Source organism: Myotis yumanensis, unplaced genomic scaffold (assembly GCF_028538775.1).
Source record: "Myotis yumanensis isolate MYYU_CA2020_CCGP unplaced genomic scaffold, mMyoYum1.0.hap1 SCAF_2, whole genome shotgun sequence".
NCBI classification, from domain to species: Eukaryota; Metazoa; Chordata; class Mammalia; order Chiroptera; family Vespertilionidae; genus Myotis; species Myotis yumanensis.
The window spans coordinates 1,339,788-1,458,015 of NW_027223753.1; the positions used below are offsets into that span (position 1 = coordinate 1,339,788).

General features: G+C 61.3%; 5 protein-coding genes and 1 pseudogene across 9 annotated transcripts; 1 reads left to right on the forward strand and 5 right to left on the reverse strand.

Moving 5' to 3' along the window:
* Positions 1-7,599: 7,599 nt before the first annotated feature.
* LOC139001594 (tumor necrosis factor receptor superfamily member 14-like) lies at positions 7,600-13,955 on the reverse strand. Its single transcript, XM_070403102.1, is given in 10 exon segments — positions 7,600-8,136; positions 8,139-8,250; positions 8,437-8,495; positions 9,159-9,328; positions 10,142-10,232; positions 10,324-10,479; positions 11,257-11,382; positions 11,784-11,892; positions 12,629-12,801; positions 13,603-13,955. Coding segments are annotated over 9 exon segments (933 nt in total). The 5' UTR covers positions 12,698-12,801; positions 13,603-13,955; the 3' UTR covers positions 7,600-8,095.
* A 5,780-nt stretch (positions 13,956-19,735) lies between these two features.
* Positions 19,736-24,631, reverse strand: LOC139001527 (tumor necrosis factor receptor superfamily member 14-like; annotated as a pseudogene).
* A 1,314-nt stretch (positions 24,632-25,945) lies between these two features.
* Positions 25,946-50,581, reverse strand: LOC139002788 (tumor necrosis factor receptor superfamily member 14-like). 5 transcript variants are annotated; one of them, XM_070403915.1, is made up of 9 exons: positions 31,961-32,147; positions 30,849-31,024; positions 29,984-30,092; positions 29,454-29,579; positions 28,478-28,633; positions 28,298-28,388; positions 27,390-27,550; positions 26,675-26,721; positions 25,946-26,494 (listed from the first exon to the last, which is right to left on the reverse strand). In XM_070403915.1, exons 2-9 carry the CDS (start codon positions 30,915-30,917, stop codon positions 26,450-26,452), a joined length of 804 nt encoding a protein of 267 aa, XP_070260016.1. In that variant the 5' UTR covers positions 30,918-31,024; positions 31,961-32,147; the 3' UTR covers positions 25,946-26,449. The 5 variants fall into 5 exon arrangements, 3 of the variants coding, with proteins under 3 accessions (XP_070260016.1, XP_070260014.1, XP_070260015.1); XM_070403913.1 differs by having other exon boundaries at positions 26,602-26,721; XM_070403914.1 differs by lacking the exons at positions 30,849-31,024; positions 31,961-32,147 and adding an exon at positions 50,377-50,581 and having other exon boundaries at positions 26,602-26,721.
* Positions 50,582-55,558: 4,977 nt separating this feature from the next.
* Positions 55,559-67,402, forward strand: LOC139001528 (tumor necrosis factor receptor superfamily member 14-like). The gene is made up of 7 exons (XM_070403049.1): positions 55,559-55,696; positions 63,103-63,205; positions 64,623-64,730; positions 65,106-65,231; positions 66,005-66,160; positions 66,251-66,341; positions 67,156-67,402. The coding sequence occupies exons 1-7, from the start codon at positions 55,559-55,561 to the stop codon at positions 67,400-67,402; spliced, it is 969 nt and encodes a 322-aa protein (XP_070259150.1).
* A 6,505-nt stretch (positions 67,403-73,907) lies between these two features.
* On the reverse strand, positions 73,908-98,335 carry MMEL1 (membrane metalloendopeptidase like 1). The gene is made up of 24 exons (XM_070403050.1): positions 98,263-98,335; positions 93,310-93,558; positions 91,849-91,923; positions 91,315-91,371; positions 90,399-90,560; positions 90,007-90,087; positions 87,794-87,889; positions 87,254-87,372; positions 86,502-86,567; positions 84,986-85,120; positions 84,814-84,903; positions 81,855-81,991; positions 80,932-81,025; positions 79,766-79,894; positions 79,251-79,349; positions 78,657-78,740; positions 78,163-78,266; positions 77,129-77,187; positions 76,591-76,710; positions 75,498-75,631; positions 75,198-75,263; positions 74,705-74,800; positions 74,204-74,280; positions 73,908-74,007 (listed from the first exon to the last, which is right to left on the reverse strand). The coding sequence occupies exons 1-24, from the start codon at positions 98,333-98,335 to the stop codon at positions 73,908-73,910; spliced, it is 2,502 nt and encodes an 833-aa protein (XP_070259151.1).
* TTC34 (tetratricopeptide repeat domain 34) lies at positions 98,239-117,852 on the reverse strand. Its single transcript, XM_070403929.1, has 9 exons — positions 117,711-117,852; positions 115,667-116,490; positions 109,058-109,925; positions 107,440-107,665; positions 106,243-106,447; positions 105,061-105,227; positions 103,788-104,058; positions 102,751-102,965; positions 98,239-100,075 (listed from the first exon to the last, which is right to left on the reverse strand). The coding sequence occupies exons 2-9, from the start codon at positions 116,445-116,447 to the stop codon at positions 99,548-99,550; spliced, it is 3,261 nt and encodes a 1,086-aa protein (XP_070260030.1). The 5' UTR covers positions 116,448-116,490; positions 117,711-117,852; the 3' UTR covers positions 98,239-99,547.
* Positions 117,853-118,228: the final 376 nt, after the last annotated feature.

Here is a 118,228-nt window from a genome sequence, read left to right on the forward strand (position 1 = left end):
AACACCTAAGAAATTGGGTGAAGGGTACATATAATATGCTGTAGTATTTTATAGTTTTTTTAGATGTATGATATTATTTCAAATTAAAATATAAAAAAATTTAAAAATTAATAAAATATTAATTGAAATGTATCTGCATTACATGAAAAATCTCCTAATTGCTTCTAGCATAATTTATTAAATTGCGCTAAAATTTTTTTTTTAATATATTTTATTGATTTTTTACAGAGAGGAAGGGAGAGAGATAGAAACATTGATGAGAGAGAAACATCGACCAGCTGCCTCCTGCACATCTCCCACTGGGGATGTGCCCGCAACCCAGGTACATGCCCTTGACCGGAATCGAACCTGGGACCTTTCAGTCCGCAGGCCGACGCTCTATCCACTGAGCCAAACCGGTTTCAGCAAATTGCGCTAAAATTTACAAGGGTTCAATTAAAAAATAGCTTAATTCTAAATGATATAATAGAAAATATTTAATAGTGCAGTTATAAGCACTTATCTGAAAATACAAATTTAAAGAAGTGAATTTAAAGAAGGGATTAGCCAAAGAAAGCATATGCACAACCCATGGACACAGACAACAGTATGGTGATGGCCAGAGAGAAGTGGGGGGCAAAAGCTGAGTAGAGGGGTCAAAAGGAGGGAAATAGAGACATCCTATATAATAATAATAAAAGGCTAATATGCACATTGACTGAATGGCAGAATGACCGGTTGCTATGATGCGCACTGGCCACCAGGGGGCAGACGCTCAATGCAGGAGCTGCCCCCTGGTGGTCAGTGCACTTCCATATGGGGAGTGCCACTCAGCCAGAAGCTGGCTCATGGCTGGCCAGCGCAGTGGTGGTGCCAGGAGCCTCTCCCACCTCCGTGGCAGCACTAAGAATGTCCAACTAACCATTTAGACCCGATCCCTTGGGGGCCTAAGCCTTTAGTCGGACATCCCCAAGGGCTCCCTGGCTGCTAGAAGGATGTCTGACTGCAAGGTTAGGCCTGATCCCCTAGGGAGTGGGCCTAAGTCGACAGGTGGACATCCCCCAAGGGGTCCTGGACTGTGAATGGGCACAGGCTGGGCTGAGGGACCCTCCCCCCCCACCCCCCACCGAGTGCACAAATTTTTGTGCACCGGGCCTCTAGTCTATACTAATAAAAGGGTAATATGCTAATTAGACTGGAGACCTTCCAGACAAAGCCATGGTGGCAAGCCAAGGCAGAGGCAGCTAGGGGCGAGCAGGCCAGCAGTAAAAGGCAGATGGGGGTGAGCAGGCTGGCAGGGGGGGCAGTTGGGGACGAGCAGCATGGCTGGGGGGGGGTAGTTGGGGGCAATCAGGCCTGCAAGGGGGGACAATTGGGGATGAGCAGCATGGCTGGGGGGCGGGGGGTAGTTGGGGGCAATCAGGCCTGCAAGGGGGAGCAGTTGGGGATGAGCAGCCTAGCAGGGGGGGCAGTTGGGGGCGATCAGGCCAGCAGGGGGTGCAATTGGGGGTGATCAGGCCACCAGGCAGAGTGGTTAGGGGCAATCAGGCAGGCAGTCAGGTGAGCAGTTAGCCAGTGGTCCCGGATTGTGAGAGGGATGTCCGATTGACGGTTTAGGCCTGATGGGATGGACCTACCCTGGCAATCAGAGATCCCCCGAGGGGTCCCAGATTGGAGAGGGCACAGGCCAGGCTGAGAGACACCCCTCCACCCCCTGGGCACCATTTTGTGCACCGAGCCACTAGTATATATAGAAAAGCCTAAGTGACCGGCCAATCAGCTGACCGGCCAACTGGCTGGTAACTCTGATGCACACTGACCATCCCACACACTGACCATCACGGAGCAGACGCTCAATGCAGGAGCTGCGGAGGGACAGCAACTTTGCAGAGCGCCCTCTCACATTCTGGGAGCCCTCGGGGGATGTCGGACTGCCGGTTTGGACCCAATTTCTGCAGGCCAGGCCGAGGGACCCCACCAGTGCACGAATCTGTGCACCAGGCCTCTAGTGAAACTACATTTAAAAAATATAGTTAGTGCCGAACCGGTTTGGCTCAGTGGATGGAGCCTTGCCCTGCGGACTGAAGGGTCCCAGGTTCGATTCTGGTCAAGGGCATGTACCTTGGTTGCGGGCACATCCCCAGTGGGGGGCGTGCAGGAGGCAGCTGATCGATCTCTCTCATTGATGTTTCTAACTCTCTATCCCTCTCCCTTCTTCTCTGTAGAAAATCAATAAAATATATAAAAAAAAATATATATATAGTTCGGGAGCCTGGCCCCTCTTCATACTTTTTGCTTGTTGGAAACAGCGCATCCCTTTCTGCCTCTCACTTCACACGTGTCTGTGCTGGGCTGTCAGCTTGGGCCTGGGCTTCAGGCACATCCAGGTGGCCCAGCGCCTGCCGCTGGAGGCAGCGTGGACAGACGGACGGGTGGACGGACGTGCTTCTCAAAACCGCTCTTATCGGGGTTGGTGTCTGGGAACTGTGGGCCCGCCCCAGGTGTTTCCTGTGGTTCTGGGGAGGCCTCCTGTGTGGGGAGGGCAGCAACCGCCAGGAGCCAGCCGTCCTGGATCTCACGGTGGAGAAAGGCCAGCCAAACCCACACTCAGCGACCCCCCAAGTTAAGTGGCCTGCGCTCCTCCGAAGTCAAAGGCAGGAAACGAGAAGAAAGGCGGGCGCCACTCCATGTTGAAGGCACTCAGGGACTTGGGGGCTGCCCCCCCCATTCTCTCTAAGAAGCAATGGGGGGGGCTCAGGGGCTCAGGGGGCTCGGGGGGTGGCTTGGGTGAGGGTTAAAAGAAAGAAAACAGCCCTAACCGGTTTGGCTCAGTGGACAGAGTGTCCGCCTTCGGACTGAAGGGTCCCGAATTGGATTCCAGCCAAGGGCACGTACCTTGGTTGCGGGCTCATCCCCAGTAGGGGGTGTGCAGGAGGCAGCTGATCGATGTTTCTAACTCTCTATTCCTCTCCCTTCCTCTCTGTAAAAAAATCAATAAAATATATTTAAAGCAAGAAAGAGAGAGAGAGAGAAAGAAGGAAGGAAAGAAAGAAAGAAAGAAAGAAAGAAAGAAAGAAAGAAAGAAAGAAAGAAAGAAGAAAGAGAAGAAAGAAAGAAAGAAAGAAAGAAAGAAAGAAAGAAAGAAAGAAAGAAAGAAGGAAGAAAGAAAGAAAGAAAGAAAGAAAGAAAGAAAGAAAGAAAGAAAGAAAGAAAGAAAGAAAGAGAGAGAAAAGAAAGAGAGAAAGGAAGAAAAGACAAGTCCCGGAGGAGAAAGCTCTGGGAAGGAGTGTCCACGTCGAGATGGACACACGCGGCCCAGTGGGACCCGGTGGTGGGGAACCAGGCGGGCCTGACCGAGGGGCTGGGGGGCAGGGGGCTGCCCTCCAGGAAAACAGGTCAGATGGGAGATCCCCTGAGTCAGGCACCAGGAAGTCCCGCCTGGGAACTCCGTGCTGGGAGACACCCACCTGGGTGCCGGGGCCCCGGAGGCTTGACGGGAAGAGAGGCTGCTGGAGGGAAACACCCAGTGTCATTGATGGAGCCACACAGCCCGGACCTGGGTCACGGGAGCCAGGCACCCACCAGGTGTCAGGACCTGGCAGCACGGAGACCAGACCGGGGCCTCGCGGAGACCAGCTGGGAGCTGCGGGCACAGGCGGAGTCCAGGTGCCGGAGGGCAGAGCTGGGGCGCAGGCAGGGGGTGACAAGCAGCCTTCCAGCACAGAGGGCACTGCAGGCCGCGCTTCGGGAATCTGTCCCTAAAACCAGGTCACGGCCGGCCAGCGGGGCTCGGCGGCTGAGCGTTGGCCGATGATCCAGGAGGTCACGGTTCCCCATGCGAGGAGGATGGGGCCACCTGGGCCGCCATGACCTGCCTGGTGCCCGAGAGGAGACCTGCTACCCCCACCCAGCAGCCGGGCCTTCCCCCTGAGGACGGGGCCCTGGCTCCCCAAGGACCAGGCCTTGGCCCCGGGCGCCCCTCAGCCCCCACCCACCGTGGGTGACCACCAACAGCCCTGTTTTCGGCAGATGGTTCTCAGACAGGGTCCCCTGGCGGACCACCCTGGCCTGGAGGGAAGAGACCTAGAGGGGAGCCCTCAGGAGGCTCCAGTCACCCCAAGTCCCATAGAACGGGGGACGTCACAGACCTTGGCAGCCACCTCAGGCCTGGCTTCCCCAGGGCAGCGCGGGTCGCTCTGGCGGTGGCACCTGCAAAGCACAGCTGGCTCATCCGGGTCCTGCTCTGCCGGAAGCCGGTCCATCCTTGCTGCTTGACACAGTCGCTGCAGAGAAGAAACGTCTGCACAGCATATGTTTCAAGGGACCTGGCATATATAGCATATTGTTCTTAATATGTTTGCTCCCCTTAGCACCATGTGTTTTAACAAAGATTACCTCTCAGAGAAAGGTTGTTTCCCCAGGTGGGGATTTTTCCCTGAAGTTAGGGAGGAGATAAAACCCCTTAACTAAGTGCCAGGCGGGTAGTTAATCACTTTAACTAAGAACAATCACGCTTAAGCTACATAATCTTTACTCCCTGGAATAAGAAACGCCCTAACCTTTGGAATAGAAATTGACAGGATTAAAATCAACTGGTATAAATACAGATGTAACAAGACAACGACACACAGAACCTAGACACAGAACTTAGCGAGAGAACCTGGCTGAAGAACCTAGACACAGAACCTAGAGACAGAACCTATCAAGAGAACATGGCAAAAGATCCTGGACAGAACCTGTCTACAGAACTTGGCTAGGGAACCTAGACAGAACATGGCAGGAGGACCTGGATTGAACCTGGCTGAAGAACCTGGCTAAAGAACCTGGCGACCGAACCTGGCTGGAGAACCTGGATAGAACCTAGCTGGAGAACCAAGACAGAACCTGGCTGGAGAACCCAACTATGCTGATCAACTGAAGGCTGCCTCCATGTCATTCCTTCTTCGCTGACTCCGTCCACACCTTTGGGGACCCCTGGACCTGCTGGGGTTAGACCCCAACATCTTGCGCCCAAACAGGGACCCTTAGGTAAGCCCCCCATTCCCCTAGGTAAGCCCCACTCTCGGGACGGATAGGACTCCACCATAGAAAGAGGGTGGATAGTCTTCACTGACTCCGTCCACACCTATGGGTACCCCTGGAACAGGATTCCCCTAGGTAAGCCCCCCCCTTTAAGAACCCCCACACTCAGGACGGATAGGACTCCACCAGGGTGCTACAGACCCCCCCTATAGAGGATAAGTAGGGTAAGAAGGTGGATAGTATAGAACTTAGATTGAGAAGATGTGCCGTACTGAGTCTAAAGAAAAAAGACTCTGTATTGATCTTTTAACACATATGCTTGCTAGCAGAGGAGTTAAGGTTACTCCCAGTCAGACGGAATGTTTTATACAAGAAGTGTGTCCATGCTTTTCTGAGGAAGGAAAGGTAAATGTAAAGGCATGGGAGAAGGTAGGCCCAAGGAGCCTTATCCTTAACCCCACTGCAGCCTTTCCACCCCGGAAAAGTGCAGGATTGGAAAGCTCTCCCTGGGGTGATAGATCAGGACTCCAGTAATATCAGAAAGCACCAATCCTACTCTTAAAATGGATACAAGAGAGCATTTGGGGTTTTTCTTTTTAATGCCTGCCTTGGATTGAGTAAATGCATTACATGCGTCACCACAATGGACCCAGAGGAGCTCCTTGTCCCATCGTTCCAAAGACTTAGAGTTTCCCCGATGACAGAAAAGCGGAAAAAAGAAGAAAAGGAAGGCTATGCAAGGGACTGAGGTGCCAACATGGGGTCAGCTGAAGAAGTTAACTGAGGCCCAACAGATGGTAGAAAAGCAAGAGGTGGAAGCTACTCTCTCAGCCAAGTCCGAGGACTCTGAGTAAAACAGCAAAAGAAACTTTCATTTAGCAGAAACTCACTTATTCCGTCAAATGGAAAGACTTACTTACAGGAGCCTGGAAGGGACCTGATGTACTTTTAACCTGGGGAAGAGGATATGCTTGTATATTTCCAGAGGATGCAGACTCACCTGTGTGGATTCCAGACCATCTAATCCGACCTTATGTCACACCACCCTCCATCTCCGCCTCATCCTCCTCCCCGGTATCATCCATATCGTCCGACCCAGAGGGCACAGCTGACTCCTCCCCGGACACCGACACCACCATCAAGCACAGCCCTGGTGGACCCATGATCCAGCCCTTCAACACACTGAAGCTCCGGGAAGCCCGTCGCCAATGACGCCGCCTGCTAGCCAGACCAACAAAGACAATCAAACCAACAACTTGAGGACAGCTGAAATCCCTTGACTGAAGAGGCCGGCAACCTTCTACAGAAATGGGGCTCCTTGTGCGCTCCATCCACTATGTTTATAGCTATGCTCACTATCACTGCTTGTCAGTCTTCTTCCGAGTCTTAAACAACCCAATCCGAGAGGTGGCCGCTGATTTACATGCGCTATCATTTAAAAAAAAAGGGGGGGGGAATTTGCCGGAAGCCGGTCCATCCTTGCTGCTTGACACAGTCACTGCAGGAAAGAAACATCTGCACAGCATATGTTTCAAGGGACCTGGCATATATAGCATATTGTTCTTAATATGTTTGCTCTCCTTAGTGCCATGTGTTTTAACCAAGGTCACCTCTCCGAGAAAGGTTGTTTCCCCAGGTGGGGATTTTTCCCTGAGGTTAGGGAGGGGATACAACCCTAGGCTGGTAGTTAATCACTTTAACTACAAACAATCATGCTTAAGCTACATAATCTTTACTCCCTGGAATGGAGATAAAAAAAGCCCTAACCTTTGCAATAGAAATTGACAGGATTAAAATCAACTGGTATAAATACAGATGTAACAAGACAATAAACATCAGATCCTAACCAGAACTTCCCTGGAGATCCCGACCAGAACTTTGGCTGGAGATCCTGGCTAGAGGTCCTGACTAGGCTGCTGATCAACTGAACGCTGTGTCTGTGTCATTCCTTCTTCGCCGACTCCGTCCACACCTTTGGGGATCCCTGGACCTGCTGGGGTTGGACCTCAGCACCGCTCCTCAGTGCAGACTCACCCCAGTGCCTGCCCCAGCCTCCGAGGCTGCACAGACCAGTCCCAGAATCAGATCGCACCCAACTCACCAGAGGCTGGGGGTGGGAGGGGGCGCACAGAACGGCCAGGCCAGCAGCCAGCTGGGCTCCAGGAGCAGGGCCGGCCAGGGCACACAGACAGGGGATGGCCAGCTGGGGACCCCACAGAGGCTCTGGGAGTATGGACAGGGCCTGGGTAAGCCTGGGGATCTGGCTCCGCTGGCACCACCAGCCGGGAGGGGCAGCCCGCCTGTGGCACGGGCTCTGGACGTGGCTGGGAGGGCCCCTGACTGGGGTTCCAGGGTCTGAACTCCCTCTGCGGCCGTTGGGGGTAGGTCCTGGGTGAGAAATCTGACCCACAGCCCACAACAGACAGCACCCGGGAGAGGGTAGAAGACTGGCCAAGATGGTGTAGAAGTTTTCTCTCTCGGCCGCAACCAGCCCGGCTAGAGAGCAGACGACGGGGGATGGAGAAAAGGAAAGAGACAGAGACAGGAGGGACAGCTGGGACCGGGTGGGGTGCTGATGGAGAGACTGTGACCCAGAGCTGGTGCAGTGTGTTTATTACATACAGCCTGACAGCAGGAGGTTTCATAGAGTTCAAGACAAAGGAAATTATGTGAATCACGGTTAAAGATCAAGCTGCAATTCTTCATTCTTGTGGCTTCCTTGTAATATTCACTCCTGGTTGGACTTAGATAATGAAACCCACCCACTGAGTCATGTGATGTGCAGACATGACCCCGTCCCAGTCCCAGCCCAGGAGGAGGCTGAGGCGCGTCTGCAGCTCAGCTCAGGGCCCGGGCGGCGGGTGGGGGCAGGAGCGCCCTGGGCCAGGGCCTCACACGTGGGGTCCGGAGGGGGGAGGTCAGGAACCTCAGGAGCCTGGTGGGGAGACTCGGGTATCCCAAGCCCCAGGCGCAGTAGGTGGTCTCCTCCTCAGCCAGGTGCGGGCTGGCCTCCAGGATGGGGTCCCGCGGCTCCCCTGGCCCCGTAGCTGGTCCTTGGGGGCCTGGCCGCTGCCCGCAGCCTCACGGAGATGGCTCAGGTGTGTGCATCCCGCAGCCATGTGTCAGGTGGCGGTCATTCTGAGGGAACACGAATGCTGTCTCCTCCACGGGCTCCGTGGTGACGTCTGGCTGGACCCGGGAGGCCTGCAGGTCCCAACGCCTGTTCCTTTCTGCCGGCTCCCCTGTCCCCTGCGAGGGACACTCGGCGTGAAGACCAGGGGCCGCTCCCGGCTGGCCCGGATGCTCGGGGTCAGCCACCCCCAAGGGCAGGAGCGGGGCCTCCCTCCCCGACTTAGCACAGCGTCCGCGGAGGACTCAGCCCCGCAGGGACATGCCCTCCCACCCCCAACCCTTCCCCCCAGCCAGCAGCCTCACCGCCAGGGTGGGGACAGGCAGCAATTCCTGAGAAAAGGCTTTCAGTTGGGCGAGTCCTCCTGCAAAACAGAGACGCCCCGTCAGGAAGGGGCCGCCCGGCCGGGGACCAGGGGGCCTGCTGCTCACGGGGAACCTCCCAGAGACCGACCCGCTCAGAGGCAGCAAGACCCAAGCACGGGCTCCTGGTCGGCCTGTCCCCGGGGCCGGGAGACGGGGAAGGACCCGGCCCCTGCCACCTCCCCTGCTGCCAGCCTGGCCCCCCCTCAGCCCGTGGACCGTCCACAGGGAGGGCTGAGCCCCCCCAGGGGAGCGGCTGCCAGGAGCCCCGAGGAGGGACCCCCCGCTGCTCAGAGCCAGGCCCTGGGCCGGGCACCTCCCGGGTGAGGACAGGGCACAGCCTCCCCCACAGCCCTGAGCCTCTCTCTGCTCAGGGCCCCGCCTCAGTCTCTGGTCACGCAGAGCGCCCTGGGCAGGGACAGGGGAGGGAGGCATGACGGGGCCCCCGCTGCTCTCGGGCGGCCTGTGCTCCTCCGTCCCCTGAGGGCAGGTGGGAGCTCGGGCCCTAGTGCTGCGTGGGCACCGGGGGCACCAGGCTTCTCAGACAGGAAGTCCCGCCCCGGGCACCCCAGGCCGCCTCTCTATTTGGGGGAGAGAGCCAGAGCGGTGTCTGGGATGAGAGAGCTGGGACCTGAGCCCTGACAGGACCAGGGGCTCCTGCTCACCACGTGATGTTCTGTTCCAGATGGCCCTGAGCACAGGTAACACCAAATAGAAAGCGATGACCAGGATGAGGCTGACGCCGACACTGATGATGACGGGGCCCCAGGAGGAACATGTCACGTCTGTGCTGTTGGTCCCAAGCGTCGCTTCCCAGGCGAGTGGGCCACTGCACCTGGGGGAGGAGGGGCGGTGGGCAGCGGGCAGGGGCACCTCGGTGGCTGGCGCTCACCCCGAGCGTCCCCTGCACAGCCTGGCGCACAGAGGGGGAGGCTGCTGCCTGGGGTGGGCCCGGGGAGGGGGCTCAGGGGGGAACTCAGGTCCGTGTGACTCTCCCTGTCCCACAGCAACGGGGAGACGGAGGGAGGGGAGGAAGGGGCAGGACAACCGGGGGACAGGGACACTGGTCACAAGAGAGGGACAGCGAAGGAGATGCCAGGGCTGAGGGCAGAGCTGCTGTCAGGAATGGACTGTGAAAGCCAGTGCCCCAGACAGAGGGACAGTCCAGGTGGGCAGGGGATAGTAGAGGGGGAGGGGGCAGACTGAGGGACAGAACTGGGGGGGAAGACAAGAGGGAGGGAAGAGAGAGACACAGGACCGTGACCCTCCCTGTGGAGTCACACCATAAACTTAGCAGCCAGGTATCAGCTAGGACGTGGTGGGTGTGGGGTGGGGGCACCGGGGTTCCCGTTCCGGGGGAGTGGACTCCTCACTCGGGAGCCTCGTGTGTGCACCCCTGACTCCGAATGGCAGGACCCTCAGCCCTGACACCTGGGGACACCCCGGAACACAGGGTGGGTCTCTGGCCGCTGCGCCCTGAGCCCCACATCTGGGATGTGCTGACCGGGCCCTGGGCTGAGGTGACAGCGGTGTGGGAGCCACAGGGTCAGCGGTGCAGCCGGGGCGGGCAGGTCACCATCTCCCCGCTGGGGGGCCTTTATCTCCCCAGGGAGCCCTGGCAGCGCCTCCTGGGACCCGGGTCACCTACCTGGTCCAGGGCGTGCAGGCTGCCTGGGTGCCCCCCGCAGAGAAGGTGCCCAGCTGGCAGTCTTCACACAGCATGTCCTGCCACTCGGTGCCTGAGAAACGACAGTGTCGGGCACAGGGCTCCTCGGGGTCCCCCTCAGGCCGGGGTCCGGGGCCTGTGTCCTCAGGGGGAGCCGCGCTCACCTGTCTCCCGCACCCTCTGGCCCGGGCGGCAGACACTGTGGGGCCTGCACTGGACACAGGAGTCCCCGTCCCGTCGCACACAGAAGTGGCCGGGCCCGCAGCCGCACACGGTGTTGGTCCGGGTGGAGCAGTTCCATCTGGTCACCTGGCCCAGGCCTGGGACCCAGAGAAGGAGCTCAGAGCAGCAGCAAGGCCTGCCAGGGCTGGGGGAGCGCCCCGTCCCGGGAGGAAACCACGCTGAGGGCTGGGCAGCGCCCGCAGGCCTGGGGAGGGCACGGGGACAGGGGTGCAGCCCCCTCTCCTCCCCCTGGACCCTGCCGGCCGCAGCCCAGGCTCAGCCGGAACATAGGCCCGGAGCTGCCGGACGCAGAGGCCAGTCCCAAGGGGGGTCCGAGGGACGGGGCGGCAGCAGCAGGGACGGGGGCAGGGTCTTCTCCACAGAAGGCCAGGCCTCTGGGGGCGGCTAAGACCTCCCAGCCTGAACCCCAAAGTATTGTGGCCTCCATCCTGGTCCCGGCCTTCCTCCTGGGGTGCCCCAGCCCAACCGCCTGCCCTGGGCAGGGAGCAGACCCAGGGGCCAGTGCTCAGCCGGAGGAGGACCCTGGGGAGGGTGTGGGGTCCTGGGAGCAGGCACTGCAGGTGGAGGAGGCCTGGCCCCGGGGGCCCACGGGCTGTGCCACAGGCGGGGGTGCCTGCACGGCATTGGGGGGCTGAGCCTGGAAGCGTGGGTGACAGGTGCTGGGGGCTGAGGCGAGGGCCCTCTCTAGGGAGAGGCAGGTGTGGCCATGGGATGAGGCTCCTTGAAGGGTCGTGGGCAGGGAGCCCCCTGGGTGACGGAGGCCCGGCCCCGGGCAGCCTGAGGGCCTGCAGTCAGTGTGGCCGGGATGGGGGGCTGGGGGCTCGGCACAGCCGGGGTTGGGCTCCTGGTCTCACCTGGGTCACAGACGCTGCAGGGCAGACACTCGCTCAGGGCGTTGTGGTGGGGAGTGTAGGTGCCCAGCGTGCAGGGCTCACACACTGTGCTCCTGAGCTCCCCGCAGGCCTCCTGCACCCGGGAGCCTGCAGCCAAGAGGACACACACTCAGGGCGGGACGGCCCCGGAGCCCGGGCAGGTGTGACACCCCCCCAGGGGTCACCCCGCCTGGGCTGTTACCCAGGCCAGTGAGCCTGCTTTGCAGGAAGTGAGAACTTTCTGGAAGTTGGGGGCCTCCTGGGACAGAGGCCTGGCTCGGAGCCCCCCTCTCCTGGCCTGAAATGGGCTGCCCACCCCCAGCCCCACCCTGAGCACTGATCTGAGGGTCTGGGAGGTTAGCTGGGGTTGCCCTCTGTGCTCAGAGGCTTCAGGCCTCCCATGAAGGGGTGCTGGGAGCAGAGGGGCTCCAGGCCAGGGAGGGGGAATGCCTGCCCCCAGCACAGCCCTGCCCCCGGCGCCCCCAGGGGCCCTGCAGAGCTGCACCCACCTGGCCAGCACTTGGGGCAGCACATGGCCCCCGTCCGGAACTCCTCCTCTTTGCAGGAGGGCATCCCCAGTGCGCAGGGCGGGGCTCTCAGAAGGAGGAGGCTCAGGGCCTAAGGGAGATGGGGGGGCGTTGGAGCAGAGCAGCTGCCTGGGCCTCAGTCTCACCCTCCGGGAAATGGGCCGTGCCCTGCAGGGGGGCCCAGGACAGGATTGTCTATGAGGATCCTAAGAGCCTGGGTTTGGGACCACCCTGTGTGTGACCTCTGACCCCCTGGGCTCAGGAGAGTGGGCCCCGCCCCTGGGAAGGCCAGGGCTGCTCTGACCCCACAAACTCAGCCTCGCTGCTCCCTGTGCTGCACACCGAGTCCTGGAGCCACAGGGTCAGGACAGCAACAGCTCTGAGGGGGAGGGTGCTCTCTGGCCTGACAGGTCACTAGCAAAGGGCTGGTGGCGGGGGGGGGGGGGGGGGGGGGTTAGAGCAGAGGATTGGGGGGAGGGGGTGGGGATGGCGAAGGGGTCCGGGAGGGGGAGGGGAGGGGATGGGGAGGCCTGTCAGTCAGCGCTGCTCCTGAGTAATAACCACGGGCTTAGGAGCCGACTTCTCTGGAGCTGATGGAAACGCACAGGAAGCCTCCCTCCCGGGCACAGACACCCAGTTCCTCCCCAGACGGGGCCGGGCGGTGGGGGAGGATTCCGCCCTGAATGGGGGGGGGGACAGGGGTCCACAGAGGAGAGTCCTGGGAGGGGGTGGTCTCCTGCTGGGCCCAGTCCCAGCGGCCAGGGCTGTGGGCAGGGCCGGCTCCCCCACCGGAGCTGGGCTGCTGGGCGACACCGTCCCCGACTCACCAGCCTCAGGACGTCAGCCGCGGGCGTCGGGCTGCAGGGGGGTGGCCCCCAGCCGGGCAGAGGCTGCATGTCCACCCCGGACGCTCATTCCCTGACCGCGGCCTCGGGGCTCCGGCCGGCAGGACAGATGGACGGCGGGACAGACGGGCTCATTCTCAACCTCGCAGCTGTGGCTGCTCCCGAAGAGAAAGTGAAGAGCAAACTGATCTTGGAATGCAGTTTCTTCCAACACAGACTGGGGGACACGCCCCACGCAGAGGAGGGAGTGGGAGAGGGCCTGCCGCACACATGGGGACCAACCAGCCCTCACATGGGAGGGAACAGCTGAGGCTGGGGTCTCTCCGCCAGGGAAGGGTGGGACCAGGAGGAAAAAGGCCAGGAGAGAGGGGCCAGACTCTACACTGGCAGAACAGGTCTGTCTGCTTTCCTGTCTAGAAGCTGCCTCCCTTGCACCCCGTCCCCCCCCTCTCTCTCGTGAGATCACTCACAATTGCCATCCCCTCTTGGCCTCTAACTGCCTCTACCTCGGCCTCGCCATCATGGCTTTGTCCAGAACATCCAGAATATCTCCTGGACGTCCTCCCAGTCCAAGTAGCATATAACACTTTTATTAGTATAGATAGAGGCCTGGTGCATGGGTGGGGGATGGCTGGTTTGCCCTGAAGGGTGTGCAACCACACCCCCATGGGGTGAGGGTCCCTACTGGATGGCCTAGCCAGCCTGGGTGGGGGGATGAGGGCCGTTTTCAGGCTGACCACACACCCTTCAGGGTGGGCTTCCCCGCTGAGGTGCCTGCCAGCCAAGTGAGAGTCTGATGGCTGTGCGCCCCAGGCTCCCCCAGCACCGGCTCCCCCTCCTGACCAGCCGGGGTGCCCACTCGCCCACCCAGGGCCGGGCAGGGCAGGGCTGAGCGTGCGCACTGAGAGGAAGGCTGAGCCCAGAGGTGACAGGTGTGAGGGCGGAGCAGGACTCACCTGGACTGGGGGGGGGGCTGGGTATGGGGGGGCGGGCGGCTGGTTCAGTAAAGACTCTGGTTCTGACTCAGGGCAGGGTCCCCTGTGGGACCACATGTCCGTCCACAGCGGGCGGGGCAGCAGGGCCGGGGCTGGGACGGGGCCGCTGCAGGGCTGAGGGCGCAGGAGCCATGCGGGCTGCACGGAGCTGGGCCCGGGGCTCCTCCCGGAGCGGGAAGGGCTGCAGCGCGGGCACCTGGGGGAGCGCCCGGGTCCAGAAGGGGCTGCGGGCAGGGCCCGGCCACCCGCCCGGAGGCACCGGCACCTGGTCCCTGGGTACCCTGAGGCCCCTCCGCAGGCAGCCCCGCCCCGGCCGCCTCCCGTCCGGACCCCGCAGCCTCCCGCCCGGACCCCCTCCCGCCCGGACCGCCCCCCGCCCGGACCGCCTCCCGCCCGGACCCCCTCCCGCCCGGACCCCCTCCCGCCCGGACCCCCTCCCGCCCGGACCGCCTCCCGCCCGGACCCCCTCCCGCCCGGATCCCCTCCCGCTTCCCGCCCGGACCGCCTCCCGCCCGGACCCCCTCCCGCCCGGACCGCCTCCCGCCCGGACCCCCTCCCGCCCGGACCGCCTCCCGCCCGGATCCCCTCCCGCCCGGACCCCCTCCCGCCCGGACCGCCTCCCGCCCGGATCCCCTCCCGCTTCCCGCCCGGACTGCCTCCCGCCCGGACCCCCTCCCGCCCGGACCGCCTCCCGCCCGGATCCCCTCCCGCTTCCCGCCCGGACTGCCTCCCGCCCGGACCGCCTCCCGCCCGGATCCCCTCCCGCCCGGACCGCCTCCCGCCCGGACCGCCTCCCTCCCGGACCGCCTCCCGCCCCGTGAGCTGCGGGGCGCCAGGCGGTGGCGGGTTCGCCGGTGCCCAGCCCAGCAGTGATCAGGGAACCGGAAGTTGGAAGCAAAAACAATAAACACAGAGAAGGACCGGAAGGGGGGGCAGCGCCCTCCAGGGGCCTCGGCGTTGGCAGCGCCGGACACCGGGCCTCCCCGGGGCAGCGGGACTCCGGGCCCGACAGGCAGGGGCGTGAGAAACGCAAACCTGCGCCCTGGCCGGTGGCTCAGCGGTAAGCGGGTCACCCTGACCCCGGCACCCACCTGGGAGCAGGCGGATCCCACCCCGCCGGGTGCGTGCAGGAGGCGGCCCCTCCAGGCCTCTCTCCCCCTGTTTCTCTCTCCCTCCCCCCACTCCCTCCCACGCCCCCTAAACCCGCGGCATCTGTTATGGACCTTAGACGTCAACACACTGTCTTGTCCACAGCGAGTGAAGCGATCTCATTGGGGGAAACCGTGCAGGTCAATCTACGAAAAACTATAGAATTGCACGAACCCATAAAGCATTGCAGGTACATTGTATTTTGGTCTTTGGAATAGTCTTCTTTTCCAAGTTCCTGGTGCATTGAGAAATACCCTCTCTCAGAAAAAGGAAGCAGATGGAAAGCTGATACAACGAAACTGATACACTTCCTTACGGGTTGTTCCATTCTAAGGAAAACGATGAAATGGACAAAAAAGTCGTGCTGTACCTTATAAACTGTGGGCTTTTCAGTTCATTTCGAGTGTACAACGTCCTCAATCCACACGCAAAAATGAGGTATAAACAGTTTCTGCTATCGGTGGCGAGAGACTGGATAACGGGAGACAATAATGAAGGCTCTCCGGAACCAGAGACCAATCCGTCCGGCCCTTCCCCTGGGGGGGCAAGGAGAGCACCTCGTCAAGATCCACCCACAAGGCTGCCAGGCGACAGGAAGCAGCATGAACCTGCGTGTGTCCCAGCGAGTGGAAGGAAAAATGCCCTACGAGAGCCTGCAGGGTTTGTGCCGCCCGCGGAGCAAGGAGCGAATCTAGATGCTCATGTGAATTTTGTCTGGTCCCTCTTCATGGAGGAAAGTGTTCTACGCAGCACCATACGTTAGAAAAGTACTAGGAACTCTCATTGTTTAATAGTTTTTGTAAAGAAAAATGTTATAATTATTGAAAAACAACACCTACAGTGCATTATGATGTAGTTATGATGATATAAATAACGTGCAGTTTGCCCAAAAAACGTGCGGTCCCTGGCGTATGTCTTAGAGATTTCTATGCGGAAGGAAATGTGTTTTAAGAGAGAAAGACAGGCGCCCCCTGTGACATGAAGGGGGGCCAGGAGGTGAGCTCAGCGCAGGGAACAGACAGCACCGCCAGCGCCATGTGGGGACGGACCAGGGGCGGCGGCCTCCGCTCTGTACGGGGGGCGTGGGGACCGCTGTGGGGGCCTGGCACCGGGGGTCCTGGAGCCACCGTCACCCAGCATTGTGGACGAAAGGGGCCAAATGCTGACCTGACAGGCTCAGGGGAGGCCTGCATGTTGGTCTTGCAAACTCAGACCTAAAGTCACCACAAAGGATGGTCTGAAATTAAACTTTAACTAAAGCAGTGATGGTGGGCAGTTATGTCCTAGGCCCGTATCTTCACTGACAAGATCAACGTTGATCCTTACTGAGCCCATTTGCCTTTTTGCATCTATGATAACACACCCTTGAAATGTCTGGGTCACTAGTAACTCCCCTTTTTCTGGAGCCCCTGGGGCACAACCAGATGTGCTGGGCACCAGGACAGAGACCACAAATCCCTTCACTATCATGTTAATTGATCCTGCACCCACCTAAGCATGTGTCCATCATTTTACTTTTTATCCAATCCCAGGGGTTTCCCTGCTTTGCTTTATCCCTCCTCCTTCATCTATCACCAATGGATTTCACGTAACCCACCTCCGTCCCTCCTTTGATTGCAAATGTATAAATACAGATGTAACCCCACCATTCTCCGGAGCATTATCTCAATTCGTTGAGGTTCTGCTTCCCGGCCTATGTCGACAGTTTGGCTCAAATAAACGCACAACAATTGTTTTCAGGTTTCCATGGTTCTTTTTCGTTAACACCATCACCCACAGCTCCACCAACACAGGAAGCCTCACCCTCCCTGCAAGTCGGGGCTGGAATCACATTCTGAAGCCACAGGCTGCCTGAGGCTTTGACCTTCTTCCAATCTGAGTGATAACAAAAGCGAACAGTCCTGAGAAGGGCCTCTGTATTCCTCAGAGCTGGAAACCTACATATCAGTTCCAGCTGGCGGGTTACCGGGGGCCATTCCCCTAACCTTTCCCTGCTGCCCAAGCCCTACCTTTGACGTGTATATCTGCTGTCCTGAAGGCCAATGTGTTTCCAGTGAATAAAAAGCCCTGGGTCCCCAGGTTCCGGGAGCTTAGTCCCGAGAGCTAAGTCCCCGCCTGGCTCCCCAAATGCCCCCCAGATTTATCTTCCCGCCCGGTGTTATTCCTTTACGCGCAGCCCCTTCCCAGATCCTGAAAAGCCCTCGCGGCAGCTCCGAGCATTTCACCCCAAGGTCTCCTCTCACTGCAGAGGCTTGGGGACCATCTCGGTGGCTGTGCAGGGAAAGCTATACATTCTGTGCTGATCAATTCTGCCGCGATGTGTGCGGTCTGATGAGAGACTGTGATCTGAGAATGAGTCGCACACACTGAGGCGTCACCTAAAAGCATTTTGTTGGGGGAACAGTTTGCGCTGAGAGCAGCTCAGACCCTGTTTCTGGTGAGTCTCACCCACTGGTGACCCCGCCTGAGCCGTGGGGGTGGGAGGCCCGGGGCCATGCAGGTCCCTCTCTGCCCTGGAGGAGGCGCCCTCCCCACTCATGTTCGTCCCGGCGGCCTCCTGGGTCTCACTTGATGCCGGGGGTTCTGGCTGTCGCTCATGTTGGTGCCAAATCGCCCCGAGTTGCCCCCACGACCACCCGCCCTCAGAGGCCTGTGATGCGATCCCCTGTCCTGGGCGCTGGGAAGGCCTCGAAGCACCGACGTCCCAGGGACACTGGGCCCCGCTGACCGCACTCTGGCTCCCAGCTCCGTCCTCCATGGCCACCAGCAGGCTCCTCGGACAAGGGCTGCTGGGCCGGGACGGGCGTGGGGACGGGTCCTGATGTCCACGGGCGGGGCTCGCAGCCCAGCACCCTCTTCCCACTCCCTGTGCCTGAGCCCCAGGGGCCCCACGTGGTTCCCTCCCAACCCCCTTCACGTCCAAGGCCACCTGCCCAGCCCCCTCGACCGGCACAGGGCCTCCTCCCGAGTCAGAGGGTGGGAGGGTGGGCAGCTGAGTCACCATCAGCTCCAGCGCCTGGACCAGTGCCCGACCCCCGTGGGGTCGAGGGACCCTGTTCCTTGTCGGTGGGGTAGGTCTGGAGGGGGTGGGGCGGCCCCTCTCCCTCCTGCCCAGGGTCCCATGAAGCGGAGCCGCCAGGCCTCCCTGCCCAGCAGGTCTGCAGGCGCTTGGGGAGCAGCGGCGCCAGTGCCACAGGTGGGAGCCGGGGTCCTGCTTTGCTCGCCAGGGGAGCGGCCTGTCCAAGAGGCTGGTGGAGGCTGCAGGTTCCGAAGCTGAGGGGTGCCCTGTGTGCTTGTGACCGGGGCCACGAGGACGGAGCTGCTCCCATTCTGGCCGGGAAGGGGTGGATTCCACAGTGAGACCTGTGCTCGCTGCCTGCCTGTGTCGCCTCTGAGCGCAGCCCAGCCCAACGGCCAGAGGCAGCAGCTCCCAACAGTCCCCAGCCCCACCCCACAGGGACCCGCTCACCCACACACAGACCCAGTGGTTAAGTTAGGGTTTTTCAAAATGCTGACACGCCGAGCTCAAAAGGTTCGCCATCACTGCCCTAGAGTTAGGGATTAACAGGACTAGGGAAGGGAATAAATCAATAAAACCCCCTAGTATTGCAGAAGTACAGTGTACCATTTATGAGGAACTCAGACTGAGAATATTGACAATAAATTTAGGACTTGCTAGGCCAGTGATGGCGAACCTTTTGAGCTCGGCGTGTCAGCATTTTGAAAAACTCTAACTTAACTCTGGTGCCGGGTCACATATAAAAATTGTTTGATATTTGCAACCATAGTAAAACAAAGACTTATATTTTCAATATTTATTTTATATATTTAAATGCCATTTAACAAAGAAAAATCAACCAAAAAAATGAGTTCGCGTGTCACCTGACCCGCGGGTCATAGGTTCGCCATCACTGGGCTAGGCCCACATCCCCAGGGGTCTACCCACCAGGGAAAGTACCAAAGCCTAGACCCCAAAGACCCGCAGAAGCAGGGCAGTCCCAGGGAAGACCACCAGCAAGGCTAAAAGGACAACCATCAAACAGCTAAAGAAATACCGCTGCAAACAGTGCAGGCAGCTCCTTATCAAATATCTTAGGGAGCTATGCAAGCAGACTTCAGCCAAGTGCCAGGCATGCAGTTCATCACCACAGCCAACAACAACCGCGCTTAAGCCACAGAACCTTGGCTTAGGCCACAGAACAGGAAACCTCCGTCCGTGTTGTCCTTATAGCTTCACAGAGGAGCAATGGAATAGTAACCCTAGAATAGAAATAACAACCTAGCCCTTATCATGGAACAGAGACTAACCTTTAGGATAGAATGTAGAAACATAGACCGTAGATAAGATTAGAGCCGGCAGAGCTAAATAGAAATAAGACTTTTAGCAAAGGTCAGGTAAGAAACTGCAAACATAACACAAGAAACTGTAAAAGGTCCAAGGAGGAGACAAAACATCCCGTGATGTGACTGGAGACGCCTGCTTATAGGATCAGATGGTGTAAAGTCAGTGGTAACAGGGCAATAAAGACAGAACCTGACCATGCTGATCGTCTGAACGCTGTCTCCGTGTCCTTCATTCCTCGCCCATGCCGTCCACACCTTCGGGAACCCCTGGACCGCGGGGGCTGGACCCCGGGAAGTGACCCAGCGTGCAAAATTGCACGCGACCCAGGACCCCAGACCCCGCCTTGTGGCGGGACTCAGAGTCAAGCCCCCGCCCACCCGATGCACCTCGCTGTGCACGCAGCCTCCTGGTGACTGAACTTTGGTCCTTACGGTGTTAGGGCCACTGGGTTTTTGATACTAAAGATCAATGATGGCGAACCTATGACATGCGGGTCAGAGGTGACCCGAGAACTCATTTTTTGGTTGATTTTTCTTTGTTAAATGGCGTTTACATATATAAAATATGTATCAAAAATATGAATCTTTATTTTACCATCGTTGCAAATATCAAAAAATTTCTATATGTGACACGGCACCAGAGTTAAGTTAGGGTTTTTCAAAATGCTGACACGCCGAGCTCAAAAGGTTCGCCATCACTGGTATACATAATAAAAAATATAAGACATATAAAATTGCCAGTTGGAAATCGCTTCCCAGACTGTGAGTCATGTGATGCACAGACATGACCCCGTCCCAGTCCCAGCCCAGGAGGAGGCTGAAGGCCGTCCTGCAGCTGAGCTCAGGGCCCGGGGTGGCGGGTGGGGGCAGGAGCGCCCTGGGCCAGGGCCCCACACGTGGGGTCAGGAGGGGGGAGGTTGGCACCTCAGGAGCCCGGTGGGGAGACGCGGGTGGTCCCAAAGCCCCCGGCGCAGCAGGGGGTCTCCTCCTCAGCCAGGTCCGGGCTGGCCTCCAGGAGGGGGTCCCGCGGCTCCCCTGACCCCATAGCTGGTCCTTGGAGGCCTGGCCGCTGCCCGAAGCCTCTCGGAGATGGCTCAGGCGCCTGCATCCCGCAGCCATGTGTCAGGTGGCGGTCACTCTGAATGAACACGGATGCTGTCTCCTCCACAGGCTCCGTGGTGACGTCTGACTGGACCCGGGAGGCCTGCAGGACCGGACGCCTGTTCCTTTCTGCCGGCTCTCCTGTCCCCTGCGAGGAACACTCAGTGTGAAGACCAGGGGCTGCTACCACCTCGCCAGGGTGCTCTGGGTCAGCCACCCCCAAGGGCAGGAGCGGGGCCTCCCTCCCCGACTCAGCACAGCGTCCACGGAGGATTCAGCCCCGCAGGGACCTCCCGCCCCCCAGCCAGCAGCCTCACATCCATGGTAGGGACAGGAAGCAATACCCCAGGAAAGGCGAGTTTTCCTGCAAAACAGACGCCCCATCAGGAAGGGACCGCCCGGCCGGAGACCAGGGGGCCTGCTGCTCACGGGGAACCTCCCAGAGACCGACCCGCTCAGAGGCAGCAAGACTCAAGCACGGGCTCCTGGTCGGCCTGTCCCCGGGGCCGGGAGACGGGGAAGGACCCGGGCCCTGCCACCTCCCCTGCTGCCAACCCGGCCCCACCTCAGCCCCGTGGACCGTCCACAGGGAGGGCTGAGCCCCCCCAGGGGAGCGGCTGCCAGGAGCCCGCCCGCTGCTCAGAGCCGGGCCCTGGGCCGGGCACCTCCGGGGTGAGGACAGGGCGCGGCCTCGCCCACAGCCCTGAGCCTCTCTCTGCTCAGGGTCCCCCCCCCTCGGGCTCTGGGCACGCAGAGCGCCCTGGGCAGGGACAGGGGAGGGAGGCATGACGGGGCCTCCCGCTGCTCTCGGCTCCCTGTGCTCCTCAGTCCGCTGAGGGCAGGTGGGAGCTCAGGCCCTGGTGCTGCGTGGGCACCCGGGGCACCAGGCTCCTCAGACAGGAAGTCCCGCCCCCGGGCACCCCAGGCCGCCTCTCTATTTGGGGGACAGAGCCAGAGCGGTGTCTGCGATGACAGTGCTGGGACCTGAGCCCTGACGGGACCAGGGGCTCCTGCTCACCACGTGACCTTCTGTCCCTGATGGACATGAGCACACGTGGCACAGAAATGCTAGCGATGACGAGGATGACGAGGATGATGAGGATGATGATGACGGGGCCCCTGGAGGAGCCCGTCTGTGCTGTTGGTCCCAGGCGTCGCTTCCCTGGAAAGTGGGCCACTGCACCTGGGGGAGGAGGGGGGCCTGTGGGCAGTGGGCAGGGGCACCTCGGTGCCTGGCTGTCACCCCGCCCCCCCAAGACCTAGACCTCTGTTGGAAGCTGATACCAGCAGGTCATGCTCAGCTGGGCTGAATCATCGGGAGGGGGCTGAGGGCATGTCCCCAAACCTAAACAGGATGCATAAAGGATTGCTGGCTGCCAGGCAGCTGAGGGCATTTCAATCTGCATGTTACTGCCTCCTGCTGGCCAAACACCTGGACGGCCGGGGGCAGTTCCCCATCTGACCATGGACTCTGTGAACTAGCCCTGGCCTTTGATGTATGTCTACCTCACCTCAGGGCAAAGTGTGTTAATAAATAGCGAGGGGTCCTGAGACAAGGAGCACTTGGTTCCTCTAGCTAAGTCTCCTCTGGTCCCCAAAATGCCTCCAAAATCATGTTTCCTCTCTGGACTCTTTATTCATTTACACGCAGCCCCTTCTCCAGATTCCTGAACCCTTCGAGCTGCTGCATTAAGACCACCAGCCTTAGAGCGTCCCCTGCGCAGCCTGGCGCACAGAGGGGGAGGCTGCTGCCTGGGGTGGGCCCGGGATGGGGGCTCTGGGGGGCACTCAGGTCTGACTCTCCCTGTCCCACAGCCACGGGGAGACGGAGGGAGGGGAGGAAGGGGCAGGACAACTGGGGACAGGGACACTGGTCACAAGAGAGGGACAGCAAAGGAGATGCCAGGGGTGAGGACAGAGCTGGTGTCAGGAATGGACTGTGAAAGCCAGTGCCCCAGACAGAGGGACAGATGGAGGGAGAGGGAGGGGGGACGATGAATAGGAGGGGAGGGTGGAGACAGAGGGACAGACATCGGGGGAGGATAGGAGTGGGGGGTGGAGACACCGGACCCTGGGCCTCCGTGTGGCAGTCACACCAGAGACTAAAGGCCAGGTCAAACCTGGCACCGGTGTGTGTGTGTGCGTGTGTGTAAAGTGTGCATAGGGGTTCTTGTTTCCAGGGGAGTGGACTCCTCACTCTGGGAGCTTTGTGTGTGCACCCCAGACTCTGAATGGCAGGACCCCTCAGCCCTGACACCTGGGGACACCTTGGAACACAGGGTGGGTGTCTGGCCGCAGCGCCCTGAGCCCCACATCTGGGATGTGCTGACCGGGCCCTGGGCTGAGGTGACAGCGGTGTGGGAGCCACAGGGTCAGCGGGGCGGTTAGGGACCACTGTCTCCCCGCTGGGGCCCTTATCTCCCAGGGAGCCCTGGCAGCGCCTCCTGGGACCCGGGTCACCTACCTGGTCCAGGGCGTGCAGGCTGCCTGGGTGCCCCCCGCAGAGAAGGTGCCCGGCTGGCAGTCTTCACACAGCGTGTCCTGCCACTCGGTGCCTGAGAAACGACAGTGTCGGGCAGAGGGCTCCTCGGGGACCCCCTCAGGCCGGGGTCCGGGGCCTGTGTCCTCAGAGGGAGCCGCGCTCACCTGTCTCCCGCACCCTCTGGCCCGGGCGGCAGACACTGTGGGGCCTGCACTGGACGCAGGAGTCCCCGTCCCGTCGCTCACAGAAGTGGCCGGGCCCGCAGCCACACACGGTGTTGGTCCGGGTGGAGCAGTTCCGTCTGGTCACCTGGCCCAGGCCTGGGACCCAGAGAAGGAGCTCAGAGCAGCAGCAAGGCCTGCCAGGGCTGGGGGAGCGCCCCGTCCCGGGAGGAAACCACGCTGAGGGCTGGGCAGTGCCCGCGGGCCTGGGGAGGGCACGGGGACAGGGGTGCAGCCCCCTCTGCTCCCTCAGACCCTGCCGGCCGCAGCCCAGGCTCAGCCGGAACATAGGCCCGGAGCTGCCGGACACAGAGGCCAGTCCCAAGGGGCTCCTGGTCTCACCTGGGTCACAGACGCGGCAGGGCAGACACTCGGGCAGGCCGTTGAGGTGGGCAGTGTAGGTGCCCGGCGTGCAGGCCACACAGATTGTGCCCGTGTACTCCCCGCAGGCCTCCTGCACCCGGGAGCCTGCAGCCAAGGGGGCACACACTCAGGGCGGGACGGCCCCAGGAGCCCGGGCAGGTGTGACACCCCCCAGGGGTCACCCCACCTGGGCTGTTCCCCAGGCCAGTGAGCCAGCTTGGCAGAAAGTGAGAACTTTCTGGAAGTTGGGGCCTCCTGGGACACAGAGGCCTGGCTCTGAACCCCCTTCCCTGGCCTGAAATGGGGTGTCCACCTCCAGTCCCGCCCTGAGCACTGAGCTGAGGGTCTGGGGGGGGGGAAGCTGGGGGTGCCCTCTGTGCCCAGGGCCTTCAGGCCACCCATGAAGGGGTGCTGGGAGCAGAGGGGCTCCAGGCCAGGGGAGGGGGAATGCCTGCCCCCAGCACAGCCCCGCCCCCGGCGCCCCCAGTGGCCCTGCAGAGCTGCACCCACCTGGCCTGCACTTGGGGCAGCACATGGCCCCCGTCGGGAATTCCACCTCTTTGCACGAGGGCATCCCCAGTGCGCAGGGCGGGGCTGTCAGAAGGAGGAGGCTCAGGGCCTAAGGGAGATGGGGGGGCGTTGGAGCAGAGCAGCTGCCTGGGCCTCAGTCTCACCCTCCGGGAAATGGGCCATGCCCTGCAGGGGGCCCAGGACAGGATTGTCTATGAGGATCCTAAGAGCCTGGGTTTGGGACCACCCTGTGTGTGACCTCTGACCCCCTGGGCTCAGGAGAGTGGGCCCCGCCCCTGGGAAGGCCAGGGCTGCTCTGACCCCACAAACTGTGTCTCGCTGCTCCCTGTGCTGGACCCGGAGTCCTGGAAGATGCCAGGTCAGGGCAGGGAAGGGAGGGCTCTCTGCGTGACAGAGGCACAGGGAGGGGGAGGGGGACGGGAAGCCTGTCAGTCAGCGCTGCTCCTGAGTGGTAACCACGGCCTTAGGAGCTGACGGCTCTGTTGCTAATGGAAACGCACAGGAAGCCTCACTCCCGGACACAGACACCCAGTTCCTCCCCCAGACGGGGCCGGGCGGTGGGGGAGGATTCCGCTCTGAATGGGGGGGGGGGGGGGGGACAGGGGTCCACAGAGCAGAGTCCTGGGAGGGGGTGGTCTCCTGCTGGGCCCAGTCCCAGCGGCCAGGGCTGTGGGCAGGGCCGGCTCCCCCACCGGCGCTGGGCTGCTGGGCGACACCGACCCCGACTCACCAGCCTCAGGACGTCAGCCGCGGGCGCCGGGCTGCAGAGGGGTGGCCCCCAGCCGGGCAGAGGCTGCATGTCCACCCCGGACCCTATTCCCTGACCGCGGCCTCGGGACTCCGGCCGGCAGGACAGATGGACGTCGGGACAGACGGGCTCATTCATTCAGCTGCGAGGCTGGTCCCAACCAGACAGTGAAGCCCGAACGCATCCGTTGCATTTATGCTCCCCTCCCACCCACCCGCCAACTCCAACACATTTACATAGTAGGGCCCGCCCCAACGGACCCAGCCAATCCGCTAACAGGACGGCGGACCCGCCCCGCCCCAACCATTACCTTCTGGGCGGACCCCCGCCAGCCCAACCCCCACACAGGAGGGTTCACACAGGCCTGGAGGGTTAACCTACAAGGAGGGAGGCGCCAGGAGGGAGGGGCGGGCCCAGCTCCGCAGAGCAGTTCGGTCCCCTCTCCGGTCCAGGAGCCGCCTCCCCCCCCCCCCCCCCCAGTTCCCATAGAAGTGGGCGCCCCCCAAAGCACATCTCACTCCCTGTCGCTCTGCCCCCCAGAGAGCTGACCCGCAGCCTCTCCCCACGCGGGCAGAGCCCTCTGAGCCTCGTGACCTGTGTCCCCTCTGCCTGGGGAGCTGTTTGCACCCACACATTCCAGAGGGAGCCTCTCAGGGGAACTCTGGGCCCTGGGGGTGCGGGAGGGGCACTGTCACCCCTGAGCACCTGGAGGGGCTCCCCACCATGTGCACTTACACCCTCCTGCCTGCAGGGGGCGGGCTGGGTCATTCCTGCCCCCATTCCACAGACGGGAGGTGGGGACTCAGAGAGACAGAGCCGGGCCCAGGGCTCCGGGTGCAAACGGTGCTCAGACCCAACCCTCATCTCTGACCTCAGAGGCCTGGGCCTCCACCTCCGCCTCCTGCTCACACTGTGGAGGCGGCACAGGTCCCTCCGCGGGAATGAGGGAAGCGCCATGGAATGAGGGACACGGACACAGGAGCCCAGGGCCTGGAAGGGACTCCCTCTGCAGGAACCTGGGGCGATTTAGCACCAGAATCAATGGGGTTCGTGGGTCAGATCCCGTGAATGAAACAAGAAACGCTGAGGCCATCATATCAATAGTGCACGATGGATTGATGGATGAACGAGTGAATGGATGGATGGGTGAATGGGTGAATGGGTGAATGATACCTGAGGACAGGGCCTCCTTCCAGTGAGTGGTGTTGGTCAGAGGAGAAAATCAGTTGGTAAATGCAGGTGAGAAATGGAACGTGCTCACAGGCTGAGGTCTCTCCCCAAACTCACTCCGCTACACGAGCCTCACGTCTCAGTGTTTCTCCGGAAGTCTGACCCGGAACCGGACATTGACCTGCCCTCAAAGCATCTTGTCCAGGTTATTTTTATTGATAATAAAAACTTGAAATCATACAAAGTTAGTTCCCAGACTGTGAGTCATGTGATGCGCAGACATGACCCCTCCCCAGTCCCAGCCCAGGAGGAGGCTGAGGCCCGTCCTGCAGCTGAGCTCAGGGCCCGGGGGGCGGGTGGGGGCAGGAGCGCCCTGGGCCAGGGCCTCACACGCGGGGTCAGGAGGGGGAGGTCGGCACCTCAGGAGCCCGGTGGGGAGACGCGGGTGGTCCCAAGTCCCCGGCACAGCAGGTGGTCTCCTCCCCAGCCAGGCGCGGGCTGGCCTCCAGGAGGGGGTCGCGCAGCTCCCCTGACCCCGTAGCTGGTCCGTGGGGGCCTGGCTGCTGCCCGCAGCCTCTCGGAGATGGCTCAGGCGTCTGCATCCCGCAGCCATGTGTCAGGTGGCGGGTCCCTCTGAGGGAACACGGATGCTGTCTCCTCCATGGGCTCCGTGGTGACGTCTGGCTGGACCCGGGAGGCCTACAGGTCCCGACGCCTGTTCCTTTCTGTCCGCTTTCCTGTCCCCTGCGAGGGACACTCGGTGTGAAGACCATCTGCTGCTCCCACCTGGCTCCGATGCTCGGGGTCAGCCACCCCCAAGGACAGGAGCGGGGCCTCCCTCCCCGACTTACCAGGCCATCGATGGAGGACTCAGCCCGCAGGGCCCTGCCCCCACACCTCCCCACCTCCCGCCAGCAGGCTCACCTCCGGGGTGAGGACAGACAGCAATGACCGAAGGAAGGCGAGTTTATCTGCAAAACAGAGACGCCCCGTCAGGAAGGGGTCGCCCGGCCGGGGACCAGGGGGCCTGCTGCTCACGGGGAACCTCCCAGAGACCGACCCGCTCAGAGGCAGCAAGACCCAAGCACGGGCTCCTGGTCGGCCTGTCCCCGGGGCCGGGACACGGGGAAGGACCCGGGCCCCTGCCACCTCCCTTGCTGCCAACCCGGCCCCACCTCAGCCCCGTGGACCGTCCACAGGGAGGGCTGAGCCCCCCAGGGGAGCAGCTGCCAGGAGCCGGGAGGAGGGACCCCCCGCTGCTCAGAGCCGGGCCCTGGGCCGGGCACCTCCCGGGTGAGGACAGGGCACAGCCTCGCCCACAGCCCTGAGCCCCTCTCTGCTCAGGGTCCCCCCCCCCTCCGGCTCTGGACACACAGAGCGCCCTGGGCAGGGACAGGGGAGGGAGGCATGACGGGGCCTCCCGCTGCTCTCGGCTCCCTGTGCTCCTCCGTCCGCTGGGGGCAGGTGGGAGCTCGGGCCCTGGTGCTGCGTGGGCACCGGGGGCACCAGGCTCCTCAGACAGGAAGTCCCACCCCAGGCACTCCAGGCCGCCTCTCTCTTTGGGGGACAGAGCCAGAGCGGTGTCTGGGATGAGAGAGCTGGGGCCTGAGCCCTGACGGGACCAGGGGCTCCTGCTCACCACGTGACCTTCTGTCCCTGATGGACATGAGCACAAGCACAGAAATGACAGCGATGACGAGGATGACGCTGATGATGATGATGACAGGGCCCCAGGGGGAGCATGTCATGTCTGAGCTGCTGGTCCCGGACGTCACTTCCCAGGTGAATGGGCCACTGCACCTGGGGGAGGAGGTGCCCATGGGCAGTGGGCAGGGGCAGCTCGGTCCCAGGCTCTCACCCCGACCCCGAGCGTCCCCTGCGCAGCCTGGCGCACAGAGGGGGAGTTGGCTGCCTGGGGTGGGCCCGGGGAGGGGGCTCTGGGGGGCACTCAGGTCTGACTCTCCCTGTCCCACAGCCACGGGGAGACGGAGGGAGGGAAGGAAGGGGCAGGACAACCGCGACACTGGTCACCAGAGAGGGACAGCGAAGGAGATGCCAGGGGTGAGGGCAGAGCTGGTGTCAGGAATGGACTGTGAAAGCCAGTGCCCCAGACAGAGGGACAGACCTGGGGGGGAGGATAGGAGGGGTGGTGGGGTGGACAGACAGGACCCAGAGCCTCCGTGTGGCAGTCACACCAGAGACTAAGCAGCCAGGTCACAGCTGGAAGGGAGGAGTGGACATCGGGGTTCCTGTTTCCGGGGGAGTGGACTCCTCACTCTGGAGCCTCGTGTGTGCACCCCGGACTCAGAATGGCACGACCCCTCAGCCCTGACACCTGGGGACACCCTGGAACACAGGGTGGGGTCTCTGGCTGCAGCGCCGTGAGCCCCGCATCTGGGATGTGCTGACCGGGCCATGGGCTGAGGTAACAGCGGGGTGGGAGCCACAGGGTCAGCGGGGCGGCTTGGGGGGCACCGTCTCCCCGCTGGGGGGCCCTTATCTCCCCAGGGAGCCCTGGCAGTGCCTCCTGGGACCCGGGTCACCTACCTGGTCCAGGGCATGCAGGCTGCCAGGGTGCCCCCCGCAGAGAAGGTGCCCGGCTGGCAGTCTTCACACAGCGTGTCCTGCCACTCGGTGCCTGAGAAACGACAGTGTCGGGCACAGGGCTCCTCGGGGCCCCCTCAGGCCGGAGTCCGGGGCCCGTGTCCTCAGGGGAACCGCGCTCACCTGTATCCCGCACCCTCTGGCCCGGGCGGCAGACACTGTGGGGCCTGCACTGGACACAGGAGTCCCCGTCCTGTCGCACACAGAAGTGGCCGCACCCGCAGCCGCACACGGTGTTGGTCTGGGTGGTGCAGTTCCATCTGGTCACCTGGCCCAGGCCTGGGACCCAGAGAAGGAGCTCAGAGCAGCAGCAAGGCCTGCCAGGGCTGGGGGAGCGCCCCGTCCCGGGAGGAAACCATGCTGAGGGCTGGGCAGCGCCCGCGGGCCTGGGGAGGACACGGGGACAGGGGTGCAGCCCCCTCTGCTCCCCATGGACCCTGCCGGCCGCAGCCCAGGCTCAGCCGGAACATAGGCCCGGAGCTGCTGGACACAGAGGCCAGTCCCAAGGGGGGTCCGAGGGACGGGGCGGCAGCAGCAGGGACGGGGGCAGGGTCTTCTCCACAGAAGGCCAGGCCTCTTGGGGCGGCTGAGACCTCCCAGCCTGAACCCGGACAGGAAGTGGGGACCAGACAGCCAAAGGACAGGCCCAGAGGCGACTCCCAGGACCGGACGCCCCTCAAACAGGTTTCCCTCCTGAAAACCAGGCAGGTCAGAGGCAGCCACAGGGCAGGGGCCTCAGCTGGCAGCAGAGGGGCATCCGCAGTGCCATCTCCCCAGCCCATCCCAGGCAGCGGCTTCCTTTGTGGTTGCAGCACCCGGCCCACCGCCGCTCCACTGAACCCCAAAGCATTGTGGCCTGCACCTCGGTCCCGGCCTTCCTTCTGGGGTGCCCCAGTCCAACCGCCTGTCCTGAGCAAGGAGGAGACCCAGGGGCCAGTGCTCAGCCAGAGGAGGACCCTGGGCAGGGTGTGGGGATCAACGGAACCGGCACTGCAGGTGGAGGAGGCCCGGCCCCGGGCAGCCTGAGGGCCTGCAGTCAGTGTGGCCGGGATGGGGGGCTGGGGGCTGGGCACAGCCGGGGTTGGGCTCCTGGTCTCACCTGGGTCACAGACGCGGCAGGGCAGACACTCGGGCAGGGCGTTGAGGTGGGCAGTGTAGGTGCCCCAGGTGCAGGGCTCACACACTGTGCTCCTGAGCTCCCCGCAGGCCTCCTGCACCCGGGAGCCTGCAGCCAAGAGGGCACACACTCAGGGCGGGGCCGCCCCGGGAGCCCAGTCAGGTGTGACACCCCCCAGGGGACACCCCACCTGGGCTGTTCCCCAGGCCAGTGAGCCTGCTTGGCAGAAAGTGAGAACTTACTGGAAGTTGGGGGCCACCTGGGCCACAGAGGCCTGTCTCTGACACCCCCTCTCCGGGCCTGAAATGGGCTGCCCACCCCAGCCTCGCCCTGAGCACTGAGCTGAGGGTCTGGGGGGGAAGCTGGGGGTGTCCTCTGTGCCCAGGGGCTTCAGGCCTCCCATGAAGGGGTGCTGGGAGCAGAGGGGCTCCAGGCCAGGGGAGGGGGGATGCCTGCCCCCAGCATAGCCCCGCCCCCGGCGCCCCCCAGGGGCCCTGCAGAGCTGCACCCACCTGGCCTGCACTTGGGGCAGCACATGGCCCCCATCGGGAACTCCACCTCTTTGCACGAGGGCTTCCCCAGTGCACAGGGCGGGGCTGTCAGAAGGAGGAGGCTCAGGACCTAAGGGAGATGGGGGGGCGTTGGAGCAGAGCAGCTGCCTGGGCCTCAGTCTCACCCTCCGGGAAATGGGCCGTGCCCTGCAGGGGGCCCAGGACAGGATTGTCTACTGAGGATCCTAAGAGCCTGGGTTTGGGACCACCCTGTGTGTGACCTCTGACCCCCTGGGCTCAGGAGAGTGGGCCCCGCCCCTGGGAAGGCCAGGGCTGCTCTGACCCCACAAACTCAGCCTCGCTGCTCCCTGTGCTGGACCCGGAGCCCTGGAGCCACCGGGTCAGGGCAGCAACAGGTCTGAGTGGGAGGGGGCTCTCTGGCCTGACAAGTCACTAGCAAAGGGCTGATGAGGGGAGGGGAGGCAGAGGTTTAAGTTGGGGGGGCGCGGGGTGAGGGGCGGGGGGGGGGAAAGGGGTTGAGGGTAGGGGGAGGGGGAGGGGAGGGGGCGGGAGGCCTGTCAGTGGAGCTGCTCCTGAGTAATAACCAAGGGCTTAGGAGCTGAGGGCTTTGGAGCTGATGGCTCTGTTGCTAATGGAAACACACAGGAAGCCTCCCTCCCAGGCACAGACACCCAGTTCCTCCCCAGACGGGGCCGGGCGGTGGGGGAGGATTCCGCCCTGAATGGGGGGGGGACAGGGGTCCACAGAGGAGAGTCCTTGGAGGGGGTGGTCTCCTGCCTGGGCTCAGTCCCCGCGGCCAGGGCTGTGGGCAGGGCCGGCTCCCCCACCGGCGCTGGGCTGCTGGGCGACACCGTCCCCGACTCACCAGCCTCAGGACGTCAGCTGCGGGCGCCGGGCTGCAGGGGAATGGCCCCCAGCTGGGCAGAGGCTGCATGTCCACCCGCGACCCTCATTCCCTGACCGCGGTCTTGGGACTCCGGCCGGCAGGTCAGATGGACAGCGGGACAGACGGACTCATTCTTGACCTCACTGCTGCTGTGGCTGCTCCCAAAGAGACAGAGAAGAGCAAGCTGAGCTCCTGTTGCAGTTCATACTAACCCCGCCCGCACCAGCCCAATCCTCACACAGGAAGGCCCATCCCTGCCTGTGCCAGCCAATCCTCACACAGGAGGATTCACACTAGCCTGAAGGGCTCCCTTCCGGGAAGGAGGGAGTTCCCAATTCAGCCGAGCAGTCCCGTCCCCTCTCCGGTCCAGGAGCCGCCTCCCCCGCCCCCGCCCCCCAGTTTCCATAGAAGTGGGCGCCCCCCAAAGCACATCTCACTCCCTGTCGCTCTGCCCCCCAGAGAGCTGACCTGCAGCCTCTCCCCACGCGGGCAGAGCCCTCTGAGCCTCAGTGACCTGTGTCCCCTCTGCCTGGGGGAGCTGTTTGCACCCACACATTCCAGAGGGAGCCTCTCAGGGGAACTCTGGGCCCTGGGGGTGCGGGAGGGGCACTGTCACCCCTGAGCACCTGGAGGGGCTCCCCACCATGTGCACATACACCCTCCTGCCTGCAGGGGGCGGGCTGGGTCATTCCTGCCCCCACTCCACAGACAGGAGGTGGGGACTCAGAGAGACAGGGCCGGGCCCAGGGCTCCGGGTGCGAACGGTGCTCAGACCCAACCCTCATCTCTGACCTCAGAGGCCTGGGCCTCCACCTCCGCCTCCTGCTCACACTGTGGAGGCGGCACAGGCCCCTCGGCGGGAATTAGGGAAGCGCCATGGAATGAGGGACACGGACACAGGAACCCAGGGGCCTGGAAGGGACTCCCTCTGCAGGAACCTGGGGCGATTTTAGCACCAGAATCAATGGGGTTCGTGGGTCAGATCCCGTGAATGAAACAGGAAACACTGAGGCCATCGTGAAATCAATAGGACATGATGGATGGATGGATGGGTGGATGGCTGGATGGATGGGTGAGTGAGTGAATGATACCTGAGGACAGGGCCTCCTTCCAGTGAGGGGTGTTGTTCAGAGGAGAAAATCAGTTGGTAAATGCAGGTGAGAAGTGGAACGTGCTCACAGGCTGAGGTCTCTCCCCAAACTCGCTCAGCTCGACGAGCCTCACGTCTCAGGGTTTCTCCAAAGTCTGACGCAGAACCGGAGATTGACCTGCCCTCAAAGCATCTTGTCCAAGAGATTTTTATTGATAATCTGGTCCGTAGGGGCCTGGCCGCTGCCCACAGCCTCGCGGAGATGGCTCAGGAGCTGCATCCCGCAGCCATGTGTCAGGTGGCAGTCGCTCTGAGGGAACAGGGATGCTGTCTCCTCCACGGGCTCCGTGGTGACGTCTGCCTGGACCCGGGAGGCCTGCAGGTCCCGATGCCTGTTCCTTTCTGCCGGCTTTCCTGTCCCCTGCGAGGGACACTCGGCGTGAAGACCTGGGGCCGCTCCCGCCTGGCCCGATGCTCAGGGTCAGCCACCCCCAAGGGCAGGAGCGGGGCCTCCCTCCTCGACTTGGCACAGCGTCCACGGAGGACTCAGCCCCGCAGGGACCTGCTCCCCAGATTCGCGCTCCCAGCCAGCAGGCTCACCTCCTGGGTGGGGACAGGCAGCAATATCCCAGGAAAGGTGAGTTTTCCTGCAAAACAGAGACGCCCCGTCAGGAAGCGGCCGCCTGGCCGGGGACCAGGGGGCCTGCTGCTCTCAGGGAACCTCCCAGAGACCGACCCGCTCAGAGGCAGCAAGACCCAAGCACGGGCTCCTGGTCGGCCTGTCCCCGGGGCCGGGAGACTGGGAAGGACACAGGCTCCTGCCACCTCCCCTGCTGCAACTGTGCCTCACCTCAGCCCCGGGGACCGTCCACAGGGAGGGCTGGGCCCCACAGGGGAGCGGCTGCCAGGAGCCTGGAGAAACCCACCCCACCCGCTGCTCAGAGCCGGGCCCCTCCTGGGTGAGGACAGGGCGCCGCCTCGAAACAGGACTCAGCCTCTCTCTCTGGCTGGGACATGCAGAGCGCCCTGGGCAGGGACAGGGGAGGGAAGCATGACGGGGCCTCCCGCTGCCTTCGGGCGCCCTGTGCTCATGCTCACCACGTGACGTTCTGTCCCTGATGGCCCTGAGCACACGTGGCACAGAAATGCCAGTGATGACGAGGATGACGATGATTATGATGATGGGGCCCCAGGGGGAGCATGTTACGTCTGTGCTGTTGGTCCCAGGTGTCACTTTCCTGGCAAATGGGCCACTGCACCTGGGGGAGGAGGGGCACCTCAGTGCCTATCACTCACCCCGACCCCAAGCGTCCCCTGCGCAGCCTGGCGCACAGAGGGGGAGGCTGCTGCCTGGGGTGGGCCCAGGGAGGGGGCTCTGGGGGGCACTCAGGTCTGACTCTCCCTGTCCCACAGCCACGGGGAGACGGAGGGAGGGGAGGAAGGGGCAGGACAACCGGGGACAGGGACACTGGACACAAGAGAGGGACAGCGAAGGAGATGCCAGGGGTGAGGGCAGAGCTGGTGTCAGGAATGGACTGTGAAAGCCAGTGCCCCAGACAGAGGGACAGACCTGGGGGGGAGGGGATAGTGGAGGTGGAGGGGGCAGACTGAGGGACAGAACTGGGGGGGAAGACAAGAGGGAGGGAAGGGAGAGACACAGGACCGTGACCCTCCCTGTGGAGTCACACCATAAACTAAGCAGCCAGGTATCAGCTAGGACACGGTGGGTGTGGGGGGGGGGCGGGCATCAGGGTTCCTGTTTCCTGGGGAGTGGACTCCTCACTTGGAGCCTCGTGTGTGCACCCCTGACTCCGAATGGCAGGAGCCCTCAGCCCTGACACCTGGGGACACCCCGGGACACAGGGCGCGGTCTCTGGCTGCAGCGCCCGGAGCCCCTCATCTGGGATGTGCTGACCGGGCCCTGGGCTGAGGTGACAGTGGTGTGGGAGCCACAGGGTCAGCGGGGCGGCTGTGGGGTCACCGTCTCCCCGATGGGGGCCCTTATCTTCCAGGGGACACTGGCAGTGCCTCCTGGGACTCAGGTCACCTACCTGGTCCAGGGCGTGCAGGCTGCCTGGGTGCCCCCCGCAGAGAAGGTGCCCGGCTGGCAGTCTTCACACAGCGTGTCCTGCCACTCGGTGCCTGAGAAACGACAGTGTCGGGCAGAGGGCTCCTCGGGGCCCCCTCAGGCCGGGGGCCGGGGCCTGTGTCCTCAGGGGGAGCCGCGCTCACCTGTCTCCCGCACCCTCTGGCCCGGGCGGCAGACACTGTGGGGCCTGCACTGGACACAGGAGTCCCCGTCCTGTCGCTCACAGAAGTGGCCGCACCCGTAGCTGCACAAGGTGACGGTCCGGCGCCAGAGTCCATTTATTGTCTTCACTAGCTGAGTATAGACAGAGACCCCCAAAAGTTAGTAACCTTTGAAGTCCTAGGAATCGTCATGACTGAGCCCCACCCAGTTAATCTAGAAACCACCCAGTTAATTTAGGTAAGGGTACCTAAAGCATCATCCCCGCCTTAGTTCACTTAATTCCTTAGATACTTATGTAAATCCTTGTTTATTGTTGATTAGATATTCTGCCTGTTACTGGAACTTGCCTGCCTAAGGGTCATGCTATGACCTAGTCTCGGTGTCATTGTAACCACCTTACCTTAGGGCTACCCCAGACCAAATGAAAGGTTGGAGCGGCCTGAGCATCGGTGGAAGTTCCTCTCTTTGAGTTGGACTTGCCCGCCTGTCTCCTCAACATTTCCAAATTGTCTCTTATCTCTTTTCTCTCTCATCTGTGTGGGGCTCCTCTTTCGGATCCCGAACCCTAATCCACGTGGGACCAGGAGGGAAACATACTCAACATCTGGCGCCCGAACGGGTAATCTGGAAGTGAAGGTTTGGCTAGAGCGGAAAAAGTGAAGTTTTCACCAGCAAGGTGAGGAACAAAGAAGTTACCGTATAGGTAGGCACCGCAAAAGGTAGGGGGTTATTTCACCACACACAGACGGCCACCATCAGCTACAGAAGTCTGGAGCTGTAGGCGGGGTGGGAACGTTTTTCCATACCAGGCTAAATTGGGCAGGATTCGGCTTTAAAAAGGTATATTTGGCTTTTAAAAAGTAAGAAACTTTATTATAGACTTTTTGATTTGCATGTTTAAAGTGTTAAAATTTTAGAAGGTAATCTTTTACAGTTTTTGCATGTTATTATAGAACATAACCTTTGTTTTTCTTTGAAGAAGGTACATTAGATCTTAAAAAGTTGCCAAAAAGTTAGTCAGAACTTGAAAAAAAGGTCAGCAGCTTGAAAAAACTTATCTCAAAAAAAAAACCAACCAAACTTTTTCCATGGGGAACACAATATTGCGTTTGCTAGAGCCTTTCAGAGAGGCTGAGGAGGAGCCCCCTCGCCTGGTTCCCTCTGCTCCTCCTAGAGAGGAGCGGGAAGACAAATTGGAGGACCGGCCTTCATGGCGCCCTCCACCTCCACCTCCATGTCCTAATCCTGAAATGATTAACTCGCCTTAATGGAATCACCTGTGCAAACAGCCATCAGAGGACTGAAGGACATGCCGGTGGAAGAAAGGTTTGCATTTCCTATCATGCAGGTAGCTGACCCACAGCTCCCGAATCAGATAACAAGACACCATGAAAAAATTGACTTTAAAATGATAAAGGCCTTACGTGAAAGTGTAGTTCAAAATGGTCCAATAGCTCCTTTTACAGGGGAAATTATGAATAATATTTCTGAAGCATTCTTAATTCCTCATGACTGGTACGCTCTGGCTCGTGCAACTCTGGATGGAGGAGATTATTTACTATGGAAGGGAGAATTTTTGGAGAAATGCCAGGAGCAAGCCCATACACACCACGGGCTGAATGCTCAAATAACTTATGAAATGCTAGCAGGACTGGGACAATACAATGACGTTGGAACCCAGTTAAATGATGTGCAGCTGGCATATGAGCAAATTAGAGCTTGTGGAAGGAAAGCTTGGTGGGCTTTACCAGCAAAAGGGGACTCTGAGGGAGCTTCCAGTAAGTGCATGCAGGGGCCTTTAGAATCATTTTCTGATTTTGTGGCTCGTCTCACTCGAGCAGTGAGACGACAGGTTCAACATGAGACAGCAGGAGACATTTTAATTCAGCAATTAGCTTATGAAAATGCCAATGCTGATTGTAAGAAATGCCTGATGCCTTTGAGAAAAGGCAGTATCATTACAGAAATGATTCAAGCATGTCAGAATGTGGGGTCAGGCACTTTTCAAGCGAATTTACTCGCTGCCGCTGCAACCATAGAAAATAAAAGGTGTTATAACTGTGGAAAAACAGGACATTTTAGAAAAGACTGTAGGCAACGAAGAAGGACACAAGGAGGCGCTCTAGGGAAAGGCGCGAACATTCCGCCTCCTGAGCTGATCAAAACAGATCCAACCTCTCTGTGTCCTAGGTGCCAGAAGGGCTACCATTGGGCCAGCCATTGTCAATCGAAATTTCATAAAAATGGGCGGCCGTTGTATCAAGACACAGGGTATGGCCAACCGCAGGGAAACGGCCAGCGGGGCCGCCCCCAGCCCCGTCAATAAAAGGGGAGATCTGCCCTGCAAAGCCCACAGTGGACTCTCTGATCCGGGCCACTCCAGGGAGCGCAGGCCTAGATCTTAACAGGACTATAGCGGTCACTTTGACCCCCGATATGGCTCGGCAAGCTGTTCCTACAGGAATCTGGGGACCTGTGCCACCGGGAACTTTAGGATTAATCTTAGGGAGAGGTGGAAACACTCTGAAAGGATTAACTGTTTTGCCTGGAGTCATAGATTCAGACTATGAGGGAGAGATTAAAGTATTATTGGAATGTAATCATATTATGCAAATTACTCCAGGACAAAGAATTGCTCAGATACTACTTTTACCTTATGTTCAGCAAGGCGAGGCTATAAACAGGAAAAGAGGAATGCAAGGATTTGGAAGCTCAGACATCTATTGGATACAGGAAATTAGCAAAACCCGTCCTATGATTAATCTGAAGATGGAAGGAAAAATGTTTAAGGGCCTAGTAGACACTGGGGCAGATGTCAGCGTTATCAGCAAAGAATTCTGGCCTCCTAGTTGGTCCGTGGTAGAAGCTATGGACTCAATTAGAGGGGTGGGAGTTCCTGAAAACACACAACATAGCTCGGCAAGATGAGGAAGGACAGACAGGATGGTTCCAGCCCTACATTGTCTCTGGAATTGCAGTCAATTTGTGGGGCCGGGATGTCTTAGAAGGTTTACAAGCTTGTATTACCGGCAAAGGTCAGCAGTTTGTAGCTCAGAAGGGATATCAGACTGGTCAAGGCACAGAAAACCCAGGAAGACGAGGATTAGGATATCCACCTTTTTAGGAGTGGTCACTGCTCAGTCTCCTCACCCCCATGCTGATCCTATACAATGGAAAGACGATAAACCTGTATGGGTGGATCAGTGGCCATTAACCAAGGAGAAATTAGGACATATTCATGAATTGATACAGGAACAAATAGAAGCTGGTCACATAGAGCCTTCCAATAGCCCTCGGAATACGCCTATATTTATTATACCTAAGAAGGTGGCAGGAAAATGGCGATTGATACATGATCTTAGAGCAGTTAATGCTACTATGTATACCATGGGAGCTTTGCAACCTGGACTCCCAGCGCCTTCACAAATCCCTTTAAATTGGTCTCTCATAGTAGTAGATCTTAAGGATTGTTTTTTCACCATTCCCTTGGCACCTCAAGATAAAAAAAGATTTGCCTTTTCAGTGCCATCTATTAATAATATAGAACCCATGAAAAGATATCAGTGGAAAGTTTTGCCTCAAGGAATGGCCAATAGCTCCATCTTGTGTCAAAAATATTTAGCTCAAGCTGTTCAGCCTTTAAGGGACAGAGGATGACTTGCTCTTAGCAAGTCCAGGGGAAGAGCAGACTTTGGAAATGTTTTTCCAATTAGAGAAGGAGCTCCCTAAATGGGGCTTAAAAATTGCTCCAGAAAAGGTACAGAAAGAGACACCTTTTAAATATCTGGGAACCATAATTGAAAACCAATGCATTAGACCACAAAAGGTGGAACTAAGAAAAGATTGCCTTAAAACTTTAAATGACTTTCAGAAATTATTAGGGGACGTTAACTGGTTAAGACCTGACCTAAAAATCTCTACGGGAGAAATGACAAATTTATTCAATATACTTAGGGGTGACTCTGACCTTTCCTCACCCAGAACACTAACAGATGACGCCAGAAAGGAGTTGCTAAGAATTGAGCAGGCGATATCCTCAGCCCAAGTAGCGTGGGTACAGCCTGAATTGCCTTTATTGGGACAGATTAACCATACTGCAAATAGTCCCACTGGAGTCATCTTCCAGAATAAAGACTCTCCCGCTATTATCGAATGGGTCCAGCTCGGCCATCAGTCTTCTAAAACTGCTATTACTTATGTAGAACTGATGGCTCAATTGATATCTCAGCTTAGAAAGCGTTGCAGGCAGCTTAGAGGAGAAGAACCTAAATGCATCTTATCTTCCCCTCACTGGAAAGCAATTAGAAATGTTATTTCAAACTGACTTAAATTGGCAAATTGGGTTAAGTGGATATTCAAGGGAACTTAGCTGTCACCTATTAAAAGATAAACTACTACAGCCGAAACCGGTTTGGCTCGGTGGATAGAGCGTCGGCCTGTGGACTGAAGGGTCCCAGGTTCGATTCCGGTCAAGGGCATGTACCTGAGTTGCAGGCACATCCCCAGGAGGGGCTGTGTGGAAGGCAGCTGATGGATGTTTCTCTCTCATCGATGTTTCTGACTCTCTATCTCTCTCCCTTCCTCTCTGTAGAAAATCAATAAAATATATTTTTTTAAAAAAAGATAAACTACTACCATTTTTATATAAGACTTCCATCATTATACCAAAAAATACTAGGCAGGAACCAATTCCTGGAGCTTTAACTGTTTTTGCTGATGGGTCATCAAATGGGAAAGCTGCCTATCATACTATAAATTCTGACTGAGTCATATTGACCAGTCATACTTCTGTGCAAAGAATTGAATTAGAAGCTATTAAGGCTGCATTGCAAGATTTCCAACAGCCTACTAAGGTAATTTCTGATTCCTCTTATGCTTCGGGCCTAGTAAGTAGAATTGAAACTGCCCGGTTGAAATTGCACAGTGACCAAAGTTTATTCTTACTGTTTAAAAAGGCTCAGCAGATTGTGCAGCAGAGAAAATACCCTTTTTATATCACTCACATCGGGGCTCACAGTGTATTACCTGGCCCACTAACGAAGGGAAATGCACATGCTGATCAATTGGTTGCTTTATTAAAAGAGGCCTCAGAGTCTCATCAGCTTTTACATCAGCCTGCCAGAATGTTGTCCAAACAATTCTCAATCTCTCGACAGAAAGCAAAACAGATTATCAAGGAATGTCCCAGTTGCGTGTTACATCTACCTCAAGGGCCTAACACAGGAGTCAACCCTAGAGGTTTGCTAAGGGACCATATCTGGCAAATGGATGTAACACATTATACTCCTTTTGGACGTCTTGGGGTATTGCATGTCTCTGTAGATACCTTTTCAAAAGTCCTATGGGCCACTGCATCTACAGGAGAAACGGCAAAACAGGTTATTAATCATTGTCTAGCTGCTTTTGTGGTCATGGGAATTCCAAAGATTATTAAAACCGATAATGGACCTGCTTATACAAGCTGTCAATTCCAGGAATTTTGTAAAAGGTGGAAAAGTCAGCACATTATGGGAATACCATATAATTCCCAAGGACAGGCCATTATTGAGCGACAGCACCAACGGCTGAAATCCCAACTAGACAAACAACAAGGAGGGATGATGGAGAAATCACCTGCGGGTAGGCTGCACCAAGCCTTGATTACTCTAAATTTCTTCACTTGTGATGCTGATGGAAAGACACCTATGGAGCTACATTGGTGTCAGAATAAAACAAAAGAAAATGGTCTAGTAAATGGAAGGATCCGGAATCTGGTTTATGGAAGGGACCTGACCCATTATTAACCTTTGGCAGAGGGTATGCTTGTAAATTCCCAGAGAATTTTTCCAAACTCGTGTGGATTCCTGCTAGAAATATTAAACTGCAACAGGGATCCAAGAGAGAAACTACCCAGACTAATGAGGACCTTGCGCCTGGAGCCACACCATGCAGCTGCAGACAATCCACTACCTCAGCCACAGAGAGCAGCGACTCCAAGCGGTCTACTGAAGATGAGCAGCAGGAGGAGGATGAGCCGGACAAGAAACAGCCCAGAGACCACCTGAGGCATGGTAAAGAAGACGGTACAGACGCCTGACGCCTAAGAACGTCTTTCCTGCCATGCCAGTGGTAATCATCTGTACGGTAATATTACCTAGGGAAACTCCCCCCAAAGCATGTGGGGAATTGAAAAGTTTTACAAAATTTAAAAATGCATCTGGGATTTCTGTGCACGTGTAAAGAGAAAAGCTGGCTTAAAACTAGTGCGTGCATCGTCCGATTTTGGACATTTAGATAGAGTTTTGAGCTGGAATCTCTTTGCAAATGTACAAAATAAAACCCAAGACTGATTATTTCCTAAGAAAAATGACGAATTTTACCCAGGGAAGAAATGCAGGCTGGTTCTAGCAACAAGATTGGTATTTTTCCATAATAAAGTGTTTTCCAAAGTAAATGCCTTAAAATAATAAGTGGATTTGAATATCAAGAAGGATTGAAATATATTGGTTATGAAGGTCCAGTGGCCCAGGGAGAAACTAGCTCAGCTCTTTGACATTTAAATGGACCAGGTTAGACCAGGGGAAAACAGTTTTTCCTGAGGCTGCGATCTCGTGGCCAATTTTGAAATTTCCTGCTGGCAAGCAACCGGCAGGAAACAATGTAGCTATAAGTTAGCTTCTTGACTTTCCCCAGAGAAAAAATTATGGTCCTTTTAAAGTCAAGGGCTGGGCCAAGCATGTTTGCCTGCCTTAAGCGTGGTTTTCCAGAGCCGCTGGGAACTTGGGACCTTGGAGTTTACAGAATCAAATGATAAAAACTTATACCTAGGTATTTTGAAGTGAAATAGTATGAGGATGCTGACTAGAAATTACTCTGCAAGAAAATAATAGATAGCGGTTTTTCCTTCAAACATCTGGAGGACTGTAATTAAATGCACTAGGTTTAATACAGAAAGGTAAATAATTCGGGTTTTTGCCTTCCTGAATATGGCTAGTGTAAAGTTACTGAAAGACTAATTGAAGAAATTTAATTAATGTCATTTCCAGTTTAAAATTGAATTGCCATGGCCTAGAGCAAAGAATATCCTTACATTTTATTGTTCTACAAGGTCATCAATGATTTTTGATATTTCACAACAGTATATTGTACATTTATCCCAAACAAACTTACAAACTAATTCTTTGAATGTTTGGAAGGACATGAAAGGATTTAATCTTTTCCACTGTGTGGAAGGCCTCCCTGAGAAGGCACATGAGCATTCTGTATTGACCTCTCTTGCCCTTTTTGCCAAGAGGGTCCCTCTTCTTACAATCCCATTGCCCACAGCTGTTGCCTGAGCTCTGTTCATGCTGAGGCTGAAGCCTCATGGTGGCTGGTACCATGGATCTGTCTCTTGCCCAATGGCGTGAGCTGGGCCCTCTCTGGAGAAGAAACCTGGGTTCCCCATGATCAATGCCAGGGCCCCGCCAGCAGGCGAGGGTATCCCAAGGCAGTTGCTGGGCGTGGAGGCCACAGGGGCATAGGCTACCAAGGAGACAGAACTGAACCTCACATCACCCTGCTTGGCACCGGAGAATGGCTGGTTAGTCAAAGACGGGTAAGATTCCTCAGGGAGGAACGACCTAAGACAGGCACAGTCGCAGAGGGGCCACCAGGAGAGAAGTTGGGGGTCAACAGAGGTGGGGCACAGATCCTCACCTCCCCTACTATGCAGGGGCTTGAACACTCGCCCCTTCTGAGAGAGGTCTCCTGCCCCCATGGCTGCTGCGCTTCCCATGCCCAGCTCAGATCGGGACCCAGAAAACAGAGATTTGGCTAACAACAGCTACCTTATATCTAAATCCAGCCTAACACCAGGAATGCTCAGGGCCTCTTCAAGGATGCAAAATAATCCTTTCCATTAATACTTAACAGTTTAAACTAAGATTGTTGTTAGAGTATTAAATTTGACAGTAACGAGTTTAATTGAAATAATTAGCATTAACCAAAATTTTCATTTCATGGTAAAATTGCTTAACATGCAATGAACTTAAAGCAGTCATATTTTTATGCAAAAAATTAAAAATTATCTAGACTGCATTATAAAAATTTTCCAAAAGCCTCCTAATAATTAAATCAAAAAATGGGGATAGCCCTAACCGGTTTGGCTCTGTGGATAGAGCGTCGGCCTGTGGACTCAGGGGTCCCAGGTTCGATTCCGGTCAAGGGCATGTACCTTGGTTGAGGGCACATCCCCAGTAGGGAGTGTGCAGGAGGCAGCTGGTCGATGTTTCTCTCTCATCGATGTTTCTAACTCTCCCTCTCCCTTCCTCTCTGTAAAAAATCAATAAAATATATTTAAAAAAATAAAAAATAAAAAAATGGGGATAGTGGAAAATACCATGTAAGGAAAAATATCCTGTAGCTAATTTACATCTGGAAAAAATTTTTTTTCATTTGTAATGCTAATAGCAAGACACCCATGAAAAACATACATGGTGTCAAAATAAGCCAAAGGAAAATCATTTGGGCAAATATAAAAAGGACCCCAAGTTAAATTCCCTTTATTAACCTTTGGTCGAGAATATGTTTGTATATTTTCAGAAAGCAACTTCAAGACCATGTGGATTCATGAAACAGAGAGGAATTCTCAGGAATGCTCCAGCCATGAAGGCAAGAGGAAAAACAAACCAGAGATGGAGGACACTGACGACACTTTGCCATGCCAGCAGTCAGCAGCTGTGCATCGCTATAGGTTGCCCAGGATCAAACCAGAGAGGGTGGGACCTGCATTGCCACCATTTGTCCACCATCCAGAACTGAAATATCATTGCTGACATGTAGACATCAGGAACTGTCGGACATTGAAACTTGGACTCAGAACTGTTGGATGTTGAAATTGGGATTTAAACATTCTTTGTTCTTAAAATGTTATGTTTAAGTTTTAAAATGTTTTGGGTTACAGATAGGCATTGTTTTGTTATTGTTTTAATAGCCAGAGTTTTGTTCTTGATGTTTAAGTTTTATTTTCATTATAGTAGCTAAGAATAATAATTTAAAAAAGGGTGAGATGTGGGAAACTGATATAGGGTTGAGCCTCGGACTGACCTGCTGGCAAAGTCACAAACAAGTCCCAGCTTAGAGGGCTCAGTCCTCTTAGCATAATTAGGCTTGACCTTATAACACTCCCCAGATCTTACCTGGGAAGCTAATGGGCTGAGGGAAGTGCAGGGAGTGTAAACATGATCAAAACAAGTGAAACTCACAAGAACTGTAACTATGGTAACCACTGCATTGTTTACCTCAGACTATAAAAGGTCGGTGCGGACTGAGCACGGGTGGAAGTCCTTCCTCCTGAGTTGGACTTACTTGCCTGGTCCCCCAATATTTCCAAATTACCTCTTGTCTTTTCTATTTCATTTGTGTGTGGCTCCTCTTCCAGATATTGAACCCTGAACCACGCGGGTCATGGGAGGAAACATTTACAACACAGGCCCTCTAGATCTGGGGCCAGACGGGCAGCCCTCTGGGGATGCAAGGTGGATCGGGACGCTATTCCCCAGCTCCAGACCAGATTTGGAGTGAATGATCAAAGAAGTGGGGCTGGATGCCTGAGCTGCCTGCAGTGGCCCTAAAAAAAGCAGCAGCAGCAGCAGCAGCGAGAAAGTGGAGAACAGCAGAAATTTACCTGACACTAGAGCTGCCCCGCTACTGCTGCCCAGTAAGAAACGAGTGTTTTACAACAAGCAATACAAGACTTAGGCCTTTGGCTTGCAGGCTACAGCAGTTAAGCCAGAAGCCAGTGATTGGTACTAGCCTTTCTACAGCCCTAGGAATAGAGCAGCAAGCCTGGGATCTATGAAAGCTGCAAATAGAGCTAGTATAAAGTCCCTGTTTGCAAATGTGCTGAAAGGGTTTAGTACCTGTTGCTGCTGGAAGAGGAGGGGCTGATATCCCCTTCCAGTGCACTCCCTTCAAAGAGGCCTGGTTGCTGCTCTGCCATAAAGGGGACTGGTGGGAAGACAAGGAAAGCAGGGCCCTGTAACTAATAAATAGAGTTAAGAAAAGGGCACTCTCCCCTGACCTGGGAGCCATCAGGACTTTGAAATTCTCCAAGAGAGGAGGAGTCTGACTCAGAGACTGGCCGAAAGCTCATTGGGTTAGGAGGACCGGAAGCTGCATATTGAACTTATAGACTGCAATTTGCTAGGCAGAGGTCCAAGCCCAGTTGTATAGGGGTTAAGCTACCTGTGTACAGCAAAACAACTTTCTCCTGTGCCAGAATACATTTTAAGGAAATTGGACAGACTGTGTTTGTGGCTAGAGAGGAGTTGCTGTAGACTGGTAACTGGCCGCAATACACAGCCCTGACAGTGGCCTGCTGAAGGCCATTGTTATGGCTATGTGTTAGCTGTCCTGGAAGGGGACTATATGGGGTAAACCTCAAAAGTAGAGGGTGCCTAGCTGCTGAGAGGGCAGGTGCCCAACTGGGCAAAAAAGAATACCCATGAGGTTTTGGTCTCTATTGAAAGACAGTTGACAGTTAGCAACCTGTATACTGTCTTGCAGGCCTGTGTGACCATGCCCATGTCAGGGGTGGCACAAAACCTCAACTGTAGGAAACTGGGGAAGGCCTGTCTAGAACAGAGGGGGTTAATAAAGTGGTGAATAATAGCCCACTGTTACAGAAATTACAGACCCTGTGAGGTCCTGTGACATGTAAGACCCTATAAGGAAATAAAGCTCCTTTAGTCCGTTCTAAGAGAACAAATCAAGTGAGGGGAGCCCTCCTACAGGGACAGCTGTAACTGTCTATTTAAATATAGACACATTGTAAATTTCTTCTTACCATTTAAAGACAGATTAAAGGCTTTGTTTCCCTCCAGGAGACCTGACTGGAACCCCAATAGTGACAGGGGAAAGGAGGGTCTTGATCAGTATCGCCATAGTCTATTGGGGGCATCCGAGCTGCTGTTTGGAGACCCACAAACCTCTCTAAAGTGACAGAGACTTGCCAAACCGGTTTGGCTCAGTGGATAGAGCGTCAGCATGCGGACTGAAGGGTCCCAAGTTCGATTCCGGTCAGGGGCATGTACCTTGGTTGCGGGCACATCCCCAGTAGGAGATGTGCAGGAGGCGGCTGCTCGATGTTTCTGTCTTGTCGATGTTTCTAACTCTCTATCCCTCTCCCTTCCTCTCTGTGAAAAATCAATTATATATATATATACATATATATATATATATATATATATATTTTTTTTTAAGTGACAGAGACAGTCCAGGAGCCTAACCCTGATGCCCTGGAAAATTGGAGGGCTATCAATGTTTCATTTGTTTCCCAGTCGGCCCCAAATATTAAGAAAAAAATTGTAGAAGTTAGAAGGCTTTGAGGGGAAATCAATCTCTGAGTTGGTTGAGGTGGCCCAGAAGGTTTTTAACAATCCGGAGGACCCGACAGCAGGTTTAAACACCCGGATGGCCAAGGTCCTCCTGGCCCTAAACGAGGAAAAAGGCCCAAGGGGCCGGAGAGACAATAAGAACAAAGGAAAGCCTTGTGGGAGAAAAGAAGTCCGACCCAGGCTTGGGAAAAATCAGTGTGCATTTTGCAGAAAGGAAGGACATTGGAAAAGGGAGTGCCCTGAACGTGCAGAGGAACCGACTCCCTCCCATGCTGGTGGAGGAGGTGGATTGGAGTTGTTGGGGCTCAGCTGGCCCTCAGGAGCCCAAAATGACCCTGACAGTCGGGGGGCCAAAAGGTGGACTTCCTTGTGGAACTCATAGCACTCACTCAGGCCCTCTGGTGGGAAAGGGAAAAAGAGAAAACATTTCAGCTTCCTGAAAACAGCTGCCTTGAACCCCACCACACTCCTCCCTGATGAGGAGGCAGAGGCCCCTTTGCCTGACTGCGAGGAGACACTGACTACCCTCACTTCCCTCTGCGATGGCCTTGTGGACCAGCCCCTGCAGAATCCGGATGAGACCCTCTACACAAACAGACAGGAGCAGCTTCGTAGAGTAAGGTACCCAGTACGCGGCGGGCACATAAGGAGGAACCAGGGGAGATCTACAATCTGCCAGAATTAGAAAGAAGCCCTGGTGGGTGCCCCAGCACTCGCCCTGCCAGACCTACCCAGGGACTGCAGGGATATATCTCCTCACACTGCCCTTACAGGAGGACACGGGAGCCACCTTAAAGAAGTCTCCTGACCTCAGGAGGAAAGGAAAAAGCTCCTGAGATACTTAACCACCTGGCAGCCATATAGGAGCCAAGGAAGTGGCTAAAAGACCAGTAGGGCCCCTAGAAGTTCTCATAGCCCTGCCAGCGCGAAGGCTCCTAGAGAAGCCTACTCATCTGCCAGAGGAGCAGAGGCTAGCTGAGAAACTAAGGGCCCGGGAAGGAGAGGGTGGATGGCTAATTCTGCCAGATGGGAGGCCTATAGTGCCAGAAGCCCTGGGGCAGACCATCGCTTCCCAGACCCACCAGAGCACCCACCTGGGGGGAACGAAGCTATCAGAACTACTGGGAAGAGAATTTTACATCCCAGGGCTCCAGAAAAATATCCCAAGACTTGGCTAAAAGGTGCCAAGTATGTGCCCTGGTGAATCAAGGGCCTCCTGTTGTGGCTGTGCCGAGGCAGCGATTCCGAGGTCAAAACCCCGGAGAACACTGGGAAGTGGACTTCACCGAGATGCCAGGAGGACAAGGAGGATATAAGTACCTGCTGGTTTTCATTGATACCTTCTCTGACTTGCCTGAGGCATACCCAACCAAGGCAGAGACAGCACAGGTAGTAGTTAGGAAACTCCTCACTGAAATTGTCCCCCGGTTTGGCCTACCACTATACATGGGTCCGACGATGGCCTGGCGTTTATCGCCAAAGTTACAATCCATAGTTAAGGCCCTGAGAGTTACTTAGAAATTGCATTGTGTTTATAGACCACAGAGTTCTAAACAGGTAGAGAGAATAAATTGGATCTTAAAAAAAAAACATTAACTAAGTTAAAATTAGAGACTGGCGAAAACTGGGTAAGTCTCCTTCCTTTTGCTCTCCTCAGAGCTAGGTGCACCCCGTATATAAAAGGACTCACCCCTTTTGAAATTATGTTTGGCAGGCCGCCACCTCTTCTTCCCCGCCTAAGGGAGGAAGAAATTGCCCGGCTGCCTACCCGAAATTGCTTAAGTCCTTACAGGCTTTGCAGAGCAGCGCCATGTCAGCACAACGGATGGTGAGAGCCATACAGGAGGAGGACGTGCTGAGACCCAGTCCAACGCAGCCTGCCTTCTCTCCGAGTGACCTCGTCTGGGTGAAGCGCCACGACCCTAGCAGCCTAGAACCTAGATGAGATGGACCCTACCAGGTGGTGCTGAGCACTCCAACTGCCATCAAAGTCACAGGAAAGAGGCACTGGAAATTATAACCCTGTCCTCCTCATGCCTCTCGCCTGGTGGACTAACCAATGGGAAGGAGAAAGATGTGGGGACTAAGACTCTATGTCAGCGGCCGAGACCCTGGCCAATTCTTCACCATCAAATGCTAGGCTCTTCCCCAGAAGCTCGACCCCTACATTGCCAAATGCCTCCTCAATTTCATATCGTAGAGGAGGGTGCTGAATCAAAGATTTGATTCGGGCATAAGACCAGTAGGGAATGTGCTAGGGGGAGGAAATGAAACATGAGAAACCTACTGAATGTGTTGGGGGGAGGGACTGTGGGACGGAAGGGTTACTGATTGTGTTAAGGTCAGGGACCGTAGAAGAAAAATTGCTAGATTGTCTTAGAAAAACAATGTGTTATGATATGCTCCAGCCAGATGTGACTCCGTTTACCTCCCCTTTGTACTTATGAACTTTTTGTGAACTTCTAAGGAACAGCGAATTAAATGCTTTGTATTTTTTCCTAACACTGTTTTGCTATAAATGGTCATACTGCACTCTTGGTCTCTGCCACATGCTCCGAAACTCCCAGAGGCGGAGATAGGCGCTGTGGTCAGCTGGCCAGCTTAATAAAGGCTCTTAAATTTAAATTCTGAGTCGATGGTCTATCTCGCTGAGCCAACCCATAACACAGCGTCACTGTGGAGACGGACCAGGGGGTGGCGGCGGCCACCACTCTGTACAGAGGGTGTGGGGACCACTGTGGGGCCCTGGCACCAGGGGGTCCTGGAGCCACTGTCACACACCGCTGTGGACGAAAGGGGCCACATGCTGACCTGACAAGCTCAGGGGAGGCCTGCACGGCGGTCTTGCAAACTCAGAGACCTAAAGTCACCACAAAGGATGGTCTGAAATTAAACTTGAACTAAAAGCAGTGATGGTGGGCAGGTACATCCTAGGCCAGTATCTTCACTGACAAGATCAACGTTGATCCTTACTGAGCCCATTTGCCTTTTTGCATCTATGGTAACACACCCTTGAAATGTCTGGGTCACTTGTAACTCCCCTTTTTCTGGAGCCCCTGGGGCACAACCAGATGTGCTGGGCACCAGGACAGAGACCACAAATCCCTTCATTATCATGTTAATTGATCCTGCACCCACCTAAGCATGTGCCCATCATTTTATTTTTTATCCAACCCCAGGGGTTTCCCTGCTTTGCTTTATCACTCCTCCTTAATCTATCACCAGTGGATTTCATGTAACCCACCTACGTCCCTCCTTTGATTGCAAATGTATAAATACAGATGCAACCCGGCCATTCTCCGAACACTATCTCAATTCGTTGAGGTTCTGCTTCCAGGCATATGTCGACAGTTTGGCTCAAATAAACTCACAACAATTCTTTACAGGTTTCCATGGTTCTTTTTCGTTAACACCATCGCCCACAGCTCCACCAACACAGGAAGCCTCACCCTCCCTGCAAGTCCGGGCTGGAATCACATTCTGAAGCCACAGGCTGCCTGAGGCTTTGACCTTCTTCCAATTTGAGTCATAACAAAAGCAAACAGTCCTCAGAAGGGCCTCTGATTCAGCAGAACTGGAAACCTACAGATTAGTTCCAGCTGGCGGGACACCGGGGGCCATTCCCCTAACCTTTCCCTGCTGCCCAAGCCCTACCTTTGACGTGTATGTCTGCTGTCCTGAAGGCCAATGTGTTTCCAGTGAATAAAAAGCCCTGGGTCCCAGGTTCCGGGAGCTTAGTCCCGAGAGCTAAGTCCCCGCCTGGCTCCCCAAACGCCCCCCAGATTTACCTTCCCACCCGGTGTTATTCCTTTACACACAGCCCCTTCCCAGATCCTGAAGAGCCCTCGCGGCAGCTCCGAGCATTTCACCCTAAGGTCTCCTCTCACTGCAGAGGCTTGGGGACCATCTCAGTGGCTGTGCAGGAAAAGCTATAAATTCTGTGCTGATCAATTCTGCCGCGATGTGTGCGGTTTGAGGAGAGACTGTGATCTGAGAATGAGTCGCACACACTGAGGCGTCACCTAAAAAGCATTTTGTTGGGGGAACAGTTTGCGCTGAGAGCAGCTCAGATCCTGTTTCTGGTGAGTCTCACCCACTGGTGATCCCGCCTGAGCCGTGGGGGTGGGAGGCCCGGGGCCATGCAGGTCCCTCTCTGCCCTGGAGGAGGCGCCCTCCCCGTTCATGTGCGTCCTGGCGGCCTCCTGGGTCTCACTTTATGCCGTGGGTTCTGGCTGTTCCGCCCCAGGGAGGCCAGGGCTGCTCTGACCCAACAAACTCAGCCTCGCTGCTCCCTGTGCTGGACACCGAGCCCTGGATCCACAGGGTCAGGGCAGGGACAGTTGCGGGGGCGGGGGGGGGGGGGGGGGGGAGGCTCTCTGGCCTGACTGGGTCACAGGCAAAGGGCTGGTGAAGGGGAGGGCAAGGCAGAAGGAGGAGGGGGAGCGGGAGGCAGAGGGGTGTAGGAAGAAGGGGACGGGGAGTCCTGTCAGTCAGAGCTACATCTGAGTAGTAACCACGGGGATATGAGCTGACAGAAGGAAAAAAACAAGAAAAAGAAAAAAGGAAAGGAGGCAGGAAGCCTTGCACGGCCTCCCTCCCAGGCACTGACACCCAGTTCCTCCCCAGACGGGGCCGGGCGGTGGGGGAGGATTCGCCCTGAATGGGGGGTGGGGGAGGACAGGGGTCCACAGAGGAGAGTCCTGGGAGGGGGTGGCCTCCTGCTGGGCCCAGTCCCAGCGGCCAGGGCTGTGGGCAGGGCCGGCTCCCCCACCGGCGCTGGGCTGCTGGGCGACACCGTCCCCGACTCACCAGCCTCAGGACGTCAGCCGCGGGCGTCGGGCTGCAGGGGGGTGGCCCCCAGCCGGGCAGAGGCTCCATGTCCACCCCGGGACCCTATTCCCTGACAGCGGCCTCGGGACTCCGGCCGGCAGGACAGATGGACGGCAGGACACACGGGCTCATTCTCGACCTCGAAGCTTTGGCTTTTTCCAAAGAGAAAGGGAAATGCAAGCTGAGCTCCTGTTTTAGTTCACACTAACCCCACCCGTGCCAGCCCCACCCTCACACAGGAGGGTTCACCCCACACAAGCTTTAAGGGCTCCCCGCCCAGGGGAGGGGCTGGAAGGGAGGGGCAGGACCCAGCTCCGCAGAGCAGTTCAGTCCCCTCTCCTGTCCAGGAGCCGCCTCCCCCGCCCCCCGCCCCCCGTGGGAGTTTCCATAGAAGTGGGAGCCCCCGAAAGCGCATCTCACTCCCTGTCGCTCTGCCCCCCAGAGACTGACCTGCAGCCTCTCCCCATGTGGGCAGAGCCCTCTGAGCCTCAGTGACCTGTGTCCCCTCTGCCTGGGGGAGCTGTTTGCACCCACACATTCCAGAGGGAGCCTCTCATGGGAACTCTGGGCCCCAGGGGGTGCGGGAGGGGCACTGTCACCACTGAGCACCTGGAGGGGCTCCCCACCATGTGCACTTACACCCACCTGCCTGCAGGGGGCGGGCTGGGTCATTCCTGCCCCCATTCCACAGGCGGGAGGTGGGGACTCAGAGAGACAGGGCCTGGCCCAGGGCTCCGGGTGCAAATGGTGCTCAGACCCAACCCTCATCTCTGACCTCAGAGGCCTGGGCCTCCACCTCCGCCTCCTGCTCACACTGTGGAGGCGGCACAGGTCCCTCCGCGGGAATGAGGGAAGCGCCGTGGGATGAGGGACACGGACACAGGAACCCAGGGCCTGGCAGGGACTCCCTCTGCAGGAACCTGGGGCGATTTTAGCACCAGAATCAATGGGGTTTGTGGGTCAGATCCCGTGAATGAAACAGGAAACACTGAGACCATCATGACATCAGTAGGACATGATGGATGGATGGAGGGATGGATGGATGGATGGATGAGTGAGTGAAAGGGTGAGGGAATGGAAGGAGAGGGAATGAGAGAGTGAATCAATGAATAGAAAGATGAATGAGTAAATGGATGGATGGATGGGTGCATGAATGGATGAACGAGTGATTAGATGGATGAAGGAGTGAATAGATGGATGAATGAATGAGAAAATGAATAATTGGGTGAATGGATGGATGAGTGAATGGGTGAGTGAGTGAATGATACCTGAGGACACGGCCTCCTTCCAGTGAGTGGTGTTGTTCAGAGGAGAAAATCAGTTGGTAAATGCAGGTGAGAAATGGAACGTGCTCACAGGCTGAGGTCTCTCCCCAAACTCGCTCAGCTCCACGAGCCTCACGTCTCAGGGTTTCTCCGGAAGTCTGACCCGGAACCGGACATTGACCTGCCCTCAAAGCATCTTGTCCGAGTTACTTTCAATGATAATAATAAATTAAATCATATAAATTCACTTCCCAGACTGTGAGTCATGTGATGCGCAGACATGACCACCGTCCCAGTCCCAGCCCAGGAGGAGGCTGAGGGCCGTCCTGCAGCCGAGCTCAGGGCCCGGGCGGCGGGTGGGGGCAGGAGCGCCCTGGGCCAGGGCCTCACACGCTGGGTCAGGAGGGGGAGGTCAGGCACCTCAGGAGCCCGGTGGGGAGACGCGGGTGGTCCTAAGCCCCCGGCACAGCAGGTGGTGTCCTCCTCAGCCAGGTACGGGCTGGCCTCCAGGAGGGGGTTCTGCAGCTCCCCTGACCCCGTAGCTGGTCCTTGGGGGCCTGGCTGAAAGGGCGAAGGCTACGCCCTCCACCTTCCCCCAGGGTAAGGGCTACATCCTCTGCTAGCCACACCCAGGAACGGGACATCGACTTGTGCCTGGCCAATCGGCAAAGCACAGTCCTTTCTCCTCCCTTACTCCAACCCCCCCCCCCTATATAACCGGTCTCGGGGAGGGGTTCTCTCTCTCTTGGCCACTTGGCTAGCCGATGTGTCGGTGGGTCTGGTGGATGGAGAGCTCAAGTTAACTTGAATACAGATTCTTATGCTTTTACATCGAATTGGCTCCCTGATGTGGTTTCTTGGGAATCTTGTAATCTGGGCACAACATTTGGGGGCTCGCCCGGGGTTCCCAAGACCATGTAGGGACTCCCCCAATTCGTAGAATCTGCATGGCCGCGGTAAGTGTCTGTGTATTGTGTTTGTCTGTTCTGTGTGCTTTATCTGTTCTGTGTGAGCTCACTTCTGAAATCTGTATCGCCCACATTGACCGTGGACGCACAAGGGGGTCAAAGGGCGGGAGGAGTCGGGGGATGCCTCGATCCTCCATCTGTATCTGTAGGGGTGTAATTTTGCTTCCGAAAAGGCGGAAGGTCTGTAAAAACCCCAATCTGAGACGAGGTGGGTAGTTCCCGCCGGTTTGGCGTAAGCCATCGTCTGTCTCTTCCATGGAAGTGGAAGGCTGTTCTTTGGGGCCCTGTTTGTCTGTCTGTGTTTTTGTTTAATGTGGACTTAGTGGACGGATGTTATGGGACGGGACGGACTCAGACTGCTCCTTTGGGTATTGTGATTGATCAGTTCAAGGAGATTGCGGGAGGCTTTAGAGCTCCCTCAGAAATTGGGAAGTTGTTAGGAATTGGATGGATTATTTAAACTCTGAATGAATGTCTGGTGAAAGTATGTGAGTTTTGTTAGGTCGGAGAGAGCCAGGATCAGATACATACAGACATGGGATGAGACAATGGACTCCCCCTGGAATTTCTCACAGATCTGGGATTTCTCACAAGTCAACGTGCCAGACACAGATACCTGCTTCTTCTCCCTGAATCCACATACTCCCCTGCAGCTGAAGCCTCCTCAACTGAATACCTCAGCTCATGTCCCCGCCCCTCACCTAACCCCTCACCCAACCGCAGTATAAAAAAAGCGCCCCCCTCCATGTTGGTGTGAATCCACGTGCCCTGTCTTTGGGGGTACGTGGGTCTCCCGGGGACGCAGAATAAACTTTCCTTTCCTTTCTTTTCTGATTCACTGGACTCTATTTCTTGCGCCGCCTCCTGAGCCACCTAACCTAACAAGTTTAAAGGCAGGGGATCACTGCGCCTCGGGCTGCAGGAAAGGAAAGATGCGCCTGGATGCGGAGGCTGAAGCCGGCGCGCGGCTGCCCAGGAGCCCGGCCGCGCCGCGAGCCCAGGCGGCTCGGCTGCGGCAGCGGCCCTGGGGGCTCGGCCTCCGGCCCGGTCGGTGGCGGGTGCTGGGAGAGACCCCGAGGCCATGGTTTTTCCCATTTGGGAGCTTCCTCGCCCTGCACGCAGCCAACGGTCGAAAGGGTTGGGGTCGCGGGCCCGTCGCAGCGATGGGGTCCCCTTCCCCGCCCCGGTCCTGCCGGGGTTGTGGCTCGCGCCGAGGCCGAGTCGTGCGCGGGGTCGAGACCCGCGGATGAGACGGGAGAGGCGGCGGCGGCGGCCTGCATTGGCCGGCGTTGGCCCCGGGCTTGTGGCGAGTGAGTGGAGCCAGGTGGAGCGCGGGGGGCGGGCCGGCGCGGCGCTCACGGGAGGCGGGAGCAGCGAGGCCCCAGTCGGCATCGGGTCGGGGGAAGGTCCCCCGCGGAGCCTGAGGGCCGGACACCCGGGAGGCCGGGGGCGGCGGCAGCTCTGGATGCGAGCTGGCCTCTTCCCATGGAGATCGCCCCAGCTAGCAATGTAAAAGTTTTAAAATGCATGTGGGATTTCTGTGCACGTGTAAAGGGAAAGTACAGAATAAAAACCCGAGACTGTTTTGGCCTTAAAAATGGCAGAGATGAACCTGACAAAGAAATGTTCGGATTGAATTGGGAAAAATTGTGTTATTATGATAACTAAATGCCTTTGCTTATTGGTACAGTCACCATTTTGGGCTCCAAGCCTTGGCAGCCGTGGCCGCATGGTTTGCTGCTCCCCTGGGGGCCGCCATCTTCAAACAGCAAAGGCCCCGCCCTCTGATTTACTCAGGGGTGGAGCTTTAAGGCGGAGTTTTATGGGGCTGCAAGCGTGCTTGCTTCGAGGATTTATTTTTAAACTAATCTCTTAAATCTAAAAAACCCTGCTTTCCTTAAACTAAGGACAATCAAAGGTTATGTCAAAGTCTTTAAGAGGGACTGATAGCAGTAATCTAATTTCTAAAGTACGATTATTTCAGGTAAAAACTGGTTTCTGTAAATTGATCTATCCTTATTGCTTAAATATGTATCCTTGTTGTTAAATTTGAATGTATTGTTAATCTGAGGAATGTTAATTATTTACATGTCACCTAAAAATTAAGGCTAAAAGTTTTAACTGGAAAGCATGGCTTTGGTGTAATGGAAGGAAAGGAATGTTAAATGAATAATAGACCAGTAAGCTGGAACTGGTCGCTGGTGATGGATTGTGAGAAGGGCTGGACACTGCCTAACTTCTCCTTCCTTGGTACCCCTAAAACATCAGAGGGTACTTCTGGCCTTGATTTTCTTGGTTTTGGATTTGTTTGTTTGTTTGTGATAAAAACCGTTTCTATCTAAATAAGACATAGGTCAAGAATCCTGTCCTGGGATGTGGGAAAGGCCCCCACATCTGTTCCTGTCAGGCCCCCATCAGGGGACTTGGATGATGTTCCTGTTATCTGCTCAAGAGCCCAAGGCTGTAAAAATACTTGTTCACTGAAGAGGTGTAAGTGTAAATGTTTATTTAATATTTATAAGCATCTCTGTTGTTTACTGGGAACTTTGATTTTCTATGTGATATTCTGTGCTGGGTTGGGATTTTGGAATTAATCAGATAAAGAAAGCTCTTTTGGCTGCTCCAGCCCTGGGCCTACCAGACATTACAAAACCCTTTCGCCTCTTTGTAGATGAGCGCAAAGGAGTGGCAAAAGGGGTTTTAACCCAGGCTTTAGGCCCCTGGAGTCGCCCAGTAGCATATTTGTCTAAAAAGCTGGATCCTGTAGCCGCCGGCTGGCCACCGTGCCTAAGAATCATTGCAGCAACCGCGCTCTTAGTCAAGGATGCTGACAAACTGACCCTAGGGCAGGAGATCTGGATCACAACCCCGCATGCCATTGAAGGGATCCTAAAACAGCCTCCTGATAGATGGATGAGCAATGCTCGCATGACCCACTATCAAAGCTTGCTGCTCAACCCCCCTAGAGTGCGGTTCCTTCCCAGTGCGGCCCTCAACCCTGCTACCCTGCTACCTGACCCTGACCTAGATGCCCCACTACATGACTGTGCGGGAATCCTGGAGCAGGTATAGAAGCAGCTTCGTGCGGAACGGGTGCAGGTACGCAGGTGCGGCGGTGGTTGCCAACACAAACACTGTGTGGGCGGAGGCTCTGCCCCCTGGGACATCAGCTCAGCGAGCAGAACTCATTGCACTCACCAAGGCACTGACACTGGGGGCTGGAAAGCGGCTTAACGTTTACACAGACAGCCGTTACATTGTGCTTATAGACCCCAGAGTTCAGGTCAGGTAGAAAGAATGAATAGAACTCTAAAAGAGACCCTTACCAAATTAACCATGGAGACTGGCGGGGACTGGGTGGCTCTCCTACCGCATGCCCTTTACCGGGTAAGGAACTCCCCTTACACCCTGGGCTTTACTCCCTATGAAATCATGTTTGGCAGGCCTTAAGAGGGCTCCAGAGGGCACACGAGGACATTTGGCCACGCCTTCGCGCCATCTATGAGACCAGCCCAATTCCAACTCCTCATCGACACAGACCAGGAGATTGGGTCTACGTCAAAAGGCCTCATCAAGAAACTCTTGAGCCACGTTGGAAGGGTCCCTACACTGTGGTGCTAACGACCCCCACTGCTAGACGGCGTTGCGACCTGGATCCATCACACTCACGTCCGGTCAGCGGACCCATCCACGGTCCAAAAAGACTTCATCACCAAATGGAGCGTCGAAAGAGATCAACGCAACCCACTGAAGCTCAAGCTACGGCGTGCTCCACCTGCCTGATGCTGGTGACATAACTCGCGATCACTCCTGTCGCCAGGAGCCCCCACAATAGACTTAGATGATGCCTGCATCTTCATGGACATGGCTCCAAAGAGACAAGGACAATTTATAGGATCACATGTTTAGTAGCAGAAGATGTGGCTGCCTGAAGCGGCCATGATGCCAATATTATGTTTCATTGTATTGATGTGTTATATTGACCTTTAGTTCTGTTGCAGGTTTGAATGTATGTTGGCTGTCCTGGAAGGAAACTATATGGGGTGAACCCCAAAAAGTAAAGGGTGCCTAGCTGCCAAGAGGGCAGGTGCCCACCTGGGCAGGGAACGGTGCCCATCAGGTTTTGGTCTCTGTTGAGAGACAGCTAACAGTTGGCAGCCTGTGTACTGCTTGCAGGCCTTTGTGACCATGCCCATGTCAGGGGTAGTCTGAAAAAAGCCTGTTTAGAGTAGAAGGTCTGAGGCATGGTTATGCATAGAAAGAAAGTTTAATGCCAACAATTAAAAGGAATTGGCAAGGAAAGTCAGAAAATCTTAGAGTAGAGCAGTATGTCTTTCTTCTTATGTAATTCCTCCGAAATTTGGCAATGCTAACATGGCAATACGTTTCTTTGCATAGATTCAATAAGACCGGTTCCTAATAGTGGTTTTATTAACGGAAAACTTTGACTGGAGTATCATGTTTTAAAGAGCCCTGTCTGAGCTCTAAAGACTTGAAGCCAGTAAAAATGCCACGAAGAAAGCCTGGTATCCTGCTTGGAAGCCCTGAAGATGGCTGGCGCTGGAGCGTCAGGCCCATGCCCTACCATCACTGGCGGTTGGTAAGAGTAGAAGGGGAGCAGTAGGGATGCCTCTGCGTTCCTGCGGAACCCCCACACACTCTGGACCGCAACGGGTAGGAGGGCTACTGAGATGGGCCTTAAAGCCTGAAGCGTGGGCTCAGGTGGAGTTGCTACAGGTGAGGGGTACACCTAACTCAGCAGATACTGCAGGCGGGCCTGATGGCAGCTGGGTGGCGTGGCTTCCTGGCCCTACGGGGCACATTAAGATTCAACCATGAGATTCCAGCAAAGGTAGTCAGTTACCATTCTTGTTGTGTTTATGCAAACATCAGGCCAAATTAAACACAGTAGATAAATTAATCTTAATTTGGCTTTTTGATAGCCATGGAGGAATTTTAAGAAGAAAAATCCTATTTCAATAGAAGTTGCTAAAGCTAAAATAGTTTCTTTCCCCTCCACCAGACCATTTGTTAAGGTATGTCCAATATGAGCCTCTAGCAACGGTGGAATGGAAAAGCAGTCCGTCTCATGATTGAGCCGGAAGTTCCAAGACAAAGGGGGGAATGAAAGGGCGAAGGCTACGCCCTCCACCTTCCCCCAGGGTAAGGGCTAGTCCTCTGCTAGCCACACCCAGGAACGGGACATCGACTTGTGCCTGGCCAATCGGCAAAGCACAGTCCTTTCTCCTCCCTTACTCCAACCCCCCCCCCCATATAACCGGTCTCGGGGAGGGGTTCTCTCTCTCTTGGCCACTTGGCTAGCCGATGTGTCGGTGGGTCTGGTGGATAGAGAGCTCAAGTTAACTTGAATACAGATTCTTATGCTTTTACATCGAATTGGCTCCCTGATGTGGTTTCTTGGGAATCTTGTAATCTGGGCACAACAGTACTGGGACGGTGTTCATGTCTGCACATCACATGACTCACAGTCTGGGAAGCGATATCCAACTGAAAATTTTGTGTCTTACATTTTTTATTATCATGTATACCAGTGACGGTGAACCTTTTGAGCTCGGTGTGTCAGCATTTTGAAAAACCCTAACTTAACCACTGGGTCTGTGTGTGGGTGGAGCGGGTCCCTGTGGGGTGGGGGCGCCTGGGGACTGTTGGGAGCTGCTGCCTCTGGCCATTGGGCTGGGCTGCGCTAAAGGTGACACTGGCCGGCAGCGCACACATCTCTCTGTGGAAACCACACCTTCCCGGCGGGAACGGAAGCGACTCTGTCGTGGTGGCCGCGGTCACAACCACACAGGGCGCCCGGCAGCTCCGGGACCTGCAGCCTCCACCAGCCTCTTGGACAGGCCGCTCCTCTGGCGGGCGAAGCAGGACCCCGGCTGCCACCTGTGGCACTGGCGCCGCTGCTCCCCAAGCGCCTACAGACCCGCTGGGCAGGGAGCCGGGCGGCTCCGCTTCATGGGACCCTGGGCAGGAGGGAGAGGGACCCTCCACCCCCTCCAGACCTACCCCTTCCCCCAACAAGGAGCGGGGACCCTCGTACCCACGGGGGTCGGGCACTGGTCCAGGCGCTGGGGCTGATGGTGACTCGGCTGCCCAACCTTGCACCCTCTGACCCGGGAGGAGGCCCTGTGCTGGCCGAGGGGGCTGGGCAGGTGGCCTTGGACCTGAAGGGGGGGGTGGAACCACATGGGGCCCCTGGGGCTCAGGCACAGGGAGTGGGAAGAGGGGAGCTGGGCTGTGAATCCCGCCCGTGGACATCAGGACCCGTCCCCACGCCCCGGCCCGGCCCAGCAGCCCTTGTCCGAGGAGCCTGCTGGTGGCCATGGAGGACGGAGCTGGGAGCCAGAGTGCGGTCAGCGGGGCCCAGTGTCCCTGGGAGGTCGGTGCTTTGAGGACTTCCCAGCGCCCAGGGCAGGGGATCGCATCACAGGCCTCTGAGGGCGGGCGGTCGTGGGGGCAACTCGGGGCGATTTGGCACCAACATGAGCGACAGCCAGAGCCCACGGCATAAAGTGAGACCGAGGAGGCCGCCCAGACCCACATGAACAGGGAGGGCGCCTCCTCCAGGGCAGAGAGGGAACTGCATGGCCCTGGGCCTCCCACCCCCACGGCTCAGGCGGGATCACCAGTGGGTGAGACTCACCAGAAACAGGGTCTGAGCTGCTCTCAGCGCAAACTGTTCCCCCAACAAAATGCTTTTTAGGTGACGCCTCAGTGTGTGCGACTCATTCTCAGATCACAGTCTCTCATCCGACCGCACACATCGCGGCAGAATTGATCAGCACAGAATGTATAGCTTTTCCTGCACAGCCACTGAGATGGTCCCCAAGCCTCTGCAGTGAGAGGAGACCTTAGGGTGAAATGCTCAGAGCTGCTGCGAGGGCTCTTCAGGATCTGGGAAGGGGCTGCGCGTAAAGGAATAACACCGGACGGGAAGATAAATATGGGGGGCATTTGGGGAGCCAGGCGGGGACTTAGCTCTCGGGACTAAGCTCCCGGAACCTGGGGGCCCAGGGCTTTTTATTCACTGGAAACACATTGGCCTTCAGGACAGCAGACATACACGTCAAAGGTAGGGCTTGGGCAGCAGTGAAAGGTTAGGGGAATGGCCTCTGGTATCCCGCCAGAAGGATATAAAATGTAGATTTCTAATTCTGCTGAATATAGAAACTCTTCTGAGGACTTCTCGCTTTTGTTATGACTCAGAGCAGAAGTCAAGGTCAAAGCCTCAGCCAGCCTGTGGCTTCAGAGTGTGACATCAGCCTTGGGAGGCAGGGTGAGGCCTCCTGTGTTGGTGGAGCTGTGGGTGACGGTGGCTACAGGGCTACCTGGATGCCAGGGCCCCACAGCGACCCACATGCCCCCCCGTACAGAGCGGAGGCCGCCGCCTCCAGGTCCGTCCCCACATGACCCTGGCGGTGCTGTCTGTTCCCTGCGCTGAGCTCACCTCCCGGCCCCCCTTCATTTCACAGGGGGCGTCTGTCTTTCTCTCTTAATTTTCTCTGTAAATCCCCACCCAAGGGTTTTCCCATGGGTTTAGGGGGTGTGGGAGGGAGAGGAGAGGGAACGAGAGGAAATAGGGGGGAGATACGCCTGGACGGGCCACCTCCTGCACGCACCGGCGGAGGTACGGATCCACCTGCACCCAGGTGGGTGCCCGGGATCAGGGTGACACTGAGCCACACCGGCCAGGGCTAGATATATTTTTGCATTGGATTCAGAGAGGAAAGAAGAGATAGAAACATCAGTGATGAGAGAGGCTCATGGACCGGCTGCCTCCGGCACGCCCCACACTGGGCATGTGCCCTGAGCGGGAATGGAACCGTGACCTCCTGGATCATCGGCCAACGCTCAGCCCCCGAGCCCCGCCGGCCGGCCGTGACCTGGTTTTAGGGGCAGATTCCCAAAGCGGGGCCTGCAGTGCCCTCTGTGCTGGAAGGCTGCTCGTCACCCCCTGGCTGCGCCCCAGCCCTGCCCTCTGGCGCCTGGACTCTGCCTGTGCCCTCAGTTCCCAGGTGGCCTCCGCGCGGCCCCGGTCTGGTCTCAGTGCTGCCAGGTCCTGACACCTGGTGGGTGCCCGGCTCCCGTGACCCAGGGCAGGTCCGGGCTGGGTGGCTCCATCGATGACACTGGCTGTTTCCCTCCAGCAGCCTCTCTTCCTGTCAAGCCTCCGGGGCCCGCAGCACCCAGGTGGGTGTCTCCCAGCACGGAGTTCCCAGGCGGGACTTCCTGGTGACACTCGGTGGCTGTGGCTGACTCACATGATCTCCCATCTGACCTGTTTCCCTGGAAGGCAGCCTGCTCCCCTTGGTTAGGCCCCCCTGGTTCCCCACCACCGGGTCCCGCTGGGCCGCGTGTGTCCATCTCGATGCCGACACTCCTTCCCAGAGCTTTCTCCTCTGAGTCTTTCCTTTTCTTTCTTTCTTCCTTTCTCTCTTTCTTTCTTTCTTTCTTTCTTTCTTTCTTTCTTTCTTTCTTTCTTCTTTCTTTCTTTCTTTTAAACATACTAGAGGCCCGGTGCACAAAAATTTGTGCACTCGGGGGGAGGGGAGGGTCCCTCAGCCCGGCCTGTGCCCTCTCGCAGTCTGGGGCCCCTCAGGGGATGACCACCTGCTGGCTTAGGCCCGCTCCCCAGGGGATTGGGCCTAAGATGGCAATCAGACATCCCTCTGGCAGCCCAGCAGCCCTCGGGGGATGTCCACTTGCCAGTGGGGAGCAGGCCTAAGCTGCAGTCGGACATCCTTAGCGCTGCTGAGGAGGCAGGAGAGGTTCCCACTACCACCGCTGTACTGGCAGCCATCAGCCTGACCACCAGAGGGCAGTTCCTGCATTGAGCATCTGCCCCCTGGTGGTCAGTGTGTGTCATAGTGACCAGTCATTCCCAGTCCTTCTGCTGTTAGGGTCAGTTTGCATATTACCCTTTTACTATATAGGATAGAGACCTGGTGCACGGGTGGGGGCCAGCTGGTTTGCCCTGAAGGGTGTCCCAGATCAGGGTGGGGGTCCTGCTTGGGTTCCTGACCAGCCTGGATGAGGGGATGATGGCTGTTTGCAGCTGGTCACACCCCCTTCATGGTGGGGGTCCCCACTGGAGTCCCTGGCCAGTCTGGGTGAGGGGCTGAGGGCTGTTTTCAGGCTGGCGGGTGACTGAAGCTCCCAACCTCTCCTTTTTTTCTTTTCTTTTTTTATTCTGGGATTTATTTACCTTCTATGGCTGTCACTGGAACTGAGAGCCGGCTTTAGCTCTGAGGCTCGGCTCCAGCTCTGAGACCTCGGCTGCTGAAGGCAGGTATCTGGGTTTGTTTGGCTTCTATAATTGAAACACTGTTGCAGCTCCAGCTCTGAGGCCCGGCTGGCTGAAAGCGGGTTTCTGGGGTTTGTTTAGCTTCTATAATTGCAACATTGTTTCTTAGAATGAAGCTCAGAGGCTGGCAGCGGCAGGTGGGGAACCTTGGCTTCCTCCATCACTGGAGCAAGCAAGCCTCCTGTTCGCTTCAGCTGCCTGGCTGCCGGCAGCCATCTTGGTTGGCAGTTAATTTGCATATCACCCTGATTAGCCAATGGGAAGTGTTCGGAGGTATGGTTAATTACCATTTTGTCTATTATTAGATAGGACTAGTGGCCCAGTGCACGAAATTGTGCACAGGGGGTGGAAGGGTGTCTCTCAGCCTGGCTTGTGCCTTCTCCAATCTGGGACCCCTTGGGGGATGTCCAATTGCCGGGGTAGGCCCATCCCATCAGGCCTAAACCGTCAATTGGACATCCCTCTCACAATCCAGGATCACTGGCTAACTGCTCACCTGACTGCCTGCCTGATTGCCCCTAACCACTCTGCCTGGTGGCCTGATCACCCCCAACTGCACCCCCTGCTGGCCTGATCACCCCCAGCTGCCCCCCTGCCAGCCTTCTTGCCCCCAACTGTCCCCCCCCTCTGGCCTGATGACCCCTAACTGCCCTCCCTGCCAGCCTGGGCATCCCAAACTGCTCCCCCTTGCAGGCCTGATTGCCCCCAACTGCCACCCCTGCCAGGCTGCTCAACCCCAACTGCCCCCCCTGCCAACCTGATTGCCCCCAATTGTCCCCCCTTGCAGGCCTGATTGCCCCCAACTACCCCCCCAGCCAGGCTGCTTGACCACAACTGCCTCCCCCGCCAGCCTGATTGCCCCCAATTGCACTCCCTGGCCTGCTTGCCCCCACCTGTCCCCCCTGCCAGCCTGCTCACCCCCAACTGCCTTTTCCTACTGGCCTGCTCGCCCCTAACGGCCTGTGCCTCGGCTCGCCACCATGGCTTTGCCTGGAAGGTCTCCGGTCTAATGAGCATACTACCCTTTTATTAGTGTAGATAGATAGATTTCAGAGAGGAAGGAAGAGGGAGAAGCAGCTTGTGACCATTCCGGCCAGAATTCCCCGAGGCCCACGACCATCATGGTCAATAACCACATCCTCATTCCCAGGCCTCACCCTCAGCCCTGTGGAGCTCAGCATCCCTCTTCCGGCGCCTCCCTGGCCACAAGCGCTCATTTAAACACATTGAGACTCGAGAGCCTGGCGTGCAAGGTCTGCTAGCATTAGGGAAACGGAGCGGGGGGGCGGGGGGGCGCAGAGGGGAGGGTGGGTGCTGAAGGGGCCAGGGGGACTGGAGGGAGGGGATGAGGAGCGCCCAGGCCCAGTCTCGGGGGGGGGGGGGGCGTGGGTGCAAACAGCTCCCCCAGGCAGAGGGGAAACAGGTCACTGAGGCTCAGAGGGCTCTGCCCGCGTGGGGAGAGGCTGCAGGTCAGCTCTCTGGGGTGCAGAGCGACAGGGAGTGAGATGCGCTTTGGGGGGCGCCCACTTCTACTGGAAACTCACGCCAGGGGTAGGGGGAGGCGGCTCCTGGACAGGGGAGGGGGTGGAACTGCTCTGCTGAGCTGGGCCCGGCCCGCCCTTGTGGTCCCTCCACTGGTCAGGGAGCCCTTCAGGCCTGTGTGAACCCTCCTGTGTGAGGATTGGCTGGCGCACGTGGGTGTGGGTCTTCCTGTATGAGGATTGGCTGTTGCAGGTGGGGGTGGGCCCTTTTGTCACTGTTGTGCTGGCCACATGGCAGGGCATAAACTGCACCAGGAGATCCCTTTGGATTCAGTTTCTCTTTGGGAGCAGCCACAGCAGCTGAAGTCTGAATGAGTCCGTCTGTCCTGCCGGCCGGAGTCGCTAGGCAGCGGTCAGGGAATGAGGGTCCCTGGGGTGGACATGCAGCCTCTGCCCAGCTGGGAGCCATCCCCCTGCAGCCCGAGGCCCGCGGCTGACGTCCTGAGGCTGGTGAGTCAGGGACGGGGTCACCCAGCAGCCAAGCTCGGTGGGGGAGCCGGCCCTGCCCACAGCTCTGGCCGCTGGGACTGGGCCCAGGCAGGAGACCACCCCCTCCAAGGACTCTCCTCTGTGGACCAGTGTCCCCCCCTACCCCACCCCCATTCAGGGCGAATCCTCCCCCACCGCCCGGACCGTCTGGGGGAGGAACTGGGTGTCTGTGTCGGGAGGGAGGCTTCCTGTGCGTTTCCATCAGCTCCAGAGCCCTCAGCTCCTAAGCCGGTGGTTACTACTCGGGAGTAGCTCTGACAGGCCTTCCCTTCCCCCTCCCCTTCTGCCCCCTCCCCCTCACCAGCCCTTTGCCTGTGACACTGTCCGGCCAGAGATCCCCCACCACCGCCAGAGCTGTTGCTGCCTTGACCCTGTGGTTCCCAGGACTCCGGGTGCAGCAAGGGAGCAGCGAGGCTGAGTTTGTGGGGTCAGAGCAGCCCTGGCCTCCCCAGGGGCGGGGCCGACTCTCCTGAGCCCAGGGGGTCAGAGGTCACACACAGGGAGGTCCCAAACCCAAGCTCTTAGGATCCTTAGTAGACAATCCTGTCCTGGGCCCCTGCAGGGCATGGCCCATTTCCCGGAGGGTCAGACTGAGGCCCAGGCAGCTGCTCTGCTCCAACGCCTCCCCATTTCCCTTAAGCCCTGAGCCTCCTCCTTCTGACAGCCCCGCCCTGCACACTGGGGAAGCCCTGGTGCAAAGAGGAGGAGTTCCCGATGGGGGCCATGTGCTGCCCCAAGTGCAGGCCAGGTGGGTGCAGCTCTGCAGGGCCCCTGGGGGCGCCGGGGGCGGGGCTGTGCTGAGGGCAGGCATCCCCCCTCCATGGATGGAGTCTCTTTGCTCCCAGGACCCCTTCATGGGAGGCCTGAAGGCCCTGGGCACAGAGGGCACCCCCAGCTTCCCCCCGCCCCCCAGACCCTCAGTGCACTGCTCAGGGCGGGGCTGGGGGTGGGCAGCCCATTTCAGGCCAGGAGAGGGGGTGCAGGCCTCTGTGTCCCAGGAGGCCCCCAACTTCCAGAAAGATCTCACTTCCTGCCAAGCAGGCTCACTGGCCTGGGGAACAGCCCAGGTGGGGTGACCCCTGGGGGGCTGTCCCGCCCTGAGTGTGTGTCCGCTTGGCTGCAGGCTACCGGGTGCAGGAGGCCTGCGGGGAGCTCTGGAGTATAGTGTGTGTGCCCTGCACCCGGGGCACCTACACTGCCCACCTCAATGCCCTGCACGAGTGTCTGCCCTGCCGCGTCTGTGACCCAGGTGAGACCAGGAGCTCAACGCCGGCTGTGCCGAGCCCCCAGCCCCCATCCCGGCCACACTGACTGCAGGCCCGCAGGCAGCCTGGGGACGGGCCTCCGTCACCCAGGGGGCTCTCTGCCCAGGACTCTTCAAGGAGCCTCATCCCATGGCCACACCTGCCTCTGCCCAGAGAGGGCCCGCGCCTCAGCCCCAGCACCTGTCACCCGCCTTCCAGGCTCAGCCACCCGATGCCCTGCAGGCACCCCCTTCTGTGGCACAGCCCGTGGGCCCCCGGGGCCAGGCCTCCTCCACCTGCAGTGCCGGCTCCCAGGACCCCACACCCTCCCCAGGGTCCTCCTCCGGCTGAGCACTGGCCCCTGGGTCTCTTCCCGGCCCAGGGCAGGCGGTTGAGCTGGGGCCCCCAGGAGGAAGGACAGGACCAAGATGGAGGCCACAATGCTTTGGGGTTCAGGGTGGGAGGTCTCAGCCGCCCCAAGAGGCCTGGCTTTCTGTGGAGAAGACCCTGCCCCCGCCCCTGCTGCTGCCGCCAGGTACCTCGGAACCCTCTTGGGACTGGCCTCTGTGTCCGGCAGCTCCCGGCCTCTGTTCCGGCTGAGCCTGGGCTGTGGTCGGCAGGGTCCAGGGGGAGCAGAGGGGGCTGCACCCCTGTCCCCGTGCCCTCCCCAGGCCCGCGGGCGCTGCCCAGCCCTCAGCGTGGTTTCCTCCCGGGACGGGGCGCTCCCCCAGCCCTGGCAGGCCTTGCTGCTGCTCTGAGCTCATTCTCTGGGTCCCAGGCCTGGGCCAGGTGACCAGATGGAACTGCACCACCCGGACCAACACCGTGTGCGGCTGCGGGCACGGCCACTTCTGTGAGCGACAGGACGGGGACGCCTGCGTCCAGTGCCGGCCCCACAGTGTCTGCCGCCCGGGCCAGAGGGTGTGGGAGACAGGTGAGTGCGGCTCCCCCTGAGGACACAGGCCCCGGACCCCGGCCTGAGGGGACCCCGAGGAGCCCTCTGCCCAACACTGTCGTTTCTCAGGCACCGAGTGGCAGGACACGCTGTGTGAAGACTGCAAGTCGGGCACCTTCTCTGCGGGGGGCACCCAGGCAGCCTGCACGCCCTGGACCAGGTAGGTGACCCGGGTCCCAGGAGGCGCTGCCAGTGTTCGCCTGGGAGATAAGGGCCCCCCCTTGGGGGAGACGGTGACCCCCCAGCCACCCCGCTGACCCTGTGGCTCCCACACCGCTGCCACCTCAGCCCAGGGCCCGGTCAGCACATCCCAGATGCGGGACTCAGGGCGCTGCGGCCAGAGACCCACCCCGTGTTCTGGGGTGTCCCCAGGTGTCAGGGCTGAGGGGTCCTGCCATTCGGAGTCAGGGGTGCACACACGAGGCTCCAGAGTGAGGAGTCCTCTCCCCTGGAAACGGGAACCCCAGTGCCCACGCCCCTCACTTCCAGCTGTGACCTGGCTGCTTAGTCTCTGGTGTGACTGCCACACGGAGGTTCTGGGTCCTGTGTGTCCACCCTCCACCATTCCCACCCCCATTTGTCACTCTGTCTCCATCCTCCCATCCCTCCTGTCCCCGTCCAGCCCCCCCCGCCCCCCCCCGGTCGGTCCCTCTGTCTGGGGCACTGGATTTCACAGTCCATTCGTGACACCAGCTCTGCCCTCACCCCTGGCATCTCCTTCGCTGTCCCTCTCGTGACCAGTGTCCCTGTCCCCTGGTTGTCCTGCCCCTTCCTCCCCTCCCTGCATCTCCCCGTGGCTGTGGGACAGGGAGAGTCAGACCTGAGTGCCCCCCAGAACCCCCCTCCCCGGGCCCACCCCTGGCAGCAGCCTTCCCCTCTGTACGCCAGGCTGTGCAGGGGACGCTCGGGGTCGGGGTGAGAGCCAGGGACCCAGGTGCCCCTGCCCGCTGCCCACGGGCCCCCTCCTCCCCCAGATGCAGTGGCCCACTCGCCTGGGAAGCAACGCCTGGGACCAGCAGCTCAGACGTGACATGCTCCCCCTGGGGCCCCGTCATCATCGTCGTCAGCGTCATCCTCGTCATCGTTGTCATTTCTGTGCCCCTTGTGCTCATGTCCATCAGGGACAGAACGTCACGTGGTAGCCGTAGCTCCTGGTTCCATCAGGGCTCAGGTCCCAGCTCTCTCATCCCAGACACCTCTCTGGCTCTGTCCCCCAAATAGAGAGGCGGCCTGGGGTGCCCGGGGGCGGGACTTCCTGTCTGAGGAGCCTGGTGCCCCCGGTGTCCACGCAGCACCAGGGCCCGAGCTCCCACCTGCCCTCAGCGGACGGAGGAGCACAGGGAGCCGAGAGCAGCGGGAGGCCCCGTCATGCCTCCCTCCCCTGTCCCTGCCCAGGGCGCTCTGCGTGTCGGAGCCCGAGGGGGGGGCCCTGAGCAGAGAGAGGACCCGTCAGCCTCCCCTCCGTCATGCACTCTGTGTGCCCTAGGCAGGGGGGTTTGGGAGCCCCTCTGCAGAGAGAGGCTCAGGGCTGTGGGCGAGGCCGCACCCTGTCCTCACCCAGCAGGTGCCAGGCCCAGGGCCCGGCTCTGAGGAGCGAGGGTGGGGGAGGGTCCCTCCTCCCGGCTCCTGGCAGCCGCTCCCCTGGGGGGGCTCAGCCCTCCCTGTGGACGGTCCACGGGGCTGAGGTGGGGCCGGGATGGCAGCAGGGGAGGTGGCAGGGTCCGGGTCCTTCCCCGTCTCCCGGCCCCAGGGACAGGCCGACCAGGAGCCCGTGCTTGGGTCTTGCTGCCTCTGAGCGGGTCGGTCTCTGGGAGGTTCCCCGTGAGCAGCAGGCCCCCTGGTCCCTGGCCGGGCAGCCCCTTCCTGACGGGGCGTCTCTGTTTTGCAGAACTTGCCCGAAGCATACCTTGGAGATTGCTGCTTGTCCGCACCCCGGTGGTGAGGCTGCTGGCTGGGGGGCGGGAGATGGCGGGGAGCAGGTCCCTGCGGGGCTGAGTCCTCCGTGGACGCTGTGCTACGTTGTGGATGGAGGCCCCGCTCCTGCCCTTGGGGGTGGCTGACCCCCAGCATCCTGGGCCAGGCGGGAGCGTCCCCTGGTCTTCACGCCGAGTGTCCCACGCAGGGGACAGGGGAGCCGGCAGAAAGGAACAAGAGTCGGGACCTGCAGGCCTCCCGGGTTCAGCCAGCCATCACCACGGAGTCCCTGGAGGAGACAGCATCCGTGTTCCCTCAGAGGGACCCGCCACCTGACACTTGGCTGTGGGATGCACAGCCTGAGCCATCTCCGCGAGGGTGCGGGCAGCGGCCAGGCCCCCAAAGACGACATACGTGGTCAGGGGAGCTGCAGTCCCCACCCCTGGAGGCCAGCCCACACCTGGCTGAGGAGGAGCCCACCTGCTGTGCCGGGGGCTGTGGTGTGGGGAGCCATCCATTGTCTTCATTATCAGTGGAGTGTAATCAAGGATCTCGGAACACGGTGAACCTGAAGCCCTGGCAGGGCCAGAGCTATGCACCAATTGTTTAGTGCAGACAGTGGGGGCTCAAGCAATTTCCTGACCAAATAGTCTCAGAGAAAATCTTTCTAATATTTCCTGACCTTTAATAGAGTCTGTCTGTTATCGCAATTACCTGCCTGACTAAGAGCTAGATTTGTATTCAAAACTGAAAAAAAGGTTGGCAAGGCCTGAGCACGAGTGGAAGTCCTTCCCCCTGGATTGGGCTTCCCGCCAGGCCCCCAATATTTCCAAATTATTATTTCTTGTCTTCTCCCTGTCATTGGTGCGCGGCCCTTCTCCCGATCCTGAACCTGAACCACGCAGAATGTGGGTCAGCACAGGTTGGGACCACCCGCGTCTCCCCACCGGGCTCCTGAGGTGCCTGACCTCCCCACTCCTGACCCAGCGTGTGAGGCCCTGGCCCAGGACGCTCTTGCCCCCCACCTGCCACCCCGGGCCCTGAGCTCAGCTGCTCAATTGTAGGATGGGCCCTCAGGCACCTTCTGGGGCTGGGACTGGGACGGTGGTCATGTCTGCGCATCACACGACTCACAGTCTTGGAAGCTGTAGAGAGCAGCTCTATGGTCAAGCCTCTGGCTGACCTGTGGCAGGACCACAAACAAGTCCCAGCCTGAGGGCAGAGCTCTCGTAGCATAATTAAGCCTGACCTTGTAGCCCTCCCTAATTCCTTCCTAAGTGGCTAATGGGCTGTGGGAGGTGCAGCAAGTGTTGCCAAGACAAGAACATTTGTTTATGTGTTAATCTATCCTTGTTTTAATGAGACTATAACATAAAGCATTAGCTTGCAGGCTGGGTCTTTTGTGTCCTCATCCAGGCACGGGAGATCCACCGAGCCCCAGCTGTATTCTCTTGTCTGTCTTTTCTTCGATCCTTCACCGCCCTCCTCAGGTTCACCCCTGGCTGGTGCGGCACATGTGGCGCCCAGTGTGGGGCCTGAGCACAGGGGAACTGTAACTGCAAGGTGAGAGGATGCTCCAGTGAAGCACGTGCAGAAAGCAGAAAGTAAGGGAAGGAGCGAAGTTTGGTGTAAAACACGGGAAGTTCAGACTGTCCAAATCTGAGGACTATAAAGAAAAATCAGACCCTCCAGAAGGAAATCTGACAGCACCAGCCTCGCATCGACGACATCTTTGCATCGAGGACATCGTCAAGAGGAGCTAGAGCATTTTCATTGACAGCAGCAGCCTGAATGCCGAGACCATCCCACAGAGGCTCGCCGACCTGCAGCAGCTGTGGGGCCTCCTCCTCGAGGAGACAGAGAAGTGGCACCAGCGGCTGGAGGAGGTGCACTGGACCCAGAGAAGCTCCTTGTCCTTTTGTTCAAAAGACTGTGAGTTGCCCCAATGATAGCGATGCGGAAAAAGACAACAAGGACTACGCAAGGGACCGAGTGCTGACTAGCCTTGGTGAGCTGCCAGTCTTCTGTAAAGTCTTGGGTAGCCAAGTCCAAGGACTGCGAGTAAATATACACCAGCAGCAAAAGAAACGTTTATTTAGTAGCTGAAAATGTGAACACATCTGTAGTTTGATTTCTCTCTTATCACTGTGTCACATTGGCATGGTGTGTTATTGTTTGAATAGAGTTTTGTTCTTGATGTTCAAGTTTTAAAAATGTTAAACATGTCTGTAGTTTGATTTCCCTCTTATTACTGTGTTGTTTTAGCATTGTTTTGTTATTGTTTTAATGGTCAGAGTTATGTTCAAGTTTGCTTTTATTATAGTAGCTTAAAAACAAGAAAGGGGGAGATGTAGGAGGCGGCATGTAGTTGAGAGTGTTTGGGGAGAGACTTTAGCCCAGTGGTTCTCAACCTGTGGGTAGCCACCCCTTTGGCAGTCAAACAATCTTTTCACAGGGGTCGCCTAAGACCATCCTGCATATCAGATACTTACATGACGATTCATAACAGTAGCAACATTACAGTTATGAAGTAGCAACGAAAATAATTTTATGGTTGGGTCACAACATGAGGAACTGTATTTAAAGGGCCAGGAGGTTGAGAACCACTGCTTTAGCCTATGAGCACATTCCATTTCTCACCTGCATTGATCAATTGATTTTCTCCTCTGAACAACACCACTGCACTGGAAGGAAGAACTGTCCTCATGTATCATTCATTCACTCATCCATTCACCCACTCACTCATCCATCCACTCACTCACTCATTCCTTCATCTATTCACTCACTCACTCATTTCTTCATGCATCCACTCACTTCCTCATTCATCCATTCACCCATCCATTCACTCACTCACTCATTCCTTCATCCATTCACTCACTCATTTCTTCATGCATCCACTCACTCCCTCATCTACCTATTCACCCATTCATCCATTCACTCATCCATCCATCCATCCATCCATCCATCCATCCATCCATTTACTCACTCATTCACTTATTCACTCTCTCATTCCTTCATCCTTCCATTCACTCACCCTTTCATTCAATTATCCATCCATCCATCTGTCTTGGCCAGTCTTCTACCCTCTCCCGGTGCTGTCTGTTGTGAGCTGTGGGTCAGATTTCTCACCCAGGACCTCCCACTAATGGCTGCAGAGGGAGTTCTGATCCTGGATCTCCAGTCAGGGGCCCTCCCAGCCACCTCCAGAGTCTGTGCCACAGGCGGGCTGCCCCTCCCGGGTGGTGGCACCAGCAGAGCCAGATCCCTGGGCTTACCCAGCCTGGGGCCCTGTCCATACTCCCAGAGCCTCTGCGGGGTCCCCAGCTGGCCAGCCCCCCTGGCTGTGTGCACTGGCCGGCCCTGCTCCTGGCTGTGCGGGGCTCCTGGGGCCCAGCTGGCTGCTGGCCTGGCCGTTCTGTGCCCCCCTCCCGCCCCCAGCCCCTGGTGAGTGGGGTGAGGCCTGATTCTGGGACTGGTCTGTGCAGCCTCGGAGGCTGGGGCAGGCACTAGGGTGAGTCTGCACTGAGGAGCGGGACCCGGACCAGCCAGTTGTGCCTTTGCAGGTGCCACCGCCCGAGCGACCCGCACTGCCCTGGGGAAACCAGGCCTGAGGTGGCTGCCAAGGTCTGTGACACCCCCCAGTTCTGTGGGACTTGGGGTGACTGGAGCCTCCTGAGGGCTCCCCTCTAGGTCTCTTCCCTCCAGGCCAGGGTAGTCCGCCAGGGGACCCTGTCTGAGAACCTGCCTCCGAAAACAGGGCCGCTGGTGGTCACCCATGGTGGGTGGGGGCTGAGGGGCACCCGGGGCCACGGCCTGGTCCATGGGGAGCCAGGGCCCCGTCCTCAGGGGGAAGGCCCGGCTACTGGGTGGGGGTAGCAGCTCTCCTCTCGGGCACCAGGTGGGTCATGGTGGCCCAGGTGGCCCCATCCTCCTCGCACGGGGCACCCTGGCCACGCCCTGTGGCTGTAGGTGTGGCAGGGCTGCCCCACTCGATCCAGGTGCCCCCGGGCTGCTGTGTCCTCCAGCAGTGCACCCTGCAGCTCTGGACCTCTCTGGGGAGGTCTGTGCCCCAGGGAGTCGCCCCAGGGAGCCGGGGTCCCGCTACCCCCTCCCCCCCAGCTCCCCTGGGTGGAGCGCTTGGCAGGGCCAGGGGCCGAGCTGGGCCTTGCAACGTTAGGTCACCCCAGGATGCCAGTGTCCCCCCTCGTCGTAGAGGGGAAACAGGCTGAGCCCAGTGAGGGTGTGGCCCGGAGGCCTGCTGGGCAGCCAGGAGGGCCTTCCCCGGGGCTGCAGGCTGAGCAGCTCCGACTGCAGTCCCCGAGGTGACTGGGGTGGGGGTGGGGGATCTTGGAGGCTGAGCTGTGCCCTGAATGGAGGGGAGTGTCCAGTAAGTTCCCTGCTGCACAGACTGCTAGTGGGGGACCAGTGTCCTTGACCCTGGGGGTGGGGCTGCTGCCTCCACAGTGTGACCAGGAGGCTCCAGTGAAGGCCCAGGCCTCGGGGGGTGTGGGAGGCGGCCGCCGCCCCAGGCCAGGCAGGGGGATGTGCAGGCTGTTTTGGGATCTCTGGGCCCTGAGTCCTGCCTGGCGGGCGGCCGCCTCACGGGGCATTAAACTGCAGTCACTTCATCCGCCGGGAGCCGTGCCCTCAGGACCAACGGGCAGTCAGGGTCCCGCAGCCTCACTGGGAGCTCAGGGCCCGCCCAGGGGCACCAGGGGTCTGAGCAGCCCCAGGTGCGGTGACAGGGTGGGGCTGGGCCCCAAGTGATAACAGGGAGCAGGGGGGGAGGGCTCCTGTGTGTTGGGAGCTAAAGGGGTCCCCAGGGAGTTGGGAGGAAGGACAGACTGAGAAAAGGCTAGTCTGCCCCGGCACCTTCACTGACTGGGAATTGTCACTTGCCCCTGTGGGGTGGCTGGTAGGGGCCAGGGACTTCCGGCAATCCCCTCCCCTGCCTTCCATGTTGGGTGCAGCAGCCCTGCCAGCCTCTCACGCCCAGAGCCCACCCCCTCCTCGGGGCTCTGTGGACTGAGTGGGTTCAGGTTCAGAGGACCCCCCCGCCCCAGTAGCTCCCTTGGACCCCTGGTATGGACCCCTGGTCTGGCCCTCAATGACAAGAGGCCTCCTAGCTAGCCCCCCAGCTGCTGGATCCCTCCCCCTCTTCCTCCTCCCCCTTCTCCCCCCTCCCCGCAAAGCTCAGGGCAGGGGGAGGTGTCCTCTGGTGCTTTAACTCTCCACTGGCTTCCGGTCCACAGAACCCCAAATCCAACTTCTGGGCTGGGGCCTGGGGTCACCTCCGACCTCGGCTCCTTCCTGCCCGCGGGTTCCCGAGCGCCAAGGGCCATGATTGGGGGGCACCCTGACCACTGCCCTGACCCCGCACAAGGACCCCGAGGGGCCCCAGAGCGCCCAAGGCCACGGGCACAGCCTCAGCGGGACACAGGGGGGGAGGATGGGGGCGGGGGAGCCCTCGGGGATCCGCGGGGAGGGGAGGGCGGTGCCGACACCCGCGGCCCAGAAAGACAGGCGGCTTCTCTGAAGCGTTTACTGAGCTCAAGTCTGAGCCGGTGACACCGAGGACGCGCGTGGAGCGGGCGGGAGGCAGGCAGAGGCGTCGCGGGGCGGCGCGGGGCGGCGCGGGGCGCGGGGCCCGGCGCGGGGTTCTGCGCACCCCGGGTCCTCACCGAGTCCCGGCCGGTGCGGGTCTGGCCCGGGGCGCACGCAGGTCCCCGCCGGCCGCACCGTCTCGGCGCAGGCGGGTCGCCTCGGACTCGGACTCCGGGTGCGCGGGCAGCGCAGCGTGGCTCGGCCTCGGCTACCACACGCGGCACCGCACCCGCGGGTGCATGGGGGCGCCCCGCGCGCAGTGGAAGGCGTCGGAGAAGGCGGCCAGGTTCTGCAGGGAGCCCAGCACCCTGCGGCACAGGAGGCCTGAGACGCGCGGGGGCCGGGGTGCGGGGCCGCGGGGGGCGCGAGGGGCGCAGGGGACACGGGGGCCTCGTGGGGGGCGCAGAGGGCGCGGGGGGCGCGGGGGGCACGAGGGACGCAGTGGGCGCGGGCCGCGGGGGGCGCGGGGGCGCAGGGTGCGCGGGGGGCGCGGGGCGCACGTGCCTGTACTTGAGGGGGCTGTGGACGTCTGTCTTGATGGACTGCACCGCGAACTCCGGCCGGTAAGAGCCGCACCAAACCTGTGAGCGCGGGGCGTGGCTGTGGGCGGGGCTGCGGGCCCGGGGCGGGGCCTGGAGGGGCGGGGCTGCGGGCCCGGGGCGGGGCCTGGAGGGCGGGCCGGGGGCGGGGCCTGGAGGGGCGGGGCCTGGAGGGCGGGCCGGGGGCGGGGCCTGGGGTGGGACCCGCGGTCGGAGGGCCCCTGGGCAGCCGGAGGAGGGAAGCAGGCCGGGCGGCCTGTAGGGAAGGGCGGTGGCCCCAGGGGGTCCCGCAGGCCTCGGGCTGCCCCCTCCGCCGCTTCATCTGACTCCCCCTCCCCCCTCTCCCTCCTGGAAGTTTCCAGGCCCCTCGCCCGGTCCCCCCAGCCTGCCCGGCCCCGGAGGCCCCACAGTGGGGCCGCGGAGACGCGAGGGGGAGGAGGTCGGGCGGGGCGGGTCGTGGCCCCACCTGGGCGTAGTTGAGGAAGAAGACCTGGTCGAAGGTCAGGTCCAGGCCTGGCAGCTGCTGGTCCTGGCCGCCCTCCGCTCTCCACTTGCGGTAAGCCTGCGGGCACGACCGCGCTGGCCCCGGGCCGGCCCTCCTCCCCGCGGGGCCGGCGGCAAGGCGCTCCCCACCCTCATTCCTCCCCACCCTCATTCCGCGGCGGCCAGCTGGGCAGCCCCCCCCCCCCCCTCCAGGGCGCCCCCTAGAATGAGCTCCTGACGCCCAGTGCGGGGCTGCGGTGCGGGGCTGTGCCATGACCGTCACGGTCGTACTTGGAGACGGACAGTGGCCACCCGAGGGCCAAGGTCAAAGCGACAGGTGGGCAGAGCAGCCGGGGCACCCGCCTCTGTCCGGCCGGGCCAGGCAGGCTCCTCAGGATGGCCAAGGGGGCGGCTACACTCGGCGGGCAGCGGGCACCCTGACCCTCTGAGGGCTCCATGCCCGGCCCCAGGCCCACCTTGTATGCCTGCCGCACCCCGCCGTTGTCCGCGATGTTCTCCCCGAGCGTGCTGAACCCGTTCACCTGCAGCAGGGACAGGGCGGCGGGAGGGGCAGCTCCCCCTCTTCCCAGGCTGGGCTGGGTGAGGTCCCTCCCCCTCCCCCTCCCTCTCCCCCCTCCCTCTCCCTGTCCTCCCCCGTGTGGTCCCCATCCCGGGGCTCTGTCCCCGCCCCCCGCCCCCCGGGCTCTGTCCCCGCCCCCCAGGCTCTGCCCCCGGCTCTGTCCCCTCCCGGGGCCCATCTCCTGCTGGGCGCTCACGTTCTGCTGCTCCGCCAGGTCCCAGGAGAAGTTCCCGTACTGGTGCACCATGCACTCCGCCTGCTCCTGGAAGTGCTGGGCCGAGAAGTTGCTCCACCAGTCCAGCATGTTGCCCTCCTCGTCGAAGTTCCGGCCTGGGGGCGACAGAGGGATGTGTGGGCCCTGCGTGGACCCTGCCTGCCCTCTGGGGACCCGCCTCTCCCGCGTGCCCTCCAGGGACCCCCCTCTCCCGCGTGCCCTCCAGGGACCCGTGTCTGAGCTCAGGTGTGAGCAGAGACGGGCCCTGAGGGCAGCGCCGGCTCAGTGGGTCAGCACCTTGTCACGGGACAAGGGCTCAGGCGCTGGAGAGACCGGGCTTCGGGGGCCTCCCTGCCACCTCCAGGGCAGGGCCCGGGTCCCAGACCCCCCTGATGTCTAAGCCCCCCTCAGGGTGGGTGTGGTCCTGGGACACGGGCTGCCTTGGAAGGTGCCCAAGGTCAAGCTCGGGGTGAAGAGTCTCCTGGGTGCAGCTGCAGCCCCGAGCCCGGCCCCAGAGCCAGGCAGCGCTGGGGGAGGAGGTCAGGAGGTTGGGTCAGCACGGCCAGGCTGGAGGTGCTGGCCGCCCAGGGGAGACCCCGGATGGAGGCTGCTGGCCGCCCTGGGGAGACCCCGGCTGGAGGCTGCTGGCCGCCCTGGGAAGACCCCGGCTGGAGGTTGCTGGCTGCCCAGGGGAGAGCCTGGCTGGAGGTGCTGGCTGCCCAGGGGAGAGCCTGGCTGGAGGCCAGCGCTGGAGTTTCCGGGTGCACTGGGCTGTGCCTCCTTGGGGGGTGGGGGGCCAGTTCATGCAGTGCCATCAGGATCTGGCCCTGGAGCCCTCTCCTCCATCCCTCTTCTCCATCCCTCTGCCCAGGCCGAGCCTGCCATTCAAGACCTGCTCCGCCCCCAGAGCTCCCCTGGGGCCTGGGCCTGGTGTCCCCACCTAATCACAACGGGGCTGGATGGACAGCCCAGGGACTTCCCCGCAGCCTGACTGGGCCTCAGGCCCCTCCCGGGGCCGCTGCTGGGGGGAGGGGTAGGTGACTTCAGGTGCAGCTCTGACGCCGGGAGCCCCTACCGTTGTCGTCAAAGCCGTGGGTGATCTCGTGTCCGATCACCATCCCAATGCCCCCGAAGTTCAAGGCCTGCGGCTGGTCCTTGCTGAAGAAGGGGGGCTGCAGGATCCCGGCGGGGAACACTGCCCAGGGGGCGGGCGGGTGGGGGACACAGAAGCTGTGAGTGAGCACAGCCTGTGCCGGACCTCCAGGGTCCAGCCTTGTCATCCACGCTCGGGAGGTAGGGGTGGGGACTCCCCCCATTTCACAGGCGAGGAAGCCAGGGCTCAGAGCCAGGGGCAGGGGAGGGGGTCGCAGGCCCGGGACCCAAGTCCGGGTTCTCTGCACCGTTCATGCTCCTTCCGGCCAAGGGCCCCCCACTCCCCCAAACAGACAGGGGAACGACCCCTCCAGCGGGTGACACGGTGCAGTTCCTGCCGGTGGGAGAGATGGCACCCTCTCCCCTTTAGAGAACGGGTGGGGGCGCCCCAGGAGGACGGGCAGGCGGCTCAGGCTCCCCTCCAGCACGGGGGGGGGGGGGGGGGGGGGGCGGTGGCCTACCAATCTGGTTCCGGTTTGGCGAGTAGAACGCGTTGACCACCGCAGCTCCGATGATCCAGCTGAGGAGTGAGCTGGTCACGTGGAGTCCTGTCTCCTGGGACCCTCCCTCGGGCCACCCTGAGGGCCCAATGCCACCGGCCATGCCCAGCACTGCCAGCAGCCAGGGTGGGGGCCGGCCAGTCCGGACACCTGGCTCCTCCCTGGGCCTGACCCCCCAGAAGCAGGGGTGGCTCTAAGTCAGACCCCCTGCCTCCCCGACTGGCCCAGTGTCCGGCGCCGCCCCCCGGGCTGTCCCCCCTCACAGGCCCCGCCCCCAGTACTGTTCCTCTCACAGGCCCCGCCCCCAATACTGTCCCCCCTCACAGGCCCCGCCCCCCATGCTGTCCCCCTTCACAGGCCCTGCCCCCAGGTGCTGTCCCCCTCACAGGCCCGCCCCCAGTACTGTCCCCCCTCACAGGCCCCGCCCCCGTGCTGAGCCCCTCACAGGCCCCGCCCCCATGTGCTGTCCCCCTCACAGGCCCCGCCCCCCCGTGCTCTCCCCCCCTCACAGGCCCCGCCCCCCGTGCTCTCCCCCCTCACAGGCCCCGCCCCCCGTGCTCTCCCCCCTCACAGGCCCTGCCCCCATGTGCTGAGCCCCTCACAGGCCCCGCCCCTCATGCTCTCCCCCCTCACAGGCCCTGCCCCCAGGTGCTGTCCCTCTCGCAGGCCCCGCCCCTTGAGGGCTGACCCCCCTCACAGGCCCTGCCCCCCGTGCTGAGCCCCCTCACAGGCCCCGCCCCCGTGCTGACCCCCCTCACAGGCCCCGCCCCCGTTCTGTCCCCCGCACAGGCCCCGCCCCCCGCTGTCCTCACTCACAGGCCCCGCCCCCCGTGCTGAGCCCCCTCACAGGCCCCGCCCCCCCGCTGTCCTCACTCACAGGCCCCGCCCCCCGTGCTGAGCCCCCTCACAGGCCCCGCCCCCCGCTGTCCTCACTCACAGGCCCCGCCCCCCGCTGTCCTCACTCACAGGCCCCGCCCCCCGCTGTCCTCACTCACAGGTTCTGGTCCACCTTCTTCCGCAGCTTCTTGAGGCTCCGCTGGGCGCCGGCCTTGAGGTTCTGCAGGCCGTTCTCGAAATACAGGTGCTCCGAGAAGTTCAGCTGCGGGACCGGGGCTGTCACTGCCGGGGGCCGGGGGTCGGGGTGGGGGGGCATCGAGGGAGGTCAAGGGCAGCCGGGACAGGTCTGGGGAGGCCTGGGGACTCCCGGGCAGCCCCGAATGAGGCGGACAGGCTCTGGGTGTAGAGGGATGGCGGTGGTGGGGGCCACCCTGGTCCCACATTTATGTGTCTCCCAGCAAGTCCTTTGTCCCCTGGGGCCTGTTTCTCCCTCGGTGACAGGGTCATGCTGGGGCTGCCACAGCTCATGGGAGGGGGTGAGCTGTCCCAGAGCCTGCCTCCCCGCCCCGGTGACCCAGGGCCTCTGGTCCGCAGGCCGGTCCGGGAGGAGGGGCCCGGCCGAGACAGGGGCTCACGGGGGGTGGGGGCGCACGTTGGAATACTCCTTGTCCAGGTACTTGCTCCTCTCGTCCAGGATGTAGTCGGGGTACCCGATCTGCACCTTCATGCTCATGGCCTGGAGGGGAGGGGAGGGGCGGCCGTGCATCCTGGCTGTGCCCCCCGCCCTGCAGGTCACGGACTCAACCCCTCCCACAGGCTGCGGAGGCGGCTTCATGGAGGGAGAGACCCTGGCTGGGCCCTGGCCACCAGCTTTGCACCTGACATCTGGCCAGGGGTCTGGGGGGGGGGGGGGCGGAGTGGGGGGCTGGGGCCTGTGGGTGGCTCTGCTGCCTTCACACTGGCCCGGGGGCTCCTGTGGGTCCTGGCATCTCCTCCGGGCACCCTGATCCTGAGGCCTTGGCCTCTCCCCGATTTCCGGGGGTGCTGGCGGGTCTCCCCACCCACTCCTGGGTGCTGGCGGGTCTCCCAGGCTTGGCTTCCAGTCTTGTCTCTGCCCACAGGCCCCTCTTGAGCCAGCCGCCCGGCCTGGCCTGGCTGAAGTGAGTGTGAAGGTGATGGTCAGGTGCCCTGCCCGGGCTGCCCTTCCTGCCGGGAGCCCAGCCCTGGGCCCTGCAGCCCCGCCCACCTTCTCCTGGGCCTTCTTCTTGGACGCCTCGTCCATCCAGCTCAGCTCGCCCAGGGTCTCCACGAACACGGCCCGCACCTTGTCGATGAGCTCTCTGACCTGGGAGCCCCCCATGTGCCCGGGTGACCGCCTGGCCCACAGCCCCAGCAGCGGCTGCTCCGGATGGGAGTGGGGTTGGGGCGGGGCTGGCCCTCCTGGGACAGGGTCTCTACAGCTGTGCTTCGTCCTAGGGGACCCAGGGCCTCCCACCCCCGGACACACACGCCAACCGTCCCTGGCAGCCTGCAGGGTCCTTGCCCGGCTGGGGCCCCGGGTCTGGCGGGCGAGGCTTCCCCTGGCCTCCCCTTCGTGGGCATCAGGGTAAACGTGTGCTTCCCCGTCGCCTCCCCGAAAACACCCGCACTGCTGGGGCCACAGCCTCCCCGTGGGAGCTCTGGTCACAGGGCCAGCGCGTCTTGTGGTCACGCGGTGCGTCCCTGCACGAGCCCCCCGACCACAGGGAGCCCGGCACCCACCGCGTTCTTGCTGCCTCTGGAGAAGGCCTTCTTGACGTAGAGGGAGCCCACGGCGCTCTCCATGTTGCTGTTGACGTAGCTGACGCATTCCCGCCAGCGCACCTCGTTTGTGGTCTTGCCGTACAGCACCTGGTGGTCATTCATACATTCATTCATTCATTCACTTAGACATTCATTCGTGCACTTACTCAGTCATCCATTTACTCAGTCATTCACTCACTTACGTATTCATTCACTCACTTATCCATTCCCTCAACCATTCATTCACTCACTTAACCATTCATTCGCTCACTTATCCATCCATTCATTCACTTAGACATTCATTCATTCACTTAGTCATTCATTCATTAACTTACTCAGTCATTCATTCACTTACTCAGTCATTCATTTACTCAGTCATTCTCTCACGTATTCATTCATTCACTTATCCATTCACGCAACCATTCATTCACTAACTTATTCATTTGTTCATTCATTCACTTAGTCATTCATTCATTCACTTGTTCTCGTATTCATTCGCTCATTCATTGACTTATTCAATCATTCATTCATTCACGCATTCATTCACTCACTTATCCATCCATCCATCCATCCATCCATCCACTTATTCATTCACTCACTTAACCATTCATTCATTCACTTAGTCATTAACTCACTTAGTCATTCTTCATTTACCCATTCATTCGCTTAGCCATTCATTCACTCATTCACTCACTTAATCATTCACTTATTTAATCATTCATTCATTCACTTACTCACTGTCATTCATTCACTTATTCACTCACTCACTGTCATTCATTCATTCCACGGCATTTACCAACATGTACTTCCCCCCCTCAGCTTTAGAGCACCCAGGGGTTGCGGGGGAGACAGGGATGACCTCACAGACTTACCTTTGAATGCTGGGCACGGGGGTGGGGAGGATCGAGTGTGCCGTTTGCAGGGGGCTCCACCCAGGGAGGGAGTTGGGGGATGGAGGGGCCCTACCCCGCCCCAAGCTCCTCATTCCCTGTGCTTGCCGCCCTGGCCTCCCTGATGGCTGGACCCCATGACCTCAGTGCTCGTGCCCCCCACCCCCGACAGGGGCTGAGTATCATAAGCGAACTGAAGGAATGACGGCTGGGCTCAGGGCCGGGGCCGGAGCCACTGGTGCGGCTCTCACACACCTTGCGGTACTTTGCACGTGCGTCCTTGAACCGTTGGCTCAGGCTGCTAATGCGATCCTGCACCAGGCGCCAGACCAGGTAGTTCTGCATGGTCCTGGGGGCGGGGCAGAGGGCGGACAGGACAGGTGAGGGGGGACAGGACAGGTGAGGGGGGACAGGACAGGTGAGGGGAGACAGGACAGGTGAGGGCGGACAGGACAGGTGAGGGGGGACAGGACAGGTGAAGGGGGACAGGACAGGTGAGGGCGGACAGGACAGGTGAGGGGGGACAGGACAGGTGAGGGGGGACAGGACAGGTGAGGGGAGACAGGACAGGTGAGGGCGGACAGGACAGGTGAGGGGGAGTTTGCAAGGTCCTGGGGGCGGGGCAGAGGGTGGACAGGACAGGTGAGGAGGAGTCTGCATGGTCCTGGGGGCGGGGCAGAGGGTGGACAGGACAGGTGAGGAGGAGTCTGCATGGTCCTGGGGGCGGGGCAGAGGGTGGACAGGACAGGTGAGGAGGAGTCTGCATGGTCCTGGGGGCGGGGCAGAGGGCTGACAGGCAGGTGAGTGGCATTTGCTCAGGGAGGGATATTGGTTATGGGTCTTTGGCCGCCAGGGTCTCTCCGGGACAGGGAGCTCAGTGCGGTAGACGGCCTCTGAGGCATCTCATGCGAGATGGAGACGGGCCTCGGACAGGAAGCTCTACCCCCGGCTCCAGCCTGTGGGCTGGGGAGGCTCGAGATGCCTCGGGAGGGGTTCAGTCCCTAGCAGGTGGCTCCACTGGCCATTACCATTCACCCCGCGTCCCTCATGCTCAGTCATGGCCCGGGGGGCTCTCTCCTGAGAGGAGCAGCTGTGGGGGGTGGGGGGGCCGAGCAGGGCAAAGGTGCAGAGGCTGCCGGGCCTCCCGGCCCCCCGGCCCCCTGGCCCCCCGGCTGCACCTGTCTGAGAAGACGTGGATGACGCTCTCCAGCTTCTGGAGGTAGGGGATGCCGTAGACCACCACCTCCTCATCGGGCAGCAGCTCGATTTTGACAGAAGACAGCACTGACTGTATGAAGAGGGTCCAGTTAAATCCCTGGGGAGGGGAGAGAGAGAGAGGTGGGCACAGTGCCTGGGCGCCCAAGACACCCAGCCCCCCACCAGAGAATAGCCAAGAAATAAGAGAGAAGGTGCAGCCCCGCTGGTGTGGCTCAGTGGTTGAGCATTAACCTAGGAACCAGGAGGTCACGGTTCGATTCCCGGTCAGGGCACATGCCCGGGTTGTGGGCTTGATCCCCAGTGTGGGGTGTGCAGGAGGCAGCTGATCCATGATTCTCTCTCATCATGGATGTTTCTCTCTCTCCCTCTCCCTTCCTCTCTGAGATTAATAAAGATATAATTAAAAAGAAAAAAAGAGGGTGAGAAGGGGCCGATGCTCAGAATGAGGAGAAAGGTGGTGACATAACTGTAGAGCCGACAGCCGGGGAGCAGGTGCCAGATTATACTTGAAAACTCAACAGTAATGGCAAGAGCCCTGGGGAGCACCATGTAGCCAACACGACTAAAGGAGCAGGACCTGTACTCAGTGCTGCAGCAGTAACCCCAGTTCCCTGTGACTCTGGCACCGGCTGGAGGCCGCCGCCCTTCAACCAGACCAGGGGTGAGAGGGTCCGCGGGGCTTGGAGGGGAAGAGACCACACCGTCACTTCTCCCCACGCCGTGGTTGGTGTGCAGAAGCTCGAACTCTAACGGCACCGACAGGGGGTGGGAACCAACGCCGGGCATCGAGCGGACGCCGTGCAGGAGCCCAGGTTCCGCATAACCAGCCACAGGCGGGCACGTGGCGAGGACACATTTGCAGGCGTGTAAACAGCGGGCCAGGGAGGCGCCTCCTGAGAGGTGTAGCCGGCCTCGGAGCAGAGAGCTCGGGAGCGCACGGACATGCATGTGGCTCAGGGACCGGAGGCCTCGGCAGGGAAGACGCCCATTTCCCCCAGATCGGCCCGTAGAGTTGAAGCAGCCCTGTCAGCCTCTCCGAGGCTGGCGTGTGGGATTGGCAAGCTGACTCTGAGTTTTTTAAAAATTTATATTTTTATTGATTTCAGAGAGGAAGGGAGAGGGAGGGAGAGAAACATCAATGAAGAGAGAGAATCATTGATCGCCGCCTCCTGCACGCCCCACACTCGGGGTTGAGTGTGCCCTGACCGGGAGAACCGTGACTTCCCGGTTCATAGGTCGACGCTCACCCACTGAGCCACAAGGCCGGGCCTGACTCTGAGTTTTGTAAGAAAATGCAAATGACCATAATACTCAAGGGGACCCGGGAGGACGGAGTTGCTCGACTTACTCTGTGGACTATTGAGAATTCTCCTAGAGCTGCAGCAACAGGCAGTGGGTGCCGGCCCGGGGCAGACAGAGAGACAGTGGGACAGAGAGCGTTCACGCACACACACAGGTGCACACACACACAGGTGCACACACACACACTTTTTTGTTGTTATGAATTTAGCTTTTATTCAAAATCAAATATGCAAAAGCAAGTTTTTCTGAAACTTTCACAAATGACTCACATAAAAGCCAGTTAGCAGGCACAGACCTAAGTTTGCAGCAAATGCTGACACAGTGTCCAGGCTGCGTGCACATGAGCCGTGTCAGAGCGAGCGCCCCAAGTGCCAGATGCGGAGGCATCACCTGCATTTGCACCGAGACCAGAATAGACAACAGCACAGACTGTAGAGCTCAGTCCCCAGCAGCAGCTTCTCAGCCTCGGGGCCTCATGGGTGTGAATCATGTCACCGTGTTTTCATTCACACACACAGGTGCACACACACACAGGTGCACACACACAGGTGCACACACACAGGTGCACACACACACACAGGTGCACACACACAGGTGCACACAGGTGCACACACAGGTGCACACACACACAGGTTCACACACACGTCCCACAGCCATTTGATTCGAAGCAGAGGGGGCGTGCATAGCAGGGCCGGGAGGGGTACTTTTCCATAAATGGCGCCGGGTCACGCGGACCTGGGCAGGAAGGGAGTGATTTCTGCTTTGCTCCCTATGGAACCCACACCTAAGGCTGAGCGAGCCCCCTTGGGGGAGGTGGGGTGCGACAAAGATGTCTCACGCAGACAGCACGGCCATGGAGAAGAGGGGGTCGTCTTTGCTGAATCGACTAGTTTAAGCCTCTGACCTGGTCTGTCCCGACCTCGTCCCCTAACTCTGGCCCCTCTGCACCCTCGCCCTCCACCCTCTGGGCTCAGCCGCCCCCCCCATGAGGTCTGGCCAGTGGTGGGGTCGGGGCAGAGGGTCTGATGTGTGGGCAACGCCCAGTGAGGGGAGGCAGAGCTGTGGGGAGCCATGTTGGGGTTCAAAGCAGGATTTGGGTGGGGGGGGTCCCCAATTCAGCCTGTTTCCTGCTCAGAACCCCGGTCGTCACGGCTGCTGGTGGCGTGGCCCAGGCTCCCAACAGCCCTGCGGCCGTCCCAGTGGGACACGTCCCTGTTCGGGGCGGCTAAGGGCTCCGCTCAGCCTGTGCGTGTTTCTGAGGCTTAAATGAGGGGCAGGAAACAGGGGAGGCTGGGCCGAGTCTGTCCCCGGCGGCCTCCTCCCCCAAGGCAGGTGCCACAGGGTCCTCGGTCCTGCGCCCCCGCGCCCCTCCCCGGCCCCCCCGCAGCCCTCCCCGGCCCCACTCACCCCTCCCCGGCCCCCCGTGCCCCTCCCCAGCCCCCCCCGCACCCCTCCCCGGCCCCACTCACCCCTCCCCGGCCCCCTGCACCTCTTCCCGGCCCCCCGCACCCCTCCCCGCACCCCTGCACCCCTCCCCGGCCCCCCCCGCACCCCTCCCCGGCCCCCACACCCCTCCCTGCGCCCCCACACCCCTCCCTGCACCCCTCCCCCCCTTACACTCAGAGGGAACTTGTTCTGGAGCTCCGTCACCCGCATCTTGTGGTACAGGGTGGTCACGTCGTGCCTCTCCTCCTGGGGGGCTGTGGCCTGCGTGGGGGGCGGGTGGTGATGCGGGGGTGGTGGCCGGGGCCCAGCCGTGCCCCTCCCTCCACCGGCGGCCTGGCCTCACATTCGCCAGATGCGTCTCCAGCTTCAGCACGTGCGCCATGTCCTCCTGCACCAGGTGGCTGTTCCTGGGCAGGTTCACGTCCGCCCGCAGCATCGTGGCCACCGACACCATGAACTGCAGGTAGGCTTCGCGCACCTGGGCCGGAGGACAGGAGAGGTCGGGGGCGCCTGGGCCCCAGGAGCTCTCTGTGCAGCGGGGGGTGGGGGGGGGTGGAGGTGGGAGTGGGGGTAGGGAACGTGGGTGGAGGTGGGAGTGGGGATGGGGGTGGGGACGGAGGTGGGGACGGGGGTAGGGGACGTGGGTGGAGGTGGGGGTGGGGGTGAGGGTGGGGATGGGGGTGGGGATGGGGGTAGGAGACGTGGGTGGAGGTGGGGGTGGGGGGTAGAGGTGGGGACGGAGGTGGGGACTGGGGTAGGGGACGGGGGTGGAGGTGGGAGTGGGGGTGGGGGAGGGGGGGCCTATGGCATGGAGCTGGCCCCCCGGGGTGCTTGTCAGCCAACCTGGGCTGCGGTCACGGCGGTGGGGGCGAGGGGGGCATGGAGACGGTCATGTCCACCCAGGCCAGGCCCTCAGCTGTCGCTCACCCACCCGACAGGCCTGCCCGGCACAGATGTGCCTGCTTCCGGGCCCTGATCTTGGACGGCAGGCTCAGGCCAGGTGCGGACAGCAGGCCGCTCTGGGCGGGCGCCCCCTGCGTCCCTTCCCGCTGGGCACCTGCGCCTAAGCTTCCGCGGCACCGGGGCCTGTTCAGGCTGCCGGGGGGGGGGGGGGGGGGGGGGGGGGCGGCGGGCCCGCGGCAGGTGCTGGGGAAGGCCTGTCCGGTGCCAGAGTTGAGGGTGGCCAGGCTGCCTGGCCCCGAGGTCAGGAACTGGGCCCTGAGGACAGATGCCCTGCCTGTGCCCCATGGAGGAGGGTCTTCACTGCGGCGGAGCCACAGCAGCCAGCGCAGCTGCCCGGACTGACCCGCAGCCGCTCCCCACGGCCTGGACGCTGCTCTGAGCAGGGCCCTCGCCTGGCTCTGCGGCCCCACGGCCTCTCCATGGTGCCTTTTCCCCTGACTGTGCCCCTCCCCTGCCCAGCCAGCGCTCCCGCCCTTCCTCCCACCCCGCCCGCTGCCCCTGGCCCTGCCGGTCAGTTCCTGGGTTCCTCTGGGCCCAGGAGCAGCGTGGCCACTGGAGCAGCCTGGGCCCGACGCCTGCGTCCTGGCCTCCACGTGCCCCTCCCCCCCCCACAGAAAACCCGCCACGAGGGCCTGGGGGGGGGGGGGCGGTGCCTGAGCTGCTGGGCCACTGAGCTTATCCCCGAGGTGGGGGGTTGGGGACACGCCCCACGATGGTGACAAAGCTGGTCCCCAGCCCAAGGCTCCAGCCTCCCCCACAAAGGTGCTCACGGGGCCAGCTGTGGGGACGGGGCCGAGAGGCCACGCGGGGCAGCTGGGCCCCAGGTGGGCCCTGGGGGAGGAGGAGGCGGGGGGGGGGGGCAGCAGGGAGGGCCTGTGGGCGCCAGGCGGGCTCACCTTCTGGTTGGTGCCCTCCTGGAAGTAGTGCTCGCGGGACGGCATGCCCAAGGTGGGCTGGTCTATCTGGAGACACAGCGGGCGTGAGCCTGGGCCGGGTGCCCACAGCCTGGCCAGGGTGGCGGCGGCCCTCTCCCGCCCCAGGACCCAGAGCGGGCGATGTGGGGTGCGCAGACCCCTGTGGCTCTTTGAGGCCAGGCTCCCCAACCCAGAGGCCAGAGGACTGAACCGCTGCCCACGTGGCCTCTATCAGGATGCAGGGCCTTGGCAGCCGGGCCCCCAAACCTCGGAGCTGGACCGGAGCAGGACCTGGGAACACGCCTGGCCGGGCTGCTGGGCTGCCCATGGCCTGGCCGTCTCCCCCGCTGAGCTGCCAGGGCCCCAGCCAGGCCCGCGGTCCTGGCCTCCCGGCCCAGCCCCCACCCTGGCCCCAGCCCCCCTCAGTACCCCCCTGCCCCCCCCACCCTGGCGTGCCCAGCCCCCCTCAGTAGCCCCCCTGCCCCCCGCCCCTGGCGTGCCCAGCCCCCCCTCAGTAGCCCCCCTGGCCCCCTTCACTGGCCCCCAGCCCCCCTCAGTAGCCCCCCTACCCCCTGCCCTGGCCCCCAGCCCCCCTCAGTACCCCCCTGGCCCCCTGCCCTGGCCCCCAGCCCCCCTCAGTACCCCCCCTGGCCCCCTGCCCTGGCCCCCTGCCCCCCTCAGTAGCCCCCCGCCCCCGCCCTGGCGCGCCAGCACCCCGGCCCCGCCTGGCGTACGTAGATGATGTGGCGGCTGGAGTTCTGGTCGTCGTTCCAGATGAAGAGGTCGATGAGGACCCTCCGGTTGAACTGAGCGATCATGGCCGCCAGCTGCCGCTCCAGCTCCCAGTGGCGGCCTGGGGGGCAGGGCCGGGCTGGAGCCGCGGGTCCCTGGTCCTGGCCCAGCTCCGCGTGCACTGGGGACCCTGGCCTGGCGGGCGTAGGGGCCCCCTGCGCGGCTCACGTGTGGCCTCGGGGGCTGGGGACATGGGGGTGCACTTCCCCACCGTCCACAGGGCTCTTGGCCCGGGAGCAGCAGTGTGTGGGGGGCTGCCAGGGTGGGGTGCCCTGAGCCTGCCCCCGACTTGGGGCTGCACCAGAGAGCCGAGCCCACACCCAGAGCTGGGAGCAGGGGTCCCGGGGCCTGTGTTGGGGGACTGTCTTTCCTCGGAGCCGGAAGGACCCGCCGGGAGCCGCCCAGGCTGAAGGCTTCGGCTCCAGGAGCCCCAGGTCCTGCCCCCCACCCCCGGCCTGTGCAAGCCGCTGGCCCGGCCTCACCTACAGTGTCGGTCCAGTCGTCCATGGCCACCGGCCAGCCGCCCACCACCTCCAGGATGTCCAGCAGGGGCTGCGAGTCTCGCTCCTCGATGATGCCTGGGAGGGAGGAGTGGGGGTCACTCGCCCAGACACTGGTGTGTGGACACTGAGGTCACACGGCCCCACGGGGGCTGCACCCCCAGCGCGAAGCCCAGCCCCCTGTCCTCCGTACCGACAGCAGCACAGGACACAGAAGGGCCTGGACGCGGATGTGAGAGGGGGTTTGGGGAGGTTGCACATACAGGTGACACCGGACAGAGGCCGGAGGGCAGGGCAGGCCTGGGTGCCACCAGCCCAGCAGCCAGCCATGGCCAGGAGCGCCTGGAGGACCAGCCCGGGCAGCGGGGTCAGCAGGGAGCTTGGGAGGACTTGGCCCAGAGACGAGGTGAAGGGGGCGCGGGGGGCAGGTCAGGGTGTGGCTGCCGGCCGGCTCCCAGGTGACAGGCACTTCCCGGCGGAGACGGAGGGCCCCTGGCTCTGTCTGTGGCCGGGCCCTGGGCCTCTGTGCATTGGCCCTCGGGCAGAAATTCCCGCCGGAGGGGACGCGGGAGTCTCCACAGACCAGACTGGCCGACTTGCCAAGGCCCTGCATTTCCGGGGGAGGAGCCGGCCTGGGCCTGGGACAGCGGGGGCTCCAGGAGGCACCCTGTGCAGCTGGTGTCTGAGGAGGCTGCTGTCACGTGTGAGAAACGAACCCGTCCTCCGGGAGCCCCTGAACCCCGGCCCTGAACCGGCCCCGAGGGAAAGCGGCCCCCAGAGCCTCTGACCGCAGGCCGGGCTCCCATGCCCCGAGCGGGCGCTCAGGAAGGCAAGCCAGAGGGTCCCCACCTCTCAGTCCCCCCAGTAGGAAGCAAAGCCCCGGAACCCCCAGTGCACCCCACACCACACCACACAGACATGGCTATGCACACATACCTATACACACACACACACACAAATACATAACACACACATAGACATGCACACACACAAACAGACATGGGTTTGCACACATACCTATACACACACACAAATACACAACACACACATAGACATGCATACACACACAGAGACATGGGTTCGCACACACACAGATACACACATACTAGTACATACAAATACACAACACACTCATAGACATACACACAAATGCACAACACACAGACATGGGTACACACACAGAGACATGGGTTTGCACATGCATATACACACATATAAAAACACAGCACACAAAATAGACATGCATACACACACATACACACATGCACATGCAAGCACACATGCTTTCCTGGGGCTCTCGGCCTCTCCTGTCCTCCTCTTGCCCGCACGGAGTGTGGCCCGGGCGGGGGTCAGGGTGTGGGGTCCTGGAGCTGCAGGCAGTCGGTGCCCCACGGGAGCCGGGCACAGAGCCAGGCGGGGGCACAGCTCACAGCTCACAGCCCTGAGCCCCGAGTGGCGCCCACTTTACCAGGCTACGCTGCCGGGCCAGGGGTCCAGCCCCCACTCACTCCCGTTCCTGCAGGAGCCCCCCCCCACTCCCTCTCCCTCCTGCAGGAGCCCCCCCCCCCACTCACTCCCGTTCCTGCAGGAGCCCCCCCCACTCACTCTCCCTCCTGCAGGAGCCCCCCTCCCCCACTCACTCTCCCTCCTGCAGGAGCCCCCCCCCCACTCACTCCCGTTCCTGCAGGAGCCCCCCCCCACTCACTCCCGTTCCTGCAGGAGCCCCCCCCCCACTCACTCTCGTTCATGCAGGAGCCCCCCCGCACTCACTCTCGTTCATGCAGGAGCCCCCCCCCACTCACTCCCGTTCCTGCAGGAGCCCCCCCCCACTCACTCCTGTTCCTGCAGGAGCCCCCCCCCCCCACTCACTCTCGTTCATGCAGGAGCCCCCCCGCACTCACTCTCGTTCATGCAGGAGCCCCCCCCACTCACTCCCGTTCCTGCAGGAGCCCCCCCCCACTCACTCCCGTTCCTGCAGGAGCCCCCCCCCCCACTCACTCTCGTTCCTGCAGGAGCCCCCCCGCACTCACTCTCGTTCATGCAGGAGCCCCCCCGCACTCACTCTCGTTCATGCAGGAGCCCCCCCCACTCACTCCCGTTCCTGCAGGAGCCCCCCCCCACTCACTCCCGTTCCTGCAGGAGCCCCCCCCCCCCACTCACTCTCGTTCATGCAGGAGCCCCCCCCCCCCACTCACTCTCGTTCATGCAGGAGCGGTACAGCGTCTTCGCCTTCTGCACGGCCGGCCGGTCCCTGGCGGTGGCGTTCTCCAGCGCCCCTGTGGGCAGGAGGAAGCTGGACAGAGGCCGAGGTGGCTGGGGGTCCAGGTCAAAGGTACCCACACCCCCCCACCCCACACTCCGCGGCAGGTGGCCCCTCTGCCCCTGCTGGGCCTTTACTGCGGGGACCCCCCCTGCGCCCACTGCCGGAGGCTCGGCGGGCTCTCCCCCGCCCCTGGCTGTCCCCCGCCCCCGGCTGTCCCCTGGCCCGGCTGTACCCCGCCCATGGCTGTCCCCTGCCCCCGGCTGTCCCCCACCCCCAGCTGTCCCCCGGCCCCCCGCTGGACGGGCAGGCCCGGCGGCGGCTCACCTTTGAGGACCACCTCCAGCTCGTCCCGCAGGATGTCGAAGACGCTGTAGCGGGAGCTGGTCTCGGGCACCACGTGGCGCCGCAGCCAGCCCCCGCACGCGTGCTGGTAGAAGTCCTCACACGGGTCCTGGGACGGGTCCATGTTCTTGAGGATCCTGGCGGCTGCTCATCCCCGGGGGCCGGGGCGGGGGGGGGGGGGCGGGGGAGAGAGGGGGGAGGTGCAGTTGTGGGTGCCCGGGGGGTATGCACCCCTGGGAGCTGAGTCACCCTCTCTGAGCCACAGAAGCGGGGGACTCAAGTTCAAGAACCACCACATTTCAGCCACATGACCTTGAACCCCCGTGACCTCTGGCGCCTCCATTCCCTTCTCTTGAATGTTGGGCGGCAGCTGTCACGGGGGCTGGGCTGGGGCTCTGCTCTGCCCCTGGGGGCCAGGTGTCCTCAGGATGGGAGGGGCTCTCACCCACCACGCGGGGGGCAAACCCCGAGTGTGCAGGGGCTGTGGGTCCCCCTGACCTCACAGCGGAGCTGGCCAGCTGGACCCCCGGGCTCCCTGGGTTCTGTCATTGACTGGGACCTCACAGGGCACCCACCACCCCAGCCGTTTCCACTGGGTCCTCTCCCACCACTCCCCCGGGCTCATCTGTGGGTCTGACCCCCCGCTAAGCCCAGTTCCTGGGAGAGCCCTTGATTGGGCTGTACGTTCAGTGGCCTCTCTTTCTGTAAGTGCAGGAGAGGCCCTGGGCCCTGTGAGGCCAGGGCCTGAGCAGGGGCTTCTAGGAGTGGGGGTGGGGGGGTGAGGATGGGGACAGTCCCCAGGCCTGTCCTCTGCCCCAGAGCGAGGCCCCGGGCTGCCAGCATCACCAGCAGCATCACCGGCCGCAGCAGGGGCGGGGCTGGGGGAGGGGGGGCCTACCTGCTATCACGCAGCCGGGGCTGGTGCACATCTCGTCCTCCTGGGGCGCTTGGATGGCTGTGGGTGAGGAGCAGTGTGAGCCTGGAGAGGGGGGTGCACATAAGGGGGCAGGGGGGCGGGTGGGCCCCGGCCTGCACTCCATCTCCAGCCCCAGGGGCAGGCCAGCCAAGGACTGAGGGCGGCCACAGGTCCTCCCCGGGGGCCCAGGCCTCTGAGGCCTGGAGTGAGGGTGAGCCTCTTTCTGGTGTGGCCCCCACAGCTGCCGGGCCCCAGGGCTGGAGCCGCCCTACACCTGCCTGCCTGCTGCCCGCCAGCTCTCCCTGGTCAGGGGCCACTCCTCCAGGCAGCCCGCCGGCCTGCCCAGCTCCGCACACCCAGCAGCCCAGCCCCCATTGTCACCCCCCAGCTGGTGGTCAAGGTGCGGCTGCCGGACCTCCAGGTAGCGCCAGGCCTGGGGGCAGCCTGGCTCCCGCAGCCCGGCCTGTATCCTCTCTTTCCCTGGGACTTGGGGTGCCCGCAGGAGGGCAAGGCTACCTCGGGGCTTTCGTGCTACAGAGGCCTTCTTTTCCCCGGAGGATAGCCGGCTGGTGAGCAGTGGCCGCTGCTTCCCTGGGGAGAAACACGCTCAGCCCGGGCTCAGCTCCCTGCTGGCCGCCCACCCCTCTCCAGTGAGGGCTGCTCACCCCGGTCGTTTGGGGGGGCACTGAGGTCCTGACCCTGGGTCCCTGGCAGAGACACCCTGGTCTTTAGGAGATGGCGAGGGGGGAGGCGAGGGGGGAGGCGAGGGGGAGCAGGCTGGGCAGGGAGGTACTCTCACTGGGGTGGGCTTTGTGCTCCTCACTACCCAGGAGAGGACAGGCCCTGCACCCACAGCTGGGCGGGGGGGTTCACCTTGCTCCCTGGAAGGCTCATGCCGGGTGTCTGCTGGGAGTCTGGGGTCTGGGCTCCCCAGGGCTCGTGTGCCGGGACCCTCCCCCCCCCCCCCCCCCCTGGGCCCAGGGAGTTGGCAGGAGACGAGGAGGGGCTGAAAACCCAGCAGCTGGCACCCGTCACACCGGAGCCGCCCTGGCAGGGGATGCCCGGCGTCCACACTGAGCCCCCTGCTGGGTCACAGAGGCAGCCCTGCCCCCGGGTGGCCGGATGGCCCCAAGGTGGTGCAGGCGGAGCAGAGGGCTCCGGCTAGCGAGGGAACATTCTAGCACAAGGCTGTGCCCTGTGGTTGAGAGCTGGGCAGTGCGTCTCCCACAGACTCTCCTGGGCCCACGGAGGAGCGCCCAGCACCTGCCAGGAGGGGCTCACCTGATGCACGCCCCCCCCCCCCAGGGTGCAGCTGGCGTCTGACCAGGGCCGCCGGTCCCAGGTGCATGCACGTGAGCGCCCCCACCCCGCCCCCTTGTCCCCTGACCTGAGGGGGTGGGGGTGTATTCAGCCCTGGCTCCTCCGCGTGGCCTGGGAGGGGGGGGTACTGCAAGTGGGGGCTGTTCCTGCAGGGACCCCAGCCCGGCCCCCCTCCACCATCTAGCAAAAGCCAGTGTGCCCGGGAAGCCACGAGGCGCCCGTGACCTGGGCTTTCGGGGGGCGGGGTGGGGGGAGGGAGGCGGGTCGCAGCACGTCCCGCCCGGTGGCCTGGGATGCGCTGCGGTCCCAGCCTTGGAGCTCGGGCTCCCCCTGCCGGGCCGGCCGGGAACTGCAGCGCGCGGTGCTGGGCGGGCCGGGGGCGCGAGGGGCGGGGACCCGCGGCTCAGGCTGCAGAACCGGCCGCCGGCGGTGCCGGGCAGAGCCTGTGCCAGCGGCCCGGCCCCGCAGGTCAGTGACTCCCCCGGAGGCCGCAGCTCAGCCCGCAGCCCCGCAGCCCCGCACAGACCCCCGCCTGCCCCACCGACAGGGCTGCTCCTCGGGGTGAGCGGCGCGCAAACCACCCCCCCCCACGAGGGCGCCGGGAGGAGCGGCTACTGGGGCCCTGGGTTGGGGGGGCGGGGACGGCGCCCCACTCACCTCCGCTGTGGGCGTAGAGGAGGCCCAGGGCCACCAGGGCGCCCGTCACCAGCAGCAGCAGGAGCAGCAGCCCCCACTCCAGGAAGCTGGGGCGCCGCTGCCGGGACCGGCTGCTGGTCTCCAGCGGCCCCCGCGGGGCTGTCCAGCTTCCCCATCGCCACGGCTCTGCAGGGAACGGCGCGCCGCTGAGCAGCCCCGAGGCCAAGGGCAGGGGGACGCGGTGTGGAGCTTCGGAGGCCTTGCCCGGGGCTGGGAGGGCCCGACGCCGGCGGGGAGCAGGTGCCAGGCTTTTCGGGGTGCTGAACCCCTCTCTCCATCACCAATTCCACACGCTCCTGGGCTGGAGTCTCTGAGCGCCCCGTGTCCCCAGAGGGGGCCCAGCCTGCTGGCCCTGGTGACGGCCTCTCAGAGCCCAGTGGCAGGGGCAGGTCTGGGACCACGCTGCTCACACCTTGGGGTCCCCATGCCAGGTCCCTGTGCAGGTTGTGGGGGTGCTGCAGTGGAGCCTGCCAGGGGCACACTCACACCTGTGCTCACACCACATGCACACTCAAGCTTACACGTGTGAGCATGCATGCGAGTGTGTGCATGGGCTCCGTGTCCATGCAAGCACGTGCACGTGTGCATCTGCACGTGAGTGTGCACATGGGCTCCATGTACACGTGCATGGAAGCATGTGCATATGCATGTGAGTAACGCACGTGTGGGGAAGTGTGCACATGTGTGTGAGCATTGTGCGTATGCATGCGAATCATGCACATGTGAGTGCATGTATGCATGTGAGTCGTGCACGTGTGAGCATGTGTGTGTGAGCACAAATCCCGTGTGTGTGTGTGTGTGTGTGTGTGTGTGCGTGCGCGTGCGCACACCTCCTTTGCTGCACTTGGAGCTCTGCCGGGAGCTGCTCGGGCACCTGGGAGCAGCCGTGCTGTCCTTGCTCAGGACAAGCTCACACCTGAGGTGGTGCCCGGCGCCCGCCTGCGTGCGACCAGGCCGAAGCTGTCCACATGCCCCAGGTTCGCCTGCCGCCCTTTACCCGGCCCCCGAGTCCCTGCTCAAGGTCACCCCCAGCGGGGCCTCCCTGGGGTCCGCGTTCAACACAGCCAGCCCCAGCACCCCCTGCACCCCGACTCACTTCTGTTTTACCACCAGACAAACAGCCATTATTTCTACGTCCATTTCCCTCCCCGTCGGGAACGTCCCGGACCGGGCAGGGGCCGTTTCCCTGGTCCCCGACCCTTAGCCTGCACCCCACCCCCTCCCTCTGGGCCCGGCACCAGTCAGCATCGGGGGAAGGAGTGAAGGAAGGAACTGGGGGGGGCGGCTTGGGGCCTTGGCTGGGCATCTGTGCTCTGTCTTATGTGACCCAGGACGAGCGAGTCCCTCTCAGGTGGCATCCCCGCCAACCGTCCTGAGAAGCCTTCGCAGGGAGGGGCCAGGCTTCCGCTGGAGGCGCACAGGCTGCCGGCCAGGCTGCAGTCCGGGCTCAGCTGTGGCCTCTCAGGCTCCTTATGCGGAGGGAGCTATGCCCGGGAGCTCCCGGCCCCGGTCCCGGGAAGGGCACACAGAGTGCCCACTGCCCCAGGGCTGGGCTGGGCGGTGAGGGGTCCTGGGGTGCCACCCAGGACGGCTGGCCTGTCCACCGCTCACCTTCAGGTCACTCGGGAATGGCCGTCACCCGAGGGCAGGTCGGAGGCTGGGGCAGGATGGCCTGGAGTTTTGGGGGGCAGGGCCGGGCGGAGGGGCTCCCAGGGGCGGGAGGGCACTGACTTCAGGGGCTCCACGAGGCCAGTGGCTTCCGAGCTTCCGAGCCTCCTTTGTGATGCGAGGAGGGGGTCCCCAAGGCGCCGACCCTCTGCTCCCTCAGCAGGTTCCGTCTGGGCTTGGTGTGGGGGAGGGGGAGCAGTTCCCGGGGCCCCGGGCCCCCTGCCCAGTGGGTGCCCCTTCCAGAGCCTCTGGTCCTGACCCCCGAGCCCCTTCTCCTTTGCTCCTTGACCCCTCAGCCCAAAGGGGAGGCAGCCAGACCCTTCCACGCTGCCACCTGGTGGGCTCCTTTCCCCTCCGTCTCCAGTGAGGGTTTGGGGGGCCCAGCCCAGCGGAAGGGGCGGTGGGGGCCCTGATCATGATGGGAGTGGGCAGGGCTGCCAGGGCTCAGATCCTCCTCTGCCCCCGGGGACTTGAGGCTCCAACCCCAATTCCCAGGGGCCAGTGGCCCTGCAGGGTGGGGGCGGGGCTTGGGGGGCCGGGTCAGAGCTCAGCCGTCCAGCTTCAGGCCCCATGGAGATGGGCCGGGTGGTCGGATCTGTGCCGCGCTCAGCACGGCCAGGGGTGAGCCTGGAGGGAGGGGGCGTGAAGGGTTAAAGAAGGCAGACAAGAGAATAAAGCTGGGGCTGGGTGGGAGAGACAGCGCCACGGCCTGCGAGCCGAGTCTTTATTTTATAGCAGATTCCACGAGGCAAAGCAAGGGCGGGTCAAGATGTTCACAACGTTCTCGCGGGTTTGGAATCCACTCAATCACCTGCACCTGGACTCTATCAGCTTTGTTTTGGCAGCACTGGCTGCCCCTCCCGCAGCCCACATCACTCAGCCACCTGGGGCCACAGGTTCGGACCATAATGGTGCTGGGAGGGACCTGCCCTCTCATTAGTCCGAGGCTTGAACCCGTCCAAACGCTGGGGCCGCTCCCCACAGGCTCCACCCAGGTCTCCGTCATCCAGCCACCAACTCGGCCCATCAGCCGGGACAGGAGCCGCTCCCCTGCGAGGTCAGTCAGGGGAGAGGGGTGCTCAGGAGACACCGAGGGAGCCGGGGCGCAGGCAGGGCGGCTCGTCTCCGAGCCGAGGGTCGGGGTGACCCAGAGGCGGGTCGTCACCTCTGAACCCTACAGTCACTGCTTCCGGGTCCCAGTAAAAGCATGGACCCGCTTCCATAGGCAGCGCCTTCTCACCAGGAGCCACGCTTGTTACTGCCGGGTGGACTGGAGACGGGGGGGGGGGGGGGGACACACACACACACACGTTCCACTCACGATGCCTCCAGTGGCTGCTCCTGGCGTGTGCCGGCCGGGGTCTAACCCGCAACCGGGGTGCATCGGGACCGCGCTCTACGACTGGGCCACCCGCCATGCTCACTAGTCATCTTTTTTTTCTTTTTTAAACAATGGCGTGTTATTTTATTTTTAAAAATATTTTTATTGATTTCAGAGAATAAGGGAGAGGGAGAGATAGAAACATCAATGATGAGAGAGAATCATGGACCGGCTGCCTCCTGCACTCCCCACAGGGGATCGAGCCCACAACCCGGGCCTGTGCCCTGACCAGGAATCGAACTTCGACCTCCTGGCTCCTAGGTCGATGCTCAACCCCTGAGCCTCGCCGCCGGGCAGCCGTTCTAGGACATTCTCGCTATTTGGCTCTCTGGTGCGGCTCTGTCCCCTGGGTGGTCCGACGGGTAACACACTGATGCCAGGAGCGGTCCCTGTCACCAGGCCCTAAGCTAGGATGGGGGGGGACTTGGTTGTGTCCTGGGGCCTCAGGCCCTTGGCAGGCGGGTCCGTGGCGCGCATGAGGTCAGCCGTGCAATGGCAGCCCCAGGATGGCGCCGGGCGGCCGAGTTTCCCGGACGCACTTACGGGAGAGACTCCTGGGATTCGCACTGAAGGCACAGCGAGCAGAGAGCAAAGGCGGCCCCGCAGGAACCCCATGGGCGCACAGGGCTGGCGCTGCCGAGTCGGCCGCAGGCTCGCTCCTCACGCGCCGAGGCAATGCTGGCTCATGCGGACTCCTCTCCAAGTTGCTTGTGAAGTTGGGGCTGATGGGGAAGGAACGGGGCCCCGACACTGGGGAGGGGGCGTCTGGTTCGGCTCAGATGAAGCCGAGAACCTTGAACCCCCGAGTCTGCGGAGCCCCTTTCCCAGTGGAAGCAGCTTGTCCTCCAGCGTCCGAGGAGACCAGCCTCTTCTCGTCACCAACCCCGTGAGGACCTTGCAGGGGTCGGGGGCCTGGAGGGGGGCTGATCCTATTCAAGTCCCCCCCCCCCCCCCCCCCCCCGCCACCTGCTATAAGTAAGGCTGATCTCAGCGTGTGGGGGGCGGGGGTGAAGAGCAAAGGCTGACCCAGGAGGACACAGCCTGTGCACCCCCAAGTTGCAGGAGTCCCCAGGTCCCACTGAGAACCCTGGGGACTCTGTGTGGGAAGAGTCCAAGGGTATCGGACCCGGGCAGAGGGGGTGCCACTCGGGGCTGGCTCTACCAACACGGGCGCACCCGCCGGAAACGCTGAGTGGACTGCGCTGGCTCCCGCCAACTGCCCGAGTGACCAGCCGCTCGCTCGGTGAATGCAGTCTGGACCGGATGGTGGTGGGTGCACTGGCCCGTCCACTCCCCGGCACCGTCTAAGCCTGGGCCTGGGCCTGCTGGGGGCGGGGAGGGGGCCTTCTCCTTCCGCCACGGGATTGTCCTGGGAGTTGTGGCTGCCCCGGAGTCCGTCAGTCACATAGTATTTCCCTAGGCGGACCCACGTCACCCGGGGCCTTCAGATCCATTCACACAGAATTGAGAAAAGTAATCTAGTAGCTTCTTCCAACTTCCTGTTACTCTGTCCTTGTCACCTTTCAACGCCGTGTCTGTAGTGTAAGTGCCTGACATGAGGCTGCTGATGGCCGTTTCAAAGGACACGCATCTGCAATAAACACGCTGCCAGCTGTGTGCCAACAGCCACACGCCAGAGGAGGAGCTGGCTGCCCCCCGCACCCCTGCCCCGAAGTTCCCCTTTCAGGAAACTGGGGGCCCGGTAACTGACCTTGCAGGTGACCCTGCCTCCAGTTCCCTGAGACCCAATTCCCTCTCTAATGTGCCAAATCGGCCAATAATGAGGGACCCCAGCCGCCCCCGCCCTGGCCCCCCCCCCCCGCCCCCGTGACCCAGTGAAGGCGGAGCCCCAGCCCTGAGCTCACGACACGAGCTTCCAGGACCTGTGAGGAATGAATCTCGTTCCTCAAAGTCCCTGCAGCTCCTGCTGAGCTGCATCCTGACGGCACAACCACAAGGGCCGCAACAGGGACGTGTCCGTGGAGCCCACAGGTAGCACAGGCCGAGGGGAGCGCCCCCAGCAGGGAGCATCCTGTCAGCAGCTGGGATGACGCGTGTCTCTGCTTTTCCTTGTTTGCTGGCGGCTCATCTATTTCACTGCGTTTTTGAACAATCACATCTTGGATTTAGTCCTCCTATTTTCCATTCCTCATTTACTCCTTCCTGCTTTTGTCCACGCCTTCTGCGTTTGTTCAGGGTCTTTCCCTGACTTCTCGAGTGGAAGACGTACCTCACTCGTCTTCTGTGTTGCTGCGTAACTTCTTGGGGTTCAACCTCCGTCTGGGACTCTAAGCTGAGTCTCCCCCAGGCGTCGCACTTCCCGGACGGATGGACGGACGCCTGGGGCACTGGGAGCTGAGACCCTCTGCAGGAACCCGCCCCGAGCAGGGGTGTGGCTCCCTCTCACCCACGAACTTGAACTTGACTGTGACCGTGTGTTGCTGTTGCACCTTCAGCCCCTGCTTCCCAGATGGGACGAGGCTACTTCACGGGGTCTCGGGGGCCGGGATCCTTGCCTCCCCAGGAGAGAGGGTTTCCAAGGAAACAGGAGGGCGAGTTTCACTCACAGAGGAAGTTCCGTCCCGGCCCCAGCGCGGCCAGACCAGCAAGCAGCCGGCCCTCTGCTCGTCTGTCCGTCTGTCCGGGTGGCTCTCTGCGAGGCAGGGAGGAGGGGCCACACCGTCACCATGGCGGGTGGTGGGCGTGGGCGCTGGGCTGCCCGGGAGAATGACTCGATGAGGATGGGGCTCAGCCGCAGGCCCCAGCCGGGGAGTTTCGTCTTTGGCTTCGGCCAGGGTCAAAGGCTGCTTCACGCCGAGGGAGGGGCTGCACCAGCTCCTTAGGGCCACCTGGGCTGGCCTTCGCCCTGTCCAACCTGCTGGCCCCAGGCCAGGGCCGCCAGGGTCCAGCCTTGGGGACCAGGGTGCCATTGCAGGGAGGGGCTCTGGGCTCCAGGCCAGCATGACTCCCTTCTCTCTGCCGACCCGTCCACCTCAGAGCTGGGAGGGTGGGGTCAGCACCTCCCTGGTTTGCGGGGAAGGACAGGGTGGCCCCGTGGCTGGGCCTGGCAGTGCAGGTCAGTGGGGTCAGCACCTCCCTGGTTTGGGGAAAAGGACAGGGTGGCCCCGTGGCTGGGCCTGGCAGTGCAGGTCAGTGGAGCCGGCAGCCCGAGGCTGCCTCCCTCCGGATTCTCGCCTTCAGCCTCCTCAGGCCGCAGTGCTCGGGGTCCACCAGGAGCCCGCTCTCGGCTGCCGTCCAGGCCTCTTCGTACCGCTGCTCCTCCAGGCAGCGCTGCCCGTGGCCCAGCAGCACCTGGGCGGCGGGGGCCCGGCCGGGCCGCTCCCACAGGCTGCTCTGGGCCGGGGCGGGCGCCAGCTTGAGGGCCTGGGCGAAGGCCCCTGCGGCCCCGGCCTCGTTCCCCAGGCTCAGGAGCAGGCGGCCCCTGGAGCACAAGTCCTCCGCCCTCACTGGGAGGTCGCTGTCCGCTGCGCCCTCCCGGAGCACGAGGTCCAGGTCTCCCAGCGCCCGGCCGCACTCCTGCAGCTCGGCCAGGCAGGCGGCCCGCAGGCGCAGGTGACAGGCCCTGCCGCCACCCGCCAGGACGGCCAGCGAGCAGTAGCCCAGCGCCTGCCTAGGCTGCCCCGAGGTCAGGAGGGTGCTGGCTTCCTGGGCTGCAGCCTGCAGGGGGGACAGAGGGAGGGGTGCGGTCAGCCCGGATGTGTCGGCCCCTCACCGGCCCTGCACACCTGGGCTCTGCAGGAGCTGCCCGTGTCCGGAGCAGGCACCTCCCTGCCGTTCCACAGGCCGCTGAGGCCTCCTCACCCCCTCTCCTCCTCCCGGTTCTCCCTTCTCACAGCCCTGCTGCTTGTCTCACTGGGCGGCCTCCTCCCTCCCTCCCTCTGCTCCTCTCCGGGCCCCTCTGATGGGCCTCACCCTGCCTGGCCCTGGGACAGCACCAAACACCACCTCTGCCCAGCCTGGTCCTTGCGCCCCCTCAGCAGCCCGAGGTCAGGAAGCACCAGTGGACTTCCTACTAGGGGCCTGCAGAGCCAGTCACAGGTGGGGGCAGGATGAGGTCACAGGTGGGGGCAGGACGAGGTCACACATGGGGACAGGACAAGGTCACAGGAGGGGACAGGACGGGGTCACAGGTGGGGGCAGGACGAGGTCAGACATGGGGACAGGACGGGGTCACAGGTGGGGGCAGGATGGGGTCACAGGAGGGGGCAGGACCCGGTCACAGGACGGGGTCACAGGTGGGGGCAGGAGGAGGTCACACGTGGGGACAGGACAAGGTCACAGGAGGGGACAGGACGAGGTCACAGGAGGGGACAGGACGGGGTCACAGGAGGGGGCAGGAGGAGGTCACAGGTGGGGACAGGACGGGGTCACAGGTGGGGACAGGACAGGACGAGGTCACAGGAGGGGACAGGACAGGACGGGGTCACAGGAGGGGACAGGACAGGACGGGGTCACAGGAGGGGACAGGACGGGGTCACAGGAGGGGACAGGACGGGGTCACAGGAGGGGGCAGGAGGAGGTCACAGGTGGGACCATGCTGCCACCGCTCCGTCCTCCTGCGCCCCCTGCTCTTTCGCCTGCAGCTCCCTTCCTTTCTGAGCGCCCGCAGCGCCCCCAAACCTTCCCCAACCACCGGACAACCCGCGTGCCTCCCACGGCTCTTCCCTCCAGAGCCCACGGCGGCTCCCACGAGGAACGAACGGGGCACCTCACACCCCGCCTTCCCCGTCCCTCCCTCTCCACCGGACAGCCGGGTGGGACTAATGCCCCTCCGCGCCACGTGCCCTGGAGGCACAGGGCACCCAGCACGCCGCCGTCTGCGGGCATTGGCCCGGGCGGGGAGGGAGGCCGCCGCACCAGCGTCCAGTGTCCGCGGCGTCCCTGCTGCGGCTCCTTCCAGGGCCGGGCGGCCTGGGACCCGCGGAGCCCAGCTCGCCTTCCTGCCCGCAACGCTAACCGTTGGCTGCGCTGGTGCGGCGCCCTCCCCTCCGGACAGGCTCCGCGCCGCCCAGGCTCAGGGGCGGGGCCGCTGGCTGCTGTGACACCGGAAGCGGGGCGTGAGCACTTCCGGTTCTTTTCCGGGTCGGCACTTGTCGCTAGGCAACAGGCGCGCGTGGCGCGGATTCTCCTCGCAGCGGAAACCAGTCCCCAGTCCCCGGCGGCCCCGAAAACTCCGGCCGCCTCCTGCGCTCTCGGTCCCGGAGACACTGTCTCACTCCTTGGCTCCCCCGCCCTCGGGGACAGCGTTCCCGCCGCAATAACCATGGCTCTGCGCTCTTTGCGCGCAGCCAGCCCCTCTGTGAAATAAAGCCCTCGCTGCCACACCTGTGCTGTTCCTCCTCCTGCGACCCCGAGTGCTGGAGCAGGGGCGCCCAGGCCACACGGGGCTCGAGTCCCCGTCCTTTGACTCAAAGCACACTGCCCCCTAGAGGGGGTCCCTTCCCCTCCCTCCCTCCCCCACAAGCTAAATTCCCACGCAAGGGTGCATGGCAGCTTCCACCCCTACCCCGTGGCCTCCCGCCAGTGCAGGGGCAGGTGGTCAGACCAGCACCGACCGCACGCTGCCCTCTGTGATTCCAATGTGCAGCCAAGGTTGAGAACCACTGCATTACAGCTTAGGCTGGAAACCTCTCCCCCAGCCAGCCAGCCCTCATGTCACGTCAGCAGCGCCGTTTTAGGCCGCTCGGTCCTACAGCCAGGCCGTGGCCTCCACCTCTCTCCCCGCACCCTGCTTTCACCGCCAGTGCGACCTGGCCAGCCCGCTGCTCTGTTCTAGTGTCTGCGACACCGACACTCTCTGAAGTGAACCCCGTTTTCCCCCCTGAAGTTCAGGGGCCAGAGGGCGGGGCTGTGGCCACACCCAGCACCTGGCGAAGGACGTGCGCGTACATTCTTGTGGGATAAAGTGGAGTGAAAACCAGCCAAAGAGGCAGCTAACCCAGCTCAGCGTGTCTCCACCTGCAGGAGCCGCCTCCCCACCTGTGCTCCTGGGAGGAACGCTCTCCCGCCTGACCTGGGACTGGGATGGGCTTCCTGCAGGAGCAAGGGGCTCCTGGCCGGTCTCGCCTGGCTCTGAGGAGGGGACCCCTCCCTCTCCCCACCCAAGTCACCTGTGGCTTATACGCCTTGTGCCAGGAACTGAAGGTCACTGGTGCTGTGAGAGCTGAGCTTGAGATGGTGACACCTGGCAGCTCTGGCTCGCCTCCCCCTCCCCACACCCCACACCCTACACCCCACACCCCCTGAAATCAGCAGCAGAGAATGAAGCGCTGCCCTGAGCACCGTGGTGCGGGGGAGGGGCAGAGATGGGCCTCCCTGGGTGCTGCACGCACCTGGGCCAGGCCCTGCCGCTCCGAGGCCTCCAGGAGGCTCAGCAGGAAGCCAAGGTCCCCGGCGTCCGTCTCCGCCAGGCACTGCAGGTCCCGGGCCGCGGCCGGCACATCTCCCTTCTTGAGCCGGAGCAGGCCACGCCGGGCCCGGGCGGCCTCTGAGGGCGGGGTGGAGCGCAGGGCTTCCTGGAGGCGGGCGCCGGCCTCCTCATAGCTGCCTGTCAGGGATTCAGAAGGGCAGTCAGGGTTGCACTGGGGTGGGGGGCAGCGATGGGCCTCGCTGGCCACAGCCTTTCTTGCTCTGTGCTGGGTTAGTGAGCAGCAGGCTGATGGAAGGGCTCAGCCCCGGGAGGAGCAGCCAGGAGCAGAGGGACATGGTGACGCCATGCTGGTCACACGGACGTGCCTGCTACCAGCGCCCCAGCCCGTGTCTCTCAGGCCGAGCAGCAGGGCTCTGAGCCCCTCACATGGGTCTGCTCCTTCCCGTGCACCACCCCCCGCCGCGCGCGCACCCCCCCCCCCACCCCGCACCCCGGCAGCCAGCACCTGCCCCGGGCCTGGCAGGGGCCCCTCCCGCCCTGCCCCCCAAGGACTGGAGTCGGGGATGACCGATGGGGGACATGCAGGCTGCACCGAGGACCCGCCCCCCGCCACCCCCTTTAAAGTTAGTGCTGAAAGGAGTTCAGGATTTTCCTGGAAAGGCCACCATTTGGGCACGTGTGGGCGGAAGACCCGCCTGGATGGGACCTGGGCCGGGGCACTCGGCCAACATCTGTTGAATTAACGCCCGAGTGACTGAGGGGCCGGGGCCTGTGTGAAGCCCCCAGTCACCACCTGTTTGTCCTCCCTGCGGGCCCAGCCAGGAGGTCACCGGGAGCCAGATGTGCACACATGGGCTAACGGGGACCGAGGCCAGGGAACTGGGATTCGGGTGGAGCCACTGGGTCAGGGTCCCTCCCGCTTACAGAAGGGACACCAGGGGTGAGAGGAGCGGGGACAGAGGGACAGAGACCACGTCCCCAGGCCTGGCCGCCACGTACCCAGGGCCATGAGCACGTCGGCCAGGAGGAGGTGCCCGCACGGCTGCCCCACGTCCATTTCGATCAGCGCCTCCCCGGCGGCCAGGAGGCCCTGGATGTCGCTGTCGCCGAGGGGGGCCCCAGGGCCTGGCTGCCGGCTCAGGAGGCCCCGGCAGCAGGACGACAGGCCTTGCGCGATGAGGGACTGGGCCTCCGGCTTCAGGGACCGGAGCTCAGGGACTGCGGCCCGCGGGTCCAGCCTCAGCGCGGAGAGGACGTCGGCCACGGCCTCCTGCAGGGCAGACGGGGCGGGGGCGGGGTCCGGCTTGTCACGTGTTTGCCTCCCCGTGTCTGGGTGCCGGGGACACCCGAGGGCAGGCAGTCCGGCCCCTGCCCGCTCAGTCTGGAGGGAGGTCAGCCAAACGAGGAGCTGAGGGCCTGTGGGGAGCCCCCGGCCCCCCTGCATCAGGGCTCGCCTGGCCGATTCCCGTTTCCGGTTAATGGGCTCGTCCCTGGGAAACACGTGCTTGTCCAGCCCAGGGAAGGACATGCAGAGGCCGCTTCCCAGCCCAGTGCACCCGGCAGGACGGGACCGGCCCCCAGGCCCTCGGGGGGAATGGGCTCCTGGGACAGAAGCAAGCGCTGTGGGAGGTGCCCTAGTGTCCTGGCAGCTGGGATAGGCTTCCTCGCTTCCGAGGACTCCAGCCCCGAAGCTCATTAGAGACCTTGGCAGGCAGCACCCTCCCCGCCCCCCCCTCCCCCCAACACACACACACACACACACACACACACTCTCTGCCTCAGTGAAGCCTCGGGCAGCCTGGCCCAGTGCAGTCACCTCCTGGGGGCACTGCTCTTGGCTGAGAGGTGTCCAGGCCACTCGGCTGTGGCTGCCTCTGGGCCCGTTTTCTCTGTGAGAAGTAGGTGCCCCGGGCCTGGCCGTCGGCCCCTCCTGCCCTGCCCCGCCCCCCGAGGACCCGAATCCACAGGCCCCCTGTACACAGTCAGGGTAGCACCCGAGATGGCAGCCGAGGTCTCAGTATCTTAGGCTGGGGGCCCCCTGGTGGCCCTGAGGGTTAGCACACGTGTCCATACGGACCCAGGGAGAGCCGACACTGGGATGTGACCAGGAGGCTCGGTGCGCCCCGGGCAGCGGGGTTTTGATGGGCACCTCACAGTCGGGGTGGCTAGATCCTATTCCCGCTCTTCTCTGGGGGTGGAGGGGGAAGGCAGCAGCTCCCCCAAAGCGTCCCCCACTGCGCTTGCCCAGGTCCAGGTGGGGGTGGGGCTGCACCTGCTGCTGGTCCAGGGCCAGGTGCAGGAGCGCCCGCCCGCACAGCGCCTGCACGTGCCCCGGCTCGGCCCGCAGCACGGAGTTGAAGTCGAACAGGGCGGTCTTCTTCTGGCCCAGGAGCGCGTAGCATCGGGCGCGGGTGAGCAGGGACTCGCTGGCCTGGCTCCCTGGAGGAAGGGGTGTGGCATCAGGGCCACTCACTGGCCACAGATGGGCGACAGGCGGGCACAGTGCCTCTCTCTTCATCCAGCCTTTACGGCGCCCCCCTGGTGCCCGACGGGGGGAGGCCTAGAGGGGGCAGCAGCTGTGGGGCCACCTCGGGGAGCTCACGGGGCACCGCAGGGCAGTCTGGCTGCAGGGCATGGGGAGCCCAAACAGGAGGGTGGCGCCTGGGAGAGTCAGAGGGGCTTCTGAGAGAAGGGGCACTGCAGCTGCCCTGAGGTGAGGGGCCAGGAGGGGCCAGTGACGGACACAGGAGACGTGCTCTGGGCCTGCAGGAAGCTGTGGGCCGGGTCCCGTTCCCAGCTCTGCACCCGGCCGGTCCCGGCTGTGCAGGAATCAGCTCTCCTCATCCACTTCCTGCCCCTGGGGCGCCTGCATCACCCCAGGTGGGGAGGAGGTGCCCGGTGAGTGCAGCCAGAAAGGCGCTGGCATCCGGATTCCAAGTCCACGCGGGGTCTCGAGCCCCCAGGAGCTCACTGTGTGTCCTCGGGAATGTCCCTTCCCTGTCCCCTGCGACCCTCTGACCAGGACCCTGCCCGGCACCAGGGCAGGGCAGGCAGGTTGGCTGAGCGAGCCGGAGGCCACACGCAGGACAGACCACTGCTTCCAGGAGGGGCTGAGGGAAGCGGGGCCCTCACTCCCACAGGTGGTAGAGGAGCCTGCCCTCAGGTGGCCCCCTGCCCTCAGGGCCCAGGGTGTGGGAGGGCCCAGCTCAGTCCCGCCGGCCTGCCCCTCCCCGGCCTTTAGCACACTCACCCGGGGGGCCGGGGCCTCCGTGCGAGGTGCCCCAGCCAGCGGGCCACTCCCCGTCCGCCCCATGGATGTTCCCAGGGCGCACACACCCTGGAACCCACACACCAAGGGCGCCTTGGACCCGGGGTCCCCCACACCCAGCTAGGCAGAGGCTCCCCATGTACCTGGCACAGGAGGGGCCCCCATGGGCGGGCAGGCAGCTCCTACCTGCAGCAAAGATGGCCAGAGAGAGGTAGGCGATGGCCTCCCTGGTGTGGGCCTCGCCCGCGGCCCCGCCCGGCTGCGCGCGCAGGATGGACAGGGCCCGGGCGTGGCAGTGGCCCCGCAGCAGCTGCCGGTCCTCCGGGCGGAAGACGTCCAGGGTGGGCTGCAGGCAGGCCGTGTCCCCGGACTGGACCACCTTCTTCACCAGCTGCCGGGCCAGGAGGGTCCCGCAGTGACTCCTGTGCCCTCCCATCCCACGCCCAGGCTCCCGGCTGGGCCGGCTCACGGGGGCGTGGCCACGGGGGCGTGGCCCATGGTCGTGGGGGGCGTGGCCCGCGGAGGCATGGCCAATGGGGCATAGCTCTCGATGCGGGGGCGTGGCCACAAGGGCGTGGTCAGCAAAGGGGCAAGGCTCCTGGTGGGTGTGGCTCCTGGGGGCATGGCTCCTATTAGGGCAATGACTGTGAGTCCGGGAAGGCTGGGGTGCAGGAGGTGTGAGCGCCCCTTTGGGCCACTCCGTGTATGGGAGGCAGAGGGGTCTGGGTGGACCAAGACCCCAGGTGGACATGACCTTGGAGCTCAGGAGCCCCACCCCAGAGAGACCTGACGTGCCCCTGCTGGGTGCTGGGTGCTGGGTGCTGGGTGCTGACTGTGGACACAGGCCCCACAGTACCCTTTCCTCCCTCGTACCCAGTTCGGGGAGACAGACCCCGGCCAGGTCAGAGGGGAGGGGACGCTGACAGGCCGCACCGCCCACAGTTCGCCGAGGCCCACACCTTCCCCTGGATGCAGCCTCCGGACCCCGTTCCAGCAGGCAGCCCAGGGAGGCGAAGTCTGCTTTTCCTGGGAGCAGGGCAGTCTGGGAGGGCAGCCAGCAGGTCTGAGGGCCTGGGGCCCCTTCACCGCCCCCCCTACGGGGCAGGGCCACGTCCAAGCCGAGTTTATGTGGGAGGTTTGGGGTGACGCTCGGCCTACGCTTCTCGTGGCCCCTTTTGACATAGGGAGCGCCTACTGCAGGCTGGAGGCCTGGGGGGCCCGGGCACCTGCTCCAGCTACTTCCTGTGACAACAGCAAGACCAGGGCAAGAGGAGGAGCCTGCGGGTCGGAGTGGCGAGTGACCAGCCAGGGGTGGCGGAGCGAGGCTGGGACAGCTTTGCCTGCTCCAAGCCCAGGCCGCGGTGCAGAGCGAGGGGCCCTCACCTGGTTGGCATCGTAGGAGAAGCCCCTCCGCAGCTGCAGCAGGGCCAGCCGCGCCAGCACCGGGGCCGCCTGGGGCCGGCGGGACAGCGCCACCAGCAGCGCCTTGTGGGCCTCGTCCAGGCGGCCCAGGCGATACAGGGCGTCGGCCGCCAGGAGGCGGGACACCTCGTCTTCCGTGTCCAGCTCCATCAGCAGCGTGGCCAGCTGGTACACGCCCTGGGCGTCCCTGCAGAGAGAGACGCTGGGGGAGCGCAGGCCCCTCCCCCCGCCCCGCCCCCGCCCCAGGTAGCCTGGCCACAGGCAAGTCCTGCCCACGCATGTACCTGGCCCAGGCAGCTCCCTCTGCTGGGCGGAAGAGACCAGGGGCAGCTGGAAGGACCCTCCCCCCTCTCCACTCCCCCACCCTGTGGGGCAGGAACCTACAGATGGGAGAATGGAGGCTGGGTGCTGACCCCGGCAACCCTGCCCTACGCTCCTTCTCTGCAAAAGCAGGATAACAGTGCCCCTTGCTGAGCCCAGGGGCTCGGGGCAGAGCTAGGGAGCCCACCAGGCCCTGCTCCTGGGCCCTGGGAAGGGGAAATGAACTCCCACTGGGAGGGGGGTGGGCACCCTGGGACGTGAAAATCCCCAGAGAGAACAAGTATGAAGGCCCCAACCACACCCTCACCAGCAAGTCAAAGCCAGGCAAGCCAAGCAACCAGGGGCAGAGGAAGAGCGAGAGCGAGGGGGGGGGGGGGGGGAGAGAGAGAGAGGGAGAGAGAGAGAGAGAGAGAGGTGGTGACATCACACACGCCCCCCAGGAGGCCCCCAGCTCAGTGCTTTCAGTTCAAAACAGCTGCGGAGTCATCGCTGGGCTGGCAAAGTTTGCAACGGCACCTCAGGGCGGGGTGTGGACCCCGATGGGCAGGTGGGCAGCTCCCGAAGGCAAGGCCCTCACAGGGGCCACACTCCCCAACCCAGGAGCCCCCTCGGCCTCTGTGTTAGGGGCAGAACAGGTGGAGGCACCCGGGTGCCTTATAGCGAAGAGCAGAAGCTGGGGCTGATGGCGGGGTCCCGGGCGGGCTCCTGGGCTGCAGGACTCGCAGCTCTGACAAACCCTAACCCTAACTGAGCACCAAGGGGAGGTGGGCTGCCGGTTCCACGCACAGAGAGCCAGCTGGGAGGGATGCCCCGGCTGGGCGAGGAGTGCGTTTTATTTTGCCATTTCCGTGTCTGAGTGTCTAATTTTCTGTGTCAGTCTTTACAGAAAAGGTCTGGGTGCCCGCCCACGTGGCTCAGTGGGTGAGCACCGACCTACAGACCAGGAGGGAATGGTTGTAGTCCTGGTCAGGGCACATGCCCGGGGTTGCAGGCTTGATCCCTGGTGTGGGGCGTGCAGGAGGCAGCTGATCCATGATTCTCTCTCATCGATGTTTCTGTCTCTCTCTCCCTCTCCCTTCCTCTCTGAAATCAATAAAAAACAATGTAAAAAAGGCCTGGGCCCTGGCGCTAAATCTGCCCCCAGTGACCTAAAGACTCCTCCCGCCGCCCCGCCTCTGTTCACGCATCTGGAAGCAGCACCGGGCTGCCCCGCAGAAGCCCAGAATGCGGCGCCCGGAGCGCGCGGGCCGGTGTTTACCCGTCCTGCTCGGCGGAGCCGTCGGTCTCCGCGGCCTGGCTCCGGCGGCCCCGCGCGCCCGTGGGTCCCGTGGGTCCCGTGGGCCCCGGGTCGGGCCTCCGCTGGAGCATCCTGCGGGCCTCCTCGCGCAGCACCGTCAGCAGCAGCCCCCGCTGGTTCCAGGGCACGAAGGCCTTGGCGACGAGCAGGGCCTCCTCGGGCTGCAGGCGGCAGGCGGTGACATAGTCCAGCGCGCCCAGGAACGCGCTCCCCGCCAGCACGCGCAGCAGCCCCCGGCCGCACAGGGCGCGCACGCAGCCGCGGGGGTGCGGCGGGCCCTGCGCCACCACCGCCTGGAAGTCCTCCCGGGCGCCCGGCGCGTCCCCCGCGTGCAGCGCGCAGAAGCCGCGAAGCGCCAGCAGAGGCGCTCGGTCCCCGGCGCGGTCCCCGGCGCGAGTGCCCGCGCGGTCCCGGGGGCGCAGCAGGCGCTCGCACAGGGCCCGGGCGCCCCCCGCGTCCCCCGCCAGCAGCAGGCACTCGGCCAGGCGGGCTCCCAGGGCCGGGCGCGCCCCGGGCGGCGCCACGCGCAACAGGACGCGCAGAGCGCGCGCCACCGGGGCCAGCAGCTCGCGGCCCGAGTCGTCGCGGAGCTCCGGGCGGCTCCGCACGGCCTCCTGGAAGTGGGCGAACCCCACGTCCGCGGCCTCCCGCAGCTGGGCCAGCACCCGCTCCCGGTCCCGCGCCGAGAGCACGGCCTCGAACTGCCTCCGCGCGCCCGCCGGGCTCTCGCGGAAGGCCTCGTGCAGGTCGCGGAGCAGGTCCTGGGCGCCGCGGTCCAGGAAGAAGGCGGCGGCCGCGCGGGTGACCAGCAGGGCGGCCAGGCGCTCACCTGGGGAGAGAGCAGAGGACCGATGGGCCAGGGCCCACCTGAGGCCCAGCCGTCCAGGCTTTGGACTCCCCGAAGCCCTTCCGATCACAGCATCTCCGGAGACCTCGCGCCACAGGGAGGAGCGCGGACAGGAGGCTGGGCAGCGGCCCTGGATGCCCCCCAGCCCTGTTCTCAGTCTGGGTTCAAAGTCAGCCTCCAGTTCAGCCAACATGGAAACCTAGTTACACCACCTCTCCCCCAGCCCCGCCCCCTTCAATAATGGACTTTAGGGTTGAGTTCCTCCTCCTCGGGATCAGCTCTAGGTCAGAGCTGAGGTCTGACCCTGTGACCTTGGCTGGGGCACTGTCACTGCGGCACCATTGTTTCTCTCTTCTTCTTCTTCTTCTTGTTAATCCTCACGGGAGGGTATTTTCCTATTGACTTTTAGGGAGAGTGGAAGACAGAGGGAAAGACAGAGAGAAACATACCAATTGATTGACTCCTGCATGCACCCCACCAGGGTCCCACCAGGGTCCTGCCTGCAACGGAGGTACTGCCCTTGACCGGAACCAAACCCGGGACCCTTTGGTCTGCAGGCCCACACTATCCACTCAGCCGCACCGGCCAGGGCTGTTTCCTGTATCCTTTGGGCTACACCAGGACTCAACACTTCCCTCAGAAACAGAAATTCCCCCGTCAGTCAGGTCAGGAAAGAGGGGACGGTACACCCAACACCACTGACAAGAGTGGGGCCTCGGGCCATTGACTGAACTCCCGTGCCTCAGTTTCCCCTGCTGCTTTATAATGGGCTGGCACGGTCTGCAGTCACAGAGCTTTGAGACTGATATGGGTCAGTGTGTGCCCAGTGCCTGGAGCAGGGCCTGATGGGTGTGTCACTCAGTGAGGGTTCATGTCACCCCGTCCAGGCCACCCCGTTCCAACAGCGCCCAGGCAGGTGCGCACCGTCCAGGGAATCTCAGAAAACTCAGTGCTGGCGGGAGTTCAAGGTCCCGGGGGACCCCTCCCCCCATATGACAGGTTAGGAAAGTGCTGCCTGAAGTACAGTTCTCAGAGCCCCGCCGCCGCCATCCCAGGTCTCCGAGCCTCCGAGTTAGTGCTTTGTGCACAGAGCCCTCCAGGATCCTCCGCGCTCTTCCCTGTAACCTAACATGGCCCCCGCGACAGTAACAGCCCTTTACGCGGAAACGGGCAGGCGTGAAGGCCAAGCTGCCGCAGCCCAGCCCTCTGCCTTGTGGCTGAGCGCGGAAACGGGCAGGCGTGAAGGCCAAGCTGCCGCAGCCCAGCCCTCTGCCTTGTGGCTGAGCGTCATGCCCCAGCCCAGAGCACCCAGAGATCAACCACCAACGAACCAACCGCCAGCAGGTCGCCCTGTCTAGTCCTGGTGGCCAAAGGGAGACACTTTGAGCCCTGCCGGCTGGCTCAGTGGTTGAGGGTCGGCCTATGAACCGGGGGGTCGTGGTTGGATTCCCGGTCAGGACCCATGCCCAGGCTGCAGGCTCGCTCACCAATGTGGGGTGTGCAGGAGGCAGCCGATCCGTGATTCTCTCTCATCATTGATGTTTCTCTCTCCTTCTCCCTCTTCCTTCCTCTCTGAAATCAATAAAACTATATTTATTTTTTAAAAAAGAAACTTGGAGCCTTTCCCAACAGTTACTAACTCCTGACAGATGAACTCTGATCGCCGATTTGCACAACAGTTCATGGATCCGAGCGGTTGCAGCAGGTGCGGAGCCCTTGGGACCTGGGGGAGCGGTTATTTCTTCACCCACACGGACGTGTGTTCTCTCCTCTGCTCTGAGACCCCGGTTACACACACCAGGCTTCTGTATATTGTCCCACGGGCACTGAGGCTCAGTGCACGCTCCCGTTGTTTGCCGTGTTGGATAATTTCTAAGTTTAAGCTCACTGACTCTCCTGTCGTTCCAATACGCTATGGATTTTTCATTTCTGTGACTGTGCTTTTCCATTCTAGAATATTCATAGCTTCCATTTACTTGCTGAGAGTCCACATCTGTTCATTCATTATGACTATATTTTCCTTTAGTCCTTCAGTATACTGCTAATAGTGCCTTTAAAGTCCTTAGTATGCTTATTTTGGCACCTGTCTTATCATCTCGAGGTTGGTTTCTAGTGACTTCTTTTCCTCCCGACTGCGGCTCACATTTTATTTTCCGGTTTCTTTGCACGTCTAGCGATTTTTTATTGTACGCTAGACATCTGGACTGGGATCGGTTATGTTCCTCTGAAGAGAAAACAAGTTGGTTTGAGGAGGCAGTTAAATTGGAGGGAATCGAACCCCATATTCTGTCTATTTGGTGGGTAGCAGCTGAAGTCTCCATTAAGTTCCTACAGTTTCCAGCTGCTGCCTTTTCCAGACCACCAGCCTCTCCCTTCTTGTGCAGTTAACTCAGCCGAGGAGTGACATGGATTTCATACACAGATCCAAAGTGGACCCTTCCCCCTCCCCCCCCCCCGCCCTCCAGGCCTCACCCCCTCTTGGCTTCCTCCGCGTCAGGACTTCCCTTCTAACTTCCAGCCACTCGTCTTTTCAGCCCTGAACTCTCCCGTGACATCGAAAGCCAGTGGAACCTCCGCCTTCTGTTTTACGTGGATGAAACCTGGATGGAGGAGTTTCCTCAGGCAAAAACCCACAGGCGCGCACACCTCGCCTTCCAGTCCTCACACCGCAGGGCCAGCCCGGTGTCTGCCCGCACCGGGCCACCGCTCACACTCTCAGATGGCTGCGTCTCATATGTTGGCCCAACGGGATCCTTGCTGTCTGTGGGGCACGCGGTCTGGTCACGCTCCCCCGCGTTCCCGGAAGCGGGTCTCCAGCGTGAGACTCTGACATCCGGGCAATCTGAGGGGGGGGTCAGGGGCTAATCCCACTGTTGGTTTAATTTTCATTTTCCTGGTTGCTAGCAAGGCTCATTTACTTAAGAACACTTTCTCCCCAATCTGGAGGGCGGGAAGTGGTATCGCGTTTTAACTCGCATTGGCCTCATTGCGCGTCTCCCACATGCCCGTTAGCCATCTGCTTTCTCTTTGGGGAAATGCCTTTGCCCGTTCTAGCACCAGATTTTACTTTTTCTTATTGACATGCAGCAATTCTTCAAATGCCCTGGGTATTACTATTTTTTGCTCGTGGTACATTTTGCAAATATTCTCTCTCTGTTGTGGCCCATCCTTTCACTTTCTATAGTTACAGGCAAGTTAGAACTTTAAAACTTTTAATTTTGTCAGATGTATCCCATTTTCCTGCATTGCTTCCCCTTTTTGTATCTCAAGAAGCCCAGGTGCTCACAGAGTCTCAGCGATGGTCTCCTGTGCTTTCACGTTGTAGCGACCGCCATGGTCCCCGGACGTGGCTTTGCTGCAGGGTCTGAAGCAGAGAATCCGCATCATCTGTTGCTGATGGTTTGTGCTGTGGGTGCGATGCTCACTCTCGCATGTTAAGTTGCAGAAACACACGGCTCTGCTTCTGGCCCAATTTGTGTTTTTTCTATCTGTTCCTCAAGGCAATAACCTTCCGTATCAGCTGGGATGATTTTGCATTAACTGGCAGAGAAAATCCGTCACCACCAGCTTCTCCTCCATCTCCGGCCCTGCTCTCCCCTCCTCCCCTCCTCCCCTCCTCCCCTCCTCCCCTCTTCCATCTTGTCTATCATTGGTCCTCTGCTCTTCTATTATATCATCAAATTTTTCTAGCAACAGACAGTGAACATTTCTCTACTCATATCATTGCTCTTTATTACCTTTTAATAAAGTTTTATGATTTTCTCCATAAAGTCATATGACTCTGAAGTAAATTATTTTCTGTTGCTATAGTAAGTGGTATATGTTTTTTTTTTAAATGTATCATTCTTTTTTTTTAAAAAAAATATGTTTTATTGATTTCAAAGAGGAAGGGAGAGAAAGATAGAAACATCAATGATGAGAGAGAATCATTGCCTGGCTGCCTCCTGCATGCCCCCCACTGGGGATCAAGCCCACAGTCTGGGCATGTGCCCTTGACTGGAATTGAACCTGGGACCCTTCAGTCCGCAGGCTGACGCTCTATCCACTGAACCAAACCAGCTAGGGCTATGCTTAAACCACCAAGTTTCTATTTCTTGCTGGAGTCTATAAATATAAATGCTTTTTGTATATCCTGCTAAATTCTATTCCTATGTGTAATACATTCCTGTTGTCTCTTTCGGGGTCTCTGTAGCTAATTGTATTGTGTGGAATAATGATGACATCATTTTTCCTTTCTGCCTTACATGTTTTTCTCCCTCTTATCTTATTGCTTTGGCGAGGATCTCTAGTATAATGACGGGCGCCTGGGAGAGTGAGCAGCTACCTCATTCTTCATTTTAAATGGAAGGCGTCCGAAATACCACCGTCAAGTATGAGTTCTTGGTAGGTTTGAGTGATGTTACCTTTCTGGATAGTTCTTGATGGGAAACCTTGACCACAGAGGAGACGGCTGCCCCGGGTGCTTTGGGCAGATAAATGCTCTGGAGACAAAGGCGCACAGTAGGACAGTAGGGAGGCGCACAGTAGGGCATTTGGGTCAAAGCCATTCTCCCTCTGCCTCCTGCCCCCGTGTGTCTACTTCTTAAGGACAGAGCACGTTCCAACTTGTAGAACAGTGGTTCTCAACCTCGGCTGCACACTAGAATCAGCAGCTCAGGATTGTTTGTGATTCTGTGGAGCAGTTCTGTACTTTTTGTCGGGGAGCATGTCAGGGTGTCAGGTCTAGTGTTTTTCCTTAAACAAATCTGCCCACTCACTTCTCCTCGGCCTCTCCCACACTGGGGTCCCCTGACCTTCCTGCTCCACACACACTCCTGTCCTCTCTCGTGGTTGCCTCCGCGGTCTCCTCATTCTGGCTGCCTCCTGTCCCCTTTGCGGGCTCCTCTTTAGGGGGCAGTGTGGGGGGCGGTCAGGAGCATCCCGGGGGCACATTCCAGCCCACCATGAACACCCTGTGGCCTCGGCAGCCCCTGGGACCTGGGAAGTGACCACGCCCACGTCCACGGGAGGCTCAGGGGCTTCAGTGAAAATGCCTATCAGCCCGGCTGTCGGGGCCAGGGGTCGCGCACTGACCTATGAACCAGGAGGTCACGGTTCGATTCCTGGTCAGGGCACATGCCCAGCCTGGACCATCCCCGCCTGGACCACCTCTGGGCTTCCCAGGAGGTTCAGTTCCCATTCTGGCTCCCCTGGCACGTTCTGCACGCAGCAGCCAAAGGAGACTTTACAAGTGTAACCCAGAGCACCTCGCTCCACAGTGCAAAACCCTCCCATGGCTCTCGCCAGTCTGAGATCAAATCTGAAGGTTGTCGTGGCCAGGAGTGCGTGGCCACGGCTACGGCCTTCAGGGCCTCCGCTCTCCCTCTGCCCCCTCCCCCTGACAGCCACCCTAGCTCCACTCAGTGGCACGGACACCCACGCTCTTTCTCCCTCAGCAACCTGGGATCCTGGTTGCAGCTGAAATGACACCTCCTCCCAGAAGCCCTCTCTGATCATCCGGCTGGAGGCGCACCTTGCATGTTTCATTTCTCAAAGCGCTTATTTTGTTTGCTTCTTTTCTTGGCGCTCGGTAAGGGCAGGGGCCTGCCCACCTGTCACTGTGGTGTCCGGGCCTCAGCACAACCCCCCCCCCCCCAGCACAGGCAGGACTTGGCTGTGCGGGGAAGAAATGGCTGCAGCGACCTTCACCCCGACCCTCGGGGGGCTGTGACCCGTACCCCTACCTTGGGATCTGCTGCCGGTGGGGTCGGCCTCCAGGGCCCGGCTGCAGGCTGCCCGGCAGTCCTCATAGCGGCCCCCGTGGAGCAGAACTTCGGGGCAGAGGGCGTTGCTCCAGGTGCCCCCGGGGTCCAGGGCAGCCAGGAGTCTCCGGCCGTTGGCCTCCTGCTGGCCGGCGCTGTCCGCGGCCTGCTGCCGCCCCGAGACGTGGGCCTGGAGGACGCTGACCAGCACGGGGAGGTAGGGCCGCTGGTGGGTGAGGACGAAGGCCACGGTGCGGTCGGCCGCGGAGGCGAAGGCCTGCAGGTAGTCGGCCAGGCCGGCGTCCACCTGCGCCCCCGACAGGATGCGGGCCAGCGCGCGGGTCAGCCGCAGCTCCAGGCCCTGCTGCGAGTGCGCGGCCAGCAGCGCCCCGCAGCGCCGCACCACCTCCCCGTGCCGCCCGCGGGCCAGCAGGCCGGCCAGCGAGTGCAGCGCCGCCGCCGGGTGGTCCGGGCACAGCGTGGCCAGGAAGGCGCAGGCCAGGGTCCCGGTCAGGGACACCACGGCCATGCCGTCCCAGTGGATGGCGGGGATCTGGCCTTCCCCTCGGCACCAGGCCTCCAGCGTGGCCACCACGGGCGCCCCCCGGGCCTCGGCCAGGGCGGCTCGGACGCTCCTCAGGGCGGAGGGGGCGTGGCAGCTGAAGGCCGCCAGGTAGAAGGCCGTGGCCAGCGGGGGCTCCCCCAGCGCCAGGTGCTGGTCCCCCTCCCGGCAGAGGCAGGCCACAAGCTCCTGGGCCGACATCACATCCGAGCTCCCCAGCAGGCCATGTCCGGTCCTCAGGCACCTGCGGTGGGAGGGGGCGTGGCCAGTGTTCATGGCAGTCAGCCCGTGGGCCCTGCGCCCCCCAGCCCTGTGCCCCCAGCCCTGCACCCCCCAGCCCTGCGCTCCCAGCCCTGCGCCCCCCCAGCCCTGCGCCCCCAGCCCTGCACCCCCCAGCCCTGCGCCCCCCAGCCCTGTGCCCCCAGCCCTGTGCCCCCCAGCCTTGCGCCCCCCCAGCCCTGTGCCCCCAGCCCTGCACCCCCCAGCCCTGCGCCCCCAGCCCTGCGCCCCCCAGCCCTGCGCTCCCAGCCCTGCGCCCCCCCAGCCCTGCGCCCCCAGCCCTGCACCCCCCAGCCCTGCGCTCCCAGCCCTGCGCCCCCCCAGCCCTGTGCCCCCAGCCCTGTACCCCCCAGCCCTGCGCTCCCAGCCCTGCGCCCCCCCAGCCCTGTGCCCCCAGCCCTGCACCCCCCAGCCCTGCGCCCCCCAGCCCTGTGCCCCCAGCCCTGTGCCCCCAGTCCTGTGCCCCCCAGGCCTGTGCCCTCAGCCCTGCGCCCCCCAGGCCTGCTCTAGATGGGCCTCCCGCCCCTCCCCCTGAGCCCCCAGTGTCAGTGCGGGGAATCGGGCAGGTGTTTGCCTGCAGGGTGTCTGCAGGGTTTGCCCGGCTGCAGACCGGGATTTGCCTCTGCTCACTGGGCCTGTGGCCCTGCTCAGCAACCGAGCACCCAGCGGGGAGGAGCCGAGTGGCATGAGGGGGCAGGGACCCCGAGCCTTCGCTCCACCGCCTGTCCCTCCGTCCTCAGGAGGGCGGACCCCCTCAATCCAGGTCATACCAGTGTCCCCAGCCTTCTCAGCACTGAGACTCCACAGGCCCAGCCAACCACAGGCCCACACTCTGGCACCCCCACACCTGCTCCACCTGGGGGGGGGGGGTGCTGGGCCCCCGAGGGCGCCTGCCTGGCCCTGGCGCTGGGGAGCAACTGGCTGGGGCCAGGGGGTCAGTTCCGCGGGGGTTTAGGGACCAGCCCCCCCAGGCCCCTCTCCCCTCCCAGCGTCCCCTGAAGAAGTAGCTACTCAGCCCTTCCTCTCCCCGCTCCCAAGGGGCCTGCAGACCGACCAGCCGCCACCCACAAATGCTCCCTGACACGCACAGGCCCACGGAGGCCCGGCGCACACGCACTCACCTGTGCCCGCACACACATGCTCACACGCACTCACCTGTGCCCGCACACACATGCTCACACGCACCTACTCACACGTGTGCACACGGTCACGCCTGCTGGCGCTCGGAGGCTGTGCGGGCGCACGGGGAAGGGCGAGGCGCGCTCCCCTGGAGGAGGCCGGGCTCCTCGGAGGGTCCGCGGGCTGGGCTTCCAGAGCCGGAGCCGAGCCTGAGCCGGAGCCCGAGGGCGGGGATGGCGCGTTTCCCAGGAGAGTGTCAACACCCCTCCGCCCGCTGCTCAGCTGCGCCCCCCGCAGCCGGACGGGCGCCCCTCCGGCCCCGCCCCTGCCCCGCCCCTGGCCTGTTGGGTCCCTCCCCAGCCCCGGTGCCGGGTCGGGGCCACCGGGAGGCGGGGAGGAGAGCCACCCTGAAGGCCGGGCTCCGGCAGCTTCCGAGCAGACCGTGGGCTCCGGGTGCGGGTGCGGGGCCACTGGACTTGGGGGAGGAGCTGACCGCGCGCGAGGCCCCCTCACCCCACAGCCTCACCGTCCTGTCCTCGCAGCTGAGGACGGAGCCCCATGGAGGTGGGGCGCCCTGGCGCCGC

What these genes read in the sequence shown, in the direction of transcription:
- MMEL1 (XM_070403050.1), bottom strand. Translation starts at nt 98,335, where the DNA reads ATGCAGCTCAGCAGGAGCTGCAGGGACTTTGAGGAACGAGATTCATTC. An exon ending in AGAACAAGTTCCCTCTGAGT is followed by an intron (nt 81,992 to 84,813) that starts GTAAGGGGGGGA and finishes TCCCCTCCCCAG; the next exon opens with GGATTTAACTGGACCCTCTT. An exon ending in ACCTGGCGGAGCAGCAGAAC is followed by an intron (nt 75,264 to 75,497) that starts GTGAGCGCCCAG and finishes TCCCTGCTGCAG; the next exon opens with GTGAACGGGTTCAGCACGCT.
- LOC139002788 (XM_070403914.1), bottom strand. Translation starts at nt 50,445, where the DNA reads ATGGAGCCTCTGCCCGGCTGGGGGCCACCCCCCTGCAGCCCGACGCCC. An exon ending in GCCTGCATGCCCTGGACCAG is followed by an intron (nt 27,551 to 28,297) that starts GTAGGTGACCCG and finishes CTCCTCCCCCAG; the next exon opens with GTGCAGTGGCCCATTCACCT. An exon ending in CAGGGACAGAAGGTCACGTG is followed by an intron (nt 26,722 to 27,389) that starts GTGAGCAGGAGC and finishes TCTGTTTTGCAG; the next exon opens with ATAAACTCGCCTTCCTTCGG.
- LOC139001528 (XM_070403049.1), top strand. Translation starts at nt 55,559, where the DNA reads ATGACCCACTATCAAAGCTTGCTGCTCAACCCCCCTAGAGTGCGGTTC. An exon ending in TCGAGAGCCTGGCGTGCAAG is followed by an intron (nt 63,206 to 64,622) that starts GTCTGCTAGCAT and finishes ATTTCCCTTAAG; the next exon opens with CCCTGAGCCTCCTCCTTCTG. An exon ending in CTGCCGCGTCTGTGACCCAG is followed by an intron (nt 65,232 to 66,004) that starts GTGAGACCAGGA and finishes TCTGGGTCCCAG; the next exon opens with GCCTGGGCCAGGTGACCAGA.
- TTC34 (XM_070403929.1), bottom strand. Translation starts at nt 116,447, where the DNA reads ATGTCGGCCCAGGAGCTTGTGGCCTGCCTCTGCCGGGAGGGGGACCAG. An exon ending in TGGCCCTGGACCAGCAGCAG is followed by an intron (nt 104,059 to 105,060) that starts GTGCAGCCCCAC and finishes TCTGCCCTGCAG; the next exon opens with GAGGCCGTGGCCGACGTCCT. An exon ending in AGCGGCAGGGCCTGGCCCAG is followed by an intron (nt 100,076 to 102,750) that starts GTGCGTGCAGCA and finishes TCCCCCCTGCAG; the next exon opens with GCTGCAGCCCAGGAAGCCAG.